The sequence below is a fragment of the Sus scrofa genome, chromosome 5 (genome assembly GCF_054392235.1).
Source record: "Sus scrofa isolate SSC_HxYL_T2T_F1_AM1 chromosome 5, Sscrofa_HxYL_maternal_Yorkshire_Landrace_v2.0, whole genome shotgun sequence".
NCBI lineage: Eukaryota > Metazoa > Chordata > Mammalia > Artiodactyla > Suidae > Sus > Sus scrofa.
The window spans coordinates 94,942,216-95,086,394 of NC_139387.1; the positions used below are offsets into that span (position 1 = coordinate 94,942,216).

Below are 144,179 nucleotides of genomic sequence, written 5' to 3' on the forward strand. Positions count from 1 at the left end.
TGCCAGTATCTGAAAATTCCGAGAGTTTATTTTCTAAAATGTTTATATATAAATTGTTGTCCCATACCTTTTCCACTTCCCAGTGTTGGCCAGAATAATTTTAATTTCTCCCAAATGGATGCCAACCTCATCCCAGTCCCTCCTGGGAGATATAAACTTCTTATGTACTCCTTGGCGGAGTCATAAATAATATCTACATGTGTTCCAAAGCTCTGAATTGTTATCATCAGTAACACACACAACTGAATGGTATCTGTAAAGGAGTTTTCTGGAAAGTATTTAAAAGCACAAAATGAACACCGCAATAAAAAAGCTGCTTTGTGCTTAACTTTTGCCAATTTCCCTGGATGTGTACATAGACTTCTCTTTTCACCGAACTTGCAAAAGTCCCAGACTCAAGGCTACGTAATCGTCTTCCATAAGCGGCCGCCCTGAGCAATCCTGTCCACAATTAGCTGCTTGTGGTTGCTACTAAACTGTTCCTCATGAGTTATTTCACAACATTATTGTTTTGCAGCACAACTGGAGTGAGAGTGCTCGGAAGGACCAAAGAGGTTTTGTGTGTCGTGCCCCTGCCCCTAGAAGGGATGTTCCTAAACTGCGCACCAAGTAATGCTGTGACTCTCCTGGCACCTCGAATTAAGGAACACCTTTCACATCAAAACCGACACACCTCGGATAAAGTCAGCATTGGCTGATGCGCCAAATGCCCTCCTCTGTCCCCGAAAGCCGGCAGCGAAGCGGCGAATGCCCCTCCAGTCACTGCGCTCCCCCTTGCCCTTGACCCTGGCTGGGCGAGGGGTTCCATGCCCGGGTTCTGAGCCTCCGGGAGAAGGGATGGCGGGAGAAGAGGGAGGGCTTGTGTCTGCTGGGGGATGTGGGAAGTAGGCGCTAGCCTGTTTCGCGGTTTTTTAAGCCCCTTGGCGTGCCCTGACCTGAACAAGAGGGAGTCAACTGCTCTCTGGAATGTTCTGGGAGAAGGTGGGAGACTGCTTCCAGAGGAGGCCTGTGGGTGCTGGAGGGCACCGGGGCGGGGGGTGGGGTGGGGTCACGCAGGGGGAGGTAGGGCCAGAGCCAGGAGTGGCACGAGGGAAGCTGAGGGCCGAGGTGATGGGCGCGCGCGCGGGGGCTGAGGCGGGCGGGTCGGGCTGGCAGCGAGGCAGCTGGGGCAGCCTGGAGGGCGAGGGGATCCCTCCCCGCGCGGCAGCGGCGACCTGACCGCGCGGGCGACTGAGCCGGGGCTGTCAAGCGAGCGCTGGGGGCGGGCGGGAGGAAGGGGTGGAGGTGCGAGGGGAGGAGGGCTGGCACCGGAGCGCCGCGGTGCCGGTGCAATAAAAATGCATCCCATGGAACTGCCCATGGAGAAGGACGGGACCGAGACGCGGCAGCAAGAGGAGGTGGTAAAAGCGGAGGAGGACGCCCAGGAGGCGGTGGCGGCGGCGGCGGCGGCCGGGAAGTGAAAGGTCTCGCAAAGTTCAGCGGCTGCTGCGGGCGCCGAGCCCCGGGCTAGCGGCGGAGGAGCCCTCAGGACTGCTCCACGGGGCAGCGCGGCCAGGCCGGCTATGGTCCCGGGGCTCCCGCCGCCCCCGCGGTGCCCGGGCCCCTCCAGGCCGGTGCGCGAGGGTCATCCCGCCGCCCGGAGCGGCCTCAGCCCGCAGCTCCCCGCCGCCGGCGCCCACTGACCGAGCCTGGCGCCCCAGGAGGAGGAGGAGGAAATAAAGAGCCCCGATTCCTCCCAAGGACTGTTGGCGCTTCATCCCACAGCCGCGAGGGCTCGGCTCCCTCTCGCACCCGCCCGGCTCGGGTCCTCCCGGCTCCTCCCGGCCATGGGGAGCTGCGCGCGGCTGCTGCTGCTCTGGGGCTGCTCCGCGTTGGCCGCAGGTGGGTGGTGACGCTGCCGGGCCCCCACCCCCCTTCCCTCGCTCCTTCTGTTCCCCTCCTTGGGACTCGGGGGTGCAGGGGAGTGCTGGCTGAGAGCGCCGAGCTCAGCTCCCAAGGATGAAATGAGTGGCCATGTTCCGCCTCCTTCCCCGGGTCTCCGCAGTTTAAAATACTATTGATTTTTTTTTGCAACTGCGATACACATGCCCTTGGATAACCCGATATCCTGGGTGCGCCCTGTCGGAGATATCGCGACCTTGGTTTCTTTCTCGGTTAGGGCTTGTAAAAAACTGCCTCTCCACTTTGTCAGGGAACAAAGGACCAAGCTCGCCATCCCCCGGCCCTTCATGGCCTGAGGAATGATGGGGAGGGGTGGCCCAGCGACCCTGGGCGCGCGTGGGCCTGGGTCGCTCTCTTGTTGAGAGCGATTGCCGTCGTCCCCGACCTCATGCTGGGTACTAGGGAGCCAGGTAGGAACACCTGGGGCGAGGTGAGTGCCCCCTCACCGGGGCCGTGGCTGGAACTCTGTGAGACCCCGGGTTGGGACGATAGGTGGTGATCTCCCCGGGTTTCACGGAGCTGGCTAGCCGCCCTTGGAGAATTGGTACCCTGGCCGAGGCTCCGCAGGAGGTCGGAGGCGGGTCTGCTTCCTGTCTCGGTAACTGGACGGCTGGCAGAGGAGCCGTCAGATGCGCTCTCCCTCCCACTCCTATTCAGGCTTCCTTGGGCTGCCCTTGGCCACGGTTTCTAGCTTGCCATTTCTCAATTCGGACCGCTTCTGCTCCTCTTCCTCCCTCTTGCAGGGCACCTGGTCTCCAACTAGGCGTAAGTGCAGTTCAGGGTGGAAGGAGGAAAGAAAGTGAGGGATCTTTGATGAGCTGGTCTCTCAAACGCATCTCGCTTTTGCTCCAGAAAGGGCAGTGTGGGCTGCAGGGATGGACTGATGGAGAGAGAGCATTGGCACACTTCACTTCTCCCTTCCCTCAGCTTCTTCCCTTCCGCCCCCAGAGACCCTGGCACGAAGTAAAAGCCAGGCTTTAGAAACTGCATCCCAAATCAGTAAGACTCTTAGGAGCATCCTTGGTACGCTGTAGATATCCTTGATATGGTGTCCACCGATTATTTATCTGGCGCCAATCTTTTCTGAACTTCGGCTTGGTTTGGGCGGCATCTAAAATTATTCCCAGTACTTTCCCCAAGGAGCATGGGAAAGTCTAAGCTTTTACTTTAATTCTGCTAATATGCACCCCTGCCTGCACTTTATGTATGCTTCCCCAGCCACAGAATGAACTTTAATAAACCTTTCCCTTTTCAAACCATATTATGGCAAAAACATGCAGGCAATTAAGAGGTTGTAAATAAATATCACAAGGCAAGTGTTTCAAGTCAAAAATACTTGTACAGGCAGTATATGATTTTCTCTGAAATGCTTTACGGGTGAGTCATAGCACACTGTGTGTTTGGGAGGTCCTGGCCACGAGCAACTGTTGCACCAGCTAATCAGAAAAGTGGCAGAGTCCAGGCATTTTGCACACTTGTATTTGACATTTAAAAATATACTACGGAAGCCCTTTCCTTTAGCTGCAAAGGCTATGTGAGGTTCGTGATAGTTAATGAGTGTGTGAAATGTCTCTTTTTCAGTCTAAGCTGTCATTTGGCTTCTCCAGCTGCACAGTGGTAACATTTCAGAGGTGTTCTCTCTTAAGAGGCAGCAACATTCAATTTGCTGGAATTTGGGGTTTGACTTCTTTTCCTTCTTTCCCTCTCTGTTTCAACTTTTAAAATAGATAATTTTGCTTAAGGTATTGATAATTAAAATGACAAGCCCAAATTAAAGGATTACATTATCTAGTCAGGACGTTGACAGGTGGAAAATGTTGATCATTTTAAGTAATTTTGAAACATTAAGGGCTGTTGGGCCTTTGTTTGAGTGGAAGTGTATGTTTCTTTAAGAAGGTGTTTCAGTTCACAGATAATGTTTAAAGGTGCTATTAGTGGCTGCCAGACTGTAAACATTCTCCTGTTAAGCAAACAGGTAACTACTACATAACCTGTCATAGATAGAAGCACTGGAGAGGCAGAGCGCATGTAAAAGAAACTTTTCTATCATATGGCAGTTTAGAGGGTTTTTTCTTAGTCTCATTTACCTAATATTAAGAATAGATATTGCACAATTGCACATCTGAGCTCTAATAGTCTCTAGCTTTGCCTCCCTAAATGCGATCCCATTGTATTTTGATTAACTATCGCATATTACTTTTCCTAGGAAATTGTTTTTATCTTAAAAATATAGTAGATTTCTACATTTCCTCTTTAATGAGTTCTCATAAATATGTTAGGTAATACTAAGGGCTCAAATTATATTTTAAAGACTAAATTGAGTGATCTTGAAACTATTATTGGTTTTGGGTATTATTTATGTCATGACTTCCAAAACAAATGAGTGTATTTTAAATATAGAGACTATTCAGAAAGCAAGAAAAGGTTAGGCCCGCTATTTCTACCCTAGTGTTTCCACTTTCCTTCCTCTCACCCTTTAGTAAACGGAAGTGATTTTATTTTCTTTTGTGTGAATTTTACATCCAAACATGAAACACACTTGCAGACACACACATGCACATTCATACACTTGCATATACAAATAGTATAAATGCGGAACAGTCTTCCTGCTCAAATTTGGTAAAATATCCTCTTTACTGACAGTCTGGGGCTCTATGGGGATAACCTGACTGTTGAAGATGGACTAGGTGGACAGAAGAGCTTTCCAGATGGGTATGTCTTGAATAACATATGCTTTCCCTTCTCTAGGACTGAATGGAGTGGCTGGAGGGAGTTCCCGCTGTGAAAAAGCCTGTAACCCTCAGATGGGCAATTTGGCTTTAGGGAGAAAACTCTGGGCAGACACCACCTGTGGTCAGAACGCCACTGAACTGTACTGCTTCTACAGTGAGAACACTGATCTGACTTGTCAGCAGCCCAAATGTGACAAATGCAATGCTGCCCAGCCTCACCTGGCTCACCTGCCAGCTGCCATGGCAGACTCATCCTTCAGGTTTCCTCGCACGTGGTGGCAGTCTGCTGAGGATGTGCACAGAGAAAAGATCCAGTTGGACTTGGAAGCTGAATTCTACTTCACTCATCTAATCATGGTGTTTAAGTCCCCCAGGCCAGCAGCCATGGTGCTGGACCGGTCCCAGGACTTTGGGAAGACATGGATGCCTTACAAGTACTTTGCAACTAACTGCTCGGCGACGTTTGGCCTGGAAGATGATGTTGTCAAGAAAGGAGCTATTTGCACTTCTAGATACTCCAATCCTTTCCCGTGCACTGGAGGAGAGGTAAGGGCACATGTTTAACTCTACACTGCAAGGAAGGTAGAAAAATGTTACCAGCCCACATTTTTTTTTTTTAAAGCATGAAGGTATACTTGTAGTAACATGAATGAAATTAGAATTTTTCATGAGCTTTATTTGTCATAAATGATTTCTCACCCTTAGACATGGATGTGTAGTCATTTTCAAGAAGGTTGCCCACTGGCTAGGTTTCAGTTGGAATTCGAAGATTTAAATTTTTTTTTCATTTTAAGAAAGAGGAGATATGTGACATCATCATTTTACTTTAGAGGCTTAAAAGGCTACTGATTTCTTCAGTTAGTGGGACACTTTCTGTGCTTCTGAAGGGGCAAGATTTACTGAGAAGGCCTATTCCTGGAACCTATGCTGGTATCTTCCTGTAACAGTTAATATAAATAGGAAGTAAATAAAAACAAAGCCAAGGGAGGGAAAAAAAAATCTGTTTGTCAGAAGGATACTTTTGTATAACAGAGGAGTTTTATTGTTAAGATTACAAAAGGCATAGCAAACAAAAGAGAGAGTTTCTTTTCAGATGCAGTAGTTCTTTTTAGACACATAGACACATGGATTCCAGCTTAAGGTCTTAGGTCTATTCTGGGCACAAGACCATCTCAATATCATTCTGCAAAATAGCCTCCTTAACTACTAATCCAATTTCTGAATGGTTACTCTTTGTTCTGTATTTCCCCTCCCCTAAGGGAGAAACATGTCTTTTTAACTTGTATGGATGTACCTAGAGAGCCCACACCCCCAACTGTGATATATAAAAACATGGAATTTAGAGAAAATTGAGTGAAAGCAGATTAAGAGCATCATACACCTTCAACACGTAGATCAAGAAATGTCAATGCAGAAACAAAGAAAAGAAAGAGTATAATGTTTCGAATTCTGGCAACTGACACAAACACAGAGACTAGACAGTTCTCATCTAGGGATGCTTTTTTTCACCACTACTCCTAGGAAACACTTGGCAATGTCTGGAGACAGTTTTGCCCGGGGTAGAGGGAGGACACTGTTGGCACCTAGTGGATGGAGGCTTGGGATGCCACTAAGCCTCCCACAGTGTGCAAGACAGTACCCCTTCCACTCTCACTCCCAACGAAGAATTATTAGCTCAAAACGTCAACAGTGCCAAAGATGACCAGGTGTTAAGCATACATTCAATGCATGTATTACAATGGCTACAGAGACTAAGATAAACACTCTTCTAGAAATCATTTCTATTACTCTCCACAGCCTTCCCAGGTGATTATATTTAGTAAACATTTATTGAGCCCCTACTATATGTCAGGCACTATACTATACACAGTGCTGCTAATTCTGTCTTTGGTTTGGGGGAAAGGGGTACTTGCCGGGGACTGGATGGAAAGATTGGTTTGGGAGCTTCTTTTTCTTCCGACTACTATAAACACATATGGGCTTTTGCAGTGTAATCAAGCTACTTCTGGGTACACTCTGGAGACCAGGAACGGTGCTGCTGGCACCAGAAAGAATCAAGTAGGATGTGGCACAAGCAGCACACAGACTATTTTCCATTCTTTTTCTTCTTTCCAGTCTTCCCTAAAGTTGGCTTAATATTGAAAACCTGTATTGGCCCTGTCAGGATGGATATTTAAAAAAATGCCAGGACAGGAAAGAAACAAATAAGTTAGACTTATTGTTTTCTTCTGTGGAGAACACTTTGTGTTGCAAATAAATGAATGGCTTGAACTCTCAAAGGTGCTTTGGAATCGGTCCACAGGCTGGTATCAGTTCCCTACATCTCAGTGCTACTGGGCCCTGTGTATCTATGAAGTAGCAAAAATAGAGCTTCAGTAACCAGATGGCAAGCTTGCTTGCTTAGCAAATATCACACTGAATGTGTTACAACGGCCCAGTGATTATTTAGAGATGACTAAAGTAACATTTCTTATCTTCTTTAAAGGCAAACTACTTCTTTTCATCAGTGCTTTCATCAGATTTCAAGGAGACACTAAAGTTTATGTTACGCAGATCTTTCCATGCGCAGTCACCTTTTATAACCAGCTTAAAAAGTTTTTGTTGTGGTTGTTATTTCAGCCGGCTTATATTTCCATGGTAAGAAGAACTTGAAGTGCCACCTGATTCTATCTAGAGCATTATTTTTGCAAGTGTGCATTAAACTCTCATAGAATTTCTTCCCTTCAGAGACAGGTTTGGGGACAAATCTTTTCCCTCCTGAGCTGGAGTGGAGAAGAAAGCCTTCCTCGAAGATAAGGACCCGAGGAGGCCTCCTTGGCAATGAGGCTCACCTACCTCTCCTTTGTTGCTTTGGAATATTAACTAGTGCTGAGCTACAAATGAATTTTACAACATAGCTCTATATCATCAATCACTATTGGAAAATTGGGTGATCAGAAAAATAAGCAGGAGTTCCCATCATGGCTCAGTGGTAACCAATCTGACTAGTATCCATGAAGACGCAGGTTCGATCCCTGGCCTCGCTCAGTGGGTTAAGGATCAGATGATATTGCAGTGAGCTGTGGTGTAGGTCACAGATGCGGCTCAGATCCTGCACTGCTATGGCTGTAGTGTGAGGCTGGCAATTGTAGCTCCGATTTGACCCCTAGCCTGGGAACCTCCATATGCCCTGGGCGTGGCCCTAGAAAAGCTAAAAAATAAAGTGAAATAAAATAAAAATAAAATGACTGTAAAAATTAAAAAAGAAAAATAAGCAAATTAATCTAGCATCAAATACGTAGTCTCAAATTTCATTTACTCTGTATTTTTAATACTATAGACCTGCATCTTCCTCCATTCTAATTAAGACCTCTTAGGACTTCTCTGGGTATTATCCTACTACTCAGGCTAACGTAAGTATCTCCCAGACTTAATTTGTTTCCATTGTTCATTCTAAAATATTTCTTTGGGATAAGGCCTCAGAGAGTTCTGTAGCTTCACGTTTAAGAAATCAGATACATCCATCTTCAGAGCTTGAAGGCACTAGTCATCTGAAAGAGGGTTTTTAAAATATAGGCCCCCAACTTCACCCAGAGTACTTTTAAAAATAAGTTAAATCTACTACACAGGAACTTTCTAAACTGGTCGGCAGTTTTGAAGAATGGGATATGATTATCCTAAAATGTGACTCCTTTGCAGGAGAGGAGGCTGCAGCTCAGAGGTAAGGCAATTTGCCCAACGACATAGTCAGTTATGTGACGGAGCTAGGACTGAATTACAAGCCTCTGACTGTAGGTGTAGTATTTGTTTCATAAAACCATGTTCTTTGTCCAGAGACACATGCCTGCCTTTCTCCTTGCTCACTCTCGCACAGTCGTCATTCATTTGGATGTGACCCGAAGGTAAAAAAAGAACGTACCAAACAGCTTGCTCCTGAGCAGGAATGTCCTCTGAGATGTCAGTGATGCTCTGGGAATAAACGCTTCCATGGTCAAAATAGAAAGACTGACTGGGTCTAACACGATCAGACATGTATAAATACATAAATAATCTCATTATGTGTCCTGGGTTTCCAAGGGGGATGTATAGGGAGGGACATGGCCAGACTTCCTTGTCCATGCACTTCTCTTTTTGCGCAGCTCTGCTTACTCTCTTTCTGGACTCTAGAGATCCAGCGAGCACACTTGGGAAATGCAGGGGTGAAAGTATTAAGTGCTCCCCAAATCCTGGTAAAAGGCGCAGGCAGGGGGAGATGTTGTTCAAGGGGTACAATGTGTCGTTCACACGACAGGAATAAATTCTGACAACAATATGTAGATCATTAACGAGACTTGATTGTATACTTGACATTTGCTAAGAGGGTGGATCTTTTTTTTTTAATTGAAGTAGCAAGAGGGTAGAGCTTAAGTATTCTCACCACACACACACACACACACACACACACACACACACACACACGCCAAAACGTGGTTGACTGTCTGAGGCGATGGGTATGTATTAGGTTGAATGTGGCAGTTATTGCACGATATATTGTTATATTGCATTGATATTGCATCAGTGTCTATCAATTCATCACGTTTTACACCTTTACTACATACCATTCTTAATTTTCAAATATAGGTTAATTAAAAGAAAAAAAGGCACAGCCAGCCTGGTGCTTGGCATGGTCCTGGGAGTGGGGTGGGGAATGAGGAGGTAGAAAACAAACAACTAAGTAGAGTATACAGTAAGCCAGAGCGTGCTAAGTACTATGGAAAAAATAAAGAAGGGCAGGGGATGGGGAATGCTGGCAGGGAAGGGCTTGCTGTTTTTAAAACAGATTGAAGGATTTGTGTTTGATGGAAGAGACAGGGACAAGAACTCTGAGTTCCTGGCAAGTTTTCAGGAGTGAACAAAATCTGTAATTAAGGGTCTCATTTCTTTCTATCTGTACATATGGGAAAATGAAGTTCTGTATTAAAATGACAAACGCTGGTAAAAATCCCTCTTGCTAGGGTTTCTTAAATGAGAGCATTTGAAAAGGAACCTGAATGTCATCAATGGAAAAGCACATGACTGATGAGTAATCTGAAGCCTGGAGAGAGTTAAGTGACTTGTGTACAATTACTCAGCTGAAATCCGTGTTTCCTGACTTCTAGCCCAGTGCTATTTCCACTATACTAGTCTGAGATTCCTCTGTGCCAAGCCATGCAGCGTGGAAGATACAGAACCTATATACATGCCTTTCCTTCTCGGTCCTTCCCATATGCCAGACATTCTACAGAGTGCTCTGCATCCTTTATTTTCACAAGAACCCTGTTAACTGGGTACCAATATTGACCCCATTTTGTCGACAAAGTACCTGAGACAGTGAGTCAGAGCAACTTGGTCAGTTTAAATAAATAATGAGCTAATCTATGCCAGAGCTGGGATGATTAGCTTGCTTTAAAATTATTTATATGATTAGGTTTTATTATAATTCCAAAATTTAAAAAGACAAACAAAACTAAATTGCTGTGGCAATGATTAAACTATAAAACCTACAGTTTCGTTGATAATGCGCAACATGGTTGTGTGAACCTTGCATAATGAAGCTAATATTTTTTTACATCAGATAGAAAAATAAAAGTAAGGACTCTTTGCATTTAATGTTACTTAGATGATTTAAAATTAGTTATATGGGTATCACAGCTCTTCAGTACCATTTAGCATACTTTCTATTTGATTGGTTTATTTGTTGGAGGAAGGGAAATACTTTTTATCTATTGCTAACTGCTTTAAGTAATTTTCCTAGCTATAGTCATCAGTGTATTAACATTATGCTTTGAAGCTTATTCTCAGCTCTAATTTTGTTGAACTTCCTTGAAAATAAAATGTCGTATATATTTGTTTAGAGTGCTTCGATTATCCACACCCTGGGGCTACTCCCTTCCTGTAGGGGCAGGGCTTGAGACTTGTAATAGCACATTAAAAAAAAAAAAAATGCCTTTAGTTTAACCCACAGGGTGGTTATCAATTAAAATTATTTGAAGAAGCTGTATAAAAATTGGAACACACCTAGAGATTAAATCAATAAACTTTGATTTATTGATTTCAAAGGCTAGATTCCCCACCCAATACCTTCTTTCCAGCTATTACCAAAAAAAAAAAGAAAAAAAATCTGTTTCTCATCTGATTGTTTCACATTTCATGGTTTAACTTTGCCAATAATTGCTTGAAATATTCTGGAAACTTTGAGAGATCTGATTGCAAAATGCTGAGTAGTAACTGATGATTCATGTTGAAAATTTAAAGCCAGACAGTGAAAAGCAGACACCTGGAGGTCAGGTGTATCTGGGCATACAGGGCAGCTTCCTACCAGGGAATGGAAAGCACAACCATTCTCTCTCACTGTATTCACTCTGCGGCTCCCAGACCCCCAACCTCTGTACCTAGCACAGATCCCCAAAAGGCACAAATGTCCAAAATACATTTGTGGAATTGAATTATATGAAAATAACTATAAAATGATAATATATATAATCATTAAATTATAATGTTTATTATGTTGGATATTACACAACTCCTAAGTATCCTTTGAAACTAGTCATGATTTGTTCCTTCTTACTACAAATATTTATATAGTGTTTCTTATGTGCCAACTATTTTAGGAATTGGGGATTCAGAGCAAAAAGTCAAAAATTCCTTCCCTTGAGCTTATGTTCTAAATGTAAGGTACTAAACAAGGTAAGTAAAATATATGGCGGATTAGATAGTAATCGCTGTTAAAAAGGCAGGGAAGAGGGCTGGGAAGTAGGGAGGGGTTGGAAAAGTTTAGGCAGGGCTCCAAGGGAAAGTCTCCCTGGGACTTTGGAATAAGGACCTGAAGGGAAGCAGAAATGAGTTGTGGGCATATCTAGGGGAGGAGCAGAGGCCCTGAGGAAGGTGCCTCATGCTGTTAGGACAGCGAGGGGCTAGTGAGGAAGCAGAGGGGTTGAGGTGCTGTGTAACAGGTGAGGTCAGAGGTCAGAGAGAGAAAGGGAAGGGTGGGAGATTATGTGGAATCTCATAGGTCGGTGCCTGGGCTGCCCAGGATTACACCTAGATCACTGAAAGCCTGCTGATTATTTCATAGCCTTCCCTTTCATTCTCAGAGTGGTCCCGATTTGGACCATAAGTTACTATAAAGTCGCTGGGTTTTATTCTGAATGATATTGGAAACCATTGGAGGTTTTAAGCAGACGGGCAATATGATTAATTTATTTTTAATAGGATTTCTCTGGTGTGTGTGTTAAGACCAAAGGAGGAAGCCGGGAGACCATTTAGAATGCTGTTGCAGTAATTCAGGCTAGATCTGATGGTACGTGCATAGAGGCTGTGGTGGAAATGGTGAAAAGTAGTCAAATTCTGGATCAGTTTTATGCATAAAGCCAACAGCACTTGCTGGCAGGTTGGAGGTAGGCTGTGAGAGCGAGAGAGGCGAGGATATTTTTAGCCTGAGCACCTGGAAGAATGAGATAGCCAGTTACTGAGGTGGAGAACTCGAGGCGGAGCAGATTTGGAGAGGATGGCCAGGAGCTCATATTTGGGCATGTTAGGTATGAGTTGCCTGTGAGACATCCAAGTGGAAATACTGAGTAGGCAGTTGGATCTGTGAGTTTAAAGTTCAGAGGAGAGGTCTGGACTAAATATATAAATTTGGGAGTCATGTGTAGAGATGATATTTAAAGCCGTGAAACTGGATGAGATCATCAAGGGAGTGGGTGTGGACAGAAAAGAGGAAAGTCCAAGAACTGAGCTCAGGGGAGGATCAAAGTTAGTCCATCAATGCTGCCATTACCAAAAACACTTTTGCACCTTCCAAGGCTTATACAAGAACCAGTCTTACCAATCTGTGGTCCAATGGTGGTTTAATTAAGCAACAGCATGAATGTGAGTAACATCGACTTGCCACAGTTGAAACAGTGGGTACAAATTCTAAAATGAAAAGTGAAAGGAAAGGCAGAGAGTCGCAACTTTAGGTTTTCAAAAGATGAACCAAAACAAATAGGGAGAAGTGAAAGCACTGAACAGACAATGAATGATGATAGAAAAGGGAGAGAGAACAGTGTGGTGGAGAAATACACTTTTGAAAATACCATGCTGAAAGAGAAATGCTGATTTTCATATTTTAACAGCCTCACATTTTATCCTGACTCTTCCAGCTTTGACTCCTTTTTTGACCCCAAATCCCAGGGATAGGAGCAATTTTGGGGGATGATTAAAAAAAAAGTTGTTTTAATGCCGAGCTATCACCGTATTGGAAGTGAAATTAAAATATAGCATTGTACCCATTTTACCTGCTTAGTGTGTTGTGAAATTTGATTTGCAGAATGTGATGGAGAACATCTACCTAAGGTAACAGTGCTGTGCAATTAAACCTATGGATGTAAAAGTATTTACATTTTCAGAGTCTCAAAAACTATTAATGTTTTAATTAATGTTTACTGTGTTCATGTGTAATCTGTTAAGGAGGAGAAGAGAAAACCATCATTTAGACACCATAGCAGAATGTGCCAGTTTCTCTGTTGGGCATTTTGCATACATTTCACTTTATCTCTAAGAAACAAATTCTTTTCCTGGATGGTTTGTCTTGTTAACAAAGAAAATCAAAATAATGACTCTCTTTCAATGTCATACTTCACTTCTCTTCCTAACTTTCCTGCAACTGAAAGAGGAGCAGAAGTCTTTCAAGGCATCAGCTATGTTTGCCAATGTTACTTTACACTTCGTAATCACAGTTCCTAAACCAAGCAAAAAGTTATGAAAAACATTCAAATGCTTTGTGTGTGACATCATTTGCACTAACACTCTATCTTTCAGCAGCTACTGAAAAAGGTTTCGGTGTTTTAAAATTAAATTGAAGAGAGTAAATTTAATCACACTCTTAGCTGCTTCATCTCCATTAAGAATTTGTGTTTCTTTTTATTTCAGCCAACCTGACCTTTCCAAGGTCTTCGAGGTTTTCCATCAGTTTCTTTTGTAACTGATGCTACATTTCTCTCATATGCTATGTCCCAATAAATAACCCCCTAACCCCACCCCACCTTCAAATAAAAAGCCAAGGCAAATGGAGACCACACAAACCAGTGCTCTGTCAGAAGAACTAGGCACCTCACTTTCCAACAACCCATATTTCCCATCTCAACCCACGCAAAGGGATAGGACTCTACACTCGCACTGCTGTAACAGTAGCTCCCTTTCTGATGAGTATCAGAGTTCAGAAGAAGAGGGATCCTTTCTGGGGCAGGGGGTAGAGTGAAGTGGTGTAGTTTGCAAAAACATAAAACTTCTGCTTTCCAAATCCCTAACTCCCTTTCTTCCCACAGCGCTATAAATCTTATTTTTTTACTTCTGGCCACTTTTCTGATTTTTATTTCTTCCCTCTAATAATCTAGTTATGTCACATTAGGCCACTTCTTTTATCTCTTCTCTGGCCCCCAGATACCTATTTGCATGCAAAAATAAATATGATACCTAGCTTGCTCCCATGAATTTCTCTCTGGAATCTTCTATTTGTTCTCTCAAGACCATTGCCCCCTTGTCTTTCCATCACATCCTGATTCCACATCAGTTCTGCTGTTTGCCTTCTTGCTCCTCCAGCTAAACAGCTGAACACTAGTGAGGAAAATAGTAACAACTGTGCTGAGAGACGCCTCTACAAATTGAGGTTTTCCAGCCTGAAGTTGGCCCTCAGATTGCTCTGGAAACCCTTTTTCCTTCAGCTCCCTTTCGTCCCTTTCACTTCTTTCAAAGTGTCTTCTCTCCCGAAGACCCCTTCCCACACCTGTTGCTTGCTCTCAGCCAAAGAGCTTGCCTGTTACCTCACTGAGCAAATAAAAACCTAAGCAAATGGCATCCCTGTCTCACCCAGAAAGGCCCGTCAAGGTAAAAACTGAAATCCATTCTCGATTCCTTTCCCTCCTTCACCCAGCCTTAGTCTGTCCCCAGGGCCTTCCCATTCTGCTACTGGAGTCTCTCCTGAGTACGGATGCTTCTCTCCATCCCTACAGCTACGAATGGTGGTGCAGACTATTCTGTGCATTACTGCAATGTTCTCCTGAAGGTTCCTCTCTATTCTGACTTGCTTGCTCCCCAATCTATTCTCTACACCACACTTGGAAGGATTTTTTTTTTTTTCTTTTTTGGCTGCCCTGTAGCATATGGAGCTCCTGGGCCAGGGATCAAATCTGCCCCAAGTTTCAATTGTTAACCCACTTTGCTGGGCTGGGGATCGAACCTGCCCCCGATCCTGGCACTCCAGAGATAACACCAATCCGCTTCTGCCACAGTGGGAACTCCTGAAGGATCTTTATGAAATCCAAAATGGCACATCTCTGCTTGAAACCCTTCAGTGACTCTCCAGTTTCCTTATAACCTAGTCCAACTTTTCTTTCTTTCTTTTTTTTTAAGGGCTGAACCAGTGGCATATCAAAGTTCCCAGGCTAGATGTTGAATCAGAGTCACGGCTGCCTGCCTACACCACAGCCATAGCAACACCAGATCCGAGCCACATCTGTGACCTACCCCACAGCTTGCAGCAGTGCAGGATCCTTAACCCACTGATAAGAGGCCAGGGATCAAACCTGCATCCTCATGGCTACTAGTTGGGTTCCTAACCTGCTGAGCCACAGCAGGAACTCCTAGTCCACATTCTTTAAGGTGGCGTGCTCTAGGCCCCTTCTGAATGCCCAGTCCCTCATCTCTCATCTCTGCCTCTTTCCTCCCAGCCTCCAGCTCTATCTATTGAACTACTCGTATTACCCCAAGGTGCCATGCTCTTTTTCATCCTCTGACCCTTGCATCTTTTCCCTGAGCTCTTCCTCGCTTCTGCTCCTCTCCCGGAGTCCTATCTCTCATCCACTTAGCTAAGTTGTTGCTCAAGTAATTTTTGGATGGATGAATGGAAGGATAGATAATTCCTACTCATCCATAAGGACTTTGCCTAAACTTCACGAACGCTTCCCAGATGCTGGGTTAGGTGCACTATATACGTGCATCACACATGTGCACCCTTAGCACCGGTTCACCTCTATCTTGGCATTTATTACATTGTTGTACGAGCTCCTTGAGATGGTCTAGACCACACGCCAAGAAACACTACCCTAGCATCCAACATGTTTCCTGACATCAAATAGCTGCTTATCACATACATGAACTCTGAAGCATCATTATCATTAATATTATCAGTAATAACTATCTATTGCTTTTTGCTATTTAATTTATGGGGGAGTACCTGGTGTGCTGACACCCTAAGTGGTCTGAGAGATGACTTGCTAAATATCTGTTAAGTTAGCCATTTAGTATGACAGATCCTAAGGCAGATAGTTGATTAGTACAATTTCTCAACACGGACAGTGTTCTTCCATCCCTCTGCAAACCCAAACCACAGGCTCTATTCCTAACCTACAACGGCCTGGCGTGAAGGGTTGCAGTTTAGACGTAAAGGTACAAATCTGTCAACATTCTTGGAAAGCGGTGGAAAGTACATGGAAAGTTGACCGGGGGATTTTGTTGAGTTTTTCCCTCAGTATCATTGGAAATGACTGGAGAGGGACTTCTGCTTCTGCTGCTGCAGTGCTTCCAGGTGGGCTTTTTTCCACAATGCTGGGCTAGGTGCAGGGTGGTTGTTTTGTGATTCTGGAGAACAATTACCTGTAACACTACCTCTGGATAAACCTGTGCAACTATTTGGTTCACTCAGATAAACTGCTAAGCTTGTTATTCCTTCTCCCTAAGAACTGCTATTTTGGGAGGACCTGTTGTGGCTCAGTGGGTTAAGAACCCGGACGAGCATCCCTGAGGATGTGGGTTCGATGCCTGGCCTTGCTCAGTGGGTTAAGGATCCAGCATTGCTGCAAGCTGTGGTGAAGGTGGCAGATGTGACTCAGACCTGACATTGCTGTGGCTGTGGCTGTGGCCAGTAGCTGCAGCTCTGATTAGACCCCGAACCTGGGAACTCCCATGAACCGCAGATGCAGCCCAAGGGGGAAAAAATTATTTTAAAAAAACCCAAAAAAACTGCTATTTCAAGTAAGCCAAATCCTACTCACCTTCATTTCTTGACTTAGGAGGAGAAACTAGCTTTGAAGAAAGGTTTATTTAAAGAAAGAATATTTATGCTTTTCTTTGAAGAAAAAAAAAAAACCAAAAAACCATCCTAAAATACAAAACTTGTAAGCTATGCTTCTTTCCTATTACCGGAGCTTCATTGTAGTATAGTCCTGACTCCAGGGTGTTCTGTCTGAGTGGGACTTTCATTTATTTTTAAATAAATTTTATTGGAGTATGGTTGATGTAGAAAGTTGTGTTAGTTCCAGGTGTACAGCAAAGTAAATCAGTTATACAAATACACACATCCATTTCTTTTCCGATTCTTCTCCTACATTAGCTATTACACAGTATTGTGTAGACTTTCCTGTGCTGTGCAGCAGGTCATTGTCACTTCTCTATTTTATATACAGTAGTGTGTATATGTCAGTCCCAATCCCCTAATTTATCCTTCCTGCCCCGCATTTCCCCTTTGGTAACTATAAGTTTGTTTTCAAAATATTTGAGTCTTTCTGTTTTGTAAGTCCTTTTGTATCACTTTTTGTTAGATTCCACATATTAGTGATCTCATATATGTCTTTCTCTGTCTTACTTCATTTAGTATGATAATTTTTAAGTCCATCCATGTTGCTGCAGATGGCATTCTTTCATTCTTCTTGTGGCTGAGTAATATTTCATTGTGTATATGTACCACATCTTCTTTATCCATTTCCTCTGCTGATGGACATTTAGGTTGCTTCCAAGTCTTGGCTACTGTAAATATTGCTGCAGTAAACACTGGGATGCATGTATCTTTTTGAATTATTTCTCCAGACATATGTCCAGGAGTGGGATTACTGGATCATCTGGTAGTACCATATTTAGTTGTTTTTTTTTTTTTGTCTTTTTTTTTTTTTGCTATTTCTTGGGCTGCTCCTACGGCATATGGAGGTTCCCAGGCTAGGGGTCCAGTCGGAGCTGTAGCCACCGGCCTACACCAGAGACACAGCAACTCGGGATCCGAGCCATGTCTGCAACCTACACCACAGCTCACGGCAACGCCGGATCTTTAACAAGGGCAGGGACCGAACCCGAAACCTCATGGTTCCTAGTCGGATTCGTTAACCACTGCGCCACGACGGGAACTCCCATATTTAGTTTTTTTTAAGGAACTGCCACACTGTTCTCCATAGTGATTGCACCAGCTTACAGTCCTATCAGCAGTGTAGGAGGATTCCCTTTTCTCCACACCCATTTGCTGCTTGTAGATTTTTTTTTCTTTTTTTTCTTTTTTAGGGTCGCACCCTCAGCACATGGAGGTTCCCAGGCGAGGGGTCAAATTGGAGCTGTAGCTGCTGGCCTACACTACAGCCACAGCAATGCCAGATCAAAGCCACATCTGTGGCCTACACCACAGCTCACGGCAACATCAGGTCCTTAATCCTCTGAGCGAGGCCAGGGATCGGACCTGCATCCTCATGGATCCTAGTTAGATTCGCTTCTGCTGAGCCACGACGGGACCTCCACTTGCAGATTTTTTGATGATGGCCATTCTTATTGGTGTGAGGTGATACCTCACTGTAGTTTTGATTTGCATTTCTCTAATAATTAGTGATGTTGAACATCTTTTCATGTGCTTTTTGGCCATCTGTGTGACTTCTTTGGAGAAATATCTACATAGATCTTCTGCCCATTTTTGATTGGATTTTTTTTATCATGATATCAAGCTGCATGAGTTGTTGGTATATTCTGGCAATTAATTCCTTGTCAGTCGCTTCATTTGCAAAGATTTTCTCCCATTCTATGGGTTGTCTTTTCATTTTGTTTATAGTTTTCTTTGCTGTGCAAAAGCTTTTAAGTTTAATTAGGTCCCATTTGCTTATTTTTGTTTTTATTTTTATTACTTTAGGAGGTGGATCAAGAAGGATATTGCTGCAATTTATGTCAAAGAGTGTTCTGCTTGTTTTCCTCTAAGAGCTTTATAGTATCTAGTCCTGTGTTTGGGCTTTGAGTTTATTTTTGTGCATGGTGTTAGAGTGTTCCAACTTCATTCTTTTACATGTAGCTTTCCAATTTTCCCAGCACCATTTATTGAAGAGGCTGTCTTTTCTCTATTGTATATTCTTGCCTCCTTTGTCATAGATTAATTGACCATAGATGTGTAGGTTTATTTCTGAGCTTTCTATTCTGTTCTACTGATCTATATTTCTGTTTTTGTGCCAGTACTATACTGTTTTAATGACTGTAGCTTTGCAATAAAATCTTAAGTTGACTGGGACCTTTAAACTGCTGTCTCTTAAAGTATAAAAAAAAATCACTGAAAGGTAGAGAAGGGATTTCCATGGAAAACTGCACATGTATGAAAAGAGCCAACCCTCAGAATGGTTGGAAAGTATGGTTTGGTGGAGAGAGAAAGGAATCAGGGAACACTAGGCCAACCCTAGAGGCTCAGGTCAGATTATACAGGGTCTAGTGTGTGAAGTATTTTGGACTTGATCCTGTGGGTAGTGGAGAGCAATCAATAGTTCTTCTGGGTAGGAATAACATAGTCAGAGCTGTTTAAGAAAGACAACTCGGGGAGCAATGTGAAAGAGTCTTGAGTAGAACATACAAGATTAAACTTAATAGTGATAAATTCTTCTTTGCAAAAATCAGTTGTGCTACCATCAACGAGGTGTCACTTATCAACTATTTATGTGAAAAAGACCTGAGGGTTTCGACTGACTGTAATCTCAATGTGAGTAACAATACATCATGACTGCCAAAAAAGCTAATGCAATCTTAGGCTGCATTAATAGAAGAATAATGCTCCAAACAAAAGAGAATAGTCCTTCTGTTGTGTTCCCTAGTCAAAGCATAGCTAGTATATTATGTTCAGGTCAAGATATTCCTATTTAGAGAAAGCTGAGCAGAATGGGTGAGATCAATTAGAAACCTCATTATATAATGAACAATTAACTTCGGATATTTCGCCTATGAGAGGATTTATGGATGTTCAGGAATTGCTAGCATTCTTCAGATGTTTGAAGAGGGATTAAATGGACTCTGATGTTTTCAGAAGGCAAGGGTTTGACCAAAGAAAGGCTTTCTTAAAAACTGGCTGTAGCCAAAAGACAAAGTGAGATCCCTTGAGTTTCTCATCCCATGAAATGCTTCAGCAAGGGCTGAATGAGCCTCTGTGAGAGATGTTACAGAGAAGATTTGCGTACGGATTTGGAGGTTTGTCCTGGGACCCTTTAATGTCTCTTCCACCTCCGATACACAGAACATGCCACAGAAAATTCTTTATATCCAAACTACTCCAGTAGCAGAGGTCTTGTGTTAGATACTGCTTAGCTGGTGTCTTCCTGCTAGCTAGGGAGATGCCCTCAATTTGGGGGCAAACTTTTTGAGGCGATCTCATTTCTTGCAAAATAAGTGGTCCTTATTCTTAATAACTTAACATAAGAAAGCCGCTTAACTGCTAAAGAAAGGGCTGACAGGAGAAAAAGAAATGGGTCTCTACTCTGAGTCTCTTACTTTGTAGTAATAGATGATCTTACTTACAGCTTATATTACTAGATGCAATGTGGTAGCATAAGTGTAGGAGTTGGGGTTCTATATCAGGTCCATCAGCAGGTTCTGGTGGTTGTAGGTTGGTTCTCACCTCCACTATTACTTTATTTATTTATTTATTTTTCTTTTGCTTTTTAGAGCTGCGCTTGCAGCATATGGTGGTTCCCAGGCTAGGGGTTGAATCAGAGCTGAAGCTGGGGGCCTAGACCACAGCCACAGCAGTGCAGGATCGGGCAGTGTTGGATCCTAACCCACTGAACGAGGCCAGGGATTGAACCCACATTCTCATGGATACTAGTCAGGTTCATAACCCGCTGAACTACAGTGGGAACTTCCATTGTTGCCACTTTAATTCAAGCTACCTCATTCTCATACCCAGACCTCTTAAGTAGCTTAAACAGATCTCCCTTTAATTTAGGGTCTTAGACTCTTCATTTGTAAATTGAATCAATATGAGAAAGGGTAAAATAAAGCACATTTAAATGTGTTTTATAAATGGCTAAGTACTATATAAATGCTAATTGTTATTAACAAGAGAATTCAACTACATTATTAGTGAAGTGGACTTTTGGGTCAGTTCATCCAGTCATTCAGCAAACATTCAGAATGTGTTTAGAACTATCTCAGGCTCTGGGGATACAGTAGTAAACAAGAATAGACACAAAATGCTAAATTCTAAAGCCCAGGCGCGTGACTTGCAAATAAATCTTTTTAGAACACAAACCACTTTTAAGTAGGGACATCCCATACCAACACTGACTAGCTGTCAGTGTTTTTCAAGAGCATCAAGGATCTGCACTTTTCTTAGTGCTTTTAGACAGATAATTAGTTAGAGAACAACATCAGTCTTGGCCATTTAATGGTACATAGAACGAATTATACACTTTTTATTAGCCGAGAGCCCAGTCATCTTTACAAACAGGCAAAGAAGACTAGGAGTTAGATTTAGGAAAAAACGAACGAATCAGATGTACAGTGTTTCTTCACTCCATATTTAGTTCTACATATCTCTTGTGACTCTATAGATTCTTTTAAACTACATTATGAATGTCAAGTACAAGATAAGGAACTAAGTTTTAAATGATACTTTAATTTTCATTTATGCATTTATTTTTTTCATGGCCATACCTGAAGCATATGTAACTTCCTGATCTGTAGCTGTGGCATTGCTGGATCCTTTAACCCATGGCTGCCACGCCAGGGATTGAACTCATGCCTCTGCAGCAACCTGAGCTGCTGCAGTTGGATTCCTAACCCACTGCACCACAGAAGGAACTCTTAGAGATATTTTTAGATGGCAAAGTTATGTTAAGACACCAGTATGAGCTTAAAGTAAAACTTCTTATCAAAACTGAAAAAAAAAGGTATCCACCCACATCTTGTTGATGTTTCAGACTCAAGGAGGAATTCTCAAGTGGTCTCAGGAAGAGACTCCTCTGTAGTGAACAGAGAGTGAGTGAGCAAAGTTCAATTCCTGGCCTCAGTCTGTACTTTCTATTTGGACCTGCCTTTATTCTTTTGTTAAGAATAGATACTCTTCATGATTTTGTACAGTAGGTTTGTTGTTAAGATTAATGATTTTTTTTTAAAAAATAATATGCTTGAAAAAGTCTCTCTTGATGTCCTGTTCAAGTTAGGGAATTATAACATGTTTAAAAGATTATCAATTTGAAATACAATAACTAGAATAGGTGGAAAACACCTGTTTTCTAAGAACTTTATAAAATACACATCAGACACGTGTGAAATTCATGGGCCAGAAGTTCAGTTCTGCTCCTTTTAGTTCCCCCCTTGTAACAGCTCATTGAGAAAGCACATAGCTACTTCCGGATGGTCTAGCAAGTGCTGTAAGTGTAACTGGAGGATATGTTACTTGTGGAGCTGGCCCCTGGTACTTTCATCCTCAAAGGTCGTTTTAATCTCTTGGTCAGTTTCCAACCAGTCACTTTGATCACTTCAACTGCTTATGGAAACAGGGGGAATCAATTCCGTTCGTACAGAGCTACTTAATATTTAGACTGCCGTGGCCTCCTCCCAACCCCTCTTTGTTACCTCAGCCTTACCTGCCAGTTTGCCTGGTAGTTTGGGTGGTGTTTAACCAGAAATATTATTTTCTCATGAACTAAATAATGTAATGACAAATGCTATGGGAATATACAGATAATATCACAACATTTTATTCAGATATAGAAGGGATTCTTTCCTCCCCTTCTCTGCCTCCCAAAATAATGGCGTTAGAACTGCAGTCTTGCCTCCTGTTTTACTATGATTGTAAATGAGTGCTCAGGAGGCTACACAAATAATATTTACACAGTGAATTCATTTTTTATTTTCATACCACTGTCTCCATTTATCAACTCAATTTCTTCCCAAATAGCTGTTTTGAAATACTATAGATTTTTTAAAATCTGAATATACCTTAGGTTACAGAAACATCTTTGAAATGCATTTGGATTGAAAAAGAACTGAAAAAAAAATGTTCAGCAGTAGAGATTAGAATTTGTTTGACACCTTAGAGGGGGAGATGTGATGAAATTAGTGTCATCAGGAGTTCCTGTCTTGGCGTAGCGGAAATGAAACCGACTAGGAGCCGTGAGGCTGCAGGTTCCATCCCTGGCCTTGCTCAGTGGGTTAAGGATCCGGCGTTGCCATGAGCAGTGGTGTAGGTCGAAGACACAGCTCAGATCTGGCGTTGCTGTGGCTCTGGCCTAGCCTGGCAGCAACAGCTCCAATTACACCCCTCACCTGGGAACCTCCATGTGCCGCGGGTGCCGCCCTAAAAAGACCAAGGACAAAAAAAGAAAAAGAAATTAGTGTCATCAATAGCTTACATATATAAATAAAACAGAGGTCATCTGCTACCTAGCCAGAGTGGTAAATGGTCTAGAAACTATGTGATATGAGACACTGCAGATATTTTACCTGGAAAATTAAAGTTAAACTGGAGTTCCCATTGTGGCTCAGAGAGTTAAGAACCTGACTAGTATCCATGAGGATGTGTGTTTGAAGGACTTCCTTATTGAACTTTTTGAAGATAAAATATTTTGTATAGTTCCAAGATCAGTATTAGAAGTTACAGAGGACAGATCCTAGCTTAATACAGAGGACTTTTTTTTTTTTTTTTTGGTCTTTTTAGGGCTGCACCCGAGGCATGTAAAAGTTCCCAGGCTAGGGGTTGAATGGGATTTGTAGCTGCCAACCTACACCACAGCTTAAGGCAATGCCAGATACTTAACCCACTAAGCAATACCAGGGATTGAACCCACATCCTCTTGGATACTAGCTGGGTTCTTAACCTGCTGAGCCACAGTGGGAACTCCCAACACAGAGGAAATTTTTGATAATTAGAACCATCAAAAAATGAAACATGCTGTCAGATGAGGGTATGAGATCCAGTAGAGACTAGATGGAAATTAGCTATTCTAGCAGAACGTACAGCATTGAGAAATTTGGCCTAAATGGCCTCTATTCTGCTCCGATTTAAAAAAAAATATTTCAAACTGTTTTCTAACACCATGTTTAGCAGAGCTCGCTCAGTTTTCAGGAATTAGGGAACAACTGAAATCCTATGTATGATGGATTTTTCTTATTCGGTTTTATATCTAGAGTACCCAGCACAGTGCCTGATACATAATAGTTGAATTAATAAATGCTGCTTCTATTAAAACACTTAATGTCACATAGACCTGGGATTTTGTCTTATTTAATCATGGCTCTGTCACCACACATAAACCAAAATGACCTAGCTGATAAGAGACACAATTAGGATTTTATTAGCCAAGCTTGCAATCTATCCAGGTTGGAAATGTCTTTTTCTTATCTAAAGAATGAGAAAGAAACATTTTTAGAAACTGAAATAAGATTTAATTTCTCTTTGGAGGTCAGAGTTTCTATTATGGGCTTTCATGCTCTGTAAGCCTAGTGGCTTAAACATCCTAAAAAATTGCATACTTGTAGTTCTTCTCTTTAAATTTCTACTCTGGAGCGGAAGGAAACATAAACTAATTTTATAGTATTATTGTTGTCTATCTTTATGAATCATATAAATTAGGAATACCAGTCTCTCAGTTGAACTGATGGTACTTCACTACATGTAGGTCAAAGGAGAGAAAAGAATACCTACTTCTAAGCTGGGTGACTGACTTTTATTTCCACAAGCCTTTCCTTTGAATTCAGCTTTCAGCTCTCTTCCCTGATTGGTCACTTTCAGCTCATCCTTCTATGTCACACTGGAACCGAATGGAAAAACGTTCGGGAGATTTAGCTCTACCAGGAAAGCTTTTTGTGGCGGCGATTAACACCCATCTTCAAGGTCTCCTACGAGGGAAGGACAAAGTGGCCCCATGCTACCTTTTACCGCAGTCATAGCAAATATTTGTCTGTGGTTTAGGGAAAGTCAGGAGGTCCCTTTGAAGTCTATTTGTTTGGTAGCTAGGATCTCCCCACTAGGGTAAGAGTGTTTAAAGTTTGATATATTTTTTTAAACCTTAAGCAGGACATTTTGGTTGCTCCTGATTAAGTCCTTCGAATGGAAAGTTGAAAGCACATTCTAGTATAGGTTTGAATTATGGAACTCCCCCAACAGGTACACAAATGTTCAACAAGAAAGCTAGTTTGTTTGTTTGTTTGTTTGTTTGTTTTTTGTCTTTTAGGGCTGCGCCTGTGGCATGTGGAGGTTCCCAGGATAGGGGTCTAATTGGAGCTGTAGCCTGTAGCCTCTGGCCTACACCACAGCCACAGCAACGGAGGATCAGAGCCACGTCTGCAACCTACACCACAGCTCACGGCAATGCTGGATCCTTAACCCACTGAGCGAGGCCAGGGATTGAACCCACAACCTCATGGTTCCTAGTCAGATTCGTTAACCACTGAGCTACAACGAGAACTCCAAGAAAGCTAGTTTTAAAGTCAAGTTACTGGGTCACTTTACTGTATAGTAGAAAATTGACAGAACACTGTAAACCAGCTATAATGTAAAAAATAAAAATCATTTTAAAAAGAAAATAAAGTCAAACTAATTGCCAACTGTGGTTATCTATGGTACCCAGATAGGAAAGGTGTGATATTATACATATAAGATTATATACATACATATATGAATTTTTATAAGGAAGATTAATTGAGGGGATAAACAGAGGGAAAACAAACTGAAAAACTAGCTGAAAAAATAGCTGAATGTTTTTGCCACAATGGACAATCTTACCAGCATTTGGATAGAAGGAAAAAAAACTATGTATTTATAGAAATGTAGATATAGTTAGGTAGGCAGAGAATTCTGAATTTTAAAAACTGAGTGTTCAGGGTTTATCTTTTTTTAAAATGTAGCTCAGTTTTGTAAGTAAATTGGAGATCCAAGGTGCACTTCATTTAAAGGGATATCTCTATTGCTGTACTGCAGGAAAATTCACTTTTACCATGTGCACACTCTTCTATTCTGTATTAAAGTACCTTGATATTACAATTAAGCACATGAGGCAGGAAGAATGTAAATAACTTTGTTCTGATCATGTTGAATGATAGCAGGGCCAAAGTGAAATATAGGAACTTGTAATTCAATAAGTGAAACAGTTACCTAGAACTGTTGTGATTTCACCTACTTAAAAAAAAAAAAAAAGGATATCTGCAGCACCACAGTTTCTGCTACTTAAATACTAAGTAGGCCTCCAAATATAACAAATTATAGAAAGCAATTTCATTTGCAAGTTTCTTTCACTCAAGGGAAAAATCTCAAGGAGAATCCTCTACCTTAGGGGGTGAAGAAGAGATGAATAGGAAAGGAACAAGAAAAGAATAATTACATTTAAGCATTCAAACTGATCTCCCTAAAATCGGGTTTTTCTTTTTGTGTCATATCTGACATATCAGAAGTTGCAAATCTTAAAAGTTAGCCATTTGAAATAGGATTTCCATTTCTATTTGTGAAGAGTTAACTACAATCGGAATTACCTTCCCACATCAGCAAACTAGAAAACCATAAAAAAAAAAATGTTGTACAGTTATTTCAGACATTGGCCAACAGGCAGCACAAGACTGATCTCTGACAGGGGAAACAAACATGGCAAGCCCCGTGACTGCCCAGTTTACTGATGAGGCATTTCTAAGGCCTGACATAGGAAGGGGAGGGAACCCAGAGTCAAGTGGTCTCACTGCATTGAGGTGACAGAGATCGGTGCTCGAGGAGACCAAGGCAGCTAGGTTTTGCGGGGAAGAATACTGAAGAAGAGGAAGCTGCAAAAAGAGAGAAGTTCAGAGATCTGTCCAAAGGTCTCTTCAAATCTTTGGCTGAATATTGAGCTGCTTGAACATAGTGGCTAGCTGAACAATTCCTGGTATTCCCACAAGGCTGAGAATCGTTCATGTTCCTACCATCTAAAGTGGAAAGACCTCACAATTCAGAGGCACTGGGAAGAGTCCTTAGAAGGGCCCTCAGATGGCCTTACTGGTGGGGTTAAATTAGCCCGAGAATAAAGGCTAGACTGGATTCACCCTAATAAAAATTAAAAATGACACTCAAAAAGATTAAGCTGACCCCAAGTAAATTAACTGCATGTCAGAACAAAGTCTAACCCTTCTTAGGGAAATGTGTCAAAATCCAGCAACCAACAATATAATATTCACAATGTCTAATGTTCAAACAAAATTAGCAACTGTGAGAATATGACTCCTGACTAGAAGAAAAATCAATTAATAGAAACACACCCAGAAATGATACAGCTGGTAGAATGAGCAGACAAAAGCATTAAAGCAGCTATTATAAATACACCCCATATGTTCAAGAAAACACAAACACATTTAAGATAGAAACAGAAGATACAAAAAAAATTCAAATGGAAATTCTAAATATAAAAAATGCAATACCTGAAATGAAAATATACTGTGAGGGATTAAAAGCAGATTAGTCAGTGCAAAAGAAAAAACTGATGAACCTGACAGCACTGCAATGGAAACTATAAATTAATGAAGCACATGGAGAAAAGAGAATTGAATGAAAAGAGCATTAGTGAACTGTGGGACATTACTGAGTAATCTAACATTCATGTAGTTGGAGTCCAAAAGAAGCAAAGGACCCCCCTCCCCAGATTTTTTAAAGAAATAACAGGCAAAAATTTTCTAAGCTTGATGGAAACAATAAATCCACAGATCTAATAAGATCAGTAAATTTCAAGCAAAAGGAACATGAGGAAAACTATACCAAGGTGATTCAGTGAAGCAAAAAGGCAGTCTTTTCAACAGTGTTGGAATAATTGGATATCCATATGTAAAGAAGGAAAAAAGAAAGAAAGGAAAAGAGGGAGAGGGAGGAAGGAAGCAAGCAAACAGGCAGGCAGGCAAGCACAAACCATAAAAGAAAAATATGGATAATCTAATTTCATAAAAATAAAAACTATCGTTTTTAAGACACGGTTAAGAAAACGAAAAGACAAACCACAAACTGGAAGAAAATATCTGCCAATGACATATCTTAGATAGACACATACATTGATATGAATTATAAAGTGCTCTTATAACTCAACGAGAAGAAAAACAATAAGAATAAAAGTGGAAAAAGATTTGAACAGGTACTTCACTAAAGAAGATGTATGTCAAATAAACACATGAAAAGACATTCAACACCATTAGGCAACTGGGAAATGCACATTGAAACCAGAATGAAAGACTGTTGACATTCACTATCAAGGCTGAAATGAAGAAGACTGACAATGTCAAGTGTTGGTGCGAATGTGTAGTAACTAAAACTTTCATCATGCCTTGCTTGGGGATATGCAAAACAGGGTATCAGCTTGGAAAACACTCTTGCAGTTCCCAGTAAAGTTAAACACACTTTCGTCATACCACCTAGCAATTCCTCTCCTAAGCACCCAAGAAAAATAACTTAGGTTCTCACAATGACTTCTGTGTGACTGTCCATAGCACTTTTATTCATAATAGCCCAAATCTGTAAACAACCCAAATGTCTATCAACTGATGAATGAATAAAAAAACTGCCAAAATTCTTCAATCACTTCTTTCTTGCTTCCATTTCTTTGCCCCTTATTCTTTCTTCAAACCTTTACAAACCATCCCTTATTCCATCTAGGCTCTCAAAAGTCTTCTATGAACCAGCCAAATCCCCCCCCCCTTTTTTTTCCCTTTCTTGCCTCCTGAATTGAATTTTCTATTATTAATTATATTTTCTTTCTTTGCATTCTCACTTCCTTTGGCTTCTAGGAAAATGAATTTTCATTATTTTTCTATATTGTTCACCAATCCTTCTTTTATATTATTTCTGGTTCATCTCCTTCCTTCTGACCTCTAACTATGCATAGCCCCAAAAGCTTTGCCTTTCATTCTTAGTTTTGTTCTGATGTTCATTTCTGCCCCATCCTGCCCCCACTGCCTCCACCATGGTTCAAACTCTTCTCTGGGCCAGATTTATTCTCCTCAAGGGAAGCTCTAATTTCTTCTCTCCTCTGATCATCTGCTTAAGACCTTCAGTTATTCTACAACCAAAGTTAGCTGTGACATAATGGTAACAACACTGAACTTGGACTCCAACAATCTGGGTTCAAACACTAGCTCTGCCATTTACTAGCTAGGTGAGTTTGGACAAGTCAATGAACATCTCAGAGTTTCTGTATCTGAAAAATGAGAATGAAAAATATAACACCCTAGGCTTATTGTAATGATGAAATAAGTTAAGGTGAAAACAGTTTGTGACATGTAAATCATGATTAAGCATGAGTATGAGTTTTCAACAAATATGTGTTACCTCTTTTATGTGCCAAGCATTGGCTATACACCAGTGGGCAAGCTGACAAGGTCCTCTGCACTCATGGGACTCATAGTCTAGAGAAGAATATAAGCAATTAAAATAGACATGGTGAGTTCTAAGTGTTTGAAGTAGTACATTGGAGGCACATCTCATCTAGACTTGGAGGGGAGAGGAATGGTGAAGAAAGCTTCCCAAGTAAAGTGACATCTAAGATGACATCTAAATGATAGATATGAGTTAGCCAAGTAAGGACGTCAACAGTGGGTGACAGTGGCAAATAGGTGTGAAAAGTATTCCAGGCAGGCGAATTGTCTAAGCAAAGGCTGGAAAAGGGAAGGGAGAGAGACCACGGGGCTTTCTAGGAATAGAAAGGAATTCAGTATGACTGGAGTATATAAAGTTGAGTACAAAGAAAGGAAGCAAGAGTTGAAAGAGATGTACAGTGAAAGCAGAGAGTTCATGCATACATTTTCCAGCACAGGTAAGACAAACAGAAAGTATAGATGATCCAAGATGCAGCAGAGGGCATTCCAGACTATGAGCCACACATGGTGAGTCCTAACCACGGGGCTGCATTTACTGATAGGGCTCAGTGCCAAAGAAGGTAGATTGGCAAAAACAAGGCAGATCCCTAATAAAGGCTACTTTCACTAATCAATTTTATTTATAAAGAGCAGTGATTTTTCAAGGTGTTTCTACATCTGATATCTTTTTAAAAAAATCTTCACTGCACCACTGTGAGCCAAATAGGAATAGGTATCATAGTTAGTCATACCCACGAATAAAATAAAGGTGGTACAGTTAGTCCCATCCATTATTAGGGTGATAAGGGGAGGTGGGATAAACCATTTACAATATTTTCCTTAATCCTCCATTTAAAATCTAACTTTAATTTAGTAATGGATGGCTGCCAAACAAGTATAAAGTGGGATATAATGGGAAAATCATTACATTGGAGGTCAAGAAAGGGTTCTAGTCTTAGCCCTGTCACACATCTATTGATTGGCCTTTGGCGAATCACTTTAAGCACACTGTACCTCGGTTTCCTCTAGCTGAACTAGATCATCAGTTTCTAAGGACTCTTCTGACTCTCAAATGCTATGACTCCAAGTACTGAGAGCAAAGGAAAAGCTAGAATTCCAAATGTATTGGCGAATTTTTAAGAATGTATTTTTAGCCCCAATCTTTATTTTTGTTTTGGTCTTCTGTCTTGCTTCTTGTTCCTCCTTGCAGCTCTGTCATTTCCTTTCCCCTGAAGATATTTAAGAAGCTGTCTTTTCATCATTTTAAAACTGTAAATATGCCCTTGAAACATGCAAAGAGGCTTTTGTGTACTTACAAATCGAGGTTATTATCGTACAAGTAGGTCACTTGAGTGCACTGCATTCCTCAGCTTGCTCCACTGAGAGCTTTATTAGGTTATACTGTCCTATCTTAGAAGGACTAGTTGAGTAGATAAGACTCTCCCGCTTTAAAAGGTGGGCTATCTGATGAAACAGGGTGCTTAATGCTCCAGAGTGTAAGCAAAAGGATTTTGGCACAGCCGAAAGACAGACACACTTCTCCAAGACAAGTAGGTGCTCCACTTCAAGTGGCACAGTCAAGGACAAACGTTCTAAAATTAAACCAACCAGCTGCTCGGCCCCAGACGCCCACCTGTTAATTATGTTATCTTCTTCTCCTTCAGCTTTCTCTCCATGAAGCCAGAACTCCACTCACTGCAACCCTTTAAAAGTCTGAAACTTCACATACTTTCCCAAAGGTTACCTACCCAGGAAAGCAGAAAGGCAGTTTCAAGAGCATATTAAGGTGCATATACTCAGACAAGCTATGCTCTTTGAGCTTTTCATCTCAAATTCCTAAAACTTCAACTTAAATGGTGTCAGCAACTAGCTTCAGAAGTCGATTGACATAATGCCTTCCTTGTTAGTGAGGAGACAATACAAAACTAGAGTGTGAATTCCACTAAATTTTAGTAACTTAAAAAGTATGGGAGTTTGCAGTTTTGAGAGAGCTTGATAAACAGAAATGGAGACAAATTTATCAGTTTCTACGTTTAGGTCTTAGGTGTGTCATCAACCTAACAATAAACAGAGCAGTTGCCAATGGGTAATAACAAGATTCAAATGAATTAACCAGATGCTATTTGTAAACAACTGGTAAATAACCACATAAAACAAATGATGGCTTTATAGTGTAATTGGAAATATTTCTCAATACAGATGTTATTCTAACCAGGCTTAAGTAGGAGTAGGGAAGAAGTGTGATTACTTTTCTAGTATATAGTTAGTTTTTACTGTGGAAACTATCTTTTTATTAGATTATATTAGGCAAAGTACCTGGGATTCCTCTCTAAATGTGTTGCCATTCTGGCAGTTGGTATAAATTTATAACTGAAAATGCATCATTCAAACCTGCTACTCAAAAGTTAATATTGTTAAATAGTAAATCCATTTTTCTGTAAAGTAAAATTTTTAAGTAAAGCTATTAAGAGGTAAAAGATTAGCAAACAACTAAGATATTTTGCAAGATGATAAAGTTGCTTGTGAATAGTAAATTCTCTTATAAAATTCACATTATATAAATAACATTTATGTGCATAGTAAATTCTCTTATGAATAAAACTCACATATAAATAAAATTTTATTATTTTTGTATTATTACTTTTATATAGGAAAATTAAAGTAAATTTGCCTTAATGTGATTCTATATGACTTACTCTTAATATGTATTATTGAGAATCTATCAGACAGTACTAGATAGGAATACAAACATGCATCAAAGCATAGCAAAAACATAAAAGCATAAAGTAGATTATAACAAGTAATATAAATTAGAAAGAAAGTATAATGAGGACTTATCTGTCTGTTACACAAATTACTAAAAGAGAATTATTAAACATAAAGTTTAGATACTTATGTTTTAAATTATTTCTCATATTTCTTAACTTCATGTGCCCAATAAAACAACAAATTTGTTTTTCAAGCCTTTTTAATCTATTAAATGTAACCACACTCCTGGCTTTATTATGAATCTTTTTATATGTCATTTCTATGATATTTTTATACAAAAATAAGGGTTTAGTCCATTTACAGTTTTATAAATTGTATTTTATACAATTAAGCTGTGTTGATTTTTTAGACTTCAGCGCTCAGCCAAGATGCAGTAATAAGAACCAGACTAACCCTGCTGCCTGAAACAACTAAAAAAAATGGGCAAAATGTATGAAACAAATATTTTCAGGTATTGGACATCAGGCAGCAGAAGACAGTGATTCCCTGAGAGAGCAGAAACAAATAAGGTGAGCTCTATGATTGCCCCAGCTTATTTCCTAGTTTCCAGGGAGGAGAAACCTAAGAGAGGCCTAATGATGCCCTGAATCAAGGAGCTGAGAGTCTGGGAAGGCCAAGATGGCTAGAGTTTGCAGGACCAAATACCAGAAAAGAAAGAGTTGCACTGGGAGAGGCTTCCAGAGATATACACATGGTCCCCCTCCAGTCTTTAGCTGAGTACGATCAATACGTGTGTAAGAAAACTACTTGAGGCCAGAGAGAGAATGACCTAAAGGACAGAGAGCGGGCAGATCCTCAGGTCACATGGGACCAGGACTAATCAGCCAGAGTGGAAAACCCTGTAATTCATCAGTAGGGTACTGCCTCAATGAAAGGGCAGAACTAGCCCTGTCCCAAAGGATGCATGGATCCCATCTAACAAAACTTAAAAGTAAGCCTCAAAAGGATTAAACTGTTTTCAAGTAACTGCATTCCAGAAGAAAGCTCAAGAATCAAAATATACAGCACTCAACAAGACAAAGTTCACATTATCTTGCAGCCAACAGAGCCATGCAAAAAAACCGGGAAAATACAACCCTAATGAGTTGAAAAATAATTCAACAGAAACAGATCTGGAAATGACACAAATAAATTATAGAATTAATCGTCATGGACATTAAAAGAGTTATTATAACTATGTTCCTTATGTTCAAAAATGTAGAGGAGGAGTTCCTGTCATGGCACAGTGGTTGACGAATCCGACTAGGAACCATGAGGTTGCGGGTTCAATCCTTGGCCTTGCTCGGTGGGTTAAGGATCTGGCGTTGCTGTGAGCTGTGGTGTAGGCTGGTGGCTACAGCTCCGATTCGACCCCTAGCCTGGGAACCTCCATATGCTGTGAGAAGCGGCCCTAGAAAAGGGGAAAAAAAAAATGTAAAGGAAAAGGCTGACCATACAGGGCATGGGAAATATGGCAAAAATCCAAATTGAACTTCCACTGTTGAAAAATACAGTGTCTTAGATGAATAATACATTGAATGGGATTAGTGGGTTAGACATTACAGTAGAGAAGATTTGTGAAGTTCAATACATAGCAGTAGAAATGATCTAATATGAAACACAGGGAGAAAAAAAAACAAAAATAAACAAATCAATCAGCAATTTAAATAAATAAATCAGTGAGCTATAGAACAACTTCAAGCAATCTAATATATGTGTAGTTGAAATCCACAAAGGAAAGAAGAAAGAGGAAGGGAGCAGAAAAAAAATATTAAGAAATAATGGCTTGGAGTTCCTGTCATGGCTCAGTGGTTAATGAATCCCGACTAGGAACCATGAGGTTGTGGGTTCAATCCCTGGCCTTACTCAGTGGGTTAAGGATCTGAGTTGCTGTGGTTGTGGTGTAGGCTGGCAGCTACAGCTCCAATTAGACCGCTAGCATAGGAACCTCCATATGCCATAGGAGTGGCCCTAGAAAAGGCAAAAAGACAAGGAAAAAAAAAAAAAAAAAAGAAAGAATGGCTGAAGTATTTCTAAATTTGATTGTAACTATAAATCCACAGACCCAAGAAGAACAACAAAACTTAAACACATGAAAGAAGAAGAAAACTACCCCAAGGCACATCATAGTCATACACATTAAAAGCCAATAATAAAGAGAAAACTTTCAAAGCAGCCAGAGAGGGGGAAAATAACATATTATGTACAGAAGAATACATTCAAGAATGGCAGCTTTCAGATAGGAACAATGCAAGCCAAAACACAGTGGGACAAAATTCTGAAAGTATTGACAGAAAAAAATTGTCAACACAGACTTCCATATCCAGCAAAAATATCTTTCAAAAATGAAGAAGAAATAAAGATTTTTTTTAGGCATAGAAAAGAAAAAAAGGGTTTTTACCAGCATACCTGCTTTACAGGAAATGTTAAAAGAAGTCCATTAGGCAAAAGAAAAAAAAGGGTTTTTTTGTTTTGTTTTTTTGCCAGCATACCTGCTTTACAGGAAATGTTAAAAGAAGTCCATTAGGCAAAAGTCCATCTTTGTGGATATCTGGATCTACACAAAGAATGAAGATCATCAAAAAGGGAAAATAGGTAGCTTTATGTAAAATACTTTTTTATTTTTAAAATTTCTGTAAAAGATAATTAACTTTTTAGAGAAAAAATATGAACAATGCATTTTGGAGTTTATAACATACATAGAAGTAGCATGGCAACAAAATACAACACTGAGGGGAAAAAAAGGGAGTATACTATTGTAAGTTTCTTATACTATTTGTGAAGTGGTAAATATTACTTAAAGATAAGAATTGTTAATGTAAAGATGTATATTATAAACTTGAAAGCAATCACTGTTTTTAAAAAAAGTTGTAACTAATAAACAGAAATGGAAATAAAAGGGACCTTAAAATATTCAATCCAACAGAGGACAGAAAAAAGGAAACTAGACTATAAAACAAAAAGCAAGACAGTAGATCAAACACAACAGTATCAACAATCACATTAAATTTAAAAGGTCTAAACACGCCAACTAAAGGAAGAGATTATAAAATTGAATAAAAAATTTTAAAAGACACAACCATGTTACTTATAAAAAAATCTGCTTAAATTTTAAGACATAAATGAGTTAAAAGGACAAGAATAGAAAAAGATATACAATGCTAACACTAATCAAAAGCTTTTGATAGTGGCTGTATTATTATCAAAGTAGAGATCAAAGAGCATTACCAGGGATTAAAGAGGGATATTTCATAATGATTAGGGAGTCAATTCATCAAGAAGATATGATAACCCAAATTTTTATGTACTTAATAACAAGACTTCAGAATTCATAAAGTAAAAACTGCACGAAGACATGGATAAATTGATCATTATAGTTGGATATTTCAACAACTTTTTCTCTGTAATTGACAGAACAGGTAGAGAAAATCAATAAGGATATAGAAGATTTGAATAACATTAAAAACTAGATTGATCTAATTAACATTTATATAACATTTCACCAACAACAGTAGAATATATAATCTTTTCAAGGGCAGGAGTGCTTATTGAGTTAGATTACATACTGGGCCATGAAAAAAGTACCACTAAATGTGAAAGGTTTCAAATTATACAAAGTATATTCTTTGACCACAAGAGGATTACTTAGAAATCAATAATAGGAAAGTATCTGGGAAATCACCAAATATTTGGAAATTAAATAACATATTTTTGAATTAGCCATGGGTCAAAGAATACCTGAAAAGGAAAATTAGAAAGCATTTAAGCTGAATTAAAAATGAAAACACAACCTACAAAAATTTATGAACTGCGAGTAAAGAAGCACTTGGGGAAAAGAAGGTCTCAAATCAGTAATCTACAGTTCCATTTTAAGAAACTAGTAAAAGAAAAGAAAAGTCAACCCAAAGGAAGCAGAAGAAAGTAGTAAAGATAAAAGCCAAAATGAAATAGAAAACTAGAGAAAATCACTGAAACCAAAAGCTACTCTTGGGAGAACATAAAGATCAGGACTTCAAAAACCATTAAATATCAACCACAGTACGATACTGAAGCATCTGTTTTTGGTAAATAAGAAAACTAGACCAGAAACCATGGGAAGCATCTAATATTTGTACAAGTTTGGATGCTTGCTGTGCCTACCTCATTTGTTTTCTGAAAAATATGAAATATCTTGTGTGCTACTAAGGAGAAAGAATCCATAAAGCCATCTGAAATGTACTACCTATTTTTACATAGGTATTTATACAAATGTGCGTGCTCACCTACTCATTAAGAGTACAGAACTTGTGGTAAGAACATCTTGCTTTCTTTATTTTTCTAAACCTTATTCTCAATTTGGCTTCTTTTTTTAAAAAAAAAATGCTATTTGGAGAAATAGCTCATTTATTTATTCAACATAATTATGAAATGCTACAATATGCCAAAGACTGTGGGACATGCTGGGGGACACAGCTGTTAACCAGACAAACACGATCCCTGCCCACTGAGCAGAGTCTAATGTGAAATACAGACAAGTAAATAGGCAATAACAATGTGCCAGTGTAAAAATGCTGTCATGGAAAGAACAAGTGCCAGGGGAATCCATGGAATGGGTAATCAACTTGGCCCTGAAATTTTCTGCAAGCTAGCAGCTAAGAAATTTTTTTTTTTTAATGTAATAGCTAAGTTTCTTGAATTAGCATGATTCAACACAGGCAATAAAATTTTAGATATGAAGCAATATGTAAGGTATAAGTTCAATACTGAAAGAATTCCTTGACCATTACATACCTAATATTTACTCTACTTCTTATTCTGTTCAAACTGTATTAATACTCTGTTGAAATTTCTGTCTCAGAGTATAAATAACACATATAGAATGCTGTTTTTACTAATTGTCAGTATTATTGAGAATTTTTTATAGGCGTCCTAGAAAAGAAAGAACATACAGGTGATTCAGAAGTTTTTAAAGATCTCTTTGTTTCGCTAGGGCATAAGAAATGGCAGAATTTAAGCCAAGAATCCAGATCCTTAGGCAAAGTCTGAGGCATTCCAGGCTTAGAGAAGTGAGGCAAGGCCTGGGAAATGTGAAGACTCCAAAGATTTGGTAGGAAAGGTCCATGATTTATTCAAGAAGCTCAGACAGGTTTTAAAACTATGCATTTCCTTTCACTATTGATTTTCACATTTGGAGATGTGTTGAACTATTATTAAAAACGTCTATACTTTAGCTATAAGATTGTTCATGGTAATTGGTTATACTGAAAAGTTGGAAACAACCTAGATGCCTGACAATAGCAGCCTGGCTGAATAAATTATGTCATACCCACACAATGGAATGCTAATCAGGTTGTTAAATTATGTAGCAGTGTTTCTCAAACTTTATTGTGCAGCAGAATCACCTGGAAGGCTTGTTGAAAGACAGATGGCTGGGCCCCACTTCCAGAGTTTTCATTTGTCAATCTGGTATAAGACCCAAGAATTTGCATTTCTAACAAGTTCGCAGGTTGATACTGATGACGTTGGTTTGGAGAACCAAACTTTCAGAAAAACTGATTGGGTAATTATTTACAAGGTATTGTTAGGTATTAATGATTTGGAAAAATACAAGGTATTATAAACAAAACTGTTTGTATTATATTCTATATGTACACATACAGAAGTTTAGATGGAAAAATACTATCAAGCTGGTATCCCTGGTTGTCCTTGGGGTGGACAGAATTATTTCTTAATGTCTTCCACATTTTGCGTAACATACTTCTGTAATACGCATCGTATGAATCACTAAAATGTCTTCAAATTTCTTAATTTAAAAAATAAGATCATGAAGTCCTGGCCAATGGCAATAATAAGCCGGAAACACCGAAGTGGGCTTGATTCTTGTCCTCCTCTGGCTTTTTAACTACGTCTTGCTAGGAGTGCTTCCTCAGAAGCAGTCACAGACAGAGGAACATTGATGGGTCCATAGGTACATCCTGTTCTTACAGAGACAAAAACAGAAGAGGCTGATATTGTATGGAAGGCGTCTACATTTTTGTCTTCCCTCATTTTAGGAGTGCCATACAGGCTTCTTCTGGGGATGTTTGAAGAAAAACTGGGCGGGACCCAAAAGGCGACCTGCCAGAAGCCTGAAGCATCTGGATTGGCACCCTCTTTGTTTCCTGATGCAGGGTAGATCCATTTCCCAGGGTATCAGATTAAGGCGTCTCCTTTCTGGAAAAAAGATTTCATGGTTTAAATTCCCGTTCACTTTTGTGTCTGTAGCACTCTGCTGTCTCCATTCCAGCAAAAAGCCTCAGGGGTCATGACGTCCGTTCCCTGCTGATATCGGCATGCCAACTGTGGTGTCATGCACACCAAGCACAGAGCCACCATTCAGCTTCCACTGTCTGGGTTCAGGAAGCAAAAGAGCTTCTGAGTTCCTACAAACCTTGACAGATCTTCAAGACAGATGAGTGAGTCAAATGGAAAATAAACCCCATGTAAAGCTCACAATGGATTCAAAGTTCTTTAAGTTTGGGGGCTTTTTTTGTTTTTTGTTTTTTGTTTTTTGTTTTTTGTTTTGCTTTTTAGGGCCATGCCAGCAACATATGGAAGTGTCCAGGCTAGGGGTCGAATTGGAGCTACAGCTGCCGGCCTTCCCCTCAGCCACAGCAATGCGGGATCCAAGCTGCATCTGTGACCTGCACCACAGCTCATGGCAACCCCGGATCCTTAACCCACTGAGCGAGGCCAGGGATCGAACCCGCATCCTCTTGGATACTAGTCAGATTCCTTCCCACTGCGCCACAGCAGGAACTCCTTAAGTTTTTTTTAATGACTCAGAATGTAAAATCATGTTCTGATTTAGGCTGTTGTTAAAAGAAAGAGACATTACTTCTATATCGACTTTCAAATAGGTGATATATGATTTGTTTGAAAATTTTACTCCATAGTATGTTGCTCCCTATCATTTTACATGTGAATAAAAGGGGCAGAATATCATTTAAGATAAAACTTTTTCTAAGTTTTACAAATTCAAAATTAGCTAGATATGCAGATATTGGCTAATAATTCAGGATTTACAACTGTTGCTTTAATACAAGTTCTTACCCATCCCCTTCTGGTGCTACGACATTAATTCCATATGTGAATTTGTTTAGGACCCTGTAAAAGGAAGTTATTTGAAATCCTCACCTATTAATTTGAATGCCAAGAAAAATGCTATAGTCCATCATTTCATTTCCCCCCAATCTATTGAATTCTGTGCCAGGCACTGTCCTGGGATACATTTGTGATTCCTCTCAAGAATTTTACACCCTAGACTGGGAAGACAGTAAAACATTAAACAGCTGCAATTATAATGTGCAGGTGGTAAAGCACTAGGAAAAAAAACAGACCAGGGCCATTATAAGGACTTTGTATTTTATTCTGAGAGAAATGGGAGGTCTTTGGGTGGATGTGGACTTAAGCAAGGAACACCATCCAACTTTTGTTTATAGAGAATCTCTCTGGCTGCTAGATGGAGAATCCACTACAGGAGGCCTAGTGTTCACTGAATTATCACCTTCCCCTGAAGTTGTATTTCACTGAGGACAGTTCTGTACCAGTAGGCCTGGAGTTGTGATCCTACACAGTAGATTCTTGCCTTTTCATACTATCAGGGCAAAATCTACTTGTAAAATGAAAATTTTCTATCCAAAGTATTCTTTAAAGTTTTTTGGTTTTGTTTTTGTTTTCTGGAAAGTTACTTTTAGATACATTCTCTCTGAATGGGAGTTTATCCAAAGCCTACTTTTTTGTTGTTGTTGTTGTTGTCCCCAGGCTAGGGGTCAAACTGGGGCTACAGCTGCCAGACTATACCACAGCCACAGCAACACCAGATCTGAGCTGAATCTGCAACCTACACCTCAGCTCACGGGAATGCCAGATCATTAACCCACTGAGCAGGGCCAGGGATGGAACCCACATCCTCATGCATACTAGTTAGGTTTGTTACCACTGAGCCACAACGGGAACTTCTCCAAAGCCTACTTTTTTTTTTTTTTTTTTGTCTTTTTAGGGCTAGGGGTCCAATAGGAGCTACAGCTACCGGCCTATACCACACCCACAGCCACGCCAGATCCGAGCCACATCTGTGACCTACAGCTCATGGCGATGCCAGATCCTTAACTCACTGAGCGGGGCCAGGGATGGAACCCGCAACCTCATGGTTCCTAGTCGGATTCATTCCCACTGCGCCATGATGGGAACTCTGGATTTTGACATATTCTTTTTTTTTTTTTTTTTTTTTTTTTGTCTTTTTGCCTTTTCTAGGGCCGCTCCCGCGGCATATGGAGATTCCCAGGCTAGGGATCGAATCAGAGCTGTAGTCACCGGCCTACGCTAGAGCCACAGCAACGCCAGATCCGAGCCTCGTGGGCAACCTACACCACAGCTCACGGCAATGCCAGATCCTTAACCCACTGAGCGAGGCCAGGGATGGAACCTGCAAGCTCATGGTTCCCAGTGGGATTCTCCACGATGGGAACTCCCTTGACATATTCTTTAAAACCCAAGAGACGCTTAAGAATTTTTCAGGGGAGCTTTATGTTTCTTATTATATAAATCAACGAGATTGATTGAGGTTTTGTCTGTTTTTAGCTGCATAATGAGGTATAACTTAGTAGTGACCTCCTTATAATACTGTTTCATGTTACAGTATATTTATATTCATTGGTTTTCATGGACAGTGATTTCCTTTTCCACCAACCTCTATTCCTCTGAAATAAGAGGCCCGCTAGAGATTTTGTACCACCCCACCCAGGGCCCATGTTTCTACTCCCTTGATGTACAGACACACACACGCCCGAAGTCCATCCCTGCTGAGTCCTCCTCCCTCTGGCTTCTTCCTCAGAACAAAAGCCCTAAATTGCCTATAGAGCATGTCTATAACCTGCACAATAAAAAGTTTTATTACTTAATTACACCTTGATTTAACTTGATCAAGCATGTTACTCACTGCGCTGGATTTAAGTGATTTTTCACTCATTTCAGAAATCCAACCAGCCCTTAAAGGACTGTATATTTACTACCAGCAAGGACATTTCAAGTATATGCTACAGACTTGCAAGGCAGATCTAGAAAAGGAGAACCAGAAATATTCGTGGCCAAAGTGGCCCCAATTAATAACTGATGAGTCTTTGAAAGGGTCATACCTCCTTTAGAAACAAATGCCTGGATCTTGATTTTGCAATCATTTCCTAACTGGTCTTCCTGCTTCTATTTTTTTTACCTTTCATAATCCACTCTCCTCACAGAAGTGAGAGTTACCTTTTTAAAAAATATAAATCAAATCATCACTTCTCTGCCTATTACCTTCCAGTGGCTTCTCCTTCCAGCTACAGTTAGAGTAACCTACCATGGCCTTTAAAGGGCTCTCTACTCATGATCTGTCAAACACGGGCTCTGTCCTCTTCTCCAAACACTCCCCCTTCTTCCCTGACTCAGTCACACTGGCCTTGTTCTCCCTTGAATTAAGCCAAGTTTGAATCCACTTCAGGGCCTTTAAACTGGCTGTTTCTTCTGCCCAAGAATGTTCTTCCGCAAAGATCTTTGTATGGCTGCCTTCATCCAAAGAGACAGGTTTCTGCTGGTTGCTCAATTTATACTTCTTCTACATCCAAACAACATCTGTTCCTTGGAATTACAGGGCAAGCTCTTCCCCAGATGTGAACAAGGTTTAAAAACTCTTGCTATCTTGTCATTTGTAGATGACGAAATGTATAAATCAAACCAGGACCATATGGGGCCAAGAGCTGAGGGTTTGCACACAGTCTTATATGTGCGCAACATTTTCTTTCTCTTTACAGGTTATTTTCAGAGCTCTGTCACCACCGTATGACGTGGAGGACCCTTACAGTGCCAAAGCACAGGAGCAGCTCAAGATCACCAACCTCCGTGTGCAGCTGCTAAAACGACAGTCTTGTCCCTGTCAGAGAAATGACCCGAATGCAAAGCCTCAACATTTTACACACTATGCAATCTATGATTTCATTGTCAAGGGCAGCTGCTTCTGTAACGGCCATGCTGACCAGTGCGTACCCGTTGATGGCTTCAAACCTGTCAAGGCCCCTGGAGCATTCCACGTGGTATGTAGAACAAGTCCCCGCTGATGAAAAACAAATCCTGAGGCCGTCCCAGTTCCCTTCGCGTGGGTCTGCGCTCACACAGCGCTCCTTGTTTCTTTTGCTGCTGATTCACTCCTCTGACTCCATGCCCGTCCTATAAAGGGCCTGTTAGCTTGTTCTTTAATCTTCATTGTAGAATTATAGTCAAGCCTGATAACGAGATTCCTTGGAAAACATCCATGCCAGTTTTTAGTACTGTGACCTTCAGATATAAAGTGTAAGGTGAGCAGTAGGAAAGGTTGGCATTATCGCATAGAAACCAACTTTGACGGTAAATGGGTATCATTGTTGAGTAGATTTGAAGGTGGAAAAAACAAGAACCTCAGTTTAATACCCAGTGTCTTTTGCTGGCCAGCCAGCAGAATCACTGATGATTCTCCTCTGTGAAGAGTGGCCTCTCATCCCAAGACAGAGTTAAATGCTCATTTCTCTAGATGCACTCTTCACATTGTGCTTTCCTCTCAACTTTTACTTGTTTGCATCTCCCAGGAGATCACGACCTCCCTGAGGACAGGGACCATGTGATCTTTGTATCCTAGGGACCTAGGGAGTTACCTGAGACAGAAGAAGGTATTTGGTAAGTGTTTGGTTGAATGACAGCAACATAGGAATAGGAAGATGATGAAAATTATTGTCATCACCTCATCTTCCAAAAAAGCTACAAAGTGGCTCAGATAGCAAGTACCCTGTTGGGATGCATCCAGAGCTATGAATGGCGATTAGGCAACTAAGAGGGCACTCTAATTCTTTAATTTTATATTTTGCTATGATATTCTGAAAAAACCAAACCAAAAGTAAATAAATAAAATTTAAAAGCTCTCAGAGTATCCTCACTTCCTTATCTTAAGAGTAGACTTCTGGGAGTTCCTATCGTGGCGTAATGGGTTAACGAATCCGACCATGAACCATGAGGTTGCAGGTTCAATCCCTGCCCTTGTTCAATGGGTTAACGATCTGGCGTTGCCATGAGCTGTGGTGTAGGTCGCAGACGCGGCTCGGTTCTGGCGTTGCTGTGGCCGTGGTGTAGGCCAGCAGCTACAGCTCCGATTCCACCCCTAGCCCGGGAACCTCCATATGCCGCAGGTGCCGCCCGAGAAAAGACAAAAAAAAAAAAAAAGAGTAGACTTCTGGAGTTCTTGTTGTGTGTCTCAGCAGGTTAAGAGCCCAACTGGTATCAATAAGGATGGGGGTTCTATCCCTGGCCTCACTCAGTGGATTAAGGATTTGGCATTGCTGCAAGCTGTGGTGTAGGTCACAGACACGGCTCAGACCTGGTGTTGCTGTGGTGTAGACCGGCAGCCGCAGCTCCAGTTTGACCCCAGCCTGGGAATTTTTGTATGCCACAGGTTCAGTCCTTAAAAAAAAAAAAAGAGTAGACTTCCACATCTGTCTTCTCTCTCCCAGCCCTGATAAGGGATAGGGCCATGAGGGACCATGAACCAATTAGCCATTAGGCCTGTGTTAATTAGGCCGAGTTGATGGGGTGCAGGGCAGCACTTGGGTAACTAAAATGGACAGCAGTAGGAAGTAATAAAAATAGAAATAATGCTATTACTTCTGGAAGTGAAGCTGGGGCTCCCAAATTGAAGAAAGTATAATATTCATTAAACAAACATTGAGTAGTTTCTACTCAATGGATTTTTGACCAATATTGTTTCAAATAAAGGATGGACTAATTTGTTATACCTAAATTGATTTGGTTCAGGTATCATTCAAATAGAAAATTCTAGAGATGTGTCAACCAACTAGACGATAAACAAGAAAGTTTGTATAAGATGCTCTAACATTTCTGCCATTATATTTAAGTGCATTAGTGAGAGCCTACAGGCTGCAATGTACTGAATGTCTGTGTCCCCAGCCCTAAATTTGCATGTTGAAACCCTAATCCCAATGCAATGGTATATGCAGGTGGAGCCTTTGGGAAGTAATTAGGTCATGAGAGTGCTGCCCTTGTGAATGGGATTAGTGCTCTTAAAAGAAGAGGCCAGACAGCCAGCTCTCTTTCTGCCATACGAGGACACAATGAGCAATCTGCAGTCTGCAGCCTGGAAGAAGGCTTGCATCAGTACCTGACCATCCTGACACTCTGATCTCAGACTTCCAGCCTCTAAAACTGTGAGAAAGAAATTTCTATTGTTTATAATCCACCCAGTCTATGGTACTTTGTTCTAATAGCCCACATCGTCTTTTGCTTCCTCCCCTGACTCTTATAATCCAAGCCTTATAGGATCATTTCAGGGTAGAGTCCTGAGAAAAAGGACAGACAAGCCTAGAGGCCCCCACAATATGGCCCAGAATAAACCATATTTGATTAGTCTCATGACCTAGGAGACCACCTGAATGGTTCTGATCAACCAAACTAAATTACCAGAGCCTCAAGAGACTTATAAAACATTCATGAGTATGCACTTAAAAGTAAAAAGTAAATCCTCACAGTGTAAACTTTCAAAGAGTGAGCAACACTTTCTAAGGCTGAAGAGAACATTCTAGAAGTTTTTATTATATACTCTGGATGCCTGTATGCAAATACACTGTACAGGGTGAAGCCACTGGGAGTGGGTGTCTTGCATCTGCTTCTCATCCAGTAGCAGCAATTCCATCATCATCTCCTGCGCCTGGGACGAGCAGGTCAAAGTATGGAACCTGGCAAACTGCAAACTGAAGACCAGCCATACCAGCCGCTTGGGCTTTCTGAACGCTGTGATTATCTCTCCAGATGGATCCCTCTGTGCTTCTGAAGGCAAGGATGGCCAGGCCATGCTGTGGAGCTTCAACAAAAGCAAGGACCTTTATAAGCTAGACAGTGGGGACATCATCAATTCCTTGTGCTTCAGCCCCAACCATAGACCCCAACATCAAGATCTGGGACTTGGAGGGCAAGATCATTATGAATGAAATGAAGCAAGAAGTTATCAGGACCAGCAGCAAGACTGAGCCACCCCAGTGCACCTCTCTGATCTAGTCTGCTGATGGCAAAAGTATTAGATTCCAACTATCCTATACAATCTTCTGTCAGCCTACCAAGGCTTTGCCACTGGTGATGGTAACAAGAACATCTGGGCTGTGTACCACTTCATTAAAGAGGGCATTAATGTTTGTCTCTGCTAATCCTATGCCGAGAACATGGGCTTACATGGTAAGCATGGGGGAGCCTTCACTGCGGTCCTGCAAAGTTGCTGATAAAGCCAAAAGGGTGGAGTCGCATTTGAAGATCTTGATCCATCCTATCTATTCTCTGCGGAGCCCTGATTGCCTTGACCATTCTGACCAGCCTAGATTTGTAAAAGCAATGGTTGCAAGAAGTGAAAGCCATGGCTTGTGTTATTAGCATTTGGATTCAGCCTCTTTCCAACCTCAAGAAGGAAGACTTCTCCCACAGTCAGCAGCACGTCCCTGATCAAACCAGCATGGTTTGTTCCTCAGGGATAAAGCCCGAACAGGTGGAGTGGCTGACCAAGGAGGTCTCCATCCACATGACACAGGTCAGCCACATCTCTGCAGCAGGACACATCTTGGACAACTGGGGTTACCTTACGCATGACATCTACCAGGTCACCAAGTGACTTCCCTGATGAGAGGGAACAGGGACAACCCTCCTGTCTTCAGTTTCTGCAGTTGTGAGACTCACATGGAGGATGAGGGAGGGAGGATGGTGGTAAGCGAACCATCTTTTTCAGCCACGGTGCTTAACACTCAGCCTTGTGCTTCTCAGAAAAGAACATGTCGTGGCTGGAACTGTGTGGCTCTAAACTACACTCCCCCTCATCCTTATGTTTCCAGCTTTTCTGAAAGAGTTTATGTGTGCAAGAAAGTCAGAGCCCCACCCCTACGCCAAACCTGCCAATCACTCCACTGTACTATTGCAGGAGCTTCAACTGAAGCGCCTGATGGTGTCGGGGGTTCCTCTGTGGATCCAGCATGAGAAAGAGCTCATTTTGGAGGCTTCATGAGAAGACCAAGTTCTAACATTAACGGCCAGCCCGTTCGTCCTCCCGTGATTGAGCAGCCTCATTGACGGATCATATTATAGAAATCATGTTCTATGAAAACCATTGAGTCTGCTGCCACTGCAGTAAGGAAAAGAAAAGGTGCTGTTTTCCTGGCTTATACAAGAAAAAAGAAAGAAGACTCTTCTTTTTAAAGCTTGCAGGCATTTCAATTGTCCTCTTTCCCCTTATCGCTGCTGTTCTTCTCCTTAAAAAGAACTATACCTAGCCTAGATTTTCCTTCTGTTCTACTACTTGACTGATCATCAGCATCACCCTGTCAGGATTTGCCTACTTGAAGAATGAAAAATATCACTTACTGCTCATCCCACACCCTCACCTCTTTCAGCAAGGCGTAGCGGAGAGTAGGTAACTGCACTTTATTTCAGCATCTTCTTCAGTGATTCTTTGTCTCCTGTCAGGAGGTTGCCTCTGCCCAGTTGAACCTCATACTTTCACTCAACATGGTTGCGCAGTCACTCGTTGCATATCATGAGTTAGGCAATGCAGGGCTGTACCAGGAAAGCGAATTCCCTGGGCTTTGCTTTTTAATCTTTGTGTGCTAATAGCTGGGCTCAGGCTTCTCCCTTTAGGAAGATAACCTCCATCTGCTCTAATTATGTAGACTTATTGCAGCCTGGTTTCAATAAAGTTACTGTAGACCCCCTCCCCCATCCAAAAATAGATAACTACCAGCTTAAAAAAGAGGATCTGGATAACCAAGTAATGGGGATTAGACAGTAAGTGTTTTTCCATTTCAAAACGATGTTAGAATGAGAAGTCCCCATCCTAGAAGAATTTATGAGATGGAAACCTCATTTCCCTACTAATCTCAGTCTCCTTTGAAACTGGAAACAATTTCTTCTTAAAATAATACTTGTGACATCCTGCTCCCCAGCTTTCATACTGATTTTAACTTCTGCAGTAATGATGGTAGCCCCCAGTGCTGAAACTATTGCACTTAACAAAACCAAGCAAGACCAAGTCAAACATGGAGCTAGGGCTCAGTAACCAGTAAGAAACAGATAAGTGGCCAATGCCATGATGGCTTCCAGGGACCCGGTTCCATGAGAATCCTTGCTGTCTCTACTCTCTCTAAAAAAAAAAAAACAAAAACAAAAAAAAACAAAGCCATAAGCACTTGGACCCACAGAGGCTTATAACTGGAAATGTGACTGGTTCTGGTTTCAGCTTTTTCCCTTCCCTAAGCTTAGGTGCATTTTATTTGATGTATATTTTTTCTGGATTATAAAGAGTTGGTATTAAATTTGGACACGGTTGCCTCTTCCAAATGCGATATTCTTATCCCTATGATTGCTTAGCTGGGTGAACTGCCTATTAAAAGCTTAGTCTTCTGCCTCATTCAGAACATAGTCATGAGGTCAATTGTCCTCCCACATTTGTGTCTCTGTGAACACCATTCATTATACATATGCAGCTGTAAATAACCGTATTCATAAACTGTGCCTTCACAATGGAAGGTAGCCTCTTGAGAGACTGTTCTTTTACTAGTCAGCTTGTCATAGGTATGTGTGTATAAATCTGACTTTCTTTAGCAGTTTGTCTTTCTAACAGTCATTGTCAAAGTGTGGTCTCTGCACCAGCAGAATTAGGATTACCTGGGTACTTGTTATAATTGCAGATTTTCAGGCTATACTCCAGTTTCACTGAATCAGAAATTCTAGAGATGGGGCCCAGGAATCTGTGTTTAACAAGCCCTCGGGTGATTCCAGTGCTTGCTGAAGTTTGAGAGCTGCTGCTTCATAAACTATGCCAAATCACTGCAGCTAATGTTGTGAGGATGAAAAATTAATTAATGAAATCTGGCTTTATGGGCTAGAATTTTTGATGGCTGATGATAGAGAATTAGGGAAGTTAAGCTGTTTCTTAAGCTATATAAGATTTTGGAGGAGTTCCCATTGTGGCTCAGCGGAAACAAGTCTGACTAAAATCCATGAGAACGGATTCGATCCCTGGCCTTGCTCAGTGGGTAAGGATCTGGCGTTGCCTCGGGCTGTGGTGTAGGTTGAAGCCGCGGCTTGGATCGGGTGTTGCTGTGGCTGTGGCGTAGGCCAGCGGCTAGCCGGGAACCTCCATATGCCGAGAGTGTGGCCCTAAAAAAAAAAAAACAACAACTTGGGGGGTCGTTTTCTTTCTTTGGGTGAGAGGAGTAGGAAGAGGCATGACGTTGGGTACAATCTCCAGCCTCATTTACATTTAAACACTCCAGTGTCTTTTAATGTAGTACCAGCTTTTTCATGTTTCCCCTTCTTCCCAGATCCTTTGCATTTGGCCTTCGCCAGTTCCCTTGTCTTGTCTGTTCGTGTCACTGCAAGGCAGAAGAGCACGGTGTTAAGACCCTAGCACTGGAATCAAATAGATCTGGATTTGACTCACCGCAGCCTTTACTAAATTACTCAGACTCACTGAACCTCAGTTCCCTAAGAAATTGAGACCAATGCCCATCTTATATGGTTATGTGAGGATTAAAAACATGCTAGCCAGTGCCTGGCCTATGGTAGCCACTATTTACACTGCTGTTGCTATCTTGTATTATCTCAGCCTTTTCTACCACTTCCCTCACAGAGACTTCTCCCTTAATACTGACAAGAACACATCAGTGCATGTGCTACTTGACAGTTTACTGGGTAAGGGGTTTTGTGTCAAGGAAGACTGCACTGTGACTCCAGTCTGCTGGGATCCCAGAAATTATGTGAAGAGGCGATCTCGGGATTCCAGAAATTATGTGAAGAGGAGATCTTAAGTTTTTTCTTTTTTGCAGCTGGGAAGGACTGATTTAGTTCTCTTTTACCCACCAGCTGATTTTACAGCTGTTGGGTGATGAATGGTAATAAGAAGAAACAGGGAACATTTCATTGCTTTACAAAAGTATCATTTCATTGGCTAACACTGAGCCTTAAAATACTGTGGAGAATTGCTTCAATGCCTTGAGTTACACTAAGGTTAAGGTGAATCTTTCTTTTGTAATCAGACTTATTATTAAAGAGTGTCAATGTTTTGACTAATGTATTTTATTTTTTATTTACTATTACTGTTATTTTTTGCTTTTTAGGTCCATACCCATGGCATATGGAAGTTCCCAGGCTAGGGATCAAATCAGAGCTACAAATGCCGGCCTACAGCACAGCCACAGCAGCACCAGATCTGAGCCTTGTCTTCAACCGACACCATAGCTCATGGCAACGCTGGATCTTTAACCCACTGAGCAAGGCCAGGGATCAAACCCACATCCTCATGGATACTAGAAAGGTTCATTACCGTTGAGCCACAACAGGAACTCCTGACATGTTAAATCTAAAGGTAAACATCAAAACCTGTGTAACCGTATAGTGGGACTTAAGGAGACTATTACTTAGCTACCTAGTCGTGTAAGGCAGCTTTCAGAACATTCATATAGTTTCATTACAAAAATTTTTTGCATATAAATCTGAATACATTTATTCACATATTTATACTTGCATATCTTATGTTTTATAAATTCAGAATAGATTTTTATTATTTTTTAAAGTTTTATTGAAGTATAGTTAATTTACAAGGTTGTGATAATTTCTGCTGTACAACAAAGTGATTCAGTTATACATGTACATACATCCATGGGTATGTATCAGATCCCTTTCCCACACAGATTATCCCAGAATACTGAGTAGAGTACTATACCCGCAGGTCCAGGTTGGCCAATCATTTCATATACCTTGGTATGCATGTGCCAATCCGAAATCCCCAGTCCATCCCTACCCCAAACCTGTCCCCTTTGGTAACCACATGTTTTTCAAAGTCTGTGATTCTGTTTCCATTCTGCAAATAAGTTAATTTGTTTCCTTTTTAGAGATTACACATATGAGCGATATCATATGATGTTTGTCTTTCTGTGTCTGACATATCACTTAGTATGATAATTTCTAGGTCCATCCATGTTGCTGTGAATGGCATTATTTCATTCTTCTTTATGACTGAGTAATATTCCATTGTATATATATGTACTGCATCTTCTTTATCCATTTCTCTGTCAGTGGACATTTAGGTTGCGTCCATGTCTCAGCTATTGTAAATAGTGCTGCAGTGAACATTGGGGTGCATGTATATTTTCGAATTATGTTCTTCTCCAGATAGATAATTAGGAGTGGGGTTGCTAGATCATATGGTAGTTCTATTTTTAGTTTTTTGAGGACCCTCCATACTGTTTTCCACAGTGGTTGTGCCAATTTACATTCCTACCAACAGTGTAGAAGTGTTTCCTTTTTTCTGCACCTTCTTCAGCATTCAGTTTGTAGACTTTTTGATGATGGCCATTCTGGCTGGTGTAACTACTACCTCACAGTAGTTTTGATTTGCGTTTCTAATAATTAGTGATGTTAAGCATCTTTTCGTGGTTTTTTGGCCATCTGTATGTCTTCTTTGGAGAAATGTCTATTTAGATCTTCTGCCCATTTTTTGATTGGGTTTTTTTTTGATGATGAGCTCTAGGAGGTGTTTGTGTATTTTGGAGATTAATCCTTTGTTAGTTTCTTCATTTGCAAAGATTTTCTCCCATTCTGCAGGTTGTCTTTTTTTTTTCTTTTTGTTTTCCTTGCTGTGTAAAAACTTTTAAGTTTAATTAGGCCCATTTGTTTATTTCTATTTTTATTTTCATTACTCTAGGAGGTGAATCTGAGAAGATATTACTGTAGTTTATGTCAGAGAGTTGTTCTGCCTGTGCTTTTCTCTACAGGATTTATAGTATCAGGTCTTACATTTAGGTCTCTAAATCTGTTTTGAGTTTACTTTTGTGTATGATGTTAGTGTTCTAATTTCATTCTTTTGCCCACACACCTATGATCAACTTATCTACAACAAAGGAGGCAAGAATATACAATGGAAAAAAGACCATCTCTTCAGAAGTTGTGTTAGGAAAATTCAGGATGGATTTAAGACCATAGTTTCTCTCTTCTTTTTAAAAATTCTTTTTTTTTTTTTATCTTTTGTCTTTTGAGGCGCACCCACTGCACATGGAAGTTCCCGGGCTAGGGGTCCAATTTGAGCTGTAGCCGCCGACTTACGCCAGAGCCACAGCAACGCCAAATCCAAGCTGTGTCTGTGACCTACACCACAGCTCATGGCAACACACCGGATCCTTAACGTACTAAGCGAGGCCAGGGGTCGAACCTGCAACCTCATGGTTCCTAGTCGGATTCGTTTCTGCTGTGCCACAGCAGGCACTCCTAAAAATTCTTTACTGTACTGTGAATATAATAATTAGAAGGCTCTTGGATCTTCAAGGTATTAAGGAAAAGTACAAAGGGTTTAAAAACAATCAGTAAAGTTATTAAATAAGATTATTAAATTGGAATTTTAAACTATTTTTGTATAGCGGTCATCCATGTGTATTTGGAAATGAACATCTGTAAATTAGTGTCAAGTCTTCTTAGCAGAGAAAAAGTAATTATGATGGATTATAAATACTACAACTAGTATTTACCACTTATTGAATGCTTATGGGGTGCCAGGGCTTGAACTGTCATGCTACAAGTGTTACTGAATTTAATCTTCACAACAACTGGATGAAGTATCATCATCACTTTCTTTCATAGATGACAAAGTGAAGCTTGGGAATGTTAACGGACTTCCCAAAAGTCAGTGAAGAGTAGAGTTCAAGTTAAATACATCATCAGACACCAAAGCCCATTCTCTTCTTGTTGTTGTTGTGCTAGTAAAAACTTAATCTATATAGGGTTGATATTATGCCAAGAATAGGGTGAAAAAGAGGGGAGGAAGGACCGAAGGGCAGGAGAGGTGAGGGTGGGATCAGAGGAGCAATTAGCATCATGGATCATGGAATCTAAGTGAAGACACAAGAGAGCAAAGACTATTCCCACCACCAGAGAGGTTCACTGCTTTACATTTTATAAAGCCCTTTTCCGTGCATTATTTCACTTGATCCTTACTACAACCCTAGAAGATAAGTATTTTTGCTTCTGTTCTGCAGATAAGGGAAACTGTAGTACAGAGAGATTAATTTACTTGCTTATAGTCACAGTGATAGAAGCAATTACTCACATTCAGAGTTTCTGCTACTGTACCCCGCCTCCACCCACAATATGCTACCAAGAAAAAAAAAACTCTCATTAAAAAGACTGTTTTTGTCTGGAATCTAATATATGGTACTAGAAAAGGAAAGGAAAGAAAAGAAAAGAAAAGAAAAGAAAATCATGAACTTGGAGAATAGACTTGTGGTTGCCGAGGGGGAGGGGGAGGGAGTGGGATGGATTGGGAGCTTGGAGTTAATAGATGAGGACTATTGCCTTTGGAATGGATTACCAATGAGGTCCTGCTGTGCAGCACTGGAAACTATGTCTAGTCACTTATGATGGAGCATGAGAATGTGAGAAAAAAGAATGTATACCTGTATATGTGACTGGGTCACCATGCTGTACAGTAGAAAACTGACAGAACACTGTAAACCAGCTATAATGGAAAAAACCAAAAATCATCATATAGTAAAAAAAAAACAAAAAAAAACCCTATTTTTGGAGTTCACATCGTGGCGCAGTGGAAACAAATCTATCTAGGTACCATGAGGTTGCAGGTTTGATCCCTGGCCTCACTCAGTGCGTCAAGGACCTGGCGTTGCCGTGAGCTTTGGTGTAGGTCGCAGCCGCGGCTTGGATCCCCTGTTGCTGTGGTTGTGGCGCAGGCTGGCAGCTATAGCTCTGATTGGACCCGTAGCCCGGGAACCCCCATATGCCGCAAGTTCGGCCCTAAAAAGCAAAAAAAAAAAAAAGACTATTTTTATAAGGATAGGTAATCTGTCTAAGTCATCTACATTTTAATGTTGAACAAGTAATTATCATTGATTCTCTTCTAGTCATTACCAAAAGGGCCCAAAGGGAAGAAAGAAAGAGAAAAAGCAGTAAGTTTGGGAAATCTACAAAGAAAATAATTTAGAAGTGACTGTCTTTTGGGGGGTATGAATCATCTTTGATGAGTATCTTTGGTTGTATTAAGAAGTAGGATTTCTTTACTTCATCTCTAGCCCTAAATCATTTTCACTGCAAACAAAAGACAGCAGCAGTCCTAATGGAGGAATGGGTAATCCTCTCACCAAAGGGGGTGCAACGTTGTATTTCTAATATTAACAAAATAGAAACTGTCAACTTGATACAGTTAGTGTGAGACTATCCTCAATTCATTTCAACGTCTTAATGTTCTTATTTCCATGTTCCTATGTTAGTATATAGCTTTGCCAGCAGCCCCTTGGCAATGAGAAACTGCAGATACCATAGAAGGTGTACAGAATGTTTTTTATACTCCATTTACTACCTTGAGTTTCCTAGTAGAAGCGCAAGTCAGTAAAATGTGTTCCTGGAAATTGTTAGTGTTTTGACTATAAGACTTCCAATGAATCTAGCCTTACTCTCCCTCTAAACAGTAAGACACACTCTCTTTCAATGGCAGAGTTGCCTGAGATTACTCTTTTTCTTTGATGATTAGGAAATCACCAGATGTCAGAACTGGAGGCATTACAAAATAGTTTTTGCACTCAAGAAAGGGATTACCTGTGTGGTTCTTTACAAGAAGTCCCCTAGAACATTTAAGTATTAGTGTGTAAGCCTTTGACTACTTCACAGAGAAGTTAGAGGATAAAAACATCGGAAAGCTAAAATGTTCGTGTGTGAGAGCAGACATCTCTGAAAGTAAAAAATAAGCCAATAGGAAGGTAAGATTGATTCTTCAAATAGTATAATATTTGTACATTTAACTTTTTATGAATATGCTTTGCAGAAAGTGAATCACATGGAGATTTAGGTAAAAATTCGGGCCCTGTAAAGGTACAAAAATAATTTTCTTTAACAGGCTTAAGTTGCTAGTTCTATAAATTGGGAAGCAACAGCTTAAGTTTGACATTTTTCTTACTGTAAAATACTCCTCAGATAGTCAAGGCATATCTCACTTTGCACATTTTCTTGTGAATAATTCCTTTTCAGTTCAGTAGCATTTGGGGATCCATCCTATAGGATAGTTGGGAGCCGAGAGTCAGATCTCTGGGTCAGGAAAGCCTAGTTTCCCTATTTAATTGCTAATACAATGGAGAGAATGGAGGGCACAGCTACATGGAAAAAGAAAAGCTGAGGTTACAGATATCTAACTTCCGGTTCACAACCCCAGGATTCATATCTCTGTGGTATTTCATTTGTGTCTTGCCAACTTTGCAAGAGCTGGAAATGTACTTGAATTTGTTTTAAAACAATTACATTCAAAAGAAGATAAGTTGTAATTTAAGTCCTATTCCCTCTTATGAGGCGACTTTCAGTTATCACACCAGATACATAAGTTTAAAATACACATACACACACACATATATATTATAATTCCACAAGACAACAGCTGTTGACAGAAAACTCACAATCATTTCAAATAGTGAGGAAAACAGGTCTTTTAAACTTGGTGTTTAAAACCTTAATACTATAATTGGAACTACAGTCATATTATTTCTTAGCAATAGAAATGTTTAATGAAATAAAATAGTACATGTGTGGGAATACAAAAAGAGTATAATATTTGTTAATTCACAATAAGATTCTGATATGTTTTTAACTTTTCTCTCTAGCTCTTTAGATAGAAAGAAAAAACAAAATTATGGCTTCAAAAACTACACTATATTGTATATGGAAATGGAAACGTTATTACTTTTTTCCACTATTAAATATTTTGTATAATATAGATAACTATGAATTTTGTAAAAGTAAACACTGATCAAGTGTCCTTGGCCTTTTATTTTTGCATGTCTGAGGGCACCAGTGCCAAGCATGTAATTTAGTTAGCTCAGTCAGCTTTCAGAATTCCTGAAGGGCAGCAGTTTCATTGTTTCCCAGATAAGGCCCTGGTAGGCATTAAAATTAAAGGGAACATGGGATCCTAGTATTTCTATGTGCTGAATAGAGGCTAAAGATTCTAGCTGTAGTATATTTATCTTCTAATTCTCATTCGTAATTTAATTCAATTTTCTAAGGTAATAAAAGTAATTCAACTCTGTAGGATTACACTTTGCCACTTAATTTCACTAACATGCAAAGAAAAGAATTACAGCCTATTTTGTCAAACAAATAGATTATTAGTGGCCTTGATACAAAACCCCAGTCATTTCTTAGGCCTCCAAGAGTCCTCTGTTCTTACTATTAAAATATTTACCTCATTGTATTATTTGATTACATATCCAGCTTTCCCTACCTATAAACTATCTAACTCCTTAGTGACAAATGCTAGAACAGTCGTAATGTCTAACATATAATGGGTTCAAAAAATCTTGGGTCAATATATGAATGAATTAATCAATAGCATTTAAAAAATAAGAGATCCATTTCAGATATTTGTGTTAAAAATATCAGTAATTATGATTGTTCTTGGGAGTTCCCATCGTGGCACAGCTGAAATGAATCTGACTAGGCACCTGAGGTTGTGGTTTCGATCCCTGATCTCGCTCAGTGGGTTAAGGATCCGGTGTTGCCATGAGCTATGGTGTAGGTTGCAGATGCAGCTCAGATCTGGTGATGCTGCGGCTGTGGTGTACGCCAGAGGCTACAGCACCAATTAGACCTCTAGCCTGGGAACCTCCATATGCTGCAGGTGCAGCCCTAAAAAGACCGAAAAAAAAAAAAAAATCAGTAATTTTGATTGTTCTTGATTGATTGTGTCAAACATCTACATACATTTTCTCTTTTAATCTTCAAATACATGGAGCCCTATTATTATATTTATTTTATGGATAAGAAACTATGTCTTGTTTTTTTTGTTTGTTTTGTTTTTGTCTTTTTGCTATTTCTTTGGGCCGCTCCCTCGGTATATGGAGATTCCCAGGCTAGGGTTGAATCGGAGCCATAGCCGCCAGCCTACACAAGAGCCACAGCAACTTGGGATCCGAGCCGAATCTACAACCTACACCACAGCTCACGGCAACACTGGATCCTTAACCCACTGAGCAAGGCCAGGGATCGAGCCTGCAACCTCAGGGTTCCTAGTCAGATTTGTTAACCACTGAGCCACGACAGGAACTCCAAGAAACTATGTCTTGTTATTAAGGAACTTACTCAAGATTATTGAGAACAAGTATTGGAAACCCTATGCATTTAATTCCAAAATTTGTTCTCTTTATGTCACATTCATCCACATAATGCTAAGAAAAGAACTCAATTGAAAATGGGCAAAGGTGGAGTTTCTGTCTGGCACAGCGGAAACCAACCCGACTTGGAACCATGAGGTTGCAGGTTCGATTCCTGGCCTCGATCAGTGGGTTAAGGATCTGGTGTTGCTGTGACCTGTGGTGTAGGTCACAGACGAGGCTCAGATCTGGCGTTGCTGTGGCTGTAGTGTAGGCCGGCAGCTGTAGCTCCAATTAGAGCCCTAGCCTGGGAACCTCCATATGCCAAGAGTTCAGCCCTGAAAAGACAAAAGACAAAAAAAAAAAAAGAAAAAAAAAAAAGGAAAAATGGGCAAAGGTTTAAATAGATATTTTTCCAGAGAAGATATGCAAATGGCTAACAAGCACATGAAAAGATGCTTGACATCCTTAGTCATCAGGGAAATGCAAATCAGAACCACAATGAGATACTGCTTCGCATCCACTAGAATGACTGTAACCAAAAAGAGATAATAGCAAGTATTGATGAGGATGTAGAGAAACTGGGAGCCTCATACATTGCTGGTGGGGATGTCAAATGGTGCTGCTGCTATAGTCTGGCAGGTGCTCAAAAAGTTCAACATAGATTATACGTATGATTCTGCAGTTCTATTCCTCAGTTTCTGCCCAAGTGAACTGAAAACATATGCCTACATAAAATCCCTACATAAAATCTTGTACATGAATATGCATAGCAGCATTATTCATAGTAGCCAAAAAGTGGAAACAACCCAGTGTTCGACAAGTGGTGAATGAATAAACGAAATGTGGTATATATCCATCCAATGGGGAGTATCCTCCAACCATAGGAACTATATCCAGTATCTCGTGATAGAACATGATGGGAGATAATATGAGAAAAAAATGTATATATATGTATGACTGGGTCACTTTGCCGTACAGTAGAAATTGATAAACATTGTAAATACACTTTAATTTTCAAAAAATTTAAAAAAGTAATATAGTACTGATATATGCTACAACATGAATGAACCTTGAAAACATTATGCTGAGAGAAGCCAGACACAAGGACACATATTATTCTTTTCATATGAAATGTCCAGAAAATGCAAATTCATAAAGACAAAGTAGGTTGGTGGTTGCCAGGAGTTGGAGCTCAGGGAAAAAGGGGAAGTGACTGCTTAATTGGCACAAGTTTTCTTTTTGGGGTGATGGAAATGCCCTGGAATTAGATGATAGCAATGACTGCACAAATTTTTGAATATACTAAAACCTACTAAATTGTATGCTTTAAAATTATTAAAATAATGAATTTTATTCTGTATGAATATAATCTCAATAAGAAACAATCAATAGCTAAAAAACAAACAAACCCATGGCTGGTTATAAATGAATTTTACAAAATGAATATATTTCTTTACAAGTTCCAGTCATTAAGCTGACTGTTTTAAAAGCAATAGCTTTGGATGTATGGGTATTGAAGAAAACCAATTCTTTCAATAACTGTGACTGTTGTTTCTGAACATATACAAATGAACACAGATTTGGCAATAAATCTGCATTCTGATAGTTTCCAAAGAAATGTAAGTTTTTAGTAAGCCAGTATTTCCATCTTGATCTTTCACATGATAATACTCAATAATAAAGACTATGCTTTACAAGATTCACCAGGAAACAAGCAATTTTCTAATATGAAAAGAAGCATTCAAATGAATTAATTTGACAACAAAAAACTATGGAAGAAAACATGCCGTAGCAACTGGCTTCATGTACTACAATCAGGGGCTAATTTATCTTAAACAACTCAACTTCTGTAACACCCTCTGCACTGTAGAGAATACTGAGTGACAGTTCAACAGAACTGTCAAAAAAAGGAGAACAGTGGGAAATGTAAGAATGAATTAAAAAAAAAAAAAACAACTTTGTGAGAGAATGCAAAATAGTTCGTGACAAGGAATTTTCCTTTAAAATAACCAGAAGCTATGTAAACACACTGAACAAGTGAACGTCAATGGGGTGAAAAGTACTTAATAATTATCTCCCACAGCATTTCTAATAGAATTTACCTGGTCCCCAACTGATTATAAAAACCCATCTAAATCCTAAAAGGCATTGAACAAAACTCGATAGGACCTTCCTTCATTCTCGTATCAAATGCTGCTTGACAGATAAATTGCCTACAAAACGAGTTCTAATTTTTGCTTTCACTTAGTTTCTTACGTTCTTGTCTGATAGTTGTGTTAATAGTTTTAACAGCACAGAAGTTTTATATTGTTAATTTCACTTTTTAGCTATTTCTTTCTAAAATTATTCAAATTAAATAGGTACTAAAAATTGAAATTGATATGATCCCTCTTTCTCTCTCTTTTCTTTTTATCATAAGAAGTTACTTTAGGTGTTTGTGGGAAGGAAAAGAAATCTTCCTGATGACATCACTGTTCCAAGATGGAGCCTCTAATATTTTAGGACTCTCTGGGGAGTTCTGTTCCCTGTTTCGCCACTGATTTGTATTGTGACCTTGGAAAAGTTTAAATATAAAAAGACAAGTGCAAAGTGAGCTCATGAAAACAAGACTTAACTGAGATCAAACGAAGAGCAGAGATGGAGAGGGTCAAATGGTTATGCAGCAACTGTCCCAGTAACTCAACACAGTAACCGGGTAGCCGTTTGGCTTGAAAGAAATTTTACACGCTTTATCTGCATACTAAGAATGAAATTTCACATGCTTTAGCTGTATACTAAGAAACTATACTAAGATAGTTCTTATATAGTGTCATAGAAAAGTCAAAGCCTGCCTATCAACAAAAACTGCAGCAAGACTCTCATGATATTTATCTTCCTCTCCATCTTGAAGAAATAGTAGCTGTGATAGAAAAGGAGCTAATTTGATATTATGAGGCAATTCCTTAGATATACTGAAATAAATGCCTTAAAATCAGAATGCCTTACTTTATTGCCATTGTACACATGCAAATCAGAAACTAAATTATGCATATAACTTAACTATTCACCTGTAGGATTTATCCAAATAAATATATCTGTTGGACAGACATTATTTTTAAAAGCCCAGTAGTCAGAAATAATTCTTAAAATTCATTAGACACAAAAAGCAAATAAGAAATAGTTCTATGTAATGAAGTAATAACAGAAACAAAATCACACCAATTGGTAATAGATCTTTATAAGTTTCCCGGGCATCATACTTCGTAGTTTAATGCTATTTGCACTTTTATGGCAGAAATATTTATTACAGTCCCCACAGGAAAGATAAAGTGCCTGATGATACTGAACAAATGAAGCTAGTAGAATTAATCTTATAAAGATATGAGACATTCAAAACTCATTGAGCTATATAAAGCATGTTGAAACTCCATTTTTAGCAGTATATCCTCAAGTAGTCTAGATAGAAGAACTTCAGGTAATACATGGAGAACAAGAAATGGCAGTGTTAAAGGATACATTTTTAAAGCATAAAGTCATGACTCTCACACAGGTAAAAATAAACAATTTTACTTAACTCAGTAATTAATGAAGGACCAGTAAGACCTTACAACTGCTTCAAAGGAAAATTCAAAGAACCACATGTACATAGGCAAACAAATATATTTACAAAGAGGAAAAAATAAAAAATAAAAAATGGCAGTTCCCATTGTGGCTCAGTGGTTAACGAAACTGACTAAGAACCATGAGGTTGCGGGTTCGACCCCTGGCCTCGCTCAGTGGGTCAAGGATCTGGCGTTGCTGTGAGCTGTGGTGTAGGCCAGACATGGTGTAGCTTCGATTGGACCCCTAGCCTGGGAACCTCCATATGCCGTGGGAGCAGCCCCAGAAAAGGCAAAAAGACAAAACCAAACAAACAAACAAACAAAACAAAGAGGCACAAAAAGGTCAATATGAAGGACAATGATCAATTGCACTGCCAGACACAACTGATTTACATTTCGATGGACAAGAATTATTTGCACTATTATTAATTTTCTACAACATACAGAGTTGTAAAATAAATCAGTGATAATAAAATGCAGATATGAGCAGAAGACCTAAAAAGACATTTCTCTAAAGAAGACATACATATGGCCAACAGGCATACGGAAAGATGCTCAACATCACTAATTACTAGAGAAATGCAAATCAAAAGTATAATGAGGTATCACCTCACACCAGTCAGAATGGCCATCATCAAAAAGTCTATAGATAATAAACGCTGGAGAGGGAGTGGAGAAAAGGGAACCCTCCTGCTCTGTTGGTGGGAATGTGAATTGATACCCTTGCTAGGAAAACAGCATGGAGGTTTCTTAAAAAACTAAAAATAGAATTGCCGTATAAGCCTGAAATTCCACTCCTGGGATATACCAGGAGAAAAGCATAATTTTAAAAGATACATGTACCCCAATGTTCACAGCACTATTTACAATAGCCGAGACATGGAAGCAACCTAAATGCCCACCAACAGAGGAATGGATAAAAAAGAGGTGGTACATGTACAGAACGGAACATTACTTGGTCATAAAAAAGAACGAAATAATGCCATTGGCAGCAACACGGATGGACCTAAAAATTATCATACAAAGTGAAGTCAGAGAAAGACAAGTATCATATGAGATCACTAATAAGTGTTACCTAACAAAATAATACAAAAGGACTTATTCACGAAACAGAAACTGACTCAAAGATTCTGAAACCAAACTCATGGTATAACCAAAGGGGAAATGTGGGACGAGGATAAATTAGGAGATTGGGATTCACATACATACACTACTATATATAAAAGAGATTAGTAACCTAATGTATAGCACAGGAAACTATATTCAATATCTTGTAATAAACTATAATGGAAAAGAATCTGAAAAGGGATATATATTATATTTAATTTACTATTCATCCAGCTGCCCTACAGGACATGAGCCATGTCTTTTGACCAGGGTCGGGCTTAGGGGTACTGCTGACTCAGGACAAGAAATGCTTTACCAAGGCATCATCCAGAATGGGGCATGTATGGCAGAAGGTGCATACTGAGTGAACTAGGGGGTCCACATGCTGCAGTTTATCTTCTGAAACTTATACCTCAAACTTTTGTTCATCCTTCAGAAAAGATAAAGATCTCCTTAGTAATGCAAAGAATAAAGATATATATGTGTGTGTATTGTACATATAGATTTATATATATATATATAAATTGTAAATAGTGCTGCTATGAACATTGGGGTGCATGTATCTTTTCAAACTGTGTTTTTCTCTTGGTTTATATATGTACATACATATATACAAAGTGATAAAGATAGATAATATATATTATAATAATATAATTCAGATATATATGTATATAGTTTGCTGTACACCTGAAACTAAGACGACTTTGTAAATCAACTATACTTCCATTAAAAAAAAAAAAAAAAAAGGCAGAGATAACCCAGAAAAGTATGCTAGCCAGAATACTTAGTCTTTTTTCCTTTTTTTTGGTGGGAGGGTATTTCAAAGTCTATCGTAATTTTACCCAACAAAAAGAATATTAGACTTTGTTAATTAAGGAAATATGCAAGGAAAGTTTTCTGATATTACGGTTTCCCAAAAGATGCTATATTTGAACCTTTTGAGCCCACTGTTATAAATAAAAGTAGTCCCTATCCCTGGACTCACAAAGAAAACAGATTTTCTTTATTCTAGGAAATCATCACTCTGAAAGGGAAGAGAGGATCCTACTTAAAATTTACTTAAGAACCCAAAAATTAAACTAAAGGGCTCAGTTACAAAAAACATTGTTAATGGTACATTCTATTTTTTTAATGGTACATTTTCAAACAATGGGAATATTTTAAAAGCTTCTTTCACTTGGCTTTTTAAATGAAGTTACTTTATTAACAATATTTTTTAACTCAAAAGTGTTTTGAAATTTATTGAAAGGCCCCAAATGTTTTTCTCTGCCCTGAGCAGTTTCTGTCTTCCTTTCTGAAAATGGGTGGGTTTGGAGAATTTGTTTTTGCTTTGTTTTGTTTTGGTTTTGACCAATCATCGCAGAAAGGGCCATGATATACGTTGAAAGATAAACCACAAAACTTGATTTTAGTTCATAGTTCTAGCTGTAATACTTCAAAACAAAGGTCTGTTGAAACACATCTTAAAGCAATCTTGGACTCAAATGCCCACAATTTGGAATACACAGATTTGGTAGCATTTGGAAATTTTCCATATGTGGATTCATGCTTCTAAATAATCTTTCAACTCCTGATGTCTTATGATAAATAGTATGCACAATGGCACAGAAAAAAACCTGCTATTCAGATATATAAGTCAAAGCTTTGGCTAGTTCAAAGTCGTGTATGTGAAAAAATGGAAATAAGCTAGCAACCTGAATATAAAAATTGACCTGAAGCTTTAGGTCTGCACAGTGTTCTCACCATTCTTGATAACCTAAATTAAAACTAACTATAAAAGCCATCACACTACATGATATTACTGCCTAACCCAAAAATATCTAATAGGGAGAGCAAATAACAGAAGGAAGGCTTTTCACAAAGAGCAAATCTTTCATTAGAATTCATTTACATCCAGTTATCTCCATTGTCAAATTTATTCAGGGGCATTTCTAAGACCTGCTAACACTTGCAGTGGCCCAGAAATTCCCCTAGGAGGCATCAGAATTTTCAGTGTACAGACAGATTTTACATTGAACTGATGAGAATCGAAAAGTATTTTCTACCTGTACATGCCCTGAACGTATTCATGCCAGGTGTGGGAAATGGGAGCCAAGCTTTCTATATTCACCCACCTCCAAAACTGCTAGACTTCTCCCAGAGGAACAGGACAAATAATGCACTCAAGAACAGACTACCCTTCACAACACCGTAAATCAACTATACTTTAATTAAAAAAAAAAAAGAAAAAGAAAAAAGAATACCCTTGAATGGCTCACTGGTTTGAGTCCAAACCAGTCTTTGTCCCAAAGAGCTCTTCAAGGACAAACTGGTTTGAAACGTACCAATTTTATTTAGGTAACACACGAAAGAAATTTGGTCAAAATAAATCCCTCAAAAATCCTACTTCCCAGAGCACCTGCTGTGTCACAACGGATGGACAGCATCTCTGCAGTGCCAGGACACAGGTTCGATCTTCGACCCAAAGCACAGTGGGTTAAACGATTCAGTGTTGCCACACTTACAGTGAAGGTCACAACTGTGGCTCAGATCAGATCCCTGGCCCAGGAACTCCATATACAGCCGGGTGGCCAAAAAAGAAAAAAAAAGAAAAGAAAAGAAAAAAGTGCTGTTTCCCAAGGTCTTATAATAATATAGTTTAAGGGTTAGGGTGGTGAGTCTGGAGTCAAATTGCTAGAGTTAAAATAGCTCTATCACGTATTGTCTTTGTGACCTTGGGCAAATTACTTAAAACTCTCTGGGCTTCAGTTTCCTCATTTGTGAAATGGCAGCAATAATTATACCTCCCTTAAAGGGTTCTTGTGTAAATCCAATGAATTAATATTTATAAAATACCTTCCAACAGTGCCTGGTATATAGTAAGTGCTAATCAATACTAGCAGGTACTATTACTGTTACTATTCATCATCATCTTTACTATTCCCGTTTCCCTCCTCGTGTTCCTTGTGCTTATGGTAGCTCCCCCAGGGAACTATATATGACCACTGTACATAACGGCATATTTACCAATATGCTTTGCCCAGAAGCACTCTGAACAAAGCTGAATGTCTTTCAGTCCCACTCTGCCTAAAATCCTGCTCTGTGACAAACAATTAAAAGTGTCCCATTCCCACTTTGAATGCATAATTAGCACCCTGCTTTCTTGGGAAGTTTTCTTAATGGAACTAACTCAATAATTAAGATTCTCAATGCCCCACTGAAAATATATTGGCTGGATGAAAAAAAAAATTAACACATATTGATTGAAAACTTATTAATGCCAGTTACTGGGACTTGAAAGAAATTTAAGCCACGGTTTCTTCCCTGCAAAAGCTTACAATCTAGTGGAGACAGGCATATAAACACATGACTACCATACAGTGTACTAAAATGCAGTCTTCCTATGAAATTTGCATTGGTTCCATTCATGTTCTTTGGTCCTCGCCCCCTCACCCCCACCCCATCCCTGCCAGGCTCGTCAGCCAGAGCAAGACTCTTTTTACTGAAGCAGTCTCGGTTTGTCTTTGGCTCCTTCCCTCTCCCCTTCAGACATTCCCTTTCCCTCCACCTGCAAGATACTTCCTCCTTTAGGCAATTCTGTGTTCAGTTCTAGGATTGAGAACAGATGGTTATAATCCCTGCTGATATGTTTGTTGCTAATAATTTTAGGATTTACCCTCTCTGAGCATAAGTGCATTTTTGTAGGTAGCTCTTGAATCTAAAATACCATTCAGAAGCTTAAAGGAATGAGTCCCAATAGGAAGAATTTCAGGCAACAGGCTGACTGAGAAGAGGGAGGTCTCTCAAGGCTGATTTTCATTCTTTAGTCATCATTGATTCTGCTGTGTACCTATCTTTCTTTTATTGCCCATGCTTTCTTCCAAGATGTGCTTTCTCTAGTGTTCAAGTATAGAGCAAAGAATAGATTGAGGAGCTTTTCAATAATGTCCATTCTTGTTATATATATTATTGGACAAGGGTTTGGAATATTCAGCTTCAACCTATTTTATCCCATTCTGATAGTATGTTTCAAGCCCCCTTTAACCAAACTCAATTATTATGCTTCATATTCACCACAGAACTACGACTTTTTCTGTTAAATTAAAACATGCAAACCTTTAAGAAGGGTAGAGGAATATTTTATTCGTTAATGAAAAGACATGTTTTCCTCACAAGGCTTTCTATTCAGAGGTTTGTGCTGTAGCATTGTTGTGCATGTTTTTGTCCCGCTCAAGAGGAGCAGGTTCTAACAGGCTAGCCCATTATTAGAATTTATCTCTTTTCATGCATAAGAAGTTCATTCTTTTAGAAGTTAATCCTTTTCTCTAAAAGGGACATACTATCTCTTTAGAAATTAAATCAGTTTTTGCCTTTACATTTTGTCTCAAGTTGCTGCAAAGCATTGTTCCACTTTCTAAATCACTTGTCATAGCTAAATGGAGGTCTGTGAATTGCCACAGCTGCCTTTAAGTGGGCTTTTTTTTTTTTTTTTTTTTAGGTTCACTGAGTAGGCACTGTTTGTATCCTCCTTTCACAAACATTTTTTAAAGTTCCAATGATAATGTGAAAGAGTATTCATTTTCCATTGGAATTCAAAGTTGAATGATAAAGAATGAAAATAAAATCATATATATGTAAACAATGGCACAAGAGCTCAAGGAAATTATTCAGTTGATGAAATTCAAGAATTTCTGAATATTTAGCTGTAAAATATTTTTTCCACTAACTTACATTTTAAATTTTAGTAGGACACTAAAAATAGTGGTTCCTTTCTTTCTGGGAAGCAAATTTTATCAGACATTCATAAAAGGATTCAGTTAATTTGAGTGAAAGATTATTTACTGTGGTAATTCCATCATGGCGAATGTCAACAGTGAGCATCACTAGATGATGAAATACTGCTTTATTTGGAAGGCAGGTGCTAAAAGGATAGTCTGTGATTACTTTAGTCACAAGCAATGAGGAAATGAAATATAGAAGGAGGAAAACAGTAGGAGAAAAATCAGAAAGAATACAACTCAGTTTACATGTAGTCATTATCAACAAATGCAAATCCATCTTCAGAGACAATTAACATTTACTTTTTCATTTGTGCCACATCAGATGTAGTGCCTGCAAGAAAGAAGGGATGTCTCCTAGCTTTCCCTTATTTGGTTTTCACATCATTTGGAAACATTCTGCTTTGGTGAGATGGTAATAGGACCCAGCCATATGATTTTTAAGTCTTATCAGGTGGCTCGGAAAGATTATGGGTGGTTGCCTACAACCAAGCAGTATTCACAATACAGAGAGGCAGGCCTTAAAAATCACAGAAACTTAAGATTGAGAAGGACCCCTAAAAGCTGGCAAAGCCAGTCTTCCATCTAATGTTTAAATAGTCTCCAACATCTTGGTAAGTGATTGGCCAACTCATGTGCGTGACGCTGCCAATAACCAACTAGATTCTCACAATCTCCTGCCATGGCCAGTTTCCTCAACTCTATGTTTGCTGACTACTAGAAGGCCTTCTGACCCAAAAAGAACAATTAAAAATCAGCTTTTCTAAGTAAGGCATGTATACCTTCTAATGATGGATTTGAAAGGTAACTTTCTCATTTTGTCCCCACCTTATGTCTACAATCTTAAATATGGAGTGTTATTTTCTCTTCCATGTCTGTTTGCCTCTAATGTATAATATTTGTCAGCAAAGAGCACAAGTATTCATGAGCAACCTGTTCCAGTAATTCCTTAAATTACTGGTTTAAAGTTTGTAAGTTTCCTTTCTTGTAAGATAAGTATGCTAAAAATGATTTGCAAGTAGGTTAATGTTAGTAACAAATAAATACTATTAGATATAGGTAGGAAAACTTTTCACATCAACAGAGAAACATACACTGAGTATAACAGAAGAGTTTATGAAATCCACAGTAAATCCAAAACACCAAGGTATACCTCTTGGATAATCAGGAATAGTAGATTTGTTTTTAAAGTAGATTTCTCATTTTCCAATTACACAGCCAGATAGGACTTTTCTCAGCTAAACTTTAAATAGATAATCCCGTTTTCCTGCTCTTTAGCTTATGTTTGTGTATCAAACAAGAGCTATGTTTAACTTGTTACTAAAGTTTCCTTTTTCTGTTTTCTTTTTTTTTTTTTTCAATGAAGACCTAGTTTTACTTGCACATTTTTCACGAGCATCAAATAGTGGGTGATCTTTCAAGCTTGAACAGAAAGAGTTGTATCGCTGAGGAAGGATTTCTTGTTTCAAATGGTCTAGGTAATGATTTACAGCTATTTTTGGTAATTCTCAAAATGACAGCTCTTTGAATTTTTCTGTGTGCAGAAATATTTGCTGGGCTGGCATCTTTCAGACCCCAGGAGATTCATCCCAATTCTCGGCATGTAGGAATGAGGGAATGCTCTGAAATCCTTACTCCAGAGGGAACTGACCTGTCCACATTATCTTGTGATACATGTGAATGTTTGGTGAGGTTTCCCTAAATATCTATGGCCTCCTGAGGCCTGGAATTTGTGAGCCAGGACTAACTTATGAGTTGGGTTATATATAGGCCTTAGGCATTGCAAGACTAAACCTGAAAAACTGACTTCTAATGATAGTTTATTTCCTCTTAAAAAAACTAACAATAGTTTGCAGCATCTATCTTTATATAATATTTAATATATTGTTTTAAAAGTAGGAAGGATACAAAAAGGCAAAAATAAGAATTAGCAACCTTTTAAAATTCTAAACATTATCAGAAAATATGTATGACTGCCACTGGCTATTGGAAAGTATAAGCAGAGGTTAAAAAAAAAAAGAATAAAGGAAGGAGAAGAAAGAACATAAGAAACATAGGAGATAGAAGGCAATTTTTTAAAAAGAGGAAAATTAGGTATATTTAATCACTACCTTTCCCAGAAATCTTCAGTGAATCTTCAGTATTACAAGATAAAGTCAGCATACTAAAACCGTTTAATATATTTCACGATCTAGATAGAACGGGACTTACTCAACACATGCCCTCTGGTTTACTTAGACTGAGCGGGAGTTACCCACTTTGATCTCTACTATAGTTACTTTAGACTTCTTAACATTGTTGCAAATGCACTCCTGGAGTAGTATTCCGTATAATCTCCTTAACATCAGTGATGGATTAGGGATGGTTTATTCTAGGAATTTTGACTTGAATTCTATAAAATACTTGTATCCTGAGTGTTTTATATATGGTGGTTTGTTTTTTGTTTTTGTTCTTTTAACAGGTTATAGAATTTAGACAATTACAAAACTGCTTTTTCCACGAATCTTCATTATGCTAACAACTGCTGTCAGCTACATAAGTATGCCTTCACTTTACTAAATTCTTCAACTTTGGAAGATTTTTCTCATTTAGTTTTTCAATGGATTTCATTTTCTTTGAAATCAGCATCTAGTACAAGTAAACAAAGAATCCACCTTTCAATGAAAGCTTTAAAAGAATCTCACCATGCATAAGTTATTTGATAGAATTTTTATTTTTTTCATGATGAAAAGGAATGTGGAATTTAAAAGATTTAATAAAAGACTTGGGCTGAAGCATTTCTACCGAATATATGAAAAAGCAGATATCCAGGAGCTAGGATGAAAGACCTCATTCTTATAGAGCAGTGAAATTGAATTCCTGCAGGTCTCCAAATTTAAGTGCAAATTTGTCTTTGGCTCTTGCCTGGACATGTGAATAGTGATGTACAATAAACTCTTGCAACCCCACGGGACTTTATGTATAAATAGCTCCCAACAGAGATAGTCACAAAGAGAAGGCCAAGAAAATAGGTATCTATAACTTACCTCACACTTGGACATTCCAGAAGCAAAACCAATAAATTGAATCTATGAGTAGAGTTTCCATAAATAAAAGCAAAAAAACAATTTACAACATCACTGTACTCTAAGGAGACAATTCTTTTTTTTTTTTTTTTTAATTATTTTCCCACTGTACAGCAAGGGGGTCAGGTCATCCTTAGATGTATACATTGCAGTTACAGTTTTATCCCCCACCCTTTCTTCTGTTGCGACATGAGTATCTAGACATAGTTCTCAATGCTATTCAGCAGGATCTCCTTGTAAATCTATTCTAGGTTGTGTCTGATAAGCCCAAGCTCCCGTCCCTCCCACTCCCTCCCCCTCCCATCAGGCAACCACAAGTCTCTTCTCCAAGTCCATGATTTTCTTTTCTGAGGAGATGTTCATTTGTGCTGGATATTAGATTCCAGTTATAAGTGATATCATATGGTATTTATCTTTGTCTTTCTGGCTCATTTCACTCAGTATGAGATTCTCTAGTTCCATCCATGTTGCTGCAAATGGCATTATGTCATCCTTTTTTATGGCTGAGTAGTATTCCATTGTGTATATATACCACCTCTTCCGAATCCAATCATCTGTCGATGGACATTTGGATTGTTTCCATGTCCTGGCTATTGTGAATAGGGCTGCAATGAATATGCGGGTGCATGTGTCTCTTTTAAGTAGAGCTTTGTCCGGATAGATGCCCAAGAGTGGGATTGCAGGGTCATATGGAAGTTCTATGTATAGATTTCTAAGGTATCTCCAAACTGTTCTCCATAGTGGCTGTACCAGTTTACATTCCCACCAGCAGTGCAGGAGGGTTCCCTTTTCTACAACATCACTGTACTCTAAGGAGACAATTCTCTCATGTAAAAAATCTGTATCCTGGAAGTTCTCTGTGGCACAGTGGGTTAAGAATCTGGCATTGTCACTGCAGCAGCTTGGGTCGCTGCTGTGGTGTGGGTTCAATCCCTGATCCAGAAACTTCCACATGCCATAGGCACAGCCAGGGGGAAAAAAAAATCTATATCCTGACTAATCCCTGACAACTGAAAGGACAGCTATAATTAAGCATAAAAACTTGATATTACAATACATAGAAACTAAATTGAGTAAGGTGGCCACCAAAATAATTACTTATGAAAATTTCCAGATTAAAACTCTTAGGCCTCATTCCCAAGTAGCCTGTGGTTCTCCAAGCCCTAAATAATTCCTGCACCTGAATTTTATGTGTGCATAAGGTCCACAGTAGATATATAACACACTTGGACAATGCATATGCTATTTTCAGAGTGCCTCTACTGGTGGAGCCAAAGATATACATATACCAAGAGAAGGAAAAGAGAGGTCCTGGATAAGATAACACAACTTACTCAAGGGCTGAATTAGGTCAAGCAGGAATACATCAATGTACTGGTGTGGCTATGGCCACGTTTGTTAGACTCTAGGGACTATTTCATTTCTGGCCACTCTAAGTACTTGTTGCTTTTTAGTACTTCCTTTATCACTGCAGTCAGAATATTTTAGATGTATTGAAATGAACTTTGTTCATAGTTTCCCTAGCACTTCACTTTGGTTACTTTTGATTCTCTTCCTGAAAAGTCTCTTCCCTTCGGCCTGCCAGAAATACCACCCACGTTCAAGGACCAGCTCCGAACCCAATCCCTCTCATAATGTCCTCAATAAATGCCCAGCTATGGTGACTTCTGCATCTTTTGAATTCTAACATTATTTTGTCTCTTAGGTACTTATTTACAGTCTTGTTTATCTGTAATTTTTTTCTACTGTAAATCTTTTTTCTCCAGCTACATTATACATTATACTTTGCTTAGACAGAAATCATATTTTGTAATGGTTTTTGTATCAAATATGGAGTCTAACATAGTTACTCTCTCGTAGATATTCATTAAAAATTTGTTGACTGGTTGATATGATTTATTACCTTTATGCTGATTTACCTTTTATACTGTTTCTTTTCTTTTCTTTCTTTTTTTTTTTTTTCGTCTTTTTGCCTTTACTAGGGCTGCTCCCGCGGCACATGGAGGTTCCCACGCTAGGGGTCCAATCGGAGTTGCAGCCGCCAGCCTACACCAGAGCCACAGCAACGCAGGATCCGAGCCGTGTCTGCAACCTACACCACAGCTCACAGCAACGCCGGATCCTTAACCCACTGAGCAAGGCCAGGGATGGAACCGGCAACGTCATGGTTCATAGTCGGGATTCATTAACCACGGAGCCATGACAGGAATTCCCTTTTTATACTGTTTCTTAAGAAAAACAACAACACCTCATAGATCCAAACTGGGGAATCCCATTCTGAGCTACTTTACAAAACGTTCATTTGTATAGTCAGGACATCATGTGCCAATAAAAGCATCTTGGTACTGAAATTTGTGGCAACAGTTATTAAGAATTATTCCAGATGATCCCAAGTATTAATTTTTAGAAATTATTGGTGAGGTAATACAAAAGATATTAAAATCTCATAAAAGTCTCAGATCTCAGATAATTCCACTAAAGTATTCCTCACTGTGAGAAATAATATTTAAAAAAAATCCTGAACTGCTCTGAATTGTGGGATTAAAAGAAAATGCCCAGTCATTATGACAATATGTCTTCAAAGTCTTAAAAAACACATAAATATTGGCTACTCAATTTTATCTATAGAAAACACATTCCAAATAAACAAAGATGTACACAAATAGCTACAAGGATATTCATTATAGAATCTAAATATAGGATTTAAAAATATCTAAAAGACTAAATAACTAAAAATACGTGATTGGTCAAATAAATTGCACATCATATAAGGGAGTCATTAAAATGTGTGTTGTAGAAGAATATTAAATGAAATAGAAAGATGATCTCAATACATTATGTGGGAAAAAAAGTTTTAAATATAACTGCATTTTTAAAGTACTGGAAATATATGCTTCAAATGTTGATAATGATGTCACATTGTGATGGGATTACAGGTTTCCAAATTTTCTGCAGTGAGGATGTATTACTTTTGCATAAATAATTAAAATTTTTAAAGTCATTAAAAATTTAAGCAAATATCTAACCAGTACCTCAGAATTGCTATTAGGATCACATATCCCACAGCCAAGGAAATACATTATGTAATCTTTTGAATAACCACAAGGCAAGTTAAAGAAAGGATCTCTCATCTTGTTGACTTGTTCAGAAAAGTAAACGAAAGTGATATGGCTAAAGCCAACCAAGAAGATGAAGTTGTGGGAAGACTGCTTTCTCCTAGCATTGTTTGTGCTCATTGCTCTTACTTATTTTTGTTTGCAGGTCCACGGGAAGTGTATGTGTAAGCACAACACAGCAGGGACCCACTGCCAACATTGTGCACCTTTATACAATGACCGCCCCTGGGAAGCAGCTGATGGCAAAACAGGGTCTCCAAAAGAGTGCAGAAGTAAGTGCCAAGCCCACAGACTCAAAGTCTTTGTAAACTTATAGGTGGACCTCATTGTCTCTAGAAGTATAATATAAAGTGGAGGGTGACAGACACCATAACCTACATAAACAGAGCCCATTACACTGCCCACTGTGACATCGACCGTTGAAATCAGTTACTGCTTGCAAACTCACTGATATGACTATTTTACCAAGGATGTGTTGCCCATTTGCTGGACTCTATGTGGGACCTGAGTCTCTCCTTGAGTTCCATGGCTAGGAGTTCCCTTGTGGTGCAGTGGGTTAAAGACCTGAGATCATCATTGCAGCTGCTCGGGTCGCTGCTGTGGCGGGAGTTCAAGCTCTGGCCCAGAACTTCCACATGTTGTGGCCATGGCCAAAAAACCAAAACCAAACAAACAAAGAAAAATATATGGCTAGACACAAAAGCAACTGAGGATAAGTGTATGCAGTCACCTTCATAGCTGAAATGGTGAATTATAAACATGAAAATAGCTTTCTTGAATTCAATTCTCATAATAATCCTATAAAGCAGGTGAATGTTAATCCCATTTCAGAGATCAGGAAATTGAGGCTTAGTAAGATTAAGTAACTTGCCAAAGTTAGTAAATGACAGTGTCAGGACTTGATCCCTAGTCTTAAGACTCCAAATTAAATGCTTTTCTCCGTAATAACATAATGCCTTTCTTTTCACGTATGATACTCATAATGACGAATTAGATGTGAAATTAAGCCATGACTAACTTTAGGTTTGAGATTGGACATTAGATAGAAGGCTAAAACACATAGGAATATAAATCTTTTTTTTTTTCCTTCTTTGCAATTCAAAATGGAATACACATGAAATAGAAACACATATGCAGAGAGAAATACACATGCCCATAACAATGTTTACATTCACAAATTTCAATTTTACTAGGATTTAAAAACAAGTACAACGGGTAAAATTGAGACGTCACTTCCCATACATAATCTGAAGTCATGAACTGATTTATTTTAGTTTCTCAGAAATGTAAAGGATTTCCTCTAAGTATAAATCTTAAATTATCTTATGCTTTTTAAAGATTATGAATCTGGTCAAAATATCATAACACATCAAGGAAACAATGAAAAACAATAGCACGAACATTTTCAAATACAGTTGACCTCCAGGAAAAAGTCCGGATTCTTATTCTAAATCACTCATCAAGAGAATCTAAAGAATTTCTCCTAAATTCCTAGAATGCCATTCTGGTCCTTTCCACAGAAACCAACTGCATATCTAAATACATATAGAACACAGTGACCTGAGACCTGTCACTTGGCACTATTGCCTGATAATCTTAGAAACGCCTTTGAGAAACTGTTACGTAAGAAACTCTGCAGACCGCTTCTCTAAGAAAATTAAGGCCCCTATAGGAGATTATCTTGCACTCACCAGTACAACAATAGCTGAGGAATAGTACGCATGAAAGTACTACCTGCCAAGTTACTAACTCCTGCTCACCAGACAGTTCCTTCCAGGATCGATGGAAGGAGGGAGGGAGGGGAGAAAGAGAAAGAAAGAAGGAAGAAAGGAAAGAAGCTACTGAAAGAGGAGAGTTCTCAGTGTGTATATTTTTTTTATGTTGTTTTGATTCTTATACTGTAAAAAGGTACAATATTCAAAAACTAAATTATTTAAAAAATTAGCAGTTGGCTTACCCTACTACTAACTGCCTGAATATTAGAGAGCCTGTCATTGTATCTTTAATTCTTTGTTCCCTTCCCATGCTTTTCTCCAGCCTGCAAGTGCAATGGACATGCTGATGCCTGTCACTTTGACATTAATGTGTGGGAGGCATCAGGAAACCGTAGTGGTGGCGTCTGCAATGACTGCCAGCACAACACAGAAGGTCAGCATTGCCAGCGGTGTAAGCCAGGCTTCTACCGGGACCTCCGGAGACCCTTCTCTGCTCCAGATGCTTGCAAAAGTAAGTGAACTTGTGGTTACTGGGGAAAACAGGTTGATTTGTACAAAAGAGATGACTCTCCATCCTTCATTTGCTGGCTCAATGAAGACAGGTCATGAAATTCTCAGACAACTCATTCATACACTTCAGCTAATTTCACTGATAAGGGGTAAGAATTTTCTATCTGTTAGGTACAAGCAGTACAATATTCATAAAAGCAATCCCCTTTCTCACACACCATGAAATAAAACTGTTTCCTATAGCACCACATTTTGAAAACAAGATGACTAAGAGAGAAAAAAGACTGATGAAGAGGAAGATACACTTAAGATTATCTTAAGGCCAAATATATGAGTAGAACACAGACAATAATGAACTCAAATGAAGAAATAAAGAGCAGTTATGTGCATTTTGGTCGTTCTAGTTTTCATTTCTGCATTGAACTTCAATACCTGCAAAATGACAGATTTTGGTTTCATTGTGAATGCAATTTGATTGACTCTGCTCTAATGTACTATTGTATCATAAGTGAATTTGGAGGATAACAATAACTCCCTGCTCTCTTACAAGATAAAAAACTGTTACAGGAGTTCCTGTCGTGGCTCAGTGGAAATGAATCTGACTAGTATCCATGAGCACGGGGTTTTGATCCCTGGCCTCGCTCTGTGGGTTAAGGATCTGGCGTTGCCGTGAGCTGTGGTGGAGGTCACAGAAGCTGCCTGGATCCAGTACTGCTGTGGCTGGGGCTGGGGCATAGGCTGGCAGCTGCTGCTCCAACTCTCCCCCAGCCTGAGAACTTCCATATGCCACAGGTGTGGCTCTGAAAAAGGAAGAGAGAGAGAGAAAAGAGTAGAATTTTAAAAGATTTTCTCAGTTAATGGCACATTATCTGAAACATGTGACTACAAAGGATGTATGCAGAGCGGAAGTAAAAGTCCAGTGTGGATGAATAGTTCCTCTAACTACATGCGTATTTACGTATTTATCAGCTTAGAAATTATTATATAACAGAAACCACTCAAGACTGTTAATGGAGATGAATGATCCTGCCCTTCCTTGCCCCACCAAGGACTCCATGTAAACACAATGACAGGAAAGGAGCTATACAATGGGAGACAATAATTTAAAATCTGGGTTTGTTTTTAATTTAAAGGAAAAATTCGATTACTCTTAAAAATACATAGTTTTAACATCAGGCAGGATATATCTACATGAAATATGGGTGGGCTTACTTTTCCACAAGCTTTCTCTCTTGGATTGTGGAAGGCAGAGTATGGCACAGCTCACTTTCAACAATGAGCCTCACATTTGGATTTGCATCATATTTCTCCGAGAATTCTGTTTTACTCCTGTTCCTTGTTTGTACTCAGACTTTCATTTTAGTTTAGGTTTCAAACAGACCTAGAGTTGAAGCTTTCCCTTCCTCTTCCCACTGTGTAACCCTATGCCAGCTACTGAAGCTATTTGGACTTCGATCTCATTCTCCCGCAGGGTTGTAATGAGAATTACATACGCTAAAGTATGTGCAGTGCTGAGCATGTTGCCTGTCATATAGTAAGCCCTCGAGAAATGAAAACGCGTATTATAATAACTCTTGCCCTATAAGATAGGCAGTGGGAAATATGATAAAGTTTCTACTTTTTATTTATTTATTTATTTTATTTTTTATTTTTTGGTCTTTTTGCTTTTTCTAGGGCTGCTCCTGCGGCATATGGAGGTTCCCAGGCTAGGGGTCCAATCGGAGCTGCAGCCACTGGCCTACACCAGAGCCACAGCAACGTGGGATCCGAGCCGCGTCTGCAACCTACACCACAGCTCACGGCAACGCCGGATCCTTTAACCCATTGAGCAAGGCCAGGGATCGAACCCGAAACCTCATGGTTCCCAGTCAGATTCGTTAACCACTGTGCCACGACGGGAACCCCGCTACTCTTTATTGACTAAAAATACCTTATGTCAAAGATAAATTACTTCTTTAAAAATTCACAGTACATTAGGGACCAAAATATAGTCTCCTTAATTCCATGTGCTGACTGAAGGGCCTGCTTATGAAATTGCTTCAATATAGAACATATTCAGCCCTAAAACCATTTTGTACAGGATGTATTTAAATAGATACATATATGTGTATATTCCATAGCCTTAGATCACTAGCAAAAATGTCTAAAAATAAGGAAGTATAGATTAACAAGCAGAAAAAACAGGGAAGGAAATTAATTTGTCAGTGAGTAAATTAACTATATTCTATACAACAGGCAACATTTTCAAAAAGATATGGTTAAATAGCATTGACTTGAAATACCATGTAGTACAATGTACCTAACATATTCACTCGTTTATTTATTCATTCATTCAATGCATATATATCGAGGGCCTATTATATGCCCCAGGCTCGATTACATTCAGGCACAAAACAAAGACCCCTGTATTCTTTTTTTTTTAATTATTCAATGAATTTTATTACATTTATAGTTGTACAACGATCATCACAACCCAAATTTATAGCATTTCCATCCCAAAACCCCAGCGTATCCCTCCGCCCCTCAACCTGTCTCATTTGGAAAACAAATGAGTCCATATCTGTTCTGCGAAGAAGTTCGTTGTGTCTTTTATTTATTTATTTGTTTATTTTATTATTATTATTTTTTTGTCTTTTTGCCATTTCTTGGGCCGTTCCCATGGCATATGGAGGTTCCCAGGCTAGGGGTCGAATCAGAGCTGTAGCCACCAGCTTACACCACAGTCACAGCAACGCAGGATCCAAGCCGAGTCTTCGACCTACACCACAGCTCATGGCAACGCCGGATCCTTAACCCACAAAGCAAGGCCAGGGATCAAACCCACAACCTCATGGTTCCTAGTCAGATTCGTTAACCACTGAGCCACGACGGGAACTCCTGTGTCTTTTTTCTAGATTTCACATGTAAGTGATAGTATATGATGTTGGTGTCTCACTGTCTGACTTCACTTAGCAGGATAATTTCTAGGTTCATCCATGTTGCTGCAAATGTCGGGTTATTTCTTTCCTTTCAATGGCTGAGTAATATTCCATTGTGTGTATGTACCACATCTTCTTGATCCACTCTTCTGTCAATGGACATTTAGGTTGTTTCTATGTCTTGGCTATTGTATATAGTGCTGCAATGAACACTGGGGCACATGTACCTTTTCGAGTCATGGTTTTCTCTGGATAGATGCCCAGGAGTGGGATTGCTGGATCAAATGGTAGTTCTATTTTTAGTTTTCTGAGGAATCTCCATACTGTTTCCCACAGTGGTTGCACCCATTTACATTCCCACCAACAGCGTAATAGGGTTCCTTTTTCTCCACACCCTCTTCTAGCACTTATTGTTTGTAGACTTTTTGATGATGGCCATTCTGCCTGGTGTAAGGTGGTACCTCATAGTGGTTTTGATTTGCATTTCTCGAATAATGAATGATGTTGAACATCTTTTCGTGTGTTTTTTGGCCATCTGCATGTCTTCTTTAGAGAATTGTCTGTTTAGATCTTCTGCCCATTTTTTGATGGGGTTGTTCATTTTTTGAGTATTGAGCTGCAAGAGGTATTTATACATTTTGGAGATTAATCCCTTGTCAGTCGATTCATTTGCAAATATTTTTTCCCATTCTGTGGGTTGTCTTTTCGTTTTGTTTGGGGTTTCCTTTGCTGTGCAGAAACTTTTAAGTTTAATTAAGTCCCATTTGTTTATTTTCGTTTTTATTGTCATTACTCTAAGAGGTGAATCTGAGAAGATGTCACTCTGGTTTATGTCAGAGAGTGTTTGGTCTATGTTTTCCTCTAAGAATTTTATAGTATTTGGTCTTATATTTAGGTCTTTAATCCATTTTGAGTTTATTTTTGTGTACAGTGTTAGGAAGTGTTCTAATTTCATTCTTTTACATGTAGCTGTCCAGTTTTCCCAGCACCACTTTTTTGTGTGTGTCTTTTTGCCATTTATTGGGCTGCTCCTTCGGCATATGGAGGTTCCCACGCTAGGGGTCCAATTGGAGCTGCAGCCACCGGCCTACACCAGAGCCACAGCAACGTGGGATCCAAGCCATGTGTTCGACCTACACCACAGCTCATGGCAACGCCAGATCCTCAACCCACTGAGCGAGGCCAGGGATCGAACCTCCAACCTCAGGGTTCCTAGTCAGATTCGTCAACCACTGAGCCACGATGGGAACTCCCCAGCACCACTTACTGAAGGGACTGCCTTTTCTCCATTGTATATTCTTGCCACCTTTGTCATAGATAAGTTGGCTGTAGGTGCATGGGTTAAATTCTGGGCTTTCTATCCTGTTTCACTGATCTATATTTCTGTCTTTGTGCCAGTACCATATGGTTTTGAGGACTGTATCTTTGCAGTACAGTCTGAAGTCAGGGAGCCTGATTCCTCCAGCTCCACTTTTTTTTTCTCAGGATGGCTTTGGCTATCTCAGAATGGCTTCCAAACAAACTTTAAAATATTTTGTTCTAGTTCTGTGAAAAATGCCCTTGGTAATTTGATAGGGATCGTACTGAGTCTGTAGATGGCCTTGGGTAGCATAGTCATTTTGATATTTATTCTTCCAATCCAAGAGCATGGTATGCAAAGACCCCTGTATTTAATGAGCTTATATTCTAGCAGAGAAGACAGACAATACATAATTAATAAGTAAAGTATGTAGTTTTTTAGAAGGTGATATGTGTTATTATCACCAAAGAAATAAAAATAAAACATATTAAGAGGGGTCCAAGGTGCCAAAGATTTGGAAAGAGAAAAGTAATGACAAGATGCAGCACTTTTTTTTCCATTTTTCCCCAGTTTTTTGTTTTGTTTTGTTTTTTTTACGGCTGCACCTGTGGCATATGAAAGTTCCCAGGCCAAGGGTTGAATTGGAGCTGCAGCTATGGCCTATGCCACAGCCACAGCAACAGTGGATCCGAGCTGGACCTGTGACCTATGCCATAGTTTGCAGCAATGCTGGATCCTTAATCCACTGAGTAAGGCAGGGATTGACCCTGCATCCCCACAGAGATAATGTCAAGTCCTTAACCCACTGAGCCACAACAGAAACTCCTTTACCCTAGTGTTATTGAGGAATAATTGACATATAGCATTGTATAAGTTTAAGATCTACAACATAATCATTTTGTATATGGATAATTATGAAATGATCACCACAATAAGTTTAGTTTACATCCATCGCTTCACATGGTTACAATTTTTTTTCATTGCGAACAGAACTTTTAAGATCTCTCTTAGCAAATTTCATATATACAGTATAGTATTAACTATAGTTATCATGTCATACGTTACATTCCCCAAACTTGCTGATCTTATAACTGGAAGGTTTGGTTTTTTTTTTAACCACCTTCACCCATTTCGTCCCAACAACCCCCACTTCCTGCCTATGGAACTACCAATCTGTTCTCTGTTCCTGAGTTGTTTCTTTAGATTCCACATATAAATGAGATTATAGACAAGATGCAGTATTAAAAGAGGATAGGCCTCATCACTAAGAAGGTAAGATTTGAGCAAAGATTTGAAGATACTAAAAAAGTTGGCCAAATATTTAACTGGAAGAGAAAAATCTAAGCAAATAGAACATCCTAAGACAAGAAGGTGTCTACTATGTCAAAATAAAAACAATGAGGTCAGTTTGGCTGCATCAGAAAAGGATTTGGTGGGTAGCAGAAGATGAGACTAAAAGTGTGAGGCAAATAATATGGTCCCATAGGCCCCTGAAAGTATGGCAGCTTTTACTTGGAGTGAAATGATGAGCCAGCACAGGATTTTGAGCAGAAAAGAGGCATAATCTGACTTAGTTTTTAAAGGATCATTCTTGTGTTAGACAAAGGCAGCTCAATTCATATTGCATTTGCACTTTTAGCAATCAAGTTTAGTAGAAGTCAACAAGCAAACTAGTGATTCTTAAATAGTGGTCCCTGGACCATTGGCATCAACGTCACTTGGGAAATGTGTTAGAATTGCAATTCTCGGAGTTCCCATTGTGGCTCAGGAGTTAGCAAACCCAGCTAGCATCTATGAGGATGTGGGTTCAATCCCTGGCCTCCTCCGGCAGGTTAAGGATCCAGCGTTGCTGTGAGCTGCGGTGTAGGTTGCAGACGCGGCTCAGATCCCGCGTTGCTGTATCTCTGGCTTAGGCCCACGGGCTACAGCTCTGATTGGACCCCTAGCCTGGGAACCCCCATATGCCATGGGTGTGGCTCTAAAAGACAAAAAAATTTAAAAAAGAAAAAAAGAAATGCAATTCTCAGATTCCAACCCAGACCAAGTGAACAGAAATTCTGTTGGTGGGACCCAGAAATCTGAGTTTTACAAACAAACCGTCCAGGTGATTCTGATGCCAACTCAAGTTTGAGAAACACTGGTCTAGAAGAAGGCCCCCCAAATTTTATTTACATTCATTAAAGCAAACCCAGTTTCTAATATTTAACTAATATTTAAGCATCTGTGCTGGTATAGAAAACAGCTATTCATTTTCACTAGGCTAACAAACAGAAGACCTAGGGGAATGGTCAAAGAAAACTTTCCAACATTGATTGAGGCCACATTTTAGAGGGCCTTGTAGTTAGCCTAAAATTTTTCATGTTTATTCTCTAGGGTACTGGGAGCCACTGCAGTGATTTGATTAGGAAAGTTTCATATATTTCCCACATATTTGTAATGTTTATATTAATTTGAAAGTACTGTGTATAATTTACTGCATTTTACTAATCAAATTTTAAATTCTTCAGCTGTGCAAAATTGTAAGATGAATAAATGTACAAAGGATTAAAACAGATAATTTTTAAAATATCTACGTCTTACCAATAAAAAGAGAAATAGAAAAGGTTTATTGGCAGACATGGAGCCAAAATAAATACTTTGTGTTTGTTTTTGTTTTGTTTTGTTTTTTATTACTGTTCCGTGTTCAAGCTACGGCTCTTATTCTTACAAAATGTAAAAAGGTTGCCAGCTCTAGATTTTTAAATCCTAGAGATCTCATGGATTCAGAGTTTTATAAAAAGAGCATGAAAGAGATTATCTAAAACATGACTTATGCTACCTTATATAGCTCTTCTAGGAACCTGTGCCAAAAAGGCTTTATAGGTTTTGGTCCCCAAACTAAATATTTTTAATCAAGGCATGATACAGTGTGGCATTTGCTTGAAGTTTTTTTAAGTCACTTAATAAAGCTACAACATGGGTTGTATGTTGAGAATGGCAGGAACTGAAGTTGGGGAGGGAGGCAGAAGCCAGCTCACAGAAGTCCAGATAGGCTATAATAGTTTTAGACTTTATCTTGTAAACAGTTTCATTTTTATTAATAATCTTCGCATATCATTAACTCCTTCCTTAGCAGATGTGTCTCTATATCCCCTTTAGAGTTACTAAGGCTGATAATAAAGTTTATGACAAAGTGGTTAATACACTTAACATTTATTAAGTACCTACAGTGTACCATATTTCATGCTAAGTGCTAACAGAGACAGCACTCTAGCCACAACTTTTCTGCCCATTGGTTCCCACTTTACTTTTATGAGGAAGGTAGTATCAAGAAAACAAGTGGATATTTCTAAAAATTTAAACCATCTCAGTGTGTGGCTCCATAAACAACATGCACAATGTTATTCAAATAACAATTTTATTATATTTATTCTACTAGGCTTACAAGGCAAAAAAGTAACATGATACTCAGTGTGTGGTCCCAAGACCAGCTGAAATGGCATCATCCAGTTGCCGATTAGAAATTGCAGAACAGGCAGTTCCCGTCGTGGCGCAGTGGTTAACGAATCTGACTAGGAACCATGAGGTTGCAGGTTCGGTCCCTGCCCCTGCTCAGTGGGTTAACGATCCGGCGTTGCCGTGAGCTGTGGTGTAGGTTGCAGATGCGGCTTGGATCCTGTGTTGCTGTGGCTCTGGTGTAGGCCAGTGGCTGCAGCTCCGATTAGACCCCTAGCCTGGGAACCTCCATATGAAAAGACAAAGAAATAGCAAAAAAGACACACACACACACACAAAAAGAAATTGCAGAACCTCTGATCCCACCCCAGACCTACTGAATCAAACATGCACTTTACCAAAATTCTCAGGTGACTGTACTATGTTAAAGTTTGATAGAGCTGCAGAATACTCTTCATCAAGGGATAAATGCATTGAGCATTTACTCTACAGGTTTTTTTTAGTCAGCCAAACAATATCCTACTGTTCCCTGAACATCCAAATTAACTAATGTGTGTCTCTCTTTGAATGCATATAGGTTTAGATTTTTTTAAATGACTGACATAGAGATTTACTGATAAGTGTGTTTTTATGGTATAGCATTTTCCAAAGTTTGACTCATGGCACACTTACTCCAAAAGATGTTAATAAGAATTAGATATGGGGAAAATTTTTCCACAGCCTTCCAAGTCAGGATATGGTGAATTAATCAAAGGTTTTCTTTCCAAATTTCTTTTTCTCAGGATTTTTCACACCCTTTAATATGCTAGTGTTTTATAAAACTCCTATGGAGCTTTGAAATATGTCTCTCAAATTTAACCAGAGAAGGCTTTTCTTAGAAGCATCTTGTGAGACCAGAATACACTGGAAATGTTCCTATTGTAGAGTGGCTGCATCTACATGAAGAAATCACTTAAGACGTATGCTAGAAGATTCCTTCTGTGTGTTTGCTCTTCTTTTCCCAGTGTTAGACTTACAATTGTATCTCGAAGAAATAATAAACATTATACTTCCATCAGTGAAATAATCACAGACATCATATTAAATAGGCCTGGTTAGTCTACAGTCTATAAGACTGCCAGTGATGAGGTATCAAAACTCTTCTCTCCCTTATTTCTTAGTTTATGTCCTCTCGGGAGTTGGCACTATTGAAAACCTGAAACAGTAGGCCAGATAAAATTTACTGGAAGTATGTAAATCATAGGTCAGTTTAGCTGGAGAAACTTATTGAGTGTCTCCTTTATGGCAGGCACTGTGGTCAGTCCTAGACCTGTAAAGACAAAAGATCTTCCTTAAAGGATCTCACATTCCAGATGGGAAGGAATTTATACTAACAGGTCATTTTAATCCACGGAGATGATAGTGATGATATAACAGTAACACTGGCATTTATTGCCTATTCTTTTCCGTCCACTGTTAAAAGGGCTGTATATGTATTAATTCATTTAACTTTCACAAAAGCACTTTGGTGTAGGTAGTATTATTGGCCCCAGGAATAATGAGGAACATGCCATAAAAGTGAGAGGGTGGGAGCGGTGTGAGGGCAATTAAGGAGAGAATTTCCCGAAGAGATGCTTCACACTCTTTCGGTGGACGTTTTTACTTTTTCCTCTAAAGTGCCGAAACACAAAGTTTGTGCTACTTTCTAATCAGTGAGTGCCTTTGTTGCCTTTAATGAGATGATCTAGAAAAGTGAATGAATGGATGTTATTCTCCCTCACTGAATCTACTACACATTTAATAAAATACTTAACCTGACCATATTAAAGGGTTCAGTAAATACCAGTGACATTATTCTTAGTACTCTATTCACAGTTAGGTAACTAGTTGCCTGTCAAATAAGCCCAAGACTTATTGGCCCCATAAATGTTCTAGGCTATTTTTCCCTCCTAAAAAACACCATGCCAAATACTATGGCATTATGTGTACACTTTTAGTTAATGGCCATAAATTCACCAAAGCTGAATAAATAGGGCCCTGCGCCAAATCTACTAACAAATAGATTTATCCTTGGGAGCAATTAAATCATCTCTGTTCTCACTTCCTCTTTATTTTAACCTTAACTAGAGTCAAATATGGGACCCAAACAATCAACTACACATGTTCATAGCCAAGAAATCACTCCTGAGGATTTCAGAGATGTTGTTTGTTTTTTTAAGGCTAGTAGAGATCACTGAAACTGAATTTATTTCTACAACTCAGAAAAAAGAAAAAAAAAATTTTTAAGGACAGTGCATTTAAGGTCTGTAAACACAAAGGACAATGTGAATCTCTACAGCTAAATCTAGGGCTGAAAGCAGAAGGGAGGCACGAATTGGCTAGTTGTTAAGATAGAGAAGTAAAAAGAGAAACAAAGTTCTCACAGTGTACTGAGACACTTGGAGGAATACTGTCTCTTTGTTCTTAAAGGCAGTCGCTTCCAGCATGACTCACCTGAAATCTTTAAGGTCACCGTGTGCCTTTGGTATCCTATAACCTAAGTAGATTTTCCAGGGGCAGGCCTATTAAAAATATGAGAATAACCCTACCGGAAAGTGGCATGTTGGATTTCTAGGGAGGGAAGAAGCCCTGATTTGTAGCATTGGCCAATTTCTATGGATTAATATTCCCACCATGGCCAATTTCGAACTACCAGATTTTTTTAAAATCGGGAACTTAGACTCAGATAGACTCTAAACCAAAAGTGGAATGGTTTCTCTCCTTTGAACGAGGTCTTGCCTCCACTTTCACAGTCCCCTTCTCTGACCTCAAGCACTGTTGCTATCTAGTCATTGGTTCCCAAACGTGTATGTGAGACAGACTCACTTGGGAAAACGTGTTGAAATATGAAATCTCAGAGCCCAGCCCTAGATCTACTGAATTAGAATCTCCAACAGGGATAAGGACACAAATCTGTGTCCCCATTTTAAAAGCATCATTGGTGATTCTAGTTCAGCCTTTTGGTCTCCAGGCTAGCATGTGAGAACCAATACACATGCTACTCCTGGCGAGACAAGATTTTCCTAACTCGACAGATACAAATGCTGATAAACATTCATTCAGTTATCTTCTCCCACTTAAGAATGTCTAACTCAGAACCTCTGTTTTTCTCCAGGAAAATTTCTGGCAGAATTCTAGAATGTCTGTTTTTCATGTAACAGTTTCAAAATAAATACCCAGCAATTCCATTCAGAGAACTCGCTCTTATTCATAGTATACAGATCTATCTACCATAAATATCTCATAGTTTAAAGTGAATTATTGTAATGAGGCTGGAATTTATTTAAAAAAATAGCTTATTGCTACAGTGACAATTTACTTTCAGTTCCATACTGAGATATACCAGAATATAGCGTTAAACTATTGTAAGTATGTTATGTTAGTATTTAAGTAATTATGAATGCAGTATTTCATGAAGTCCCGTCCTCAATCCTTACCTATTCTTTGAACACCAAGAGATATATTACATGTCTGACAGATGGAAATTGATTGAGTATGGAATATCGACAGCTAGTCTATGACGCTTTTCTATAGAAACTTTCCCTTACTTTAGTGAGAAACATGGATTGAGGCAGATGTTTGAAAAAATGCTTTGTAAAACAGAATTATCTTCCTTTTTAGGAAACAGCCAGTTCGTTAGTTTACAATAAATGAATTGACTTTTATGTCAAGACGTATTTTTAACCATTGCATAATCTCTTTCCACATTTAAAGAAACATCAGCAAATGGAAAAGAAAGTGGAATTCACTCCCTGTCAAAGTAAACAACCTCTTGAAAAACTGACGTGCCCTTCCTTCCTCCCTGGTGGGACAAAATAAATGTAGCCAACTGCCTTTTAGCAAAGAGCGAATAAAAATAAACTTGGTCTCTGGGCCCTAAAACCCATACCAAATGTTTACCAAGATACTGTCGGGTTACTTGGTTACCATTACCCTAACTAGCCAGCTATCTTTGTAAAGAAAGCCTTCTGTCACCCATCCCAGTCTCTTTTGTCCTTTCTTGCTTTTCTTCTTTCGGGCTTGGGGGAAAACTGACCAGCTGATGGAAATTCGAGTGCCCAGAGTGGGTGCCTGGCTTGCTGCAGAGCAGCCTTCCCCCTCGCAGTCGACTCAGACACCGCCTTCCCATCGTGCTCTCCAGCGGGGCTGCTGCCTCTCTCCGTGCTCGGGTCTCCGTTTAACAGTTACGGCCTCTACCTCTAGCATGGTTATTCTTTGCCTTCAAATGGTCTCTGAGGTGAAATTCTTTAATTAATTAAGTCCAGAATGCCTTACCACAACATCACCTTCCAGTGTTCATCCTTGTGCCTGTATTCTAGTCCATTTCAGAAAAGAATTGTTCGTTCCCCAAGGGTTACTGACACTTTTTTTCAGTAGGAGCTTAGTGGGTTTTTTTCTTTCAAAGTGTAGTTTTAGCAAAGCCACATGAGTTCATCTTGTGTCATATAAACAACATAGAAATCTTTGTTTTCTTTTGGAAGCAACTGTGAATGATTCTAGCATAGAATCAATATGAAGTAACTGTTGTTGAAAAGCAAACTTTAAATAAAACAGTGACTTGGCAATAAGGGTTGGGAAACTTTAATCCCAGTTTAAAACAATCTAGGATGAAAAGCCAGAAGGTTAAGAAGTGAAAGAATAGATAAAAAATACATATGTAATTATGTAATAATCATACAGGACTATCTTTTAAAGAGATTAAACAGCATATTAAAATTCACCCCCAAAAGGAGACATTTTATGAACTGATAAATAACAGTCAGTCAAATTTGGGAAGAGAAGTGGGAGAGGTATGGAATTCTCTAAAATGTCTCCAGAGCAACTCACTGAATAAATAAATAACATGCTATTCTGCATTTGATGAGAAGCATTAAATAGTGAAGAAAATAATTATAAAATATCGAAACTCTCAGAAAGTCAGAATTAGATGGGGTATAAAAAAGAAAACTAGCATTTGTTGAGTGGCTACTAGAGGACAGACACTGCACTGGACAATTTACATCAGTTATCTTACTTCGCAATCTTTTTGAGTTAGGTAGTGTCTTTTGTATTTTATAATTGAGGACATTGAGGTTTAAACTGATTATATAATTTGCCCAAGTTCACACAGCTGGTCAAAAGCAGAGATTTAAACCCAGGTGTGTCTGACCCCAAATACTTTAAGCCAAAGACCTATAAAGATCCAAAGAACTTGATTACACTCTGTGACCTAGCTGATGAACACAAAATATGACAGCTAAAAATATTTCTTATGAGTGAGTTCCCATTGTGGCTCAGCAGGTTAAGAGCCAGACTAGTAACCATGAGGATAAAGGTTTGGTCCCTGGCCTTGCTTAGTGGGTTAAGGATCTGGCATTGCCACAAACTGCAGTGCAGGTCTCAGAGGCAGCCCAGAGCCCACACTGCTGTGACGTAGGACTACAGCTGCAGCTCCAATTCAACCCTTAGCCCAGGAACTTCCATATGCTGCAAGTATGGCCCTAAAAAGAAAAAAAAAAAAATTTCTTATGAGGGCTTAGGTTTTTTTTAAATTTATGGAATTTGGTTTTGAGTAAGACCTTGCTTACTGATAACTAGCCATGTAAAGTTTAGATCTAAAGAACTGCATTATCTTAAGGAATCTTAGTATAAGAAAAGTGAAGGTAAATGAAAGGTTTTTCAAATAAATCAACTAAACAATCAGGAAAAGAGTGATACTAAGGGATAAATATAAAAGAAGATAAACATTTGCAGATCAACTAGGAAACTGCTCAGGGAGAATACAACAACTTTTTGCATATACTTTAAACGTATAAGGGGACATATGGAGTGGCAAAGAATAATTTAACTTTCCTAGAACAAAGAGTCACAATTAGATATAATTGGGTGAAAGTGAGGAAAGGAATTTCAGATTGATTAATGGGAAAAAAAATTAGCTGCCAGTGAGAGGCATTTATGGGTGGGGAATGTCTCCCACAGAGTTAGAATAAAGAACTTTTATTACAAATAAAAGCAATAATACTTGGCTGAGTGAAGCATTAAATGTAGGAAACAGTCTTGCACTCTTGTATGGAATAGTCTTACACTGGCAAGATTCAGAATATTCTGTTCTGTTTGACCATTTCAGTTTTTTTATGAATTTGTTGAATTTCTGTTAATCATGTGTTGCAATGCTTGTGGTGCTGAAATACTAAAAACCTGTAAAAGAAACAGAATGAGCCTTTGAGGAGATTCACCAAAACATAAAATCATTTCCTGGCTGTCACTCATTGAGAGGCACATTCACTCAACAGAAACTAAGTCCTGAAAATGAGTCAGTCATGGTCCTAGGTTTTGGGGATACAGAGATGAAATGACATGGCTCCTACCTTCTAGGCCTTCACAATGTACTATAGAGACAACAGTGAGGTAAAAAAACATGAGATTACCCTGGAGGCAAGAAGACCATCAATCATTAAATATTTAGGAGTTCCTGTTTTGGCTCAGTGGTTATGAACTTGACTGGTACCCAAGAGGATAGAGATCTGATGCCTGAGCTTGCTCCATGGATAAGGATCCACGGTTTCTGTGAGCTGTGGTGTAGGTCGCTGATGCAGCTGAGCTCCTGAGTTTTTGTGGCTGTGGCTGTGGGTGTGGCTGTGGCCAGCAGCTGTAGCTCCAATTCGGCCCCTAACTTGGGAACTTTCATATACTGCAGGTGCAGCCCAAAAAAGAAAGAAAGAAAAAAAAGAAATATTTATTACGTGACTGTAATCTATTTTTTAAAAAGTTAACACAGATTTCTCAGTGTGCACTCTGTGGCAGGCCTATCTTATTGATGGTATATACAATAAAACAGAGTCCCTAACCCCATGGAAACAAGCTGTAAATAAATTCACCCAAATAAATATGTAATGGATTATAGCAGGGGCTAACCCATCAGTTCCGTGGAGATAAATGGGATCAATAGGGGTTCTTTCTCCAAAGGAAAAAGACGTTAGAGATGACCCCAGTTCCTGACTAGGTGCCTAGGTGGGTGGTGCCTCGGTGGACGGGGAATGTCGAAGGCTGTCTTCAACAAAAACACGATGGCCATTCTGACTGGTGTGAGGTGATATCTCATGGTAGTTTTGATTTGCATTTCTCTTATAATCAGTGATGTTGAGCATTTTTTCATGTGTTTGTTGGCCATCTGCATTATACTTATTTTTTAAAAGCATTCAATAGAGGCAGGAATAACTAGATCTCATGCATAAATGGGTCTCTCTCTTTTGCGTTGGATGTCCAATTCAGGAGACACTGCATTTCAGTAACTAGAAGGCAAATCTTAATTTCGATTATTTTCTTATGAAATGTATTATAGTGTAATTTTTTTTGAAACTAACATATACCTTGAATATTGTGTAACTAGATATCTTTGAACAAAATATATATATATATATATATATATATATATATATATATAAAAAACATTTAAAGAATGAATAGAACAATGCTCCTTAAGAGAGTAAAGGGGCAAACCATACTGTCTTTGACAGAGTCAAGTTCATCTACAATTTTTTTCTTTGTTTTTTTATAGCTATTCATCCACTAGAAAAAAAAATAAAGTTGATAGTAGAAGGAGAAAGCAATACCAAAAAAAGGTGGAAGACTTCATTTTATCTAACATTTAACTTCACAGTTAACATAGTAATGGCAGTTCACACTGCCTCCTGTTTGGAGCTGCATCTCAAAGTCATCTCCCACTCCTTCTAAGAAGCTTGGCAGGAAGCTAAGCAGCTTTTGAAATGGTTTTGATATGAAAAATTCCCCATCAGAAATTCTGTAGGGCCTTGGCCTTTTCAGGAGAAAACAATGTTGGGAGGCTGGGAGGCGCTGCTGAAGGAGTGGCCGCTGAGCAGTGGTGAAAGGGCTTGATGAGCAGTCTCTTTCCCAGCTGAGGGCCTTGAACTTTGAGTTCTGTTTTTAGAAAAGCTAAATCAGGAGCAAATACTTCCAGGCTATTTTGCTTCCAGTATAACTTTTACTATCAAAACAGCAAAAGCTGGAGCCATCAGGTAATACTAAGGAACCCTGGCAATTTAAAAAAAAGTGAGAAACACAGCAGGTTGTTTCAACCATATGCTGGGCATCTGGTTAACTCCTTGAGTGAAGAGATATACAGAAAAACTCCTAAAGCTCTAGTGAAGGTGGGTCTAAAGATGAAAGGCAGCAGTGGTCTCCTGTGACTCCACCACCAAAGGCTTTAACCCATCAGAGTGAAGAAAGCCATAACTCTTCCATAATATTCCTGGCCATTTTGTACCCACATTTACATGCTAACGGTGTTCATGCAGATTGACAGCTGTGGCTCTTGTCCTACATTCCATTGCAGGGTATCTCCCTATAAGCACCAGGACCGTAGATAATACCTTAGCTTTTCTCAACATACTTTGATCCACAAAATGAGAGAAATAGCCTCTTTTGTTTGCATCCAGAGAAAGGAACATGTAACAGAAGAGTAACCTAGTTCTATAGGACTTAATTTAGTCAAGAAAGCTCTTTGCCACCAAATTCCTCCTGAGTGCAAAGCAAGGAATTTCATCCTATTTTGAAAGCTAGTTAATTCATTAATCTTAAAAAACCACCCATTTCTGCAATGAGGCAGTCATCATTCTTTCTCTGTTTCCATACTTCCTGGTCTATCTCTGTTGTACCATTTACTTCCCTGTAATTATTTATTTGCACATCTCTCTTCCCTCCCTGAGGAGATATGACTCTGTATGTCTTTGCATCTTCAGCACCTACCATAGTTCATGTTAACACTAAAGTTCAAGAACTCTTTGGTGAAGGGGTGGTGAATGAATGAATGAATGACTGGTAGACATTTGAAAACTAGTATGTTTCATCCAGATAACAATAATGGTTATTATCTGAGCATATGGTGCCACTAAATACCTGAAACATTGCTATGTACATACATTATCCTCTTTAATTCTCACACAAATAACACAGGTATTATTACTCTTACTTTATCAATGAGAAAATTGAGGCTTGAGAGGGTTAATTTCACATACAGGGAGTAAGCCTCATAACCAGAATTTGAACTCTCTTAGTCTGACTCCTAAGTTTGTGCCCTTACCAATTCTATTATATTGCCTTTATTTTATGGTGTTCCTGAGATATTACAGGTAATTTCTAAACAGCTGCATTCGTCAGCCTTTGTGACTGAAACAGTTACTAGTTTCACAGCCTCACAGATACACAAGGTTATTTTAAAAATATGTTCATCCATTGTTTCATTCACAGTTATGTTTCCCGGGAGAAAAGCAGGCTATTGTCCTAAGTCTTTTCTGAGCATCTCCTATGGAGGGACAGTACTTCACATAATAGATGTAATGCAACAAATGTATATCTGTAAATAAAAAGTGTACATTTTGCAGTTATCTAAGTTCATTATTTGAAGGAAAATTGTGAAATCTTTTGTAAAGTACCATTTCCTCTACGTCATCTGTTCTGAAAGTTTTGTATTACTAAGTTGGGTTTTCCTATAATAGGACATACCAGTTCAGAACATACTATTTAAAATAAGTTGTTTTCACTATTAAAGAAATACTGTGATGATATTTAGGAATTAAAATGACATTTTTAATAATTTTGCTTTGCCAATATGGTCATGAGGGAGCAGCCCAGCCCCTAGGGCAAATTTTCTTTTAGGGGAGCAGTGGTAGTAATTACTACAATAATGATTTGCCACCTAGACAGGCCACACCACTTCTAAATATAATCTGGCTACCACTCAAACCATGATTTTGACCGTCAAGAACAATTCACAGTTCCCTACAGCTGAATACACCAAAAATTATAACGAAACAAGTATTTAAGTTCTGAATAATAGCATATGATGTTAGTTCAATTTTTACTATTGGGTTTTTGTTTTATGTCTAACAAGGAGAAGACAAAGCTGAAGTCAAAGATTTATGTCATTCTTTTTTTTTTTTTTTTTTTTTTTTTGTCTTTTTTAGGGCCGCACCTGTGGCACTTGGAGGTTCCCAGGCTAGGTGTCTAATCAGAGCTGCAGCCACTGGCCCACACCACAGCCACAGCAGTGTGGGATCCAAGCCACATATGTGACCTACACCACAGCTCATGGCAACGCTGGATCCCTAACCCACTGAGCAAGGCCAGGGATCAAACCCATAACCTCATGGTTCCTAGTTGGATTCGTTAACCACTGAGCCCCAATGGGAACTCCAGATTTATGTCATTCTGATTGGGTTTTAACTTTGATATTCATCATGATAAATGCATAAAAAGTGCTTGGGTTGCACTTTAGAATCAACAAATAGTAAGAAATATATGCTGGAGGATCAGAACCTGAACCAGCATCTAAGAAGGACCTTTTGCCCCCAAGCAAGAAGAAAACAGATATCCACTTTGGAAGAAACAAGAAATGCAGATTACGTGTGTCAGATATTGCCTGCTATACAAACTTCAGGAGATAGGTATGCAAGGCAAGCCTCAGTGTGCAATCTGAGAAAGTATGCCATGAAAGGTGTCAAGGCCTTCTGCCTGGAGCTAGTTCTGCATAGTTTCCAAATGGTATTTTTATCTTGTAATTATGCGAAAAGTCACATTGACAGAAATCCACTAGCACATGTGATAGAGTCACATTCTTTTCTGGCCATTCCTGAAATGTGTATAGGTTTTAAAATGTATGGCAGTAGAGAGAGTCAAGTCTTAGAAAGGATTGAATTTTCTACTAAGAGTAAAAGATAACGGGGGGGGGGGAGGGGCGGGTGTGGAATACCATATAATACAATAAATGGGAGCCCTGCTATCTTCTGTCAAGAACCGAGTTGACTTAACTGAGTGAAAAATAACTATTGGTTTAGTCACCTCAAAATGATGAAATGTTTATAGTGGATTATGGGCTTTAATTTAAAGTCTTCAAAAAAATTTAAAGTCTTCACATAGCATTTTGATACATTCGCATTACATGTTATATAATCTCTCCAAATCATTTAGTTAAAACAAATGAAAAATCAAAAGAGCTTTGCTATCCTAAGAGAAAATGCCTAATGTTTTCATAAAGAAATCCAACTAAAAGAAAAAAGACTGGGGGATTTAATGTGAAAACAGCAATCACTATAACTGTATGAATGGAAATAAAGCCGGTCTCCTAAGAAATTCAATGTTTTAGGCAAAATGTTTCCTTCTCTCCTTGTATTAGGTAAGTTTTTAAAAAATATTATAGTAATTATTCTTCTAAATTATAGATCTCTTTAAGGGTCAAGACTATCTTATTCAAATTGATCCCTAGGAGTTTTCTCAGTACTTAGAACATAGTATATGCTCATTTAATGTCTGTTGAGTAAGTGAACCGATAAATAAATGCTGCCTTAAACAAACACACACTGTTATCCTTTCAAACAATGTCTATCATAGTGTTTTCCTCCACCACTCTTTGTAAATAGCTCCCCGTTCTTTTTTGGCTGCATGTGTGGCATGTGGAAATTACCAAGCCAGGAATAGAATCCAAGTTGCAGCTGTGACCTACACCACAGCTGTGGCAACTGCCAGAGCCTTAACCCACTGTGCCAGGCAGGGTATCAAGCCCACACCACTGCACAGACAATGCCTGATCCTTAACCTATAAATAGCTTTTTCATCACTGCCTTTTAATTCAATTAAACAGTCTTTTTTTAGCAGGCATCATTTACTATTTGCTAATTGCTTGTTAAGTGCGAGGGACATACATTATGTCTCAGTTAACTCTCAATACAATCTGGTAAAATAAAAATGTGGGGCTCATAAAGGTAAAAATTTAGCTAGGAGTTGAACCCAAGTCTGCCTCCACTGACATTTTAGGGATAGGTGAGTGAGACCCATGCTCACCTTCAAGGAATTTACATACTGATTTGACAAAGAAAAGTAAACATCTGACTGTCTGCAACGCAGAGCAGAAGTGACTAGACCTATAGAAGAAATGTTATTTTTAAAACACTCGAAGCTTTCAAAGAAAGGATGAACCCGTATTCAACTGTGCTGAAATAAGGAATGACTTCTAAAAGAAAGAAAACTTGTCTATTAGATGAGCAACTGGAATGGTCCTCGTGGGCTTCATACTTGGTGACGGGGGAGAGGGTGGCAGAGGGAATGGTGCTGCATCCCACTCCTTTCTGAATATCATTAACCTTCAAGTTCCACAAGTTCTTTCTTTACAGGAAAGATGCACACAGAGCTACTACCTTCTCCAAATGGTTGAATTGTTTGACCACATCTTTCCAGAGGCAGCCTTTAGGGGTGCACTTGAATAGATCTTAAAGAACAGTGCAGAAATTTGCAAGATAGATAGAGGAAGATTCCCTATTGAAATTAATAAAGGTACAGAAACAGGAAAGATGGGGGTTCCGTTTAATTAGAATGAAGGCCAGCTGCAAGAATTTGTCCCCTTCAATTAGAATAAGGGCTGGAGGCCAGAGTAATGAGAGGTTAAGACTGGAAACGTGGGCTAGGGCCATGGTATGAAGAACTTCAAATATTCGATTCAGGGGTAACTTGTAAACTACAAATGCTTCATAAACATTAGAGTGTTAACTAGCACATGTTAGTTATTGTTAACGAACACACATTATTCCCAAGAAGATAATTCATACCTTTTGTTTCAAAAAAAAAAAGCAAGAGTCCATGTTCTTATCATAGTGGTTCTCAACCAGGGAGAGCGTGAGCGAGGGAGGGAAGAGTCTGTGTCACAGATGAAAGATGTAAGATGTGAGATCTTCTGCAAACTTGTCACCTGCCCGATGATTTGAGAACCACTGCTCTAACGATTACAGGTTTACCAAAATGAAAGAGACCTAAGCAGAGTGTTACACCATCAATGCCTCCATTTCTCCAGCTCCTCTTCTCACAAGGCACCACCACCACCCTCCCGTTGGACAGCAGTTCTGTTCTATTATAAATTTTATGTGACGTACACAGGCTTCATTGTTTGACATTGTTAATCACTTGAAACTTTCTTATCCTTTGGTTTCTTTTTTTTTTTTTTTTTTTTTGTCTTTTTGCCATTTCTTGGGCCGCTCCCACGGCATATGGAGGGTCCCAGGCTAGGGGTTGAATCGGAGCTGTAGCCACCAGCCTACACCAGAGCCATAGCAACGCGGGATCCGAGCCGCGTCTGCAACCTACACCACAGCTCACGGCAACGCCGGATCGTCAACCCACTGAGCAAGGGCAGGGATCGAACCCGCCACCTCATGGTTCCTAGTCGGATTCGTTAACCACTGCGCCATGACGGGAACTCCTCCTTTGGTTTCTATAACAACAGCGACTCGGCTCTTCCCCCTCCCCATCTGGTCCTTATCTCCTTCACAAGCTGCTGCTCCTCTCACTGCCGGACGATGTGAGTGAGTGTGCTGGCTCCAGGGTTCCATCCTGGGTGACCTTCTCATCTGATACACTCTCCCCGCAAAATCTCGTCCAGCCCTCCTAGTTTCAATTCTCATCTGCTGACAAATCTCACCACTGTATTTGTGACCCCACCCTCTCTCCTGTGCTTCAGATTGTTAGTTCCAGTTGCCTGTTATAACTCATTGGTGTATCCTTCAGACGTCTCAAACCTAATATGTCTAACCCTGAACCCATGCTCTTCTCCTTCCCTTTGTCTCTACCTCAACTTGCTTTAGTCATTCACTTTCATAAACTAGAAAATCTTAACATCTTCCTCATTTCCTGTTTGTCCCTCAGCAACGCATTTTTCCTCCTCATGCAGATGGCCTCCAAATCCTATCAATTCACTCTTTAAAAAAAAAAAATTTTTTTTTTCAGGAGTTCCCGTTGTGGAGCAGCGGGTTAAGAATCTGACTAGTGGGAGTTCCCATCGTGCCTCAATGATAACGAATCCAGCTAGCATCCATGAGGACTCGGGTTTGATCCCTGGCCTCGCTCAGTGGGTTAAGGATCCAGGGTTGCTGTGAGCTGAGGTGTAGGTTGCAGATGCGGCTTGGATCCCATGTTACTGTGGCTGTGGTGTAGGCCGGTAGCTGCAGCTCTGATTTGACCCCTAGCCTGGGAACTTCCCTATGCCCTCACAGAAAAAAAAAAAAGTATTTTCCATCCAACTTTTTCTCCCATTTCTACATTTCATTGTTCCTATTCTCTCACCATTTCTTTGGTTTCCCTGTCATCAGTCTCTCCCTACTCCAGTCTGTTTCTTACAATGCCACCAAGTAACTATCAAAATTAAATTATAACTATGTCATAATTCTGCTTTTTTAACATTTTACTTCCTATGATTCTTTATACCGATAAGATAAAATTCAGCTTCCTGGGTTTGGCCCTGCTATAGTCTGGCTCCAAACCTGTAACTTTCTTTTCTGCCTCATCAGCTCCAACTGCCTTCCACTCAGTGTACATATAGACACAGTAAATTTTTCGCATTTCCCAAACAGGCCGTGCCCTTTCACGTATGATTTCCACATCAGGAATGTCTTTCAGGTCAATTCCAAAAATTCTTTTACCAGACTCTGTTTGGGGACATAGAAAACAAAGATAAGATGATGAAAATCCTTCTGTCAGTGAGTTCAGTCTCTGGTAATAAGGGAGACAGGCACATAAACAAATAACGACACACCATGATACACACAGGATAGAACTATATGCAAAGAACAGAGGCAGCACGGAAGAGAGAATCCCCAACTGTCTGGAGGGCATGACAAGGAAACTTGCAAAGGTAAAGGCAATGCAGGCATGGCTAGGGGCACTGAGGCATGAACGAGTTTCATTTCCAGGAAGCAGGAAGAGCTTCCACATACAATACAGAAACATAAAACGCAGTGAAGATGAACTATATACTTAAAAATGGTTAAGATGGTAAATCTTATGGTTTGCAGTTTTTTTACAATTAAAAAATTTTTTTAATTATTTAAAAGAAATGCACCAAGGAGAGTGTCTAAGGAGAGGCTAGAATAAGCACCTGCCTATCTTCCCCTCCTTTTTCAACTTGCAAACTCCTAATCATCTTTTAGGATCAAGTCAAATGTCTGAGCGACCCCTCCTTTGCGGATCCTATGTGACTCCTCAGCCTGTGCTGCCCTCCTCTGTGCTCTTAGAAACCTTCAGTACAGTACTAATCACAGATTAGGGAAACGTGTACGAGTTCCTTGAGAACTGGCACTGTAAGTGATCCAAGCGTGGACCCTACACTTTTACAAGAATGGTCTACTGAATTCCTTAGTTAGTTAGTTCATTATTAGTTAACCACGTGCCAAACACTACACTAAATGCTTTACATACATGATCTCCTTTCATCCTTACGACTGTGCAGAGGACAGATGCTGTTCTCGTCTCCATTTTATGACATGAACATTGAGATAATGAGAGGCTAGGTATTTGCCACAAGTCACACTAGTAGTTCATCTGAAGCCAAATTGAGCTTTTAACGACAAAGAAAGTAAGTTTAAAATAAGTTCCAAGTTCCATAAACTAAGTTTCCAAGGGGATAAAGGAGGGAATGGGACCTACAAAGTTAGTGGAGAAGACTCAGCAGGAAGAGCTGCCTGATAAGAATCAGACGCTGTGCTATGCCCCTTGCTGAAATAATTTCATTTAAAATAGTTTCGTTTCATCCTCATCCTCATGAACTCTCCAAGAGACGTAGAAACCTCACTGGAAAAGCAAGAAACATAAACCAAAAAAAACCCCGTAGTTCAGGAAAGTTGTATTTCTTGCCCAAGATCACAGAGCTTGTGAGAGTCAAGGCTATAAACTAACTTTTTCATTTGATTCTCAGAGAAAAAAGAGTGGAAAGATAAAGAGGTTTTGAGGTAGAGAAAAGATTATTCAAGGACCTTATCAGTGAATTAGAATTCACTGTGGTTAGGGTGAATTAAAAAAGCCTGGAGAGGAGTTCCTGTTGTGGCTCAGTGGGTTAAGAACCTGGCTAGTATCCACAAGATGTGGGTTCAATCCCTGGCCTTACTCAGTGGGTTAAGAATCCAGCATTGCTGGGAACTATAGTGTAGGTTGAAGACATGGCTTGGATTCCACATTGCTGTGACTGTGGCTGTGGCTGGCAGCTGCAGCACCAATTTGACCCCTAGCCTGGGAACTTCCACATGCTACATGTACGGCCCTAAAAAAACCAAAAAAAAAAACACCTGGAGAAATTCTGGGATAGTACTGTGAGGAATTTTTTTTTTTTTTTTAAAGGGCCAAGTAAAGTTGAATAAACAGGAACAATGAGCATTAGTTAGGGGACCCTGATGAGGTCAGGGTTTGTGAAAAACCCAAAAAGAACTTTTTTGTTTGTTTTATTCAGCTCTTTTTGCTATCCTGGGAACAAAGAAAGTATTGGGGATTGTCAAACTGTGAGCAGAAGGGGACTGGGAATTGAGAGAGGGCTGAGGGGAAGGACTCTTGATTAACAGAAAGGACTTGCAGAAAGGGCTGATGATAGATTCCAGTCTGAGGAGCTGTCTTCACCCAAACAGGCTGCTATAACAAAATACCATAGACTAGGCAGCTTATACAAGACATTTATTTCTTACAGTTCCAGAGGCTGGAGTGCAAGATATGGTGCCAGCATGGTCCGGTTCTGGTGACAGCTCTCTTTCAGGCTGCAGACTCCCATCTTCCGCTGTGGCCTCACACTCTCCACAAAGAGGAGGGCTCTGCACTCTGCATCCCCTTCTAAGGGCGCCAGTCTCTTTATGAAACTGTATTCAAACCACCCAAAGGCCCCACCTCTAAACATCATCATATTGGGGATTATGATTCAACATACGAATTTTAGGGGGTCACAAACACTCAGTCCATAGCATTATGCAATCGAATCAAGCTTTCTTCCTATACCAAACCCAAACTCTCCCAGCTGTACAGGACTGGAGCGATAACCAACCATTTTAGTGCAGTCACTATAAATACGTGACTACTAACCTCAAAAGGTGGTCTTTATGCTACCTGGCAATTATTTTTCACTTCTTAAGTTTCTAATTCACTCTCCCACTTCCACTATTCATCATCTCTCTCACCTGATGATCTTGCTTTCCGTTTCACCCAGAAAATACAAGCAATGAGAAGAAAAATCCCACCAGCTCCCATCACTGAAATTAGCCGCTTCCCTGCACTGGTATCCGTATGCTCTGCTTTTCGCCTTGTTACTGTGAACTACAGTTTTCCCACCGAAGACCAATATCTCCTCTTCTACACCAGACCCCATCCTTTTATCCTTACTCAAGTATGTTAAAACATCCCTTTTAAAAGTCTTTCTTTTTTTTTTTTTTTTTTTTTTTGTCTTTTTAGGGCTGCACCTGCAGCACATGGAGGTTCCCAGGTTAGGGGTCCAATCAGAGCTGTAGCCACCAGCCTATGCCAGAGCCACAGCAATGCCAGATCCAAGCTGCGTCTGCGACCTACACCACAGCTCATGGCAACATGGGATCCTTAACCCACCGAGTGAGGCCAGGGAACAAACCTGCATCCTCATGGATGCTAGTAGGATTCGTTGTGGCTCCTCTCCCATCTTCCTTTTAGTCGTCAATCTTTCCCTTTCTACTAGATCATTTCCATCAACATCAAACATGCTGTAACTTCTCCAATCTTCAAACAAAACAAAAACTCCAAACTTCATTTCAGTTCATAGCTCCAATTCAATTTTAGCTACCCCATTTCTGTGCCCTTATAGAAAAGCTCTCAACAGAGCTGTCTGCTCTCATGCTCAAATTCCTCTATACCATTCTCTCTTGAGTGTTCTTTTTCTTTCTTTTTTTGCTTCTCAGGGCTGCACCCGCAGCATACAGAGGTTCCCAGGCTAGGGGTGGAATCAGAGCTGCCAGCCTACACCAGAGTCACAGCAACACAGCATCCAAGCCAAGTCTGAAACCTACACCACAGGTCACGGCAACGCTGGATCCTTAACCCACTGAGTGAGGCCAGGGATCCAACCCCTGTCTTCATGGATGCTAGTCGGGTTCATTAACCACTGGGCCACGACGGGAACTCCCGAGCGAGTTTTCTTTAATGAGGTTCTCCAATCACTATTACATTGAAGCTGTTCCTGTCAAGGACAGCAATGGTTTTCGTGCTGTCAGGGCAATAATCCATTCCTGTTCCCTATCTTTGTGGATTTATCAGCATGTAACATAGTTGATACTGTCCACCTCCTTGAAACTTTCTTTGTTTAGCTTCCAGAACACCATGCGCTCATGTTTTTTTCCCTTTCTCACATACTGCTCCTTTGTCTTCTTTGCTGATTCATTCTCATCACTCCAAACAAAAGCCATTCATAACATAATGCCTTTAATTTAACTTAATTTTTTTTGTCTTTTTTTAAGGACCTCACCCTCGGCCCATGGAGGTTCCCAGGCTAGGTGTTGAATTGGAGCTGTAGCTGCTGGCCTACGCCACGGCCACAGCAACTCAGGATCCAAGCCTCATCTTCGACTATATGACAGCTCACAGCAACACCAGATCCTTAACCCACTGAGCAGGACAGGGGTTGAACCCACATCCTCATAGATGCTAGTCAGGTTCATTAACCACTGAGCCACGATGGGGACTCCTGCAATGCCTTTAATTTTAGAATAAATTAGGTGGTTTAGCAGTAAGATGTGCTTTTCTGATGATGCCCTCTTATCTGTGATTTAATGAGCTTTCATTCACTGAGCACACATCAAGTTGGTAAAGGAGGAGTCTCAGAGACACTGCTGTGTGGTGAAAGGAAGCCATTTTGGGATTGCTGGGCCTAGTAGACTCCACAGACAATCTAGTCACTCATTGGCCCCTGTGTGTCCTCTCTTTCGTAGTGTGTTCCTGTCATCCAGTTGGATCAGCTGTCCTTCCTTTCAGTTCGGTGACCTTCTGTGACCCTAGCAATGGTGACTGCCCTTGCAAGCCTGGGGTGGCAGGGCCACATTGTGACAGATGTATGGTGGGATACTGGGGCTTTGGAGAGTACGGATGCAGGCCATGTGACTGTGCTGGAAGCTGCGACCCTCTCACAGGAGACTGCACCAGCAGGTAGCTCTGCATGGCTCTTGCTCTCACCTATGTGTCTTTCAGATTCTTTTGGAGATCCTGTAGTGATTTGGAAAACCTTGCATGCTACTAGTGGAGCAAAGGTGTATTCGCATATCTTTTTAAAGAATTTCTGTCAAATTGCAGAACCAAGTAATATGCTCTTGCAAGATTACAGAGAGGGCCTGGTTCACTTTGCAAAGTAAATTGTTCCTTTTAACAACAGGCCTTTACAACATTACTTCTGAAAAGTGGAAGGATGGGAAGGTGGCTGATAGGGTTTAAATCTCTACAAATATATTCATTTCATTCAAGTTCTAAGAAATTCCTTAATAAACTCTCCATCGCTTTCTGTTTTATCAGCAACACAGACATAGACTGGTATCATGACATTCCTGACTTCCATTCTATGCACAATAAGAGTGAACCAACGTGGGAGTGGGAAGATGAGCAAGGATTTTCTGCGCTTCGACATTCAGGTGAGACAATAGATAATCTCATTTCCAGGTCTGGTCTTGAGTAACAATGATTCATGACAAACCAGAAAAAACATTTTGGATCTTATAAGGGGAACTCTTTAGTTCTGAGGTTGACAGAGTACTGAACCCCGTAAGTATAACACTACTAAATATATAGCTAAGTGGTATTTTAACAAGCTTTTGCTTATTTTCTGATTGTAAGAGTAACATTCAGTTATCATGGAAAACTCAGAAAACGCAAAACATCACAGTAAAAGAAAAAAACCCAAATCTGGTGATGCCACTGTTAATACTTGGATGTTTTACACAGTTGAGAGATAACTCAATGGAAATGCAGAGATCCATTTAAAGGAAAAATATTCTTACAGATCTGGTGCAACTCAATACGCACAAAGCAAAAGCTAGCTGTGAACTCCTTATGTTTACAGTTTTTTTACAACTATAAAACAAAACAATTTTACAAACTAAGCATAAGCCAATAAAACTAATAAAATTTAAATCGACATTAATTGAATATGAAAAATGATTTTTACTGAAGCCAGAATACTGTGTACTACCTAAATGTGATTTTTAGTTTTATCAAATCTATAGTACTATTTCTCCTTAAATTATGCACCCCTAAAATGTTCTCCTTCTCTTAATTTCCCTATTTCTGTTAGTGAAACTACAATTGTCTCTGTCACCTTGGCTTAAAAAGTTCAAGTACATTTTTAGCTTCCTCTTCTCGTGTCCTCATCCAATCCATTAAAAGGATTTGTAGACCCTAACTCTGTGGCATCCCTTGATACTTATCCCTCTCTATGCCCACCTCTCAGACCCACATTGCATCTACCTTAGAAAGACAGTACAGTGGAAAGATCAGGAGCCTAAGATTCTCCCAAACCCAGGATTAAAATCTGGCTTTTCTACTTGCTAGCTATGCTACCTTGAACAAGCTAATTAATTTTTCTGAGCCTTTTTTCATTTGTTAATAATACCTATATCAAATACTTATTATAAATATTAAATAGATCATATTGATAATTTTTTTTTTTTTTTTGGTCTTTTTGCCATTTCTTGGGCTGCTCCTGGGGCATATGGAGATTCCCAGGCTAGGGGTCAAATCGGAGCTGTAGCCACTGGCCTACGCCACTGCCACAGCAACGCGGGATCCAAGCCGCGTCTGCGACCTACACCACAGCTCCCGGCAATGCCGGATCCTTAACCCACTGAGCAAGGCCAGGGTCAAACCTGCAACATCATGGTTCCTAGTCTGACTCGTTAACCACTGAGCCACGACGGGAACTCCTCAATAAAATTCTTTATAAAGTTTAGTCTTATAGTTGGAACTCAGTTTAATTGCTGCCATGTGTTACCAATTTCACTAGTTTCTAATTGGTCCCTACCTACATTTTTTCCATCATACTAATAGTTTGATAAAGTAATGTCAGATTAATGTTCACATATATGTTTTAATTCGTATAATTTCTTTAAGCTAGCAGCTCTGAAAATTCTCCTTCATCTAACAAACTGAATTCAGGCCTTAACTAAAAATCAATCAAAGTCCTCCATGATACTTTCTATTTTCAACTCACTCTGTACGGAGGATAAACAGAACAACTGACTCTTCCATGAATGCACTCTGCCCTTTCTCTCTTACCTTTCTTTGCTCATCCCTTTTTCTCTGTATTCCTATCACATTTCTCTTTGTTTGAGCCTGAGATGAGTAAAGAAATGTGAAACACTCAAAACAGCATGTGGCACGTAGTTAAGTGCTCCTGAATAAATGCTACCTGCTGGTATACCACTCAATCCCTAAAAAATGCAATGCGTGAGGGCAGAAGGGGAGGGGTCAGGGAAGGGATAGAATTCTACCCAGTTGTTAAATCAGCAAGCATCAAAATCCTATCTGTTCTGGGCTCTAAGAATAGAAAGATGAATAAGACACACCCATTGTCCTCAAGGATCACAGTCTAGAGAGAAAACAGGTAAGTAGATACAAGCATGCTATTATAGACTATATACAAAGGCACTGAAAGTCTTCATGGGGCCTGGCAACTCTTTCATACTCAATAACTGCGATACATACTTTTAACTGCTGGGAGAAATAGCCTAGTTATTCTTCAAAGTCCATTTCGAATTCTTCTTCAGCTATGAAGCCTTTTTCCATCTTCCCAGATATGTGGCCCTCCCATCCAAGCATATCGTACCTGTCCTAGAACATGCATCACTGTTTCTACGCTTGCACCTGTCCTAGAACATGTATCACTGTTTCTACGCTTGCTTTATTCACCTTACTGAATTATGGGCCTTAAGGCAAGAACTGTATCTTGCTCATCTTTATATACTCTGAAGTATAAAATACCATGTCCTGCCTATGATAGGTCCTTAATAAATACTTTAAAAATTGGATAGCATTATCTTCAAAGGATTGCTCCATTATTTTATCTTTCTTGACTTTTACTATGGTGAACATCAATTGTAAAAAGACAACTGTCTTTCCTGTAGGTTATCCATTCAGTTGTTCCATTCCATTAGCATGAATATTAATGCCAGACTATATTTATAATATCCATTATAAACATTAGACTATATCATTGCTTCCACATTTCTATATTTCTTTTAGGTCAATATTGGATGATAACTAATTTAGTTAAATGACTCTATTTTTTTTTGAGTGATTTTATGGTTTCTTACGGATTATATTGTATGAATCTCTCAAGCCTTAAAGGGTTATGCCACTTGGATTTATTTACTTGCCAATTTTTTGCTAGTTTCTAAATAACTAACAGCATTTTTCACTTACTTTGTGTAGGTAAATGCGAGTGTAAGGAACAGGTATTAGGAAACTCCAAGGCATTCTGTAGAATGAAATATTCATATGGTAAGTTTGAAGTCTTTGAATGCTTCTAAGGATCTATTTAACTAAATACAAAGAGTTTTAAAGGAAATGGGTGGCCTGGTCTATGACATTCTCAAAATCAAAGCACCAGTTTTATATAATAACAGTAAACACAGTATTCTGGTCTTGACCTAGATTTCCCTAATAGAGATGGTGTTGGATGTCCTGGTGAGAGCAGGAGGCTTTTAAATCAAAGGCAAGGTCATCCTACTATGTGGAAAAGAGGTGAACAACAAAAAGAGAAAAATCATGACCATAATCCTTTCTTATGGATACTTCCTGTTTTATTCATCTAAAAGGGAATCTGTAATGATTCCTGGGCTACTTTTTCCTACTTAGGACTACGAAGCAATCAGCTGAAAGCAGTATATTTTACAGTGATTAAAAGTTCAGACTTTGGATTCAGACTACATGGGTTTTATTTCTGGTTTATTGGGTGGGTAGTCTCTCCAGACTTCCCGATCTGTAAAATAAGGATGACGCCACATCTCCATGAAATGAGATTTTTGAAAAGCACACAGCATATTACCTTGCACATACTAGATGCTCAGTAAGTGGTAGGGAGAAGGAAGAGGAAATATATTTGCATTGAGACTAGCTCTCTGCCTGAGTCTCTTCCCTGCCCTCTCTATATACTCTAGACTCCTCTACCTTTCAAATACCAGGAAAATAAAGTGTATGGACAAAGGGAAATGTCATTGCCCTAAGTAAAGACTGTTGCTGTCTTCAAATTCTAAACGGCTTTATGTTTATCTTTAAGTATATTAAAGATAGGTTCTCTTATTACACAAAATTGTCCATCAAGACATAGATGAGCCAGTAGGAACTCTCCTAATAATACAGAATATTGCAGTCAATGTTCTTGAGGTCTACTTTCTTCTCCACTGCAACTTAGCCCATTACTTAATCTCTGTCCACAACCATTTCATAGATGGAACAGCATAGTAGAATCATGAGTCATACGGAAAACTGGATCTCTGCCATCACGTGGAAGGACAGCTTCCTAACCTCAGTCAGTCTGAATTTTATACCAGGAGAAAGAAAATCAAGTAATTAATAATATTATTTAATCTCTTTAGAATATGTAAAATACATTCTGGCAGTAACATTTTGCTCTTTGCCATAACACAAAGCTAGCCATAAGAGTATATAATATAGTTGAATCTAAATAAAAGCCAGGATAACAATTCTACTTCCTGTGCATCTTTTTTCTATTTAAAAAGCGGAATTTATTTGCCGTAGGCAAATGGGTGATATTTTTTAGCATAGTGATATGGAAAGAAACAGCAGTTGAAAACATCAAAGAAAGAAGATAGTCAATACAGATAAATGAGATGACGTTGGTACAAAATCAATGAGCCTAATTATTGATTTTCTTTCTTTTTATTGAGGTATAAATAGTTGATCTCAATATTACAGAAGCTTCACAGAAATAGACTCAAAAGATTTTAAAACCAAATTTATGATTACCAAAGGAAAAATGTTGGGGGGAGGGATAAATTAGAAGGTTGGGATTAACATATATACACTGCTACATATAAAATAGGTAAGTAACAAGGACCTACTATATGGCACAGGGAAATCTCAATGTTCCGTAATAACCTATATGGGAAACGAATCTGAAAAAGAATGGATATATATATATATATATATATATATATATATCTGATTCAATTTGCCATACACCTGAAAATAACATTGTGAGTCAACTATACTCTAATAAAATTTTTTTTAAAAAAGATGTATTTGACCAAAAATAAAATAAAATAAAATATGTGGAGTTCCCGTTGTGGCTCAGTGGTTAACGAATCCGACTAGGAACCATGAGGTTGCGGTTCGATCCCTGGCCTTGCTCAGCGGGTTAAGGATCCGGCGTTGCCGTGAGCTGTGGTGTAGGTTGCAGATGCGGCTCGGATCTGGCGTTGTTGTGGCTGTGGTGTAGGCTGGAGGCTACAGCCCCAATTCGATCCCTAGCCTGGGAATCTCCAAATGCCACGGGAGCGGCCCAAGAAATGGCAAAAAGACAAAAAAAAAAAAAAAAAAAAGTAAGTTTTAGGTGTACAACTAGTGAGTCACGATTTTAAAGGTTATATTCCATTTATAGTTATTATAAAATATTGGCTATTTTCCTTGTATTGTACAATATATCCTTGTAGATTTATTTTATACATAGTTGTTTGTACTTCTTAATTTCTAATGACTTTTAAAGAAAATTTCCACATTATCATCATTAGTTCACTTCTCCGTTATACTCTGAAATGCTTATTTAAGTTGTTCACAGTTCAAAGGATAGTATGAAATTCCATGCATTTTGACTTTTGGGATTATGTTGTTACAGTGCTAAAAATAAAGATTTTATCAGCTCATGATAAAGGATCTCATGCTGAGGTCAATGTGAAGATTAAAAAAGTCTTAAAATCTACCAAATTGAAAATTTTACGAGGAAAGCGAACATTATACCCAGAATCATGGACTAACAGAGGCTGCACTTGTCCAATCCTCAACCCTGGTGAGCATTAGACTTTTCTAGCTTGATACCTACCTTGTCTCTGCTGATTTGCTGCTTGTCTTACATTCTCTGAACTACAACCTAAATAAACTCAGCAAGAGCATCTCTCCTTTTCACCATCTGAATTCTGGGGGAAATCCAAATGGAATTCTTTGAACTGATATAAAAAAAGTTTCTCTTTTACATGCTCTATAAAAATAAACTATTTTAAATCCAGCAATATGATATTCTCTATCCTGAAAGAGAAGTCTCAGATCGGTTCCAGGTGCCAGTAGCAAGGAAAGCACTTTCATGAATTTATCTGCTGCTAATACTGTACTGGAAAACTAGGTCCTATTACATTGTCCTGGTTAGAACTTGCTCCCAAAGGAAGTTCAAATCCCAAAATTCCATCTGTGCAAATAATATTGAATTCATTTTTACTATTGCATGAGAAGCATCTGTTTCTCCTGGATAAAAAACAACTCTCAAGTTTTCATCATCTTGTTTTTCATTAAATGGTCATTCTGGTTTCAAATTAGAAGCAGCAAAAATAAACAAACAACAAAAGCCACTACAGAATCTTAGAGAAATTTGGAATGGAGGGAAATTTGCACCTTCAATGTTATGGCAGACATAGAGGCAAGCAAGTGAGCATAGGATTCTTTCCTGTTCACTCAATAAGTACACTCTTCACGCTGTGTCATAAGATGTTTATTTCTCTGTCTCCCTCATTACATGTGAGGATGGAATTTAGATTTTTGATAATACTATCTCCAGGACCTACTTTAATACTGAAATAATTATAATGTAGTACCCAGACAGTATGTTCTAGTAAAACAATATATTTTAAAATCTTCTGTATTTCCCTGTTCACATAGTTGCCATCTATGTCTTAATGGCACTGCTAAAACAGGTTCATAATTTGTGTTCTGGTCTAATTCTTTTCAAATTTAAGTCCAGGAAATGACAGTTATATTAAAAGTAGCCATTATGGTCTTTGGTTAATAAATTTGACAGAAACAGGTAACTGAGAGAAAGAGAAAGAAAGAGAGAAATTATCAATAAAATATCCCCATCTCCCAATCTAAACTGAAGAGTAATATAAAACTCCTGACTTTTTTTTTTTTCTTTCTTTTTGCCACACCCTTGGTATATGGAAGTTCCCTAGGCCAGGGACTGAATCCAAGACACAGCTGTGACCAATACCACAGCTGCTACAACGCCAGATCCTTAACCCACCGCACAAGGCCAGAGACTGAATCTGTGCCTCAGCAGCGATCTGAGCCATTGCAGAGACAAAGCCGGATCCTTAACCAGCTGGGCCACACAGCAAGAATGCCAAACTCTTGACTTTTGATCGTTGTCTAATCTTTCATACTCTTTGCATTTTATTTAAATTAATCTAAATTTTAATAAGGAAAAATTTTACAGACATTTTAAATAATAAATGTTTCCAAAGAACAAATGAAGTGATCAGAATCTTGGAGTTTGAATACCAGAAACTGAGAGTCATTAAATTTTATTTCCCAATGATCTCTACCTGGGAGTTATCCCTATAAGCACTTTCTACTATCCTGGCAAAAGAAAAGAAATCCATCCAGTTTTTTAGTAAGACATTAAAAACAAAAGCTTTGACCATCTGAGCCACCCTCCAGGAAGTGAGCTATACTTCCTAATAGGGTTTCTGCCAAACAGGGTAAAAGAATCAACTGAGTTCATCATGATTGAAAACATAAGAACAATTATTCAAAGAATTCTTGAAAACATGTTTATTCGCTTTGATGAAAAGACTGGAACCTGCCAAAGCAAAACCAGACACTCTTTCATTTCACTTTGTTTTTCCATTTTTACAAGTTCAATAGAAAAAGCCAGAGAAAGCTGATAAGAAAACTCTGAAACCTTACACTCCAACTTGTTCCTTTTGCTACTTTCGAAAAGCAGTCTAATTGGCATCCCTGCTACTTCATTCATTCCTGCATGCATGCATATATCTACTCATTCATCAATTATATATTTTAGAATACCAAGACTAGCACTAAAGTATATTTTCTTTTTCTATAGATACAAAGTAAACTTTGTGCCCTCAAACTTGTAGCTAGGTAGATGTCGAAAGCATAGAGATAGGAAAATAAAATGAACATGCTAATAAGTGATGCAACAGATAACATTGTTTTCCACGATAATTTTTGGCATGATGCTGTCCCATAATTTATGGGTTTATTCACCATTATTTTAATTAATTTATGTATATACTGCAAAATGATGGCAAACTCTTATATTTGTTCTATTTATAGGAAAGTCCTTTAAAATACTAGACTTAACACTGAAAATTATTACATAGATATATTTTTTTAAGGCCACAACTGTGGCATATGAAGTTCCTGGGCTAGGGGTTGAATCAGAGCTGCAGCTGAGGCTTATACCACAACCACCGCAGCACCTATCTGAGTCACACCAGCAACCTACCCTTCAGCTTACAACAATGCTGGATCCTTAACATAATAAGCAAGGCCGAGGATTGAACCTGCATCCTCACAGAGACAATGTCAGGTCCTTAACCCACTGAGCCACGACAGGCACTCCTGTTGTATTTTTATTTTTATTTTTATTTATTTTTAATAATTTTTTTATATTCCCACTGTACAGCAAGGGGGTCATGTTATCCTTACATGTATACATTACAATTACAGTTTTTCCCCCACCCTTTCTTCTGTTGCAACATGAGTATCTAGACAAAGTTCTCAAAGCTATTCAGCTGTTGTATTTTTAAATGTGGATTTCAGGGAGTTCCTGTCGTGGCTCAACAGAAAGGAATCTGACTAGCATCCACGAGGACGCAGGTTCGATCCCTAGCCTTGCTCACTGGGTTAAGGATCCAGCACTGCTGTGAGCTGTGGTGTAGGTGGCAGACGAGGTTCAGATCTGGCATTGCTGTGGCTGTGGTTTAGGCCACTGCTACAGCTCTAATTTGACCCCCAGCCTGGGAACCTCCATATGCCAGAGGTGCAACCCTTAAAAAAAAAATGTGGATTTCTTAATTTAGAGATGATACAAACAACATCCCATTATGTTGGAGTTCCCGTTATGGTGCATTGGGTCAAGATTCCAACTGAAGTGGTTTGGGGTCACTGCAGAGGCCAGGATTCAATCCCCAGCCCAGCACAGTAGATTAAAGGATCCAGCTTTGCCACAGCTGCAGCATAGATCACAGCTGTGGTTTGGATTCAGTCCCTGGGAAATTCCATATGGCACGTTTAAAAAAAAAAAAAGGAAAAAAAAAAAAAAGTCCGTTATATTTTAACTAGTCTGTTAATCAAATACTTGGGATTCTTTTTCATGCAGAAGCTAAGGATTACCCTTTAATTTTTAGGATGTTCCCGTCTTGGCACAGTGGTTAACGAATCTGACTAGGAACCATGAGGTTGCAGGTTCGATCCCTGGCCTTGCTCAGTGGGTTAAGGATCCGGCATTGCCGTGAGCTGTGGTGTAGGTCGCAGACACGGCTCGGATCCCACGTTGTTGTGGCTCTGGCGTAGGCTGGCTGCTGCAGCTCCGATTAGACCCCTAGCCTGGGAACCTCCACATGCCGAGGGAGCGGCCCTAGAAAAGGCAAAAAGACAAAAAAAATAAAAAATAAAATAAAATAAAAATAAAAAATGTTAAATACCTTATAATTCATCTTACATTAATGCTCTCCAGTATTTGAAACCTGTGTCATTATTTTCTCTCTTTTTTTTGAAAATCCCATCATAGCTATTTTTAAGTTTAGGACATTTCTTTTAATAGTCTTTAATAACCCTTTTATTATTATAGAAGCAATACAGGTACATTATAGAAATTTAGGGGAATTGTTAAAAATTTTACACTTCTAAAAGAAAATTAAAAAAAATAAATTTTACACTCCTACTCAGGATGATCTCTGTTAACATCCGAGGGCAAATCCTTCCACCTCATTCTCTACGCATGTATATATTGTATTTTTTAACAAAAATGAAATTATAGTACATGCTTTAGTCTGTACATAGCCTACTTTATTCAGTTAATGACCGTTAACTTAAATTTTAGTTTATTTCATATACTCTAATACTCAGCTTATATCCAAATTTCCCTACTGATCCCAAAAGGTCTTTTAGAGCTGGTTGTCCTTGCCAGTGTTCAGTCTTGAATTACACATTGTATCTGGTTTTTAAGTCCCTCACGTCTCTTTTATTCAAGCACAATTTCTTTTTGGTGTTGAAGAAATCAGACCAGGTATCCTGTTGATTATCCTGCCTTTTATATTTGTTTGGCTGGTTCTTTGTGGTATCATTTAGTTTGTCCCTCTACTTCCTACATTTCTTGTGATATCTGAAGAATAGCTTGATAGACTCAAGACAAACATTTTGACCAGAATTCATTATAGATATTGTTGTGTGCTTCATGTTAAATCACATCAGATAATACATAGTACCTGGATGACCCACCATCGGGGTTGCTAAAGTTGACTCTGGGGTTAGAATGATGAGTCTGATCTCGCCATTGGGCAGTTTTATTTTCCCTTTCGAGACTAGAAAACAATGAGTGTGAGTTACTTAGTCACTATACAAACATCCAGCTTCTCATTAACTATTCATTTAATGATTTTATCACCAATTGGCAATCCTTTCCTGAATGAATTGTTTCATAGAGTTTGAGAAATAATGTTTTTCTAATTTCATCTAATTCCCTTCATTTATTAGTTGACATTATTCTGTAAGGGAACTTTCTCTCCCAAGCTGGGCTATTAGGTTACTGTGAAATGTAGTTCCTACTGTAAAAGCAGGATAAATGCTAAATTCTTCCCCTTTAATTTCCAATTTCCACAGTTTTAACAACTGCCTCAAGATGATAAGCTAATTTTTCTTTGGATTTCTCTTGTTTGAGTACCACTTTGGAATTAGGGATTTTTGTTGTGTTGACATGTTTCAACACACAATTATTACGTTCTTAGTGTTCAAATTTTCAAAACTTTAGCAAGTCATAACCCCCTCCTACTGGTTCCTGTGTTCTTTTAAAATCCCCATTAGGAGTTCCCATCGTGTCGCAGCGGAAACAAACCCAACTAGGAACCATGAGGTTGCAGGTTCAATCCCTGGCCTTGCTCAGTGGGTTAAGGATCTGGTGTTGCCCTGAGCTGTGGTGTAGGTCACAGGCGCGGCTTGGATCTGGCGTTGTGTGGCTGTGGTGTAGGCTGGCAGCTACAGCTCTGATTGAACCCCTAGCCCGGGAACCTCCGTATGCCGTGGGTGCGGCCCTAAAAAGACAAAAGACTAAATAAATAAATGAATAAAATCCCCATTAATCTCTGAAAGCTTCCTTGCTTTTAAGCACATTAAGAAGTCCCATGCTTCCCTTGTATCTTCCTGCCCTGGACCTAGAAAAAGCCTTTCACCAAGAAGCCTTGGTTTGTTTTTAGTGAGACCTGTTATTAGAGACCACATTATGTTTGTTACAGGTGTTCATTACTACTGGAATGACATTTTTTAAGCCATTTCAGTGAATGAACAAGACTATACATAAACCATGAGTTTAAATAGACATTTTCAATTGAATGGTAACATCTCATGTTTTCCCTTGAGTTTTAAAGTATGGGTCTTTTTATCTTACATTGAAAAGTTTTATTTTACAAGTGTAATTACTTATTTTCTCTATCCTATAACATTAAATAAAATTGTTTTAAAATACCTATATCAATATTACTATAAACAACTACTGAAGGAGATTATCATATTTCTTTTTATTAATATACAGGTAATGAGAGTGTCCTTTCATTATTTTGTGGCTGTTTGCCAAAAGTTTTTACTTGAAGCCTGAAAAGAACTTTGAATTATAAAATCAGCACTAGATCTGGTTAAGTCTTATCATTTTTTTAAGTATAACAAACAAACATCCAATATTCCAAAACATACAAACTTTACATAGGAAATATGTGTTATTCTCTATAACCCTAGCTATCTTCCAAACGGTTTTCTCAAATGTTTTCTCAAATGTTTTCTGAAAAGTTTTCTCAACTTGTTGTTTCTCAAATGTTTTCTCAAATGGCTGTTTCTCTTTTATAAAATCCTCCTTAATATACACTACCACATACAGTGAGTCTCTAAGAAATACTGATTTATAGCAAAATGTTAAGTACCCATAGGATCCTGACTTCTTTACCATAAAAGGTGGTATAGTAAAGAGCAAAAGTTCTACACTCAGGAGTTCCCAGTGTGGCACAGTGGATTAAGAATCTGACTCAGCGCCTCGGGTTGCTGTGGAGGCACAGGTTCCATCCCTGGCCTGGCAGCAGTAGGTTAAAGGATCCAGCATTGTCACAGCTGCGGCATAGGTCGCAGCTGTGGCTCAAATTCAGTCCCTGCCTAGGAAATCCATATGCCATGGGTTGGCCATAAAAGGGAAAAAAAAAAAAGGTTCTACACTCAGGCCAGAGCTTGAGTCAGAGTGCTGCTGCTTCCTGGGAAGCACTGATCCTTAAGCATACCAAACTGAAGTTTCCTCATTTGCAAAACAAGGACAGAAAAAAAATAATACCTACTTCACAGGGTTATTTTCAAGATTAAATGAGATCATATATTTAAAGCACTAGGTACATAATATTTACTAAATGTTAGCTGTTATTACCTATGACTCCCTATCCAGCTATGAATTTATAAAACCATGAACCATGCATGTATAAAACTGCTAAAGTCACATCTCCCCTTCAACAAATTATGATACTAGATAGCCTCTAATTTTGTTCTCTTTTAGGTTTGGAGTACCTTGTAGCAGGACATGAGGATGTAAGAACAGGCAAACTAGTGGTGAATATGAAGAGTTTTGTCCAGCACTGGAAACCATCTCTTGGAAGAAAAGTCATGGATATTTTGAAAAGAGAGTGCAAGTAGCAGGAGAGGTGTATAGCACATAATGGAATTTCTCTTTGTACAAAACACAAACCTAATGGAAAGGAGACCTCAAAAATGAAACTGGAATTTTTTTTAAGTGCCAAAATATATAGACATGTTCTAATGCATGGGCCTTGTCTAACCTATTTCTTTGGGGTCCATGTTTAAATATAGTTTGTTTCATAAAGAGAAATGAAAAATTCTATACCTGTTTTCTTTGGGACTGATTCTGAAATTCCTCACTGTCAAGGATATGTTAATAGCAGTATGATATTTAGCAGTGATCCATTAAGGGCAATGCATCTAACAAGGACTCCTCTCAGCTTCAGATATGTTACTTCCATTTTGTGCTACTTGAAGTAATTAATGAGATTTTAAGGAATCCCCAACCCTACTATCAGAAAAGGTGTTTCTTAAAAAGAGCCTTCTCTTACGTGGTGTGTGTGAACTTTGGTCTGTGGGGTGTTAAATGGAATCTCTCCACCTGTATATAGTATTCCATTGTATAAAGCACTTTACTACCTACCACTTGTGTTGTGAAAGTTTGGAGACTGCTGTTGACAGAAAGAAAAGAAAAGGGCATATAAGGAAACCTGCTGAAACAGAAGCACTACTACTATGTGTGGGAAAAAAGTGACCATATAAAGGAAGTTGTACCCTTTAACCTTGAACACTTGGAGAAACTATGTGAAGAGGCAACCTGAAAGGAGAATATATTTGCATGAAGTCTCCGCTTCAGGCTAGAGGTTAGATTCCACGGACACTGGCTAGGAAGAAACATTTTTAAAAAAACAAAACAAGAAGAAACTTTAAAATAAGAGAAAGGAGTCATATGTGTAATAATATGTTTGGATAAAGAGGAAATGGACTTTAAATTTTAAAAAGCCCATTTATTTGCAGTGCACTTATATACACTTCAAAAATGATTGTAGACACAGAATTGGTTTTATTTTTGTGTTTAGTATTTAAACCTGAATATTGAAACTGTTTCCTCCTTGTCTTTATTAACAGTATATGGTCATTCTATTTACTCATTTTTTGACACAATGTATGTGATGGTTCACCAAATTACAATTTTTTTCATTATTATTCATCTTCTGTATGCATGCATAACCACTATACATACCATTTCTTCTGTACTTGAATACACACAAAGTGAACCACAGTGCCATAAGATTAACTTCACATACAGAACATATTTTTTCCTGAGGTCCTGTGGACTTGCAAAAAATATATATATATTGCTCTGTTAATTTTTTTATATTTCATATATGTAATAAAGGAATATGATCTGTTGATTTTTGTTTCATTTCCTGATCATCTCTTTCATTGACGCTAAAGATCACCTTCTCTTAATGAGGGAACTCAAACCAAACTCCTTAAATTAAGAAAATCAAATAAGGACCCGGTATTTCTAACTCCTTTCTGGTGTTTGGGGAGGGAGTGGAAGCTAATTCATATGGGTTTAATTTCTGTAGGTGTTGGACATGCAATTTTTCCATCAGATACACTGCATTTTTTATATTACATTTACTTTTTAACTAACTTAAAAAGTAATAAAACTAATCATTGAGGAGTTCCCATTGTGACTCAGGAGGTTAAGAACACAACTAGTATCCATGAGGAAACGGGTTCAATCCCTGCCCTCGTTCAGTGGGTTAAGGATCTGGCCTGGCGGTGAGCTGCGGTGTAGGTCGCAGACATGGCTTGGATCTGGCATTGCTGTGGCAAGTGGTATAGGCCAGCGGCTGCAACTCCAATTCAACCTCTAGCCTAAGAACTTCCACATGCCACAGGTGTGGCCCTAAAAAGAAAAAAAAAAAAAAGTTGTTAAGAATACAATAAGCTATAATGAGAAAAAAATACCTATATTCCAACCATCCTGTGATAACAGCTGTTGGCATTTTAGTATAGATGGTACTAGACTGTTTCTACGCATATACATACCTTTTATAGAACTGGAATTATACATACTCTCATGAAAACTGCTTTTATAACCTGTTATCTCTAAATTTCTTACTTAGTCCTCTCTTATCCTGGTAGGTAGGATGCTATCTAGTAGGCATCATTTACAAGCAACTTATAAAACATGCTATAAGTATACTATACCTAGAAAATATTTTAAATACATCAAATACAGGATTTTCTTAAGTTTCAAAATTGCCAGGTTACCTTCTTTTCCATTTTACTTTATATGAAACAACTATTGCCCATTAAAAAGAATATAAATAATGTTTACTTTTTAAAGATAAGAAAGATGTCCATGATATATTATTCAGTGAAAGAAAATGACAGAACAATACTCACAGTATTAGTCCTCACCCCCAGAAACACAGAATATGTACAGTGTTTCAAATAAATAAATAATATATACAGTGTTTCAAAAAGCCTGAAAGACTAACAGGTTATAGCAGTATTTCCCCCTGCAAGGGAAGGAGAGAGATTTTCACCTTTTATTTTGCATATATCTGCGTTGCTTGACTTTGCTTCATTTATTACTTATTGCTTTTATAATTTATTTTTTCAATTCAAATTTAACCAACTATTTAAAGTCTATTCAAGAAAATCATTAACCGAAGGTTTACTTTAGCTAGTTTGCCAAATTGCTGGCCCCTATATTTCCAGTCCTTTTGACAGAATCTTTATTAGGTGCTCTTTCAACACCTTTTCTGGCAACATTCCAAAAAAAGGTCACTGTTATAATCGTTTCTTAAGCCTTGATTTTCAAATCACTTGTAGCCCTTTCACTGCAGTTTCAACTTCCTGTGAACAGAACGTTAGGGCTTCCAAAGGGAAAAAAGAAAAGAAGGAAAAAAGAGAAAGCAAGCAAGCAAGCAAGCAAGCAAGCTCCACACTTGTAAAAATAAACAACAAAATGAAATGTGAGCAAGCCATCCTGTGATCCCATTTCCTTTCCATCATTCTACCACACTTTCTAATCTCTGGCATCTTTCAAAATAATCATCACAGTACCAAGGCAACAGAATTATACAAAACTTCCATCTATGGCTTCAGATGAACAAGAACACTTCCTTTAAGAGCTAGTGGAAAGTCTCTGCCCCCAGAGCTTTACTCTCTGTGCTGCTGGGCTTTATTAGTCAGCAGATTAGTTACATAATCTCCACAGAGCTACCTGTATAATTTGCCTGAGGTCACCCCGGCCTACGCACTCTTATTACATCACTTTCCCCGTAGACGAATGTTTCGAATACTTAGTATTTGATGCAATGGAAATTCTCAATAAAGGATAATCTTTTAATAGTGTCTACTAAATGAGGTCAAATCTGTGGGGATGTGACCATGAGTCCAAAACGCAGTGTCCATCTGGAGATGTTAAACAGAGAGCAAGGCCTGTTGTGGGTAAACACAGTTCTTTGGGATACTTTGGGTCCTTGCAGAACAAATCCCTTTCTCAATGATTAGAAGCTTATCAACTCTGAGGGGTGGGAAAAAGAACCTTGAAAATTCCTTGTGCTGGCTGTCCCTTTGCCACTGCCCTGGAATGCCTGAGAACAAGGAGCACGAGCACCGCCTCTGCTGCCCAGAGTCCTGTCAGAGGCCCCAGGACTGAACTGCTTTTGTGCTCATTGTTTCAATGATAAGCAGTCCCCTAACCTAACTTTATCAAAGAGCCAAAGCTACTCACAATTTATTTCCCACAGTTTGGAAGGAAAATATTTATGAACAACCTCAATTTTGCAAGGGAGATTGGTATGATAAAAATGGAATAGAAGCAAAAGGGTGTGCCTTGCATGACTGATTTTTTTTTTTCAGTCTCTCAGAGAATGATTTGTCTGAGAATACTTTTTGAAAAATGATGCCCTTGTTCCTGCTTTCCTACACTCCTGCCAAAGGGATATAAACATTTCTTTGCTTTTCAAGCATTACCATGTTTGAGACAAGAAATATTTTAAGTGACAAATTCTCAGCTCTATTATTTGTCAGCTTATACATGCTGAATAACAACAACAACAAAACAGAATGCTAGTTATGAGAGGGAAACAAATGTGCACTCGGCCAAATAGATAGTTCCAGAATTAAGATGCATATTCTGTTATGAGAGGGTTTTGGTAAATGTTGAATATATTTCTAGCTTCTTAATATGTAGTCATAGGTGGATGACTGTGTTTCAAAGTGTGTACATTAGTAATACATTAATTTATAAATCCAAGGCTATCCAAGATTTTTTAGGGATGACCAAATAAATCATAATGCACTTATGTGAATAAAGGGGAATGGCAGCCTGACAGGGAACCTTGCTCCTCAGGAAGAAAAATAACCACGGTTAGCAGATTTTCAGAGTGTGAGCAAAATGGTCTGCTCAGAAACTCCCTGGACACCTCCTCCTCAGCCAAGACACCACCGAGGATTTCAAACTCAGTAAATAGAACAAAGTAAGATAACACACAAAGAGAAATCAACAATTAAGAATTTACTACAAAGAAGGAACTTTTCTAAGTTCTTTATATGTGTTCTCATCTGATCCTCCTAAGCACTCCTAAAGGAATGCTATTATTATTTGCATTTCCTAGATAAGGAAACTTAGGCAAAGAAACACTAAACTGTCCAAGGACACTCAGCTAATAATTGCAGAGCTGGGTTTAAACCCAAGCATTCTAACTTGCAGAATTCATAATTTAACCACCAAAAGGGGATCCTAGCATGCAGAAAGGAATCTATACGAGACCATGCCGAGCGCACCATTTTCCTCATTGGCTGTTTCTTTCAGATCGTAGCTGCAGAACATTGACGGTCAATATTTGTCCCAGTTTCCCTTCCCTTTATTCCAAAGTATAATGTATCCCATTATTCTACCCTGCGATTACATAACTTTCTACTATCTTTCTCACTGTTACATTGCCATTAGGGTAATACTGTTCTCCGTAATTTATACTAAGATAAAATAATGAGTCCATGTTTATCTTTGCTCTTTTCCTCTTGGTCTGATTTTCTAACATCTCTTTAGTCATAAGGTCCATTTTTGAATTTATCAATAATGACCCTGAATAAACTACCATGCAATTCAACAGCATTTCAAATCAGTTCTCTCAACTCTTAATCTTGCTCTGTAGAGCAATTCCGGTTGCAAGATGAATAAGAAGGAACTACACCAGAGAGAGACAAGGAAACAGAAAAAAATAGAGAATGTAGGCACTTTGTCAGCCAAGGTGACCAAAAGGCAAGAAACAAAGGTAGAGCTATAAGAGAACAAAGGAAAGCAACAGCCGGAAAAGGAATAGGTGGTGTGTTTTAGTAAGGATATGCAAACACTGCAAAGTAGAACATAGTCAACCAATTCCTCCTCGGCTAGATATCATGATTTGTGTGAGATAGTTCTGAATATTTATTACAAAATTTTTCCACCTAACTCTTTTGCTGTTAGTTATGTTTGAAGAGCCAGAAAAGCTAAAGAGTATAAAACCACAGAAAATCCTTAGGTAATGGGTAATTAGGAAATCAGGGAACCAAACGGTTCTGCCATATATTGAAATACATTTTAAATTTATCTTTTACAAAGTACCAATAAACATTGCCTGAGTCTTTTCTAATAAACATACTCATCTTGATAACGGCTATCACTTTGCCCTTATTAAGTGTCAGGTACTGTGCTAAACTTTACAAGACTTAGCTCTTCAGGCATCACTTAATAACCTTGTGAAGTTGGTACTGTAATTAGGCAGAAACTGAGGGCCAGAGGGTTAAAAAACTTGTCCAAGGTCACCAAATAAGTAAGCAGCAGAGCTGGGATTTGAAGCTTGAATTTACACCTTTTCTTTCTTTTTTTTTTCTTTTTTTTTTTTTTTTTTGACTGTACTCACAGCATACAGAGGCCAGGGATTGAACCTATTTCACAGCAGTACCTGAGTCACGGCAGTGACAACACTGGATCCTTAATCCACTGCGCCACCAGTGAACTCCTAGGACCCATATGTTTAACCTTTTTGATCTATTGAGGCCTCTAAACCAATGATTCTCAAATAATGTGCATAAAAAATCAAGAGACATGTTTCTTAAAGTGCAGAGTCCAAGGCCCCTACCTCAAAATATCTGTTTCAGGTCTGGGTGGGAACCAGGAAGGGACAATTTAATAAGTACCAGTAGTGACGCAGATACCAGTGGTCTACAGACAAGACTTTGTGAAACACTGGTCTTAGACACTCTTACCATCTCAGCCAAGTTAGAATTATCACTGATTCCATTTCTATGATGTACCTCCCTCTGGTCATAAAGTTACTTGGCCTTCACCACAAATACTATTTTATGAATAATAGAATCATTAATCCTATTATGGTACCTAAGAACTAAGATGATGGTGGAGAAAGGGAATTGAAAGGATATCCCTCCAACTATTATGTACCCTACTTTTTAACCTGGCCTGAAACAGAACTGTGAAACACCTAAATTTGTCTTTGGTACCTTAGTTCCTTGGTCCATTTTGGGCAATCTCCTCCCAGGTGCTTACTGACTCCATGCTGCTCAGAGTCTATGCAAAACTCTGAACTCTCGACTTTCCCTCTAGCCTTAAACAGTATACTTACTATTTAAGATGCTACTCTGGACCAAGAGATTGAGAGACTGATAAGATAAATAAATCATTCTAATGAGATACTTTCCCATTTTCCCATCTTCCTATTTCTCCCAAACAAGATGTTTTATTGACTCAAATAAACCATGCATGTCTGCAGAAAACTTTTAATGGGTAACTCTTATCATGGGAATTTCAGGCACTGATGACAGTCCAGTGAAGGAGATATTTTTGGTCAGCTGTGCTTTTCAATGCCTCATAAATCAGGCTGCTTAGGCAGCTTCCTAATTTTCCTTAGGCAGTGCCAGTCCTGTTCACATATTCAACTGCACCCCACTCAGAAGCTTAAGAAGTAAGGAGAGAGGTAAAAAGCAGTGACATTGGGAAAGGAAAGCATTAGGGAGCACTTAACTTAACCTCTCTCAGAAATAAGGATTCAAGCCACAAATAATCTACATGGACTTCACATTTTTCTTTCCCTTTCCTATAAATGAGAAATAAAATCTAGGACAATATTTTCCTTGATACATATTGGGAGAAAACTCAAGGGAAAGTACACAATTTGCATCACAGCAAATAGAATTCCTTAACCTTAGAAATATTTATATACATGTGCACACTCCAACCTCTTACACATGGAGACTTGCCCAGCAGTGACCTTCAGCAACCTTGAGAGCTTTTTATAACAATAGAGAATACAAAACTGGATATTCTTATCGGTTTGTTCTCTGCCTTGGATAAAAGTTGTACTAAGCATTTTGGAGCAAAAACACTGTGAATAGATTGTTTTTAATGAGGTATTTATAAGTACTTAATTTGCATCCTCCAAAATTTTACAAGTCTCACCAAATGTCTCAGGAAAGAAGACTAACTATAAGAAAGATCCCTCACACAAGATACCACCTCACACCAGTCAGAATGACCATCATTAATAGGTCAACAAATACAAAATGCTAGAGGGGGTGTGGAGCACAGGGAACCCTCCTGCACTGTTGGTGGGAATGTAAGCTGACACAACCATTATGGAGAACAGTATGGAGGTACCTTAGAAATCTATACATAGAACTACCATATGACTCAGCAATCCCACTCTTTGGCACATATCCAGACAATACTTTCCTTGAAAAAGACACATGCACCCGCGTGTGCACTGCAGCATTATTCACAATAGCCAAGACATGGAAACAACCCAAATGTCCATCAACAGATGATTGGATCAGGATGATGTGGTATATATACACAATGGAATACTACTCAGCCATAAAAAAGAATAATGCCATTTGCAGCAAAATGGATGGAACTAGAGACTCTCATACTGAGTGAAGGAAGTCAGAAAGAGAAAGACAAATACCATATGATATCACTTATATCTGGAATCTAATATATGGCACAAATGAACCTTTCCACAGAAAAGAAAATCATGGACTTGGAGAACAGACTTGTGGTTGCCAAGGGGGAGGGGGAGGGGGAGGGAGTGGGATGGATGTGAAGCTTGAGGTTAATAGATGCAGACTATTGACTTTGGAATGGATAAGCAATGAGATACTGCTGTGCAGCACTGGGAACTATGTCTAGTCACTTATGATGGAGCATGACAGTGTGAGAAAAAAGAATGTATTCATGTATGTGTAACTGGGTCACCATGCTGTACAGCAGAAAATTGACAGAACACTATAAACCACCTATAATGGAAAAAAAATTAAAATCATTATATATAACAGAATTAAAAATATATGTATTTCTTAGATTGAAAAAAGAAAGAAAGAAAGATCCCTCCAAGTTTTTACTTGCCCCCAGATGTTACCCTACCAGGATTAGGTAAAAGCTACTTGGGAAGTGGTATTTTAAAGCTTCATATTGGCCACAGTTGATTTTTCAGGACTCTGATTCAATATCTTTATGAAATGTATTTTCCTTTGTTTAACAGAAAATAAAAATTACAGGTGTACAAACAAAACAATAAGTACTCTGCAACACGAAGAATTCTTTAAAAATCTACTTTTGTGGGAGTTCCCGTCCTGGTGCGGTGGTTAACGAATCTGACTAGGAACCATGAGGTTGCAGGTTCCATCCCTGGCCTTGATCAGTGGGTTAAGGATCCGGCGTTGCTGTGAGCTGTGGTGTAGGTTGCAGACACGGCTCTGATCCTGCGTTGCTGCGGCTCTGGCGTAGACGAGCAGCTGCAGCCCCGATTCAACCCCTAGCCTGGGAACCTCCATACACCATGGGAGCGGCCCTAGAAAGGGCAAAAAAGACCAAAAAAAAAAAAAATCTACTTTTGTGGCAATCAGTAGATGCTTGCCTAGCTTATTCTCCCATTGAGTAGGTCATCCATTACGTAAATTCCTTACTCAAACAGCAGAATTTATGGAAGGTAGAGGGAGAACCAGCATTATCAGAGTGCCAAACACCATCACAATCATTATCTCAATTAATTCTCAGAATAACATTTTGAAGACAGATAGTTAAGACCCCCCTATGCAGTGGGCATTATTCTGCAGGTATAGTGGTGAACAAAACAAAATCCCTTCTGTCATAGAGCTTATACTGTAGTTGGGGAGGTCCTTCAGAAGATAGAGATAATAATTCCTGCTCTATATACACCTTGTAGGGATTATTTATGGAGCATTCAATGCCCTAAATGATTTAAGAGACATATTTTTTTTAATCACTAAAGGGAAAATTCAATGCAATGGACCCCCATCACTTTGATTGTACTGAACACTGTTTTTCGCCAGATGAACTGAAAGCAATAAATGACTAAATTTTTCAGAGTGGAAAGCTGTTAAAATTGGCAAATGATCACAAAGGCGTTTTTTGAGTTACACGAAATGCCTGAGGAAAAGCAGCAGAATTCTTCCTCCCACCACCCATTATGGAGCTGACAAGGTCCTGCTCTGTGTGGTGCTCATTAATTTTCCTGTTGGCTTTAAAGATTTATAACAGCTCTGTCAGACACCCATGCGTGAGAAACAGAGGGCTCCCATGTGCCCAAGCCATGGTGCACTGGCCGGCTTTGCTCCCCACAAGCCTGCTGGGGGCTCATCTATTCCAGTCACGGCAGCTAGGGAAGATTCACTTGTTCCTGTGAGAAACAACAGTGACCATAATAGAAAGAGAAATTCTACGCATTCTTTCAAGCCATTGGGAAGTTCCAGTACATTCCAGCTGCAAAAAAATTTAGGTTCCTCCACTTATACCAAAGCTTTAGCACCATCCGTATATGCTTTGCACACTTAATAGACCAGAGCCTAGTGATTAACTCCACAAGTTCTCTCCCTGCCTTGTATCATCATGAACTATAAGCTGATCCTATAGGGAGGCCAATCTGGAATTTGGTGAATTATCCTCAGGCTTTGGGCAATGGCATTTCAGAGGTATGAAGCTTCAACCAATAAAAACTTAGGCTACTGTTACCAGGAGTCAAAAACACTGACCATGCTAACATTGCGGGGATAATTATTACACAGCAAAGAGAAACCATTTCTTTACAGAGCCACAGATTCAATACGTATTTCCTTCAATACTGAGAACATGTGCCCTTATTCCAATAACTGAAAGGTGGAAGAGAGAGAAGACTGATAAATGCAATTCAAACACTAGCCAACAGAAATCTAATTGGGGAGACAATACAAACAAGTGATAATATGTCACACTGGGATAAGTGCTATTAATGAATTACAAATAAGTAGTGCCAAGGAAGCCCTGAATGAGACAGTCTGAGAGACATTACAGAGAAGGCGATTTGAATTATTTGATTAGCAAATTCTCTGCTTTTCAATTTCATTAGGCAAAGGAGATAGACTCTACAATGCAGTTTATAATAATGACCGGGATAATTCTGATGCCATATCTCCCTTGAAATCCAAATTCCATTGTTGTTGAGATCTGCTTTATATGCATTACCTTCACAACAACTGATGCTAACCTTGAGGCAGGTGTTATTATTATTCTCATTTTACACATGAGGAGGAGGAAACCCAAGTGAGCAACTAGGCCTTTGCATCAAAGGCAGTAGGTAATAGAGCAAAATTACAAGGCCAGTTCTGAGCCCCAGAGTCTGTGCTTTTAGTGGTTATACTGTAGCATTTCTTTTTTAACATGTGCTTTCTCGGTCTCCTGAGCCAGCCAGCTGCTCTGGCTCTCCCTGAATCTCTCTCTTCCTTCTGGTCCTCTGGATCACTTGCTCAAAGGACTTAGAGACTGAGTCCTAAGACAAGGAACCAGTAATTCTCCCTATAGCTGGGTACCACCATCAATAAGAACCTCAGCATCTCCATTTTCTTCTCCCTACTAAGCTTGGGAAATGATGACTTCCCTATAATCTTTTCTTAAAAAAAAAATCACTAAATGTAGAAAATGGTGCCATCATGGCACCATTACTTAATAGTATACCGTAGGGAACAGGTATGGGTAGTGCTATGATTGCCTAAAAAGGAAAGCAAACATCTTAGACAGCAATGAGAGTGACACTACTTCTAGACCATCACCTTAGAAGGAGGGAAAGTAACACATCGTAATAACATAATTACTCATTTTCACATTTAGTTAGTCTATCTCCTCTATTAAATTCTACAAGCTCTTTGAGGGCAGAGATCATATCTATTTGGTTCATACTGTATCCCTACGCATACCAAAGTGCCTGGCATACAGCAGATACTCAGAAAATACCTGTCAAATGAATAAACAAATATTCCTAAAAGCATATTCAGGAGTTCCCGTCATGGAACATTGGCAACAAATCCAACTAGGAACCATGAGGTTTCAGGTTCAATCCCTGGCCTCGCTCAGTGGGTTAAGGATCTGGCATTGCTGTGAGGGGTGGTGTAGGTCGCAGAAGCGGCTTGGATCTGGCATTGCTGTGGCTCTGGCATAGGCTGGCAGCTATAGCTCTGATTAAACCCCCTAGCCTGAGAACCTCCATACGCTGCTGGTGCAACCCTAAAAAGCAAAAAAAAAAAAAAATTCAACTATTCCCTTTTCTTTATTCAATCGTTTAACATTTATATTGAACAGCAGCTACAAATAGAAACAGCATAATGGAGTGGTTAAGTACACAAAATTTAAACTCTGATTGCCTAGATTCAAATATTCACTCATTCTGTCACTTACCAGCTGTGTGGCCCTCCGCTAGCCAACTAACATTTTTGTATTTCGTATTTCTGATCTCTAAAATGGGGAAATAATAGTACCTACCTTACAGGGTTGTTGTGAGGATGAAGTGAATTGTAAAGTATTTAGAACGGTACCTGGCATATAATAAATGCTAGGTGTTTGCTATTACATGCAGTTTTTTGTTTGTTTGGCCACGCCCTCGGGACACAGAAGTTCCCAGGCCAGGGATCAGACCCAGCCACAGCAGCGACAACACCAGATCCTTAAACTGCTAGGCCACCAGGGAAGAGCGATTGCTACGGTGATGATGATGAGGTTCTGAGCCTGAGGAAACCGAGGACACGACAGTGAAGAAATCAGGTTCCGGCACATGCAACATACATTCCAGTAGGAGAAACAAACGATACATTTACAAACTCATCAATGAAACAATTTCAAAGAGTTTTAAACACTTGAAGGAAATGACACTTTTCTGGTGTTGAGAAATGAACATTGAGGTGGAATTTAGAATGTTTAACAGGAGGGATCAATATCTGTGGAAAGGGAGGAGAAGGAACCAGAGAGGGCAGTGGGAGAAGGTGCCCTGCAAAACAGGCCCAACAACAGCTTCGGGCCCTGCCACGAGGATAGTGGGAGTGGAATGATCCTGCAGGGTTGTTGTGAGTTGGACTCAGGTGACCAGGCCTTTTGACACCTCTTTGGATGTGACCTTGCTTCCTGCAGCTGAAACAGTCCCTAAGGAGACCAATAGCTAAAGACTATCTGCTGCCACTGAAGGAGACAGGGCAGCGCAACACGGTATGAATTCCACCGAGCAGATGTGATGGGGGTGGGTCACCACTTAAACAAAAGCGGCCAGGGAAGGCCTCTCGAAGGAGGTAATATTTAAAGCTGGGAACTCTACAGTGAGGAGGTGGAGCATTCTTAGTAAAGGAAATAGCCAGTACAGTGTCCCCCAGGGCAGAACACGGGAGTGGGAGAAGTGCAAACAGCCACTCAGGCTGGAGAGTGGTATCATGTGAGGTCTGAAAAGGCAGGCAGGGGCCAGAACATGAGAATCTTGCAGGAGCCCAGATTTTATTCTAAGTAATGAGTCAGCAATCAGAGGGAAGAGGCAGGATCTGATTTACTCTTTTAAAAAGTCCTTCTGGATGTGGTATATATACACAATGGAATACTACTCAGCCATAAAAAAGAACGACATCATGCCATTTGCAGCAACATGGATGGAACTAGAGAATCTCATACTGAGTGACATGAGCCAGAAAGACAAAGACAAATACCATATGATATCACTTATAACTGGAATCTAATATCCAGCACAAATGAACATCTCCTCAGAAAAGAAAATCATGGACTTGGAGAATAGACTTGTGGCTGCCTGATGGGAGGGGGAGGGAGTGGGAGGGATCGGGAGCTTGGGCTTATCAGACACAACCTAGAATAGATTTACAAGGAGATCCTGCTGAATAGCATTGAGAACTATGTCTAGATACTCATGTCGCAACAGAAGAAAGGGTGGGGGAAAAAACTGTAACTGCAATGTATACATGTAAGGATAACCTGACCCCCTTGCTGTACAGTGGGAAAAAAAAAAAAAAAAAAGTCCTTCTGGCTGATATGTGGAGAATATATTTTAAAAAGGATACAAGTGAAGACAGAAAGACCAATGAAAAGGTTATTGAAACTTTCCAAATAAGAGATGATATGTTGACGAAGATGAGAAAAGTGGCTGTATTTATATGCAGTACTCTGCAGGAAGCCCCATAGGACTTGCTAATGGATTAAATGTGGAAAGTGAAGAAATGGAGACCCAGGAATGACCTCTAGGTTTTTGGCTTGAACAATAGGAAGGATGATGGTTTCTACTGATATGGAAAAAAGGCAAATTTAAGGATAAAAATAGAGAGTCCATCTTGGTTGTTTCGGGGGGGTGGGTAAGATGCCTATTAGACATCAAGTGGAGATGCCAAGTAGTCGGCTGGATGTGTAAGTCTGGAACGCAAAAAAAGAGAGATCAAAGGCTAAAGATTCATATTTGGGAGTCATAGGTAAACAGATGTTGCTATTGCCACATAACCATTTCCAACACTCAGTGGCACAAACAACAATAATTTAATTTTTCTCCTATCTGTCGATTGACTGGGGTTTAATCTAGGCATCTCTGCTTCTATCTGCAGGTCTGCGGGCCAGGCAGGTAGTTCTACTTTATATGTCTCTCATCCTCCTAGGGCCAGCAGGCCAGCCAGGAAAAGGCCTTGAGAAAGTCCTAGGAAATGAAAACAGGATGTGGAAAAGATATCTGCACTATCATGCTTACTGCAGCATTATTCACGGTAGCAGAGATGCAGAAACCTGAGTGTCTGTCAGTGGGATGAATGGACAAAGAAAGATGTGGAGTGTGTGTTTGTGTGTGTGTGTAATATTCTACTACATGAATATTCTACATGTAGTAGAATATTATTCAGCCATGAGAAAGAAGGAAATCCTGCTATTTGCTCAACATAGATGGACCTCCAAAGCATTAGGCTTAGTGAGATAAGCCAAACAAAGACAAATATTTTATATCACTAACATGTGGAATCTAAAAAAGCCAAACATAAAACCGAATAGAATGGTGCTTAGGCCAGGTTCCCAATTCCAGGCTGCTGTTTATATAGACTTGCTCCCCCAGTCCCTGCTGCTCTCCTTCCCCCAGCCCAGCCCTGTCCATTCTCCTGGACTACTCACAGCACACTGAAAGTTCACAGAGTTCAGAACATGGTGATAGCCCCCACCCTGCTAGCATAGGCTCTATTCTTTCATCTCTAGTCCTCTTTGCCTCAGGCTCCACATCTTAGTGACTTCCACCTTGTGCAAATGCTTTTCCTTCTTAAAATTCTACTTGGCCCCTCTAGAGACTCTTAGCAGGGAGCTGAAGTGGTGAGCGGGTGTGAGCAAGCAATGATCCTGAAAAGCAGCCATTCTGTCTACTTTGTGGCTCAATCTGCACCCTGTCCCAAGAAGCCTAAAAGGTACCAACAAATGTCTCACGCAGTGAAATATTATTGGTATCACACAGGTGTTTGGCTTGGAGAACATTTCCTGCATTCTCATGCCAGGCCTTCCAATAGGCTGCAAAGGATGAATAGGTGCTGTTTTCTAGAACACGAGGACTACGTGAAATGAACTGCAGTTTAAAATGAGAAGTCATTACTGGATATGTGCTAGGATTCTCCTTGTTGAACTTATGGGGCCATGATGTTTCTTCATAACCCATATGTCTTCAGTTGCTATGTATGGTATTTGCCTGTTATCTGTTAGCTAAATATTCTCTCACTGACTGGTCCTAGGAGAGAATAAAGACAATCATAAAACTGGAAACTAGGAAGTAATGACATCAGTGTTCAAAGCACAAAAGAAAACATGGAAACGAATACAGTCCAAATACCTCCCTTGGTATGTACAGGGGGTTGGTTCCAGGAAACTCCAGAGATGCCAAAATCCACGGATGCTCAAGTCCCTTACATAAAATGACATGGTATTTGCGTAAAACCTATGGACATCCTCACATCCTTCTATATACTTTAAATCATTTCTAGATTACTTATAACCTATACAATATAACTGCTATGTAAATAGTTGACAGTGTGTGGAGAATTCAAATTTTGCTTTTTGAAACTTTCTTTTTTCAAATAATGTTGATGAAAGATTGGTTGAAGCCACAGATATAGAACCCATGGGTAGGGAAGACTGACTATATTCTGCTTTAATCCTAGTTCACCCTGTTAACAAAGAATTGAATTTGTCAAACTTGGAAACTGCTAACTGCTACTTGGTCACTGACGTTTAGTAAAAATGTATGTTCCTGAACGCAGTGGTACTTCATCTGGCAGTGGTGTTCACTGGGAAACTGCCAAATGACACATGAAATCTCTCAGATTTCATTACTCTTGGGTTCTAGTTACATCTCCTTGTCATAAAATCCTTTTGTGGTCTCTGCCCCTTCCTCCATTGTTTTGCCTTGCAAATAAAGCGAAGAGTAACTATGTTGGCCGCCTATGGCACAGCCACTCAGTGCGGCCTGTTCTCACATTACATTAGGCATCTTCAGAAGCAGCTTTAACTCTGGTCTCTGCTCTCAGACTATTTCATTATTTGATTTACTTCAGAATTTGTGCCACCAGGCTGAGTGACTCTTGTCTGGTGGGAACCAGTCTCTTCAGTCTCACACTTCCTGTTGCTCCCTTCAGCCAAGACTCTCCCCAGTGGCAAAGCTCTTATATATACACCCTTATATATACTTAAGGACTCTGCATTACCCTCATCAAAGAGTGGGTCACAGCAGTTTCTCCACTGACTATACATACTGCTTGCATAGGTTGTACCCCACAGTTCTTTATAAAACACCTTTTGGAATTAAACTTGCAAAAGCCCTAGACAAAGTAGAGAAGCTAAAGAAACACACCACAGTCATACTCAAAGCTGCCACTTGACTCTGTCATTTGGGTCTCTGAGGTAGGACATGGGCCCACTACCTCTCTTTTAGTCCAGTTCTTTGAGTATGTTTCTGGTCTCTCTTCCATGACTCCCACCCCTTCTACTACCCACAGATATAACAGGGACACATGTGCAAAACAAACCTTGAGTATTTCTTTCTTTTTTTTTTTTTTTGTCTTTTGTCTTTTTGTCTTTTGTTGTTGTTGTTGTTGCTATTTCTTGGGCCGCTCCCACGGCATATGGAGGTTTCCAGGCTAGGGGTTGAATCGGAGCTGTAGCCACCAGCCTACACCAGAGCCACAGCAACGCAGGATCCGAGCCGCGTCTGCAGCCTACACCACAGCTCACAGCAACGCTGGATCGTTAACCCACTGAGCAAGGGCAGGGACCGAACCCGCAACCTCATGGTTCCTAGTCGGATTCGTTAACCACTGCGCCACGACGGGAACTCCACCTTGAGTATTTCTTAGTTCTCCCAACACAGACCTACAACACCCTAAGCTATACTGGTAAAGTAATAGAGTCTGTGACTAGAGACTGTGTCAGAGTCACGTCACTTCAAATATTTATTGAGAATCTTCTTTATGACCAATACCGAGGAGTCCTTGGCACCCAGCTGTTACCACTAGTCCCCACAGGTTTCCCTGAAAGTTACAATTACATCCCATGCTTTTCGCAGCCTTCACTGCCCTCCAGTAGCTATGGTGCAATACTGGGTAACTGTGGACTGTTGATTGCAGCAAGCCTGGGCCACAGATGAACCAAAGATAGAAGGAGTACAGCCGACTCCTCCATCCCTCCTCCACCCTCCAAAAGGCTCAAAGTAAACAATACCTTTGTGTTATGGTCATTACTTTGTATTTCCCTCCTTTGCTTCATTACTTCATATTTGTTACTTAGACTGTAAACACAGACCAAATGCCAAGGAAGAGATAAAATCAACCAGGAAACCCAGCTCCACATGCCAGACCCACCTTTGTACTTTTGGACTGTTGCTATGTTTGTTTAGAGATGGCAGGAAAAAGGTGCCACATGTCTCAGTGCTCATTTGCTTCCTGCTCTCTTAGGTATTAAATCCCAGAAACCTGCACAAGGCTTTGTCTCCCTTACTAGAGCCAACTGACTAGAACACTAACTCCCGGGCTTTATGCCCAATGAGTGTTTTCCTCCTGTCCTCTTCTCTTGGTATACTTCTCTTCTTTTCCCAAGATCCCGTGAGTCAAACACCATAATACAATAAGCAAGAAGAATATGTTGCAGATATTTCTCTTCTTTAAGGTTATACTCAATGTAAAAAAAAAAAAAAAAAAAAGAAAAAGAAAAAAAGAAAAGGATTGTTGATTATCTTAACTTATACATACCTTGCAGGACAAAAAGATTCCTGCCAAATACCCTCCCTTAATAAATTTCCTTTGCCATTGTAAACTAAGACATGACTTTCAAGCATTAATACCCAGACAATACAATATCTGTGTGTTATTTAATTAGCTTATTGCTTTTGTTAATATACATTCCTGTGGTTATACTACTTTTCATTCAAACTTGAAAAAAATACTACATGGGATTAAGAAAATTTTTTTAGCAATGCATCCATACTTTTGCATCATTTTTTTGTTAACCTCCTAGCTAGGATCTTTGAATGTTTTGAGGTTATCTCAAAACAATGGATAATTTATTAAGTCCTGGAAAATTATAACAGTAAGTCTTTGTGCAAACTTTTGGCATGCTGGAGATTTTTGGTTTTTTAAAAAAAAAAACAAAAACCATGATAGAGCCCCAGAGACCACGGTCATTTTGGTACCATCTAATCCCCATTATGAAGTGATTTTTATCAAAATGGAAAGTGATCATTTTATCTGGCAACATAAAAAATCCTGGGAAAGCTAATTCAATAAATCATAGAGATTACTCCATGTCATCTACATGCTCAGACAAAAGGGAGAGTACATTGGCTTTAATATATCCTCAGTTTCCAGCCAAAGGCCTTTCAGAGTTCTTGGCTGCCTGGTTAGATGTCTGGAATTAAGAAAGCAAAGAAAGTTTTTGGAGTTGAGGGGAAATGTCTGATTTATCATAAAAAGAAGATGTGAACTACACAACGTGCTCAGTATTCTACCTGAGTATCTAATAATCATGTAATTAGCTAATAATTATTATCTCATTTAGCATATGAGGAAATAAGACTAAAAGGAGTTAAGAAATTTGCTCATAGTCAGGCAGCTGGAAAATGATGAACCCGGAATGTTAACCTTGACATAATGTCCACATCATAAAACAGGATATCAGAGAGTGCTGCTGGTCTTCATCAATGGTTCCATTTCAGTCCCACATACTGCCTGGTTACTGGACATGATGTATGCGACCTGGTGACTCAGGTCATTGTGCTGATGAGGCCTAGAGTCATTCAGTCATAAAAAATATATTATTAAGAAACTACTATGTGCCAGGCACCATTCTAGGTGTGACAGATACAGCAGTGAATAAAGAGACAAAGTTCCTGTCCTCACTGGGTTTAGATTCTAATAAAGGAAAACAGACAAACAAAGAAGTATATAATAACATCAGGTAGTGACACGCACTATGAAGAAAAATAATGACAGTAGAAAAGGAGGAGAGAAAACTTCAGTAGAGGTGCTACCCAATTTAGATGGTCAGGGAAGTCCTCCTGATGGGAAGACATCTGAGCAATGACGGAAGGAAAGGAGGGAACAGAGGAGAAAGTATTTCAGGCAGAGGGAACACCAAGCGAAGGACCTAAGGAGGGTGCTCTGCACATTTAAGGAAAAGCACTGAAGATGCCGGTGTGGCTGAGCAGAGTAAGCCAAGGGGAGAGTTGAAAGAGATGAGGTGGAATGGGTGAAAGGGAGGGTTAACATTAATGACCCTATAGATTCTGTAAACATTTTGAATTTCACTAGGTGAGCCAGAAAGTCTTTGCGAGGTTTTCAGCTGAGGAGTGACACACTCTGGGTTATGTTTTAGGAGAAGCATTGCTAATCAGCCTGTAGACTTGGCTGTCTCTAGTCAGCAAAGCCCCAAACTACACATAGACTGAGAGGTAGGACGGCAGTGCAAATTTCATGGGCTTTGGGATGAGACAGATCTGGGTCCAACCTCAGGCTCCATCACCTGCTGCTTTATTAAACTTACACTAATTGTTTAAGCTCTTTGAACTTCAGTTTTTTCAACTGTAGAAGGAGAATAATATAACCTACTCTACAGAGTTGTTAATTAAATGAAATATTTGTAAAGTACCTGAAATAGAGTAGTTAGCACTAAAAAACTAAAACTAAAAATAACCAGCCATTATAATTATTTAACTTAGTGATTAGGTTTTAGATTATTTTACCATCATGACAAATAATAAGGGAAGACCCAGATTGAATAATATTTATTCTCTGCTACAAGAATAATAACAATAACAAATTAACAGTGGAAAAAAATAAAGGAAGTGCCCTTACTCTTTCCTTAAAAAAATAAAAATAAAAAAAACTTTGTATTTTAGGAAATTTCCAATCATACTCAAAATTAAAGCAAGTAATCCAATGAATCTCCATGTACACAGTGTCAACAATTAGCATTTTTCTGGAATTTTTTTGGCCAAACCTGCATCATGTGAACGTTCCTGGGCCACGCCATAGCAGTAATCAGAGTCATGGCAGTCATAACGCCAAATCCTTAACCTGCTGAGTCACCAGGGAATTTCCTATTTATCTAGAATATTTTAAAGCAAATCTCAAATATATTATCATTTCAATTATAAATGTTTCAGTTGTATCTCTAACCAAAAAGAACTTTTTTTTAAACATAAACCCAATACAACGATCATGTCTAACAAAACTAACAATTACTTCCTTTTTTTTTTTTTTTTTTTTTAAACCATCTTAATATAGTTTAGTATTCATTCCATGGTCAAATGTCCCAGTTATGTCAAAGAAATCTTTCTACCATTGTTTTTCTGGAATCAGTATCTAAACCAGGCCCATAGATTTCCATTGGCTGATATGGCCTTCAGGTCTCCTTTTGTCTCGAACAGTACCTCCTCTTTCTTTTCCCTCACTGATGTCTGCTTTCTGAAGTTGTAATTTGAAGGATATGCTCTATTAATGGCAGGTGAGTGAAGTTCCCTCCATATGCAAAGGATAAGAAACCTACATATGGTTCTGGAGACACATTCCAAGTGCTTTCAGAGAAGAATAAGAAGAATATTTTCTTCTTCCAAGAGGAGATTAACACTATCAACTCTTACAGAGGAAATGCCGCTTGACATGGTGAGGAAATGACCAAGAGCAAACTTAGACTCTTTAACACTGGCATAAAAGGACTGTTGTGGAAACAGACCGTATTACCTGAGGGCTTTCTTCCGTTCTGGAATCCTCTGAAACCTATCATTAGATATGTATTTAGATGATCACCATGGAATAATGACCCACAGAATTCCTATTTTATGTTAAAAAGCAAACAGAAAATTTTCCTTATTGGTAAGAAAAAACAAGATTACTCCCCGTTCTAGTGAAAAGGGGACAGGTCATTTATCACTGTGGAAGGCCTATATTGCCCTTAGAACTGATGGCCCAACTGGGTTGGTTTAGCCAAATTCAACTCTGACATCATAGCTGGAGTTAGTTGGCCTCAACAAGTTTTTTCAGGTTAATTCTTTAGAACAAACCCAAAAGAATTAAAGAGAAACTGATAACTTTTGATTGAGCATAAGTGGTTTTGTGAGATAGGAGAAAAGAAAACCAGGTAAAAGTAGCCTTTGTTGATTCCATATTGTGCAATGAATAAATTTTGCCAAAGGCTTACTTGTGGAAATTACTAAAGCACTAAACTGTTAAGATCTTGTCTAGGAACTGATCTTCTGGAAGCAGATAAAAATGTTTAAACTTAGATACTGGTTCCCATATACTTTATTTAACCATTAAGTACAAAATTCCTTTATAGGTCTTAATTAAAGGCTAGAATGAAAGTATTTGTATTAATTGCAAATTATTTTGGACTTGTGGATCCATCTGAAGTGTCTGTGAATCAACATGGGATGGGAGTTGGAAAAAAGAAAGCATAGCCGGGAGTTCCTGTCGTAGTGCAGTGGTTAATGAATCCGACTAGGAACCATGAGGTTGCGGGTTCGGTCCCTGCCCTTGCTCAGTGGGTTAACGATCCGGCGTTGCCGTGAGCTGTGGTGTAGGTTGCAGAAACGGCTCGGATCCCACGTTGCTGTGGCTCTGGCTTAGGCTGGCAGCTACAGCTCCAATTAGACCCCTAGCCTAGGTACCTCCATATGCCGCGGGAGCGGCCCAAGAAATGGCAAAAAGACAAAAAAAAAAAAAAAAAAAAAAAGAGAAAGCATAGCCACTCATAGCCAGTTCTGGTGTTGGTAATCAGGGAAACACAAGAGGCAGCCAAGTATGGACTGGCAGCTTCAATGAGCTTGTTTTGTTATTTTGTCTTTCACTCAATAGTCAGCCTTCCTTCATCATTCATTGGAGTGTGACTTAGCACTAGGCCCACTGTGTTCTGACTATAATAATTCTTCATCAAAACATGAAGCCAGGAGTCTGATTTAACACTGACATTCACTCTTAATTGAGATGGATAATTCAGATAGAGATTATTGTTGGTAAACAAATCACAGAAGGAAATCAATGGCCAAAGGCAGAATAGTGGAGAGAAAAGAGAATAAGAGAAGAAAATAAGAAGAAAAAGAACATGTTTAAAAAATGCATCCCAAATATCTGATGAAGAGGGAAACAGAAGATATGGGGAGAGGGGAATCAGGGAAAAGAAATTCTGTGAAAGTTTTGAGTTCAAAAATGTTTTTAAAAGTAGGCATACATAGGGTTGTGGGGAGAAAATGTCAAGTCTCTTCTGGGCCGGGCTGGCTGTGGACAAGGGCAGGAGCAGTCATGCACAGCCCAGTATGTGCTTCATCAGTACTAACAGAAAGAGGCGTGAGTGAGGCTCTCTCTTGAGTCAGGCTGCCCCTGCACAAGCAAAGGTCAGAACTGTCCCACCAGGGCTGTCTCTGGAGTTTGGGGAAGACATGCCCAGCTTATCCAAGCCACATATGCTTTTTATATTACTGTCCATGTCTTTTAAAGCCCAGAATTGAGATAAAGCAGGAAATTTAAAAAATTTTAAATTTTAAATTTCAACAGGAGGAATTTTGGTTAGATTTAATCAAGACTCTATAATAAAGTTGCTCTAACAGAAAACAATGAAAAGCTGGCAATTAATAAGGGCTGTTCTTTGGAAGAAAGCACAATTTATTGATTCCTTTCTTCCAACTAGAATCAGTAAGACCAATGGGAAAAGAGAGACCAATGGGAGACATTTCAACTCAATACAAATAAGAACTTTTTAACATTTTTATTGGCCCAATCATGAAACATGCCAGCTCTTGAATAGGTAAGATTTATAACTCTGGAAAAAGTTAAGATGGAATGACTTCCCACCAGGAAAACTGAATATAAATGGTTTCCATACTTTGTAGGTATAAGGACTCTGTTTAAATTTAGTTAGGGGAGTTCCCACCACGGCACAGCGGAAATGAATCCGACTAGGAACCATGAGGTTGCAGATTTGATTCCTGACCTTGCTCAGTGGGTTGAGGATCTGGCGTTGCCGTGAGCTGTGTTGTAGGTCACAGATACGGCTTGGATCTGGCGTGGCTGTGGCTGTGGTGTAGGCTGGCAGCTGTAGCTCCCATTAGACCCCTAGCCTGGGAACCTTCATATACTGCGGGTGTGGCTCTAAAAAGCAAAAAAAAAAATACATAAATAAATACATAAATTTAGTTAGAATCCCTTAAGTTAGTATCTGTGCTCTCAGTATCTATTAAGAATTCATGATGACTAATGCCACAGAAGTGTCTGCCTAAAAATGGTTAAAATGGTAAATTTCATATAATGAAGAGCTTACCACAAGAAAAAAAAAATCATGATGACAGACTATGAATTTAGTAATGCTTTTAAAATAAATTTATATTTTATGTGGCATTTACATGCTAGGACAATCATGTTCATTATTTCCTATTTGTCTATCTATTTATAGAATGCATAATAAGTCTCAGGCACCAAGGCAGGCACTGAAAATACAATAGTAAAAAACGATGGCATTGACTTCATAAAGCACATTTATGTGCAAGACTTGTTATTTACTGATCTACAGACAGCGCTGTCTCACATGGTGATCAGAGAACCCTGTTTCTAAATCCCCAGTATCTCAGGAGTCCTCAGCTCACAGGCTGAGGACTACCTTACAAAGCAATCTCCTTCTTTAACCATCAAATCTCTATACTTAGGCATTATAGACAAAACACGGGTCAGGAATAACACGTGGCTACAGGTAATGTGTTAAAGTGTGAAAAGTTGGTTCTGCTGAGTTGGTTCCAAGAAGGTAGATTTAGGATCTTTTTCATGGTTATACAATATGTCCTTGACAGGAAAAATGAAGGTGATTTATACATGTTGATTTGTTATTCTAGGTTTGGATTTTTGTTGCTACAGAACAGAAGTGGAAAAAGAAAAGCACGCTTTTTTAAGTTCTTAGGAAGGATTATTTAGGGGCAACTAAAATGGGACTATGAACAACTAGACTAAAATAAAGAGGTTTTCCTTTAATACCACACTCAATTTTAGTGTTGTAAAAGAATAGTCAGATGGTTAACAATTTACCTGATATCTTGGATGCTTGCCAAGGTACTTGCAGATTTCATTCTAAAATGTATCCTGCCAGGGGCTACAAATGAGAGGGATTCCTCTGTTTTGCATCTGTATTTGATATGTGTTCTCTTAGGAGAGGAGTCTGGGGAAAGGAGGGTCTTTTTTATTCAGCTGCGCAATTTGACAACAGAGAGCCTCCGAATAATCAGATTCTTTTTCCCCTCCACTTGGCCCCCAACCGAGCAGGTTGCAATCCTTTCCTAACTGGAGCGCTGCAGGGGGTGTGACAAGTGGAGACATTATGAGACATTTGCATTTAAAGAATTAATAAAAATTCCTCATTTGCCTGAAAGCCCCATGAAGTTTATAACCTTGACATTTTATAACCCCCTGCATTGGTTTCTCTCCTGGTATGGCCAAACAAACCAACATAAATCTGTATTTTAAAGAATGCAATTAGTAATGTGCTACTGGACCGCATACTGGAACTATGCAGTTCCCTGGCCACAGAATTTCACAAAAGGGAAACAAACAATACAGAACAATGAAAAGCATTCCCTGGGCTATATTAACCTTTAGGTCACCCATATTAATGGCAGCTATTCCATGTGAACATTTCTTATTTCAAGCAAACAATCTATTGAGGACAAAAGGTCAAAACTGCCTTTCTTTGAGGTTGACAGAGAAGAACTTCTTTTCACTTATTCTTGCCTGGAAATTGATATTATTGGTGCTTCCTAGGTGTGTGGTTTTTAAGGTTTAGTTTGCAAACCTACCTTAGGGTTCTCTGGGATCCATTCCTATGGTGGTACTTGAGCAGTCTGCCTCCGTGGTCCCACACCCTACCTGGGGCAACACAAAAAGAGGAAAGTAAGGCTATTGCCAAGATCATTAGACTCCTGAGAATGGGTCTGGCAGGAGAAAATGATGGCCTCTACCATCAATATCCTGCAGTACAGGGGGAGCACTGGGAAAGGGGTACCTAATGGAAGATTCAAGAATGTTTCCTGACGGACTTCTTGCTGTGGCACAGCAGGTTACTAACCTGACTAGTATCCATGAGGATGCGGGTTCAATCCCTGGCCTCACTCGGTTTACAGATCCAGCACTGCTGCAACCTGTAGCACAGGCTGCAGATATGGCTCGGATCCTGCATTGCTATGGTTGTGGTGTAGGCCTACAGCTGCAGCTCCGATTCAACCTTTACCTTGGGAACTTCCATATGCACCAAGTGCAGCCCTTAAAAAAAAAAAATGTTTTCTGGGCCAGAGGAGAGAGAAGGAACCTAAACCTGAGCCTAGCAATGAAGAAGATAGAAAGCACAGGACATTGATTAGTATAGCCTTCACAAAGAAATTTCTAGTATGGCCTTCACAAAGAAATTTCTTAGAATATAAGTAAAATCTCAAACTATAGCCTTCACAAAGAAATTTCTCTAGTATAGCCTTCACAAAGAAATTTCTTAGAAGATAAGTAAAATAAACTATTCAGGCCATTGAGGACTTTGGTAGAGACCCAGGCGCCCTCTAGAGGCAACTCTGAGGTTTCCAGCCACCAGGTGGCTTGAGAATGTTAGGGAAAGGGTGGGGAGTAGTTGCCAAACACACAGCTGGAGAAAATCCCCAAGAGCAGCAGCACCACTGGGAGCAGCCAAGGAAGTCTGGCTGATACAAACAGTTCCCAAGAGCAGCAGTGTCAACCTCTGCCTTTTCTTCCTGTTCGTCACCCCTGAGGGAAACTGAAGTCAGTCTTTACCGACTGCTTACATCTGGGGTAGGAATGGGGCGGGAGAAACGGTGGTCTTTCCTTCTTTTGAAAACTACTCTGTGATCTTGAGCCCTATTATCCTAAACTGGATCCTTGACTCCAAATTGTTTGCTCTTATTTCTCCCCCTGCAAAACCCTTGCAGACTTCACCCTTGCCACCTCCCCAGCACCCTACGGCTGCTGCCTCTCACGATGCCCCTGATGAGGTAGTTACTCTATGAAAAATAGCTTTCTTCAGCTTGGTCACCACCACTGCTCCCACTGTCACAGCCTTGGAGGTGTGGCATCACTCTCCTCTTTGCCCCATACCTTTTAAGTAGACAACAGGTCTTTCTGATAACTAACTCATCACAGCAGACTGCCATCTACAAGATGTCAAGGAATGATCGAAAGTAACCAACTGGAACAGCACCTAAGATTATCTGCTAGATTGTGAACTAAATGCATTAGAATTATCTGAAGCAGGAGTTCCCGTTGTAGCTCAGTGGTTAACGAACCTGACTGGCATCCATAAAGATGCAGATTCGATCCCTGGCCTCACTCAGTGGGTTAAGGATCCGACGTTGCCACAAGCTGTGGTGTAGGTTGCAGACACGGCTTGGATCCTACGTTGCTGTAGCTGTAGCGTAGGCTGGCGACTACAGCTCTGATTGAGCCCCTAGCCTGAGAACCTCCATATGCCACAGGCGCAGCCCTAAAAAGAGAGAAAGACCAAAAAAAAAAAAAAAAGGAATTATCTGAAACATTTGTTACAAACAAGATTATGAGTCCCACTTCACACTTACTTAGAATTTCTGCAAGTGAGTCTCAGATATCTGCACACATGACAAGCTCCCCACAAGAAATACATACACACGCCAATGTTTGAATCACTGGCACGGCAAGTAATTTACAACAGCTCTAAGATGTGGCTTATTTCCGAACCTACAGGACCAGGAACCAACACGAGGAACCCTCAGGGCACCTCTATGCCTAGTTTTCAACCTGCATTCATGTGGCAAACACTGGCTCACCCCCACCACTGGTAGTGTACTGGCATGTCCATGTAGCAAAATCAAGTCAAAATGCCAAAAGGTCCAGTGAAAAAAAAGAGTTCTCCCCTCATTCTAAGGGCCCAAGTCCTGCTTTATTTCCAGTCCCAGGATCTGCTTCTTCCAAAATGACTGAGTTTCCCAGATGACAAATTTCCACAGTCACCATGGAAACTATCACCCACAAAGGTATGGTTTTCCTCTGAGAGCCTCAAGGATTATCACTTCAATGCATTTCCAGAAGCCTGGGTCATTCCTTTCCCAAATAACACTATAGCTCAGGCATTAACAGTCCAAGCTGATTTCATCAAGTCCAGCCCAGTTCTTTTTATAGTCTCTCCTCTGTTCTAAGATAAAGATAATGCCTATATCCTCTTCCTGTAGTTCTCTTGGTCCTGGATTGGACGATGTGTTTAATCTTGCTTAACTAGAATACAACAGATATCCCAAGAAAAAGTAGTAACAGACAGAGGAGTTTTGATCCATACCTGGAAAAGAGACATTTCAAATTCTTTGATTCTAAAATGCCATCAATTCTCAGAACATCAATATAATGCAGGATTTTTTTCAATTACTTGCACACTATCATCGCAAATGTTTAAATTTTAATTTGGGTCCTTCGGTGTCACTTAAAATAATTTCAAAAAGATCACACTTTAATATAGGATTGAAAAGGTGTGTACTTTTTTTTTTTAAAAGGTGTGTATTAAAAGAGCATGAGGAGTTCTCTTGTGGCACAGTGGGTTAAGGATCCAGCATTGTCACTGCAGCAGCTTGGGTCCATGCTGGGGTGCAGGTTTGATCCCTGGCCCAGGAAATTCGGTATGCTGAGAGCATGGCCAAAAATAAATAAATAATAGGGCATGAAAATAGAACAATATACTAAATGTACACAGAAATGTTTTACTCATAGATGAATAGCATATATTTAGCTATAAAATTATTTTACTTTATTATACAATGTTACAAAGTTCGGAACTTCTTTATTTATCAATTTCTAAATCCCTTCTTACAGACAGCATGATATTTGACATCAAATGATGACCTCCAGCTGGCATACACTTGCGGATCCTCTTCACCACTTTACTATTAACAAGAAACTTTCAGAGCATATTAATTACAGAATACCAGGATATGGGAGCTCCCGTTGTGGCTCAGGGGAAGCAAATCAGACAGGAGCCGTGAGGTTGCGGGCTCGATCCCTGGCCTTGCTCAATAGGTTAAGGATTCGACATTGCCCTGAGCTGTGGTGTGGGGTGCAGACGCGGCTCAGATCCCGCGTTACTGCAGCTGTGGCCGGCGGCTACCGCTCCCATTCGACCCCTAACCTGAGAACCTCCACATGCCATGAGTGCGGCCCTAAAAAGCAAAAAAATTTAAAAAAATAAAGAATACCAGGATACACTCTGTACTCTGCATTTGTTTCCATTTTCTTAGATGAATTACATTTGACTATAAAAATCAGACAGCTTTTCCTTGACTATTATCCAAAAAATTTTGATATATATTTAGTGCCTGTCTTTAGTAATGTGCGAATCAGTCATACAAATCTTTCCCATATTTGGCAGTTTCCACTGCCTTTAACAGCATTATCCTGCCCACAACACGTCACAGTAATGAAATGAAAAATTATTTTGGTGTGGCTCTTTTTCTTGGTATCAGAATTGTGGTTTGATTCTAATCAAGAAAATATAGACAGTAGGCCAGTCTTAGAATGACAAACTTTTGTTCCCTCAGAAAAACATTTATATCCCATAGCTCTATTTTCACGCCCTTCTGAATATACAACTTTTCAATGCTACATTAAAATGTAATCTTTTTTTTTGTTGTTGCCTTTTTGCCTTTTCCAGGGCCGCTTCCTGTGGCATATGGAGGTTCCCAGGCTAGGGATCGAATCAGAGCTGTAGTCTCCAGCCTACAACAATGCCAGATCCGAGCCGCGTCTGCAACCTACACCACAGCTCACGGCAACGCCGGATCCTTAACCCACTGAGGAAGGCCAGGGATCGAACCTACAACCTCATGGTTCCTAGTCAGATTCGTTAACCACTGCGCCACGACGGGAACTCCAAAATGTAATCTTTTTGATGTTTCCTGGTGGTGTAGTGGTTAAGCATTGTCACTACTGTGGTGCAGGTTCAATCCCTGGCCTAGGAACTTCTGCATACCACAGGTGTGGCCAAAAAATATGTAATTTTTTTTTTCTTTTTCTGGCTGCCCCATGACATATGGAGTTCCCCAGCAAGGGATCAGATCTGAGCCACAGCTGCAACCTAAGCCACAGATCCTTAACCCTCTATGCTGGCCAGGGGATTGAACTTTCCTCCTAGCACTCCCAAGACACCACTGATCCCACTGCACCACAGCAAGAATTTCTATATGTAATCTTTTTGAAATTATTTTAAGTGACACTGAGAGGCCCAAATTTAAATTTAAATAATTATGACGCTATGTAAATAACAATTAAGATGATAATCACATGATAGAAATTTCTATAAAGGGTTAAGTTTCCAAGCTTCCATATACACATGAAATGGTAAGATTTATTTTTCTTTTGGCCATGCCTGCAGCATATGAAAAGTTCCTGGGCCAGGGACTGAACCCACACCACAGCAGCAACTCAAGCCTTTGCAGTGACAATGCCAGATCCTTAACCACTGCGCCACCAGAGAACTCCTGTAAAATTTCTTTTGATGCACAGCTCTGTTGGAAACTGGCAATTTCAGAATCATTACAATGTGAAAAGGAAAAAAAAATGGGAAAGATACGACTCTACCTGCACTCTACCTGAACATGCATAAGCAGTTTTATCCCTAGAAAAAATAACTCATAAAACATACACACATACACCAGCTCCAGGAAGTTTAAAAATTTAAATATGAAATGCAGACTTGGACACTGTTAGGAAAAGAATAAAGGATTTCAAAGAATGATCAATAAACATCTGAAGAGATCTTCAATCTAACTAATAATCAGAAAAATATAATTTTAAACAATGAATGAGATGCCATCAGATTGGCACAAATTAAGAAGTGTGATACACATTGATATTGAAGAGGGAGAAAAAATAGGAACTCCAATGCCTATAACTTGTATAACAGAACTATTTGGCAGTATCCAACTAAGGTAAAGGCACATCCCACTTGTTGTGAGGTGGCAGAACTCAAAGCTTAGGTCAGATCTGCTGACTCCCAAGCCTATTCTCTTTTTGGTACATCACACTGCCTCTCAAACTATCAGCAGTCAGAACCCCAATTCTTGCCCAGGTTTCTCCTTTTCCTGGCATTTTACCTCATCTTGTCTGGATCAGTCATCTTCTATGGTACAGTGACTCTAGAAGTATGGTGTTCATTACATCTCCTTCTGAAGGGCAAATATTCTTTTTGGATAGCTGCCCCTTAAGGTAATTTTCCCAGCCCTCTAAGGCAGTGGCTCCCAAATTTTGTCTTGACTGCTCAACCCTGACAGTAAAACATTTTAAGCATAAGTCCCACCATATGGATATCTATTTATAAATTCTATCTTATACTAGGTACTAATTAATATATCATGTATTTCATTAAGCATGAAAAAAGTAGAACATTTTGGAGTTCCTGCTGTGATGCAATGGGTTAAGAATCCACTGCAGTGGCTCAGGTCACTGTGGAGGCAAGGGTTCAATCCCCAGTCCAGCACAATGGGTTGAGAATCCATCGTTGCTGCAGCTGCAGCATAGATTGTAGCTACAGATTCAATCCCTGGCCCAGGAACTTCCATATGCCATCAGAGCAGCCATTAAAAAATATATATATATTTCTTGTCCACAACCTTTGGGTTACGTCAAAACACTACCACTTCTGAAATAAATATTTTAAATAATTAATTTGATTCACATAGCTGCATGTGGGGGGAGGAGTGTTGGGGAAGGGTAAATGATTGAGGAGAAATAAAACTGTGCAATCTGTTCCCAGGGCCATGTCTTAATGACTAAACTGCCTCCAGTACTCAAATATTTGCATAAGCCATTGTATTTTGGCATATCAAGATGAGACTGTCACTAAGCCAGCTGATTAGCATTCATTAAAATATATTAAAGTATCTACTCTGGTTCTCAGACCTGTTCTGACCAGCCGCAATTCTCACCATTTACTTGAGTCCTTCTTGCTTGATTTGATATTAATTCCTACTCTATCTTTGGTCACCACTCTTTGTCTCTATTTCCACCCTCCAAAACTCTGCTCAAATATAGAAGTGTTATCACTATAGCTGCAGATGGACTGCTGTGAAGGAAGCAATGACGCACTCATGCAGAAGGGGGGCTCCAAGCCAATTTGTTTCCCAAATACATTTTGCAATGCTGAAGAAATCACATACACACAGCCACTGATAAAGTTTTGTTTGTTGGACAAGTCAAAACTATCTT

The 144,179-nt window shown here is 39.4% G+C and overlaps 1 protein-coding gene across 6 annotated transcripts; it reads left to right on the forward strand.

Annotated features, from left to right (window-relative positions):
- Positions 1–803: 803 nt before the first annotated feature.
- Positions 804–114,491, forward strand: NTN4 (netrin 4). 6 transcript variants are annotated; one of them, XM_021092741.2, is made up of 10 exons: positions 904–981; positions 4,690–5,219; positions 41,567–41,845; positions 71,738–71,864; positions 73,630–73,818; positions 100,232–100,445; positions 100,806–100,921; positions 103,716–103,784; positions 106,141–106,311; positions 113,059–114,491. In XM_021092741.2, exons 2-10 carry the CDS (start codon positions 4,746–4,748, stop codon positions 113,193–113,195), a joined length of 1,776 nt encoding a protein of 591 aa, XP_020948400.2. In that variant the 5' UTR covers positions 904–981; positions 4,690–4,745; the 3' UTR covers positions 113,196–114,491. The 6 variants fall into 6 exon arrangements, with proteins under 6 accessions (XP_020948402.2, XP_084813700.1, XP_020948400.2 ...); XM_021092742.2 differs by lacking the exon at positions 904–981 and adding an exon at positions 1,071–1,107; XM_003481747.5 differs by lacking the exon at positions 904–981 and adding an exon at positions 1,361–1,881.
- Positions 114,492–144,179: the final 29,688 nt, after the last annotated feature.

What these genes read in the sequence shown, in the direction of transcription:
- NTN4 (XM_003481747.5), top strand. Translation starts at nt 1,827, where the DNA reads ATGGGGAGCTGCGCGCGGCTGCTGCTGCTCTGGGGCTGCTCCGCGTTG. An exon ending in ACAGGAGACTGCACCAGCAG is followed by an intron (nt 100,446 to 100,805) that starts GTAGCTCTGCAT and finishes CTGTTTTATCAG; the next exon opens with CAACACAGACATAGACTGGT. An exon ending in TTGTCCAATCCTCAACCCTG is followed by an intron (nt 106,312 to 113,058) that starts GTGAGCATTAGA and finishes GTTCTCTTTTAG; the next exon opens with GTTTGGAGTACCTTGTAGCA.